Source organism: Alligator mississippiensis, chromosome 4, assembly GCF_030867095.1.
Source record: "Alligator mississippiensis isolate rAllMis1 chromosome 4, rAllMis1, whole genome shotgun sequence".
Lineage (NCBI taxonomy): Eukaryota > Metazoa > Chordata > Crocodylia > Alligatoridae > Alligator > Alligator mississippiensis.
In genome coordinates, this window is record NC_081827.1 from 132,721,749 (window position 1) to 132,838,797 (window position 117,049).

Genomic DNA, 117,049 nt, shown 5'->3' on the forward strand with positions numbered 1-117,049 from the left:
TGCAACAAAGCTGCAGGCAAGGGGAGGAACAGAGGCTTCCTGCCCTGATCCCCCCCAGCCAGGTCTGCACAGTGGGTGGGAAGGGAAGCCAAGGGGTGAGTCATTCCCTCCCCACCCACTGCAGCCCAGTTTCATGGGGCTGCGAATGCCATGGACCCACCCCCCAGCACAGCACATCTCTCAGCCTCATTCCTGTCTGGTGGGGTCAGCCAAGGTGGTGGGGTGGGGTGGGGAGGAGCAGAAATCAGACACTATAGCCCTGACTGGGATTATGCTCCTACTTGCACTGCTGCTCTGGCACCAGCCTCAGCCCGGTTGCAGGGAGCTCATGTGTATGTGAGACAGACAGTGTGAGAGAGACAGTGTGCACACATGTGTGTGTGCACACAGCCCTCAACAGCTCACCAAAATTCATTAAGTGGCCTCCCAAGTAATTGCCCACCCTGCACTAGACCATGGTGATTCCATTCTGGGGTGGAGGGAGTGGGTGTTGGGGACACTGGAGTCTGGAGAACAGCAGGGATCACCCTCTTCCACTTCACTCCCAATCTCTTGGAGTGGATTCAGAACCAGGGCAAAGCCATCAGCCTCTTCCCCAGCCAGGCAGTGTCTACTTTAAGTAAGAGGCAGAGAACAATAAGGGCTCTTCCTCTTCCCTCCTGGGGCAGCTTCAGTCTGGGGAATGCATGGGAGCCTCTTCCCACTGCTCAACTCCTCCTGGTTCCCAGAAGGAGTTAAGCAGAGAGAAAGTGTATATGCATTCTTTCCTTGGTGAAAAGTTCTCCTAGTGGAGAGATCTTGATGAAAAAAGGAAGATCTTCCTCCTGCAGGAAGCATTTTTTGTGTGGGAGAAACTTGATGAAATCCTGCACACTTGTCATTTCTATCAGGAGTGGCAACTTTCCCAGTAGAAATGTAACACTTGTACATGACCATACTTACACACAGGCCATTTATCCTCTCTTGACATGCCTCGGGGAAAGAGCAGAATAGATGTCTCCTTTTAAGACATATCCATCTTTACAATTATATTCTAAAACAAAATGGAAGTCAGAAAACAGAACTTACAACTTACACTATGTGATCTGGAGAATAAATCATATGAAAAAAGCATGAATTTTTTTTTATAAATTTTCTCACAAGTTTTTTTATAAGTTTTCTTGCCAGGTACCTGAGTTGGATGAATGCAGATCCAGTTACAGTCAACTACTTCTCTCGTATCCTATGTTCTCTGTTACAGAAAGGTGAGAGGAAATGAAAAACAGTAGACACTTACATACATGTAAAAGTTTCATTAGAGAACCTTTAGTAGTTGCAGCAGGAAGTAGTAATCACACAACTCCACCAGCTGCTCTGACCTTGCACAGTCTGACTTTCATCTTTCTATTCAATGTAAGGGTGCCTACTTTCACTCTCCTGGATACCTGGAACCTTGTAGAGTTCTCATATGGGTATTTGACCCCTTTTGTAAGTTACTGCATTTTGATTTTTTTCACATAATTTAACTATCACCAAAGATATCTATGAGACACTGGGGATCCACTTCTATAGTCCCATAAACTTCATTGAGACAGCCCAAAAGATAAAGACTGATTGCATACATAAAATTAGAAGGACTAGACTTGGACATCCTGATCCTGAAACTGATTATGAGACCTCATAAAGGCTTTGCAACTCGCTGATGAAGTGTCTGCACATTCTGACATATGACCTGAAAACTCAAGCTGTGCAAACTGGCTTTCACCTGGCTATAGTACATTGTCTTACATGCAGAAAAAGCTGGATATCATATCTTAGCACAGTGAGAACTATAATGTGTGTGCACAGTGTCATACTCTGAGGGGGGGGGAGGGGAGTGACAGACTCAGATAATCAGTTTGACATCTGATGGCCCTTTGTGGTCAGACCTGCCTGGCCACACTCGCTGGCCTCTCCTTACCTCCTATCTCTTGCCTCCCACAATTGGATTTTAGGGTCTTTACTGGGGAGACTGCCTCCAGAAGCAAGGGTACCCTCTTCCTGGGGCTGGGTGAGTCTCTTCAGTGTACAGCCATTGGGGCTTCTCTGCTCCAAACTCTATGGGGTGGGTTTTCCCTTTAAGGCAGCCCCAGCTCTGCCTTAAGGGCAATAATCATGAACTGTAGCTGCCCCCATAGTCACAGCCATACCTCACAGATATCAGTCAGTGTTTAGAGAAGGAGCCCTTGGCCTTGACTCTGTACTAATCCCCTCAAGCCTCAAACTTCTATTGGTTTCCACCTCCCTGGCATCATACCCTTTTCTCTAGCTGGGCCCCCTATTACAAGATCCACTGTTCCAGACCTCAGCTTCTGGGCCCTGGCCCAATCTCACACTCAAGTGCTCCTGACCCCTGGCTCCTACCTTGGATAGCAGCAATTAGGGTTCCTGATCCTGGCCTAGCTGTTTGTATGCTGCTCTGCCCCAGGGGTTCCTAACCCTTGTTGGCTACAAAGGACCAACTTACAGGATCATAATAAATTCTAATTTATTGTACAGGATGTGAAGTTACCAATAAAAATAATAAATGCAAACTTTGAATTATGAGGGGTACTAGGCACCTTAACACTCACTCACTCACTCACTCACTCACTCACTCACTCACTCACTCACTCACTCACTCACTCACTCACTCACTCAGACCCATGTAGTATAGTATATAGTAGCTGCTATAGTGATTGTGAGTGCACTGGTGTTAGTATATCTACCTATCTGAGGCCCTGTGGATCTGCTGTTGATGGTCAGCTTCCTCCAAGGTGGTGCCTTCTCCAGAAGAGGGTTGCCTGCTTTTCCTTCTGTCTCAGTAGGTGGGGTACTAGAAGAGAGAGCAGCACTGAGGGTCACGCTTCGCTGTCTTTTATCCCTTCTTTGGCAGACTACTGTGATTCCCCCAGCATCATCTTGGCTGCCCAATCTGGAGGTTGCTGTTCCATGTGGGTCTTGAGTAGCGTATGACAGCTGCTAGTCACAGTCACTGGGGGTTTTGCCCAATAGTGCATTTTTGGGAGTCCACCCTTGACTTGATTGATTCAACTGAAGGGAAACAGAACGGAGTCGAATCGCCATTATGTGTAACCGAGCAGATCATGTACCCAGCTTAAGCTATGAGTCAAAGGGCATGACCCCAAACTGCTAGGCTAAGCACAAACTGGAACAATCTTATTCTAGTTTAGTAAAAACAGGATACTAGAAGGATACCAGAAGGATCAAGAATGATTGTAACAGGTCTCAATAATTCACAATACTTTAAACCTGCAGTTCTCTGTCCCCTGATACAGTACCCGCCTCAAATGCACGGCGGCCAAAGGACTATTGTTCATGTCCCTTGGACTGCTAGTGACATCACCACCTTTTGCAATACCTTTCCAAAACTGAGAGAAAGTCCCTCAGACCTTAGAGAAAAGTTGCAACAACTTTTTAATATATATAATCCCACCATGTCAGATGTCTATTGGCTCCTAAACAGTCTCTTAAACCCAGAGAAAAAGCGGCTTCTTATTGCTGAAACCCGAAATATACGGGACAGCACTCCATGGCCATGAAATGATTACAACTATGAGGACAATCAGGGATTGCAAGATTTGCAAAATGCAAGGGCCACTCTGTTAAACGCCATTACCAGAGTAGCTCAGAATCACGTAGATTGGACAAAGGTAGAAAATTGCAAACAAAATCCTGACGAGCATCCAGCCGATTTTCAAAATCAACTTTGTGCAGCAATTCAAAGACGTACTGGCATTGATCCTGGTGCAGACAATATGTGAGGGTTAATAGTTACCACTTACGTAAAAAATGTACAGCCGAAGCTACAAGATAAACTACAGCAATTAGTCCTGGGCTGGAAGGGTAAACCCATGGCTGGGATTGTTCAGGCTTGTATCGATTTATGGGAACAACAGCAGGCAGAAAAGGAAAAAAGAAAAGAACTTAAAACTAGCCTTATGGCTTTGCAAATTCAAGTCTTAGAACAAAAACAGCATACTGGTCCTCGCCCATACGTCCAACCTTGCAAAAACATTTATCCTGGGGCCCTAGCGTCTGATCAAAACCCTCATTCACAAGTTAACTCAAGACCAAATGTACCTCCTTTTCAGTCACGTTTCCAACGTGGACTGCCCCCTGACAATGTTTGTAATTACTGTAAACAAAAGGGACACTGGAAAACTAATTGCCCAAACTGGCCCCAGCGCAGTGGCCCACCTGTTTCCTGCCCCTCAAGCCCTACCCAATGATGGTTCAGCACAGCCTCTGTGTCTCCAGAATGTGCTGCGCTGCATTCTCTCATCAAAACCTCTAAAGATGCCAGTGTAACTGCAACTGTTAATGACAAATCTCATAGTTTCCTCATAGATACAGGGGCCTCTATGTCTACTATAAAATATGAGGAAGCTGGAAGACTAATACCCACGAATGAAACAGTCAATGCAATTGGAGTAAGGGGACAAATCATTCCACATAAATATACTAGTCCAGCTACAGTCAAAATTGGGGCATTGTCTGCTGAACATGCTTTTTGTTAAGTCCTACTGCTCCAGTAAATCTATTAGGAAGAGATTTGTTGTGTAAATTGGGCGCCACAATCTACTGTTCCCCTGAGGGTGTGTATTTAGATCTGCCCTCTGATCAGACCCAAAATTTAATGCTCTTGTTCTCTACAGACCCTGAGAATAACCAAATAGATGGTGACTCTTCCAACTCTCCATCTCTTTTGGATGTTCCAGAGTCCTTGTGGGCTTCCCACCTCAATGAAACGGGGTAGCTCTTGAACACTGAGCCAGTTCAATTGACTTATAATACATGCAAACCTTTTCCTGCTGTAGATCAGTATCCCCTTTCCTGAGAAGCTGAGGAAGGTATTGCCCCAGTCATAGATGCACTGTTGCAACAGGGTGTTTTAATTCCAATTCACTCTCCCTGTAACACCCCTATCCTACCTGTAAAGAAAGCCGGGAAATTAGACAAGCACAGAAAACCTGTTTATCGCTTTGTACAAGATTTAAGAAAAATTAATCAATTTGTTATTCCTTCTCATCCTGTTGTGCCAAACCCTTCTACTATCCTCAGCACGATTCCTGCCTCTGCTGCTTTCTTTTCTGTTGTTGATTTATGTTCTGCTTTTTTCTCTATCCCAGTACACCCTACCTCCCAACTTCTGTTTGCGTTCACTTACAAAGGAAGGCAATATACATGGACACGATTGCCTCAAGTGTTTACTGAAAGCCCGTCCATATTTTCTCAAGCACTAAAGAAGGATTTAGATACTATCACATTGCCTTGTAACTCAGTACTCATTCAGTATATTGATGATCTTATGACTGCTTCAGAAACTGAAATCGCCTATGTTACAGATACAATTCACCTTCTAAAATGTTTAGCCCAACAAGGTCATAAAGCTTCCAAAGCTAAGTTGCAGTTTTGCCAGCCAAAAGTTATATATTTGGGGCACAAAAGGGGCATAGACATTTAACTACAGATCGCATTTCTGCCCTTCTTTCTCTCCCCAAACCCACTACCAAGAAACAACTCAGAGGGTTTCTAGGCTCTGCTTCATATTGTCGACAATGGATACCCAACTTTTCCTTAGTGGTAAAACCCTAAAATGATCTTACTAGAGACAATTCCACTGTTAACCTGTGGACCAAACACCATGAACAGGCGTTTGTTGATTTAAAGGCAGCCCTAGCCGCTGTGCCAGCATTGGGATGCCCCGACTACTATAAACCCTTTACTTTGTACTGCATGAAAGAAAAGGTGTTGCTTCTGGAGTCCTGACTCAAACTTTTGGTTCTTTTCACATACCAATTGCTTATTTTTCTTCCTTGCTTGATCCTGTTGCACAAGAATTTCCACCCTGCCTGTGTGCTGTAGTTGCCTCTGCGTTGCTTTTAGACAAATTGGCGGCTATAGTGTTAGGATCTCCCCTTACCCTTGCTGTTCCCCATGCTGTATCTGTCGTGTTAAACTATGGAAAAACTCAACATTTGTCCTCTCAAAGGTTATCTTCTTATGAGTGCACTATTTTAGCTGCAGATATTGTTACTATTGTTCATTGTAGTGTTTTAAATCCTGCTTCTCTTTTACCTTTACCGCACGATGGAGATACTCACTTGTTAGATCATGACTGCATTACTCAGACAGATCAGGTATTTACCCCACGTTCAGATCTCAGAGAAACACCTCTAGTTAACCCTGATTGTATTTTTTTCATAGATGGCTCATGCAAAAGAAAATGGGGAACTTCGTGCAAGATTCGCCGTATGTTCACCACATGCAGTCATTGAAGCTCACAGTCTCCCTGGTATCCGTAGTGCGCAACCCATTGAACTAATAGCTTTAACCTGTGCTTGTATTCTAGCTAAAAATAAGTCTGCTAATATTTACACTGATTCTCACTATGCCTTTAAAGTGTGCCATTCAACAGGTCAGATTTGGAAGCATCGTGGATTCCTTACCTCTGCAGGGTCCTCAATTTCTCATGCTCTGTTAATGAACACCTTGTTATATGCTATTTTACTCCCTAAACAGATTTCTGTTATACACTGCAAAGCTCATACAGGAGGCTCTGATCCGATAAGCCAAGGAAATGCTTGTGCGGATCAGCACGCACAGTGTGCCACCCTCGAAGGCACCCCACTTGTTATCTCCTATGTGCAACTCTTAATCTTTCACTATCTAATATCTCTCTCCTCCAAGATGCAGCTCCAGAATCCGAAAAGCGTGCGTGGCTTGCAGCAGGCTGTACTTTACATTCTGATACCCTATGAAAGTCTCCAGATGGGCACATTATTGCCCCAAAAACCCTTATCCCTCAGCTTGCCCGTGCATCCCATAAAATGGGACATGCGTGCAAAAGGGGGGTAGCTGAGAACATTTTGAGGTACTGGTATCCACCCACTATTCATGCAGAGACGAAAAAGGTATCCGAAACCTGTGCTATATGCCTACAACATGGAATTAGTAAACCAACACATGTCTAGGCCAGTGCTACTCCATGGACCATTTCAGAACTTGCAGATAGATTTAATTGACCTCCCACCTAGCAAAGGGTTTAAGCATGTTCTGGTTGTAATATGCTATTTGAGTGGATGGATAGAAGCCTACCGTACCAGAAGGGCAGACACAGTCTCTGTAGCAAAAAAATTAATGACTGAATTAATTCCAAGATTCGGCATACCCCTCACGGTAGACTCAGATCAAGGGCCACATTTTATCTCGCAAATTCAGAAAGTATTAAGTAAGGCATTGGGGTTTACATGGAAATTCCATACAACTTATCACCCAGCAAGCTCAGGAAAGGTTGAACGTCTTAACTGAGATATTAAATCCAAATGACCCAAACTTTGTAAGCAAACTGGACTTTCTTGGCCTGACATTCTTCCAATTACACTGATGCACCTCAGGAACACGCCAAATAGAAAACATGGGTTGACGCCATACGAAATTTTGTTGGTAGACTGATGAATGTAGGCCTACACCCTATCAACAAGCAAAAAGCAGCAAGCCTGTTGGAAGGCAATGAGAATGTGTTAAATTATTGCAGAGGACTCAAGAAAACTGCTAAAGCTTTGTGACCACAGGTCAGTGCAGCCTTACCCGTGCCTACTGATGTTCCTTGTCATTCTCTAAGTCCTGGAGACTGGATCCTTGTAAAAGAATTTCACCGGAAAAACTGTCTGCAGCCTAGATGGAATGGACCTTATCAAGTCTTACTAACCACCAATACGGCTGTAAAGGTCAATGGAAAGTCTGCCTGGATCCATGCATCCCATTGCAGAAGAACCTTAACGCCAAAAGAAGTAGAACAAATTGACCCAGAACCGACCCAGCTGGATTTAAATCCCACTCCAATGGGAACTGGATTTGATGAGGAAGAAGGTCTCCCCGATGTTACCGCTGAAGCAGCTCACCGGGTTGAGCCCCCTCATACCTACAACCTACGTCCGAAAAAAATAAACCAAATACAATGATTTCAGTAAAAGAAATCTTCTGTACGGTGAAGCAAGTGACAATGTAATCCAGAAAAATTGCCTGCAGAGGCAAGCCAAACAATACCTGCCAACAGAATTCAACATAATGAAGCTGTTGATATTAATGTTAGTGGTACTAGCTGTGGCAAATGCAAATGCATATTTACAGTTCCTGAAAAGGGTTACTTTGGCCTTAAATGTTTCTGATTGTTGGGTCTGTGGACTTATCCCCAGAACTAATGACAAAGGATTTCTAATGATACCGTGACCTTTAACCCTTCTAAATTTAACTGTGCAGTGGGCAGACCCAAACAATGCCACCTGGAATTATGCAAAGTACCTTAAGGGGACACCTCAACAGGGAGAAATGTGTTGGGTACGCAACTACTCCCAACAGCAAAATTATTCAGTGGGGCATAGTAACTGTAACAATTATGATATGGGTAATGGAGTTTGGATGAATAATCACACCAAAGACAGAACATGGTGCAAAAGTTTCAAAAGCTGCTATAACCCATATGATCAATCAACCACTGATGGCTCAATAACCTGTAAATGAATACAACTACCAAATATTACTGTGTGGGATTGCTCTCTAATAGGAGGACATTGTCATAAAAACGGTACACCCATACCAACAATTGTTTGGGGTAGACTTAGACCCGTGGGGGGCTGAGGTCATCACATGTCTAAATTTCTTTACAACGACCAGTATAATGAAAATAAAAAAAACCTCATCCAGCTGGATGGCCTTGAAGGGAACCTATTGAGTATGTGGTACAAACGCTTACCACCAGCTGCCACCTGGCTGGTTTGGGTCTTGCTATTTAGCTTGGTTAACTCCAGAAGTAAGAATAACCAAGTCCTTACCCCAAGGTCACCTCAGAAGTCAGAGGGAAAGTCCTAACCGGTCAAGTCAAGAACAAGCTGCTCGAGCTACATTAAAGACATATAAGAATCCCGTAACAGTAGGAAAGCTGATCGGATGTTCAGTAATGGGGATAATTCCGCTTATAACCAGCCCTGCCATTTCCTGTGTGGGAAGATATACCCTGTGACTACAAGTGGTGGTTGAAGTATTAGCCCTAGAAACCGAAACTGCCATAACCAGTTTAGGAAATGCCATAAAGACTGTAGCACAAAACCAGGACAATCTACAACAGATGGTTATACAAAATCAATTGGCTCTTGATTACATATTAACATCTGAAGTGGGTGCCTGTGCTGTAATAGGGCAGGAATGTTGTACCTATGTAAATAGTACTTCTAAGTTAGTAGAAGGGCAAGTGAATGATGCCTTAGCTCACGCTGCCAAGGCTGCTGAAGTAACCTTTGTTCCTAAAAATTCTTCGGCAGATTGGTTTGCTTGGTTAGATCCTAGAGGATTGTTTAAAGGGCTGCTGGGGAAGATAATGTCTGTATTATGCATGATTTTAATTTTAGGCTTAAGTTTATATGTAATAGCACAACTCATTTTATGTTGTGTAAAATTGTGTGTAAAGAAGGCTGAACAAACTATCTCAACAATATCAAAAGAAACAGTAAAACAAATGATGGTAAAATTTAAGGAAAATGAGATAGAACAGGAGAAACTATGGACAGACCTGCACCAGATAGAAATAGAGTGATCCTTCTTTTGAAGGATCAAAGGGGGGAATGAAGGGGAACAGAACGGAGTCAATAGCCATTATGTGTAAGCGAGTAGATCACATACCCAGCTGAAGCTATGAGGAAATCAAAGGGCATGACCCCAAACTGTTAGGCTAAGCACAAACTGGAACAATTCTAGTTTAGTAAAAACAGGATACTAGTATAGAAAGAGTGTGGCTATTAATGGATTGATGTATCTGTTACTATGCATATGATGTCATACTTCCTATTTAATCAAGTTGCGCACGAAGTAGAACAACAGACAGTTTCCTCTCGGGGCAGTTGTCTGTTCAGAATGCATTCTTTAATAAATCAAGTCTTTAAACTTATGTTGTCATTCGTCTGAGCCTCTGCCTAACGAACCCGGGGACTAGTTTTTCCCAACACAACGGCTGTGTCCTTGCAGGTTTCAGGTGGCTTGATTAGCTTAAAATGGCTTGTAGAGTAGAGTTTTGTGATCGTAAGTTCCTCTGGTTAGGCTATAGTCAATTAACAGCCAGATGCTCTTGCTTTGTCATTCTATTACCTATTGATTCATACTCACATTCACTCAAGGGACCAGTACAATATAGCAGATTTTATCACTTCACAATTACAATTTCAATGCAGTTTTTAAAAATGGTCCAAGGTGTAACTTCATTCTACAGGGAGTACATTCCTTAACAGGTTTAAAAGCATAAAATATAAAATACAAAATGTCATGGCAAAGATGAGACAGATGAAATATAACATTTCACTGTGAGAAATATAAAAATGCAATGCAAGGTAGTAAGGATCAAAGGCTACTAGGGACAGTAAGTGAGTTAGGTTAGCACCAGGATATATTCACAATCTTTGAAGTGGATAGTTTAATTCTTTTGTTTTCTTTAGTGACACCTAGCTCAATTGATATGTAGGTGTAGTTTGTAGGTTCTCCTACAGAAAGCCACTTCAGCTTTCTGGCTTGCTCTGAGCCTTGCCACATTTATGTAATGAGTGTGCTAGGTCTCTGCCAATACTCAGAAGGAAAAAGAAATATATAAATTGGGGAATGCAGGCCTTAAGGAGCTTCTTGTTACACCCTCACTAGGGAACTCTCTACTGGGTGTCTCTCTGCACCCCTGTGGTGTCCAAGCCACCCCCATAACCACAATCCAGTCCTTTGGTCCTAAACAAACATAAACACCAGCATAACACAAATATAAGCCATCTGCTTCCACAAAAGCTCACTTGCTCTCTCTCCATCATACAGGGCAAGACAGCTAGCTCTGGCTCAGATCCTTGTTTTGTATGCCTGAAAGCCCCATCCTCTTCCTGTCATGTGCCTCCCCAGACACACACAGGAGTTTCCCCTTTTACTTAAGGGTCAGCCTGTGCTCCTGCTGCTGAAGCTTCACACAGCCAGTTTAATCTGCTGCACTTTCTTAGGAGCCCCTTGGTTCCCTGTTACAGGTATTTTATCCTTGATTAATACTGGTTAGGCTTCATCTACTGCACTGTGTGCATTTTTTAAAAGATGTGGAGAAGTTAGAGACAAAGGCAGGTGACAAAAATAATAAAGGGCCTCAAATGCAAACTGTGCAAGGAGAGGTTGAGAGAAATAGGTATGTTCAGTTTCCAGAAAAGGCAATTAAGAGGAAACATGATAGAAATCTTCAAATATCTGAAAGAATATAAAGAAGAGTATATAAAGAAGAGGAAGAACAAATTTTATCCCTTGCTGCAGAGACTGTGAAGCATAGAAATGGCTTAAAATTGCGGTAAAATAGTTTTAGATTGAATTTCAGGGGAAAAAATCTTCACTGATAGAACAGTAAAGCACTGGAATAAACTGCCAGGAGAAGTTGTCCTGTCTCCTTCACTGGAAGTTTTAAAGAAGAGGCTGGCTAAGCATTGGTCATGGATGACCTAGAAGTAGCAATTTCTGGACTGTGCTGTAAATAGCAATAGTTGGAAACACAGGAGATCTCCACACATTGTGTGGAGATCATGAGAAGAGCCCCGCAGCCTGAACCAGATAAAAATTGAAGAATGAAGCAGAGCTTTACAACTGGCTTGTTTGTAAAACAGGATTGAAGAACTGAGGCAAGTTTATGGAGGGAATAGGATGACAGAAAAGGGAATTCTCTTTAGTTAGAGTGGGTATGTGTGAAGTTGTGTTGGCAGTTCCCAGGTTGCAGTGTAGATTGCTAGTTGCCAGATGGGCTGGGAAGGATTTTTCCCCCTTGGATATCAAAGATTTTTTTTTTTTTTTTGGCCTTCCTCAGAAACATTGGGCATTGGATGTAGTCAGGATTGTAGATTTTGATTGAAATGCACCATTGCTTCTGCTGGCCCATACATACAGAGTTTCCTGGCTAGAGGATATTGCTTCTCTGCTGAGGATCAGACCTATTGTCACATCTGGGATCAGGAAGAAATTTCACCTCCTAATCAGATTAGCATGAACTATGGGGTTTTTTGCCCTCCTCTGTAGCAGATACAACAATGACATTGCAGTGATATTGACTGAGATATTGACCCTTGCAGTGATATTGACCATGCCTTTGCCACAGGCAAAGCAGGCAGACAAGTTAATGCATTTTTGGGTATTGTGTCTGGTGGTTACATGGGAAGGTTGTTTGTGCAGTTTTGTTTGGAATAGCCATAAGAGACCATTGTATAGAATGATTTAGATAGGGGTGATCCTTCTGTAGTGATAAAAAATATAATTTAGGTGTACTCCCGAGCAGGCGACTGAGGGAGCTGGTATATGGGAGATTGTCCTTCAGTTAGGGAACACTTAGCCAGATGGTTAGAAAAAGACCAAGGGTCTGCAGAAGTCATTTATTTTTCCATTATCAAGTTAATTGTTTAGTTCTTATCATTTACATGTGCCTCTACTTACTGAACTTACATCACAACACTTGCCTTGAGCAGGGTGTTGGATTAGATGACCTTCTGAGGTTCCTTCCAGACCTACTTTTCTATGATTCCAGACTCACTGAGACATGATAGTTATGACCATCCTTAACTCCTCTCACTCTTCCTCTGCAGAAGAATAGCCTCATGGGAGGAAATGGGCTTTGTATAACAAGGACATGAAGCAGATGCATTTTTTGATTTCTGGTTAGGGTCCTTTGCTTTTCAAATGGCTGCCTGAGGTGCTTGACAAGCTCTTGGCTCAACGTCTAAGTCCTAAAAATGCCAACCAGAGAAAACTGGCTCAGGATAGTGTTATAATGACGCATGTTCCTGCTACTGATGCCAAAATCATGATTCTTTGAGTATTCCTTCTAAATATTCACCAATATGAAATTATGGTCTTCTAGTGAACTAGCAGTCCCCATTGGCCTGGCAAAATATGGATTAGCTGGCAGCCTTGAGCCAGTAAGGCAACTATGTTGCAAACTCACTGTAGAAAGAATGGGTAGAAGGGAGAGTAGAAATTTAGGAGATTATATATCTAGAACCCGACCCCAGCTTCCAAGCTCAGACTGCACTCATCCCAGGAAAGGAATATAAGTAGGAGCTTTCAATGTGGATGTCATAGTAGTACAAGCAAAAACACCAACTAAAACATACCAATAACTGGTGTTATAAATATAACAGGTGATGTTCTATGTACCTAACAGAACAGAATTTGGCCCACCATTTATAAGTATGAACCATAGTCCTCTGTGGATTAGTTCTGCCATAATGAAAAGCAGTTAGCACCATTTGACTTAATTACATAAGTGTTCAGAAATATCTATTATTAATTTAGGCTACTTATTATTAATTATGTTTTACAATAAAAGTACAACATATAATGGCTTCATTTGTAAAGCAATGATTCATGAGAACAAAATGCAGTTCTGGTATTAATTTTGCTTCTAGTGGTTTGAGACTGTCATAAGGGATTTGGAATTTTAACAAGGAAGCATTCTTGAAACCATATAGGTAAACACATGCACATCATTCAAGTCCTTCTGTTATAATTGCATAATACGTATAGTAAATATGAACAGCACTGATTGCCAGTCAGATTGCTTTCTCTTATCAAAAGTAAAATTGTATTGTTTCACTTTTAGAATTGCTTAAATTTGATACATTTGAAGAAAAGAAGCAGTGAAAGATCTACTGGATAAACTGCTAGAGCACAGTTTCCACTTATTTCAGCAGAGGGATTGACTGGATATTAACAATAATAACCATGTTTATTACAGCAGTGTCAGCCAAGCTGTTTCCAGCAGAGTATAGAATATATTATACAAGGTGCTCATGATACCTCATCAGGAATACTGTCCAGAGTTCCAGCCATTCTTGCTCAGGAAATATGAATTTAGACTAAAATAGGTGCAGAGAAGACCTACTCAGGTCATGCAAATGGACAGCTTAGTAGGAGCAGAGAATAAGAATCTGCTTGTGCTCAATAAAAATGCTGGGGGTAGGGGGAAGCCACAGAGGGAGAAATAAATATTTAAGCTAAAGCACAATACTGGCACAAGAACAAATGGGTGTAATAAACTGGCCATAAATAAATTGAGGCTGGAATTTTAAAGGTATCTGACCAGTAGGGTAGCTTTACTCTGGAACAGCCTCCCACTATGGGTAGTAGGGAAAACAACTCATGTATCTTTTAAGATGGAGCTGGATCAATTAAATAATGTAATCATATAATACAGTGATGCCAGGGACTGGACTAGAGGATCCAGGAGGATCCTTCCAACTTGAAGTCCTAAGAACAGGTATACAGAAAAGTCTTTTCTATCATATTTGTTTTTGGAAGGAAGAGGTAAAATAATAACAACAGGGGGCAACAGATAGCCTGACAGTTATTATTAACCTTGATACAGTGCTTAGGAAAATTGTAACTGTTATACATTTAGACAAGGATCAAAGCTCCTTTTTCCTAAGAATATAAACTCTTTGGAGCAGTACCTGCTTGTTAATTGTTTGTACACTGTCTAGCCCTGATCCCTGATTTGACATTTCTGTGCATGACAGCAATACAAATAAATATTGATAATGTAAGTAGATTTTGTGTGTATCTTTTTTATGTTTAGCAGTTGCCCTGGACAGCATTGAGACCCAAAGCTGCATCTGTAGGAGGACCTTCTTCACATGGATCTTTTACTTTAGACACACATTGTCCTTCAACCTTCTTTCTTGTTAGGAGTGCTTTTGAGTTGGAGACTAAGTGAGGGAGGAATTGGGTACAGCCCCATGTTGGGTGGGGTTAGGGCAGAGCTACTGTGAATATACATTATTTCCTATACATTTCCCATTCTCAAAACTACTCCATGAATACAGGCAGAAGCTGCACTAGATTCCCTCTTCTAAAGACCTCCCTTTAGTAGTTTTACTAATAAGTGAGACAATGGGTTTGTATAGGATGGTTTGGATAGGGGCGATCCTGCTTCTGGCAGAGGGTTGAACTAGATGGTCCCTTCCAACCCTTCTTTTCTATGACTCTATGATTTTTTTAAATGGAGGGCACAAATCAGTTTTCTCTCTAGCCACTGAAGCCATGCTTTCTGAGGATGAAGCCTGGGCCATGGAGTTGGTACATGGGCAGGGGGGCCTCTGTCTGAGCAGCCCGGGGCAAATCCATAGAGTTTGGGATATACTTTGCAGTATGTGGAAGGAAGAGTTTTATTTACTTTTAGCTCCCGTCTGCGGATTTTACTGAAGGAGCAGTATCACAGGGGCCAACCAAGAGTTGGTCCTGTTACTGAAAATGAGGCTGGGCAGCAAAGATAGAAAGCTGCAGAGCTCCTGGTGGTAGATGGCTGATAGCTAATTATGTAATTAGGTAGTTAGGTAAGGGCCTGCTGAGGTGGCCAGTGAAAAACACCTATAGCCTGCTGATATGATCCCATAACAGGTGACTAGGAGTCAGCGGAGTATTGGGCCATATAAGCCTGATTTATGGGATAGAGCCTCAGACTGCTTCCTGATAAGCTCTGGAGATAAAGAAGCTTTGAAGGGGGCAGAGCTCACACTGAAACCAAGTTAATGTGTGTTTTATGTTGGTTGTGTTTCTCTTTTACCTGCATAGGTATGACTGTAGGCAAGATTGGAGGCCATGAAGGATGCCCTGGGAAAAGGTGCTGCTGAGACTTTGCTTTGGGGAGAAGTATACCCCAGTGAATAAAGTAGGGGTAATGGAGTGCAGAGGACCATGACTTTTGAAACAAGCTGCCAGAAGCATGATGGACTGAGCAGAGGGTGTGAGAGCCCATTGGACTGAGCAGAATGGTACAGGGCATCCAGTGCCACATTCTGGGTCTCTCGCAGCCACCTCTCAGAGTTCACAATAATGTATGGCAGGAAAGGACATGGGAGTACTCAGAGAGAGTGGAGTGAAGGGACAGAGTCAATGCAGCTGCCAACATGTACCACAGATACCCTCTTAGGCAGGCTCCATTATACCAGTCAAATCAGACTTATTACTGAAGGATGTAAGCCATTGACATAAGCCAATAGTTCATAGTCAATTATTCAATTATTCTATGCACCTAAACCTTTATCTGCTCAAGAAATGCCCATGATTTGCTCCCATTTACCTAATATCCATAATTATCAATGTATAATATTTGGTCTACAGAGATTATATACAAATTATGAATTCAGAATAGTTTAAAATCTCAGCTTTACCAGTTGTTTTGACTAGACATCATCTATGTAACATCATTCCTATGCCCTGATAGGTTAGATATTGTTCTTAGCATCTACTTTCTGGTGTGCATAATTATGAGTTCAAAATGTCCTTCCTAGAATATTCTCTACTCTTGTTTTACTGTTTGCTACTTCTGTGAGCTAGTTTGCTGAAACTTCCACAGAAAACAAAGAAGGTTTCAAATACAGCCAAGTAAAAATGAATCTCCCTTCATACTCCTTGATTAAAAATAAACAGAAAATGTAGAGGTTTTGTTCACCTGGCATCTTTTCTGAGATTTTCCCAACACATTCATTTCTGATTGTAGCCAGAAAGCACAGTCTCCCCCATGTTTTTTCAGCTTTTCTAGATCTGGCTAGAAATCAGCAGTGGGAAAAATCTCCATGTCAGAATTTAAGAAGAAAAAAACAAACAAACTGTTCTCTTTCAACAATCAGCCAAAGTGAAAAAGGTAAGAAAAGGGCACCTTTCCCCCCTACTGCCACACACATACATTCCAAGATAATTATTACACTTCACTCTGCCTGATAATCCAAAAAATTAGAACGGTCACTAAATATTGCCCGCATTTTGTCCAAATGAAATTTCCATCCAAGGAGATAATGAAAACTGTATGAAATTGCCTGCAACTGATTTTCTGCATCAGCAACCTGATCCTAAGGCATCTCCCGAGAGAAGCTGTCATGGTACAGAGAACATCTGAAAGGGATTGTGAGAACCGTCTGCTGCTGTTCGTATAAAGCTTTAGTTTTATAACAAAAAGTGACTGGTTGCCAGCCAGCTCCTGGCACACGAGCACTGTTCTGGTAGATGACACTTACACAATCAGCAGTAACTGATCTACAAGCTTCTTGGATTCAAACTCTGCACTAGAAGCCTCAGAATTCGCTTTTACTATCTAGAAGTCTGAAGAAGCTCACAGTTTAGCTACTACTCCTAGCTAAGCTCTTGTTTCTTGTAATTAAAGCCCTTGGTTGCTGGTCCAGAAAGGCAAGTTGTGATGGAGCTAAATCCATGGGTGTCACTTTCAAAGCTTCCCATGACTTCAGTGGGGTGGAATCAGGAACCCTTTAGAACCTGATTGAATTCATCTAGATACTAACACTTGAGTCTAATGTTGAACATGCAGATCATATTGCAAACTTTAATGGGATTAAGTACATAGTGGGTGCTTTAATGCACAGTAGCCTATTTTAATGCATATTAAAACATCAACAAAAAATGCTATTTGCTAATGTACATTAAAATAGGCTAAGGCACCTTTTTCTAGTACCTCACAAAAGAAGGCTCCTACAGATGTGTATGCTTCAACGTGCTGGAAATCCAGCCCATAAATTTACGTGCTCTGGCAGCCTTCTGCCTCATGTGTATCAGCATCCCCATGCATGCCTGCACTGGAATAATGGTGGTGAGTTGCTTTGAAATAAAACATTTGATGAGGTTTAGTTCAAAGCACCCCACTGCCATTTTTTCAGCATAGAGATGCACGGGGATGCCGATACATGTGATGCACGGGCATTTTAATTAGTGTGGTTTGCTAATTAAAGCAATTAGTGCTGTGCCCCAGAACATGTGTAAAAATGCCTAGAGGTATTAAATTTAATGTGCATTACCAAAAACGCATTAGTGAATGTGTAGATGCACCCACTTACAGCTAGGTCTGTAGATACATATTTAACTCTCCAGATGGGGAAAAACCTATGTCATTGCTCATAGTATAACACCCTAGTGGTCTGATCCCTGTCTCCTTTTTTGGATTGTTCATTTGGCTAAGCCAGCAATCCAGCCAGAGTCTTTCACTGATCCTGGGAACAATGTGGAGAGTGAATCCTTGTTTGTTTTCTTCTCAGGTATACCTGTCTGTACTGAAATGTCCCAAGCTGACCTTGGAAAGAAAATCTATCATCCTTTTGATTCTAAGGATGGAAGGATCTCCTTAGGTTCATCCTACAGTAAGCAGTTGGGTTCGTTTGGAAAGTAGCCTTGGTTATCCTGTCAATTAGCCCTGCAGAAGCTACAATATGCAGCCTACAGACATTCTTGAGAAAGGGAGCTGGGAGGTCACAAAACAAGTCACAAAGCCTACAGTAAGAAATCTGGATCACGTTATAACAAACAGATATAATTATCATGGCACGGCTGGAAATTTTAAGTCCTCTTACTTGCTGCTGTGTGATAACTGTAAGAGAAGCACTGGGCCTAAAACCCTGGAAAAAAATCTCCTTAGTGTCTTTTGGCAGGGTGTGGTGGGGAAAAGAGAGGAGGAGGGGAGGGCTTGTTAAAAGGTGAATAAATACAGCACAACAGGGAGATGGAGACAAGAAACCATATTGATAATCAGGACACTGAGAATCCAGTGTCCTTTCTGGCAGGGAAACCTTGGCTTTGGTAGACATTTTTCACTTCATAACAGACACACCAATATCTAAGAGGCTTTACACTTATTACATTCTCTGCTTTTGTGAGCACACTTACAATGGAATCCTGAAACTATTAAATAGGAACACACATTATTAATAAATATCTTTCTTTAAGACACATGCACTCTACTCTTCCCCCAGCTTCAAAAACATAGATTAATTCAATAAGCACAGTCATGTAAATGAGGAGTGCATTGCTAAACTGCCTTTTATATATCCATTTTGTGAAAACTGTCTCTTCATTCAGAGATAAAGCTAGATAGAAAAATTCTTCCTCTTTTTTAAATGTATAACTATTATAAAACTTTATACATCTTTCAATCCTTTTATGGAAAACACATTTGTAAAATGCTTTATCACACAATCTTAGATTATCTGGCATTTCAGAGATGAATTCTAAATCTCAGCTGCATGGTGATTCACTCCAACACCATGCTGGCTTTCAACTAAGAGGAATTTTTGAGACAGATGGTGACAGATGCTGAACATTTGAGATGGGAAAATAGCCTTTGGTATTTAATGTGATAACAAGTAAGCCTGTGCAAATAGGGAAGTATTTGATTCAGATTCAGATTTGGCCAATTCGGAGGACAGTGATTCGATTCATAGATTCAAATCACTGCCCTGAATTGATTTGGCTGAATCAGCTTTGGAAGATTCAGCACTGATTCAGATTGGCTGGGGAGAGGCAGGCAAAGGTGGTCAGCTGCAGGTTCTCCCACAGCTCCTCAACTGTGCATGCCTCTTCCCAAGTTGGGGGAGCCAGGGTAGAAGCCCCCATGGCTGCCCTGACAGGCCCCATCCCCTGCCCTCAGACAGTGCACGGTGCCCTGCCAAGCCACACTGCTCCCGCACCATGCGGCAGCTGTCACATAGGTGCCAGGTAGGGGGGGGTGATCTCTGCTGCCCCCCACTGCACAGGGGGGCTCTGCCACAAGAACCCAGGGGCCCCAATCACCACTTCTGCAGTCAGTGAGTGAGGGGCTTTATTTATTTCTTTTAAGTGGCGGAGGCTGAGGCTGGGTAGAGGACGGGGCTGGGCAGGGCAGCCATGGCGGATTCTCTCATGGCTCCTCTAGCTGTGCCTGTTTCTGCCCCAGCAGGGGGAGCTTTGGGGGCTATGCCCTGCTGCCGCTTGCCCAGCTGGTGCACGGTTTGGGGGGGGGGGCACAATGCAGGTGCAGCTTGCTCCGCATGGCAGCAGGGCATAGCTCCCACTCCCAGCACTGCCACGCCCACATCAGCACTGGGAGCTAGAGGGTCTGGCCTACTGCCACCTGCCAGCCAATCCGGGACACACAGGACATGAGTGTGGCAGTGCTGGGAGCAGGGGCTATGCCCTGGTGCCACTTGCCCCCTTCCACCTGAAGTAAGCTGTGCCCGCATCCCCCCACCCCCACCCCAGCTGGGCAAGCAGCAGTAGGGCAGAGCCCCAGCTCTCACCACTGCTGCACTCACATCCCCTGCCACCCCCCTCCCCAAGTAACATGCCCCTGCATCCCGACTAGGCAGCTTGTCCAAGCCCCAGCCCCAATCCCTCCCTTCCCCACACCCCTTCCCTCCCCACTCCCTCAACTCCAACAGACTTACCAGCTGGAGGCAGCTGTCATCTGCCTGTTTAGTCTACGGCCAAATCTCTGAATTGGCTGAATCTTTTCTGAAGCTTTTCTGAATCTATTCAGATGCCCCAAATTGATTCAGAGCTTTTACTTGGTTTCCCAATTTGATTCGGATTCAGAGATTTGGTCCCTGAATCGGGCCAAATCTCCTCTGAACCAAATCAGCTACCAAAGCTTCTCACAGCCCTAATAACAAGAAATTATCCTGCCCTGTGGCTTGAAATTACTTGAAATCCACTAGTTCCTTACACTGAAAACACTGTTGCAAAACCATACGACCATGGATGGGCAAAACAACAAAATAAGAGATTCCCAAATCCTAAACCTTAAACTGAAACATTAAAGCTTAGCATACACTAGAGCTTTTGGAAATTACCCTCTGGCCAGGTACAGAAGTTAAAATGCACAAATGATAAATGCACATGTAACCTGGGCAGTACTCCAAAAGGTACCCCTCTCCAATTGAAGGGATCAAAGCAGGTGCACAAACACTGTGGGAGAAGTAGGGACTCTCCTCCCCCTATAGACCAGAGCCAGACCACCACTGGGGACTTAACCAGATACCTTTTAATGAGGGAACAATACTGGGAACATAACAGGCATAATCAGGTGGTATAGTGGACACTACAATGCCCCAAGGGGGCAGGATTCAACAAAGGTTAGACTCTTACAATCGTTGACAAAAGACAGGGTTAACAAAATACAAAACACAAACAGCAGAGCAAACAATACTGGTTGGGGAAATATAAAAGGGCACAAAATACAAAATGTCAAAGGACAAAGAAATATAGGTCCTAGGTACCTGGAAGGGGAGAAAACACAATGGCCCCTTTCCACTGCAAGAGGAAATTTTCCTTGTTAGCTCACTCACCCCAAGTCACCAAAGCTAAAACTTGAACTTGAATCTCCCATGTGGTAGGCAAGAACACTGCCACACAGGCACCAGTACTGCTCCAAGCTGCTAGGGGTCTTGACCCTCCTGGAGCCCCGGCCTCATGTCGAGCTGCCTGGTCTCTGATTGGAGGAGCTGGAAGCCGAGCTGAGAACCCCTCAGGTCACTGCCCAGATCCTTGCTGAAGCAGAAAGCCTCTCCTGCTGGTCACACACCGTGCTGCTGAGGGTCCAACTGCTGCCTGCAGGTCCTGCTCCTTCAGGCTCTTCTAGGGCAACTGCTTCCACCCCGCTGGCTCAGCTCTTGCCAGCTCTTTGAAGCTCCTTCCTCATGGTCCCTCACTGGTCTCTCCCTGAGTCAGCTGTGCTGCCCCTTTTATCCCCCTCCAGGTGACCCAAGAGGCCAATCAGGGGACGTGAGGGGTGAGTCTCTGGGGAGTGATTGGTGAGGAAAGGGAATCCCAAGTCCTCCAATCATTTTTGCCCTTTCAAAACCCCTGGGCTAGGTCAATGCCAGCTAGCCCATCACATCCTTCCCCGCGGAACCCTTCACCATCCCCGGTGAAGCGCAGGCCTCAGCCTGGGGGACTACTGGACCCAAGGGGCAGAGATGGGGGCTTCCCTTGGCACCCCCGGGGCATTGTAGGTGAAGCGGTGGACTGGCCGAAGCTCCTGCCTTGGCCGTGGGGTGTGGTCTGGGGCAGGACTCTGTGAGGGCCCCAGTGACTCAGATTCCCTCTGACTTGAGAAGTCTGCCCCACTGGCAGGTAAAAGTGTGGGGAAGTTTTCTCCTTTGGTCTCGCCAGGCAGGGCCCCACGAGCAGCAGTCCCCATCTCCCCTTCACCCTGAGGAGTGGCAGGTCCTAAGCTCAGGTGAAAGTCAGTAGGGTACCACCAGTCAGAGTCAGAGTCCTCCGGGGGAGCTGCAGGTACAACTGCTGGCTGGGTGGTGTGAGGCCTCCTTCTACAGGGAGACCTAGGCCTCTCTTCTCGCAGCTCACTCTCGGGTGGAGGGGGCCCCACCAATCCACCAATAGGCAGCAGGAGGTTCCGGTGGACCACGCAACTTTGACCTGGTCCAGACTCAGCGGAGATTTTGTATACTGGGAGGTCTCCCAGTTGTCACACCACTGTATAGGGTTCAGCCTGCCACCGATCAGCGATTTTGTGTCTCCCAGTTAGCCCCAGGTTTTGCAGCAGCACCTGGTCCCCTTCTTGTAACCCTTGCTCATGAACTTGAGCATCATAAAGCTGCTTATGGCATTGCTGGTTTCTTCCAGCAGTTTCGGCTGCCAGTCGGTATGCACGACACAGATGGTCCCAAAGCTGTTGTGCATATTGACCATGAGTCAGATGTTGTTGGTAGACTCATTCTACCCCAAAGCACAAATCTATGGGTAACCAGGGCTCCCTCCCAAACATGAGTAAATACGGACTGACCCCCGTTGCATCATTCCTAGTGGAGTTGTAGGCATGCACCAGGTATGCGATGTGCTGGCTCCATGCAGCCTTCTGTTCCTGCTGGAGGGTACCCAGTATGTTCAAGAGAGTGCGACTGAAGCACTCAGGTTGGGGATCACCTTGGGGGTGGTACAGTGTAGTCCTCGATTTGTGTATGCCAGCCACTGTCAGTACTTCATGTAACAACCGGCTCTCAAAATTTCGCTCCTGATCAGAGTGGATTCTTGCGGGCAGCCCAAACACAGAGAAGTACTTTTCCCACAGCACTTTGGCAACTGTTCTTGCTGTTTGATCTTGCATAGGGAAGGCCTGTGCATATCGGGCGAAGTGGTCTGTCACAACCATCACATTCCCATTTCAGTGCCCCTCCCCTTCTATGGCTAGGAAATCCATGCATACCAGCTCCATGGGTTTTGAGCTCTGGATGGTGTGTAGATAGGCAGTTTGAGCAGGCAGGGTCTTCATCCACACACACTGATCACAATTTGAGCATTTAGTCCTTAAGTCTTCAGCCATTTGGGCCCAAAAGAACTGCTCATGGGCTAGCGCTAGGGTGCATTCCACTCCCATGTGCCCAAAGTCACCATGCAAGGCCCATAATGCAAGGGCCTTATACTTCTGAGGGAGGACCAGCTGCCAATATTTGTTTCCTTCTGGGGCCTGCACCTCCCGATGTGGCACTCCATCAAACAAGCAAAGCCTTTCCCACTCCCTCAACAGGAGGTGGGCTGCTGGGGTAGCATTATTAAGGGTCGTAGGGAGGGTATTCCCTGATCTTCGGGCACGCAGCACCTCTCGCACATCTGGGTCCTGTCCTTGTTCTGTCCGGCATTCCGTGGCCATGACCTGGGGCAATGAAGAGGGAGTCAGCGTGGTGTACTGAATACAGGCCTGTGGGATCCCCTCAGGGGGCAACCCAAACACCTCAGCCATGCAAACGGTACTTTCTGTTGTTCCCACAGAGTCTTGTAGCTGCAGGTTGCAAATGGTCTTCACTGTCTCGGGGCTCCAAACACTCCCAGGGTTGCTGGGGAGTTGACGAGACAGGGCATCAGCATCCACGTTCTTTCATCCTGCTCACTAGTGCAGGCTAAAGGTGTAGTTGGCTAATGCCGCGATCCAACGTTGGCCGGTCGCATCCAACTTAGAGCTGGTGAGCACATAGGTAAGGGGATTATTGTCTGTCCACATCTGTAAGGTAGTCCCATACAGATAGTCCCGGAATTTCTCAGTGATGGCCCACTTGAGGGCCAGGAATTCAAGCTTATGTACCGGGTAGCGCGTCTCACTGGGTGACAATCCCCTGTGGGCAAAAGCCACTGGTTGCCGATGTCCATCATGTTCCTGGTACAGTACAGCCCCCAGTCCTGGCAGGCTAGCATCCGTGTGCAAAATAAAAGGGCAGTTGGGGTCAGCATATGCCAGCACAGGTGCCTGAGTCAAGTGCCAGATCACCTCCTGGGAGGCATCTTCACACTGTGAGTCCCACTGGGGACCAAAAGGCTCTGTGGGGCTTCATGTCACAGGAAGCCCATTTAAGCCATTGTTTCACCCCTTCTTGCGGGACAACCTCCCCCCCTGGTGTCCGCGAGTTAGGGCATTTAAAGGTCCAGTTATTGTAGCATAGTCTTTAACAAATCGCCGATAGAAACCTGCAAATTCCAGGAAACTTTTCAATTCCCTAAAGTTCTTGGGTCGAGGCCAGGTGGCCACAGCATTTACTTTCTCCCCTTCCTGACCCCTTCCTGTGATACAATGTGTCCTATATACTTCACAGAAGCCTGGCAGAACTTACATTTATCAATGACCAACTTAAGTCCAGTGGTCTCCAGCCGATCGAGTACCCAGAGCAGCCATTCTTCGTGTTCCTCCAGGGTCTTTCCAAAAGCAATAATATCATCTAAATAAATCAGTACTTGGGTCATATGCATACCCCCAACCACCTTCTTCATTAGTCGCTGGAAGGTGGCGGGAGCTCCAGATATCCCTTGGGCATTCACTCAAACTGATAGAATCCCAAGGGGCAAATAAAAGCAGTCTTCTCTTTGTCCTCTTCCCGCAGAGATATCTGGTAGTAACCGCTATGGAGGTCTAGTACCAAAAACCATTTGCTGCCTACTAAACAGTCCAAAGCCTCCTGCAACCGTGGGACAGTGTATTGATCAGTGATAGTCTGGGCGTTCAAAGTCTGGTAATCAATACACATATGGAGTTGGCCATTCTTCTTCTGCACAATCACAATGGGAGAAGCATAAGGGCTCTTAGATTCCGTGATGATGCGGTGGTCCATGAGCTCCTACAGATGACGTCTTATTTCCCCCATCTCAGCGAGGGGAATGTGCCGAGACCTTTCATGAAAGGGTCGTAGGTTGCTCAGATGAATATGATGCTCCAGCCCCTTAGCCTCCCCCACATCCCAGTCATGCAGGGAGAAAACATGGGCTCGAGCCCCGAGTTTGTCCTGGAGCTGAGCTTTACAGGCTTTGGGCACCGGGGAGTTCCCAAAACAAAACCTTGAAGGGTCAATTGGAGGGGGTTTCCCCTACTGCTCACGGCTCACCACTTCAGCTTCCTTTATCAAGGCCACCTTCTTTCCCAGGTGGACCACAATATCTTTCAAGGTTGGGTTAACCACTATCACTGTAACCAGGTCTTGGTTGAGCCCTTTTGACTCAATCATGCCATCAGGGACCCTCAGTGCACTGGGTCTCTCTCTCCCAGTGGAAGTCTCCACCACCAGCACATCTCTCTATGCTCCCATCGGTCATATGCCTCTGAGCACAAAGCATGCATCGTTAACCATTGTTGGTAACCTGGGCCAGCTTGTCATTTACAGTAGCGAGCAAAAACCTGGAAAAGGCTGGAATTGGTCCCCACAATGAGAGTGGCCCCTTTCATCCATCCTGGATCAGGGCATACTAGGGCGATGGTTGACACTTCTTCCTCCACCCCAGCTATTTCAGCAGGGAATTTTAGCTTCATGTTCACACACAGAAAGTACTCTACAGCCATAATGGAACCAATAGTTATGGAACAGAGAGCTCTGTAAACATAGTGGATCCCACTCTAAGATAACCCTAGATGGATGTGGTATCAAACTTCAGCACTGTAGGTTAGAACGGCATAATGAACATCTGTACCAGATTCCATTGCAAATCACAGTAGGTTGCATTCTGAGAGCAACCCATGGGGCTTTGCAGCATCCTGTTCACCCCTCCTATCAGGGTGGCACTCTGGCCTTGGCCAAAGCTCATGTGGTCTGCCTGAGTGTTGGGCCAGCCACACCCCCAGCCACTGTCTGGTATTATCTCTCAGTGTGCGAATTGCATCTACCCCATCTGAGCATTTCTAAAGATTACAGCTTTTTATTATATGCTGTGCTGTTTTCTAGGCAGCACATTTGTAAAGGGAGCTGTCCAAGATGTTCATCTTGTACAGTGTTTTTTTGAAGTGTCTGTAGGTAGATCTCAGTCTGTTCAGCTTGACCCATGCTTCTCTGGGAGGTGGCAAGCAGGCAGTTCATGGCATGGTTAGTGCTGGGTTGTAACCAGCTGTGCAGCTTCCAGCCTGGGATGGGAGGAAATGGTTCAGACAGGAGACTCACCATGATTTCTCTAATGTCTGAAGACTCCACATTTGTGCATGGGAGACCTAGTTGTGAAGCCCAAAATGCTGGATCTAGGACACCTGAAGAGTGCCAGAGACATGTGCATAGATGGTGATGGTGAAATGAAGACTAAATGGGACCCTCGATGTGGGGATTTGGAATGGGCAGTTTAGTGACTACTGGCACCTGTGGTGCCACAGCACTTAAGCAAGCCATCCACAGGCACAGAGACACAGGAACATACTACAGAGGTCCAAGAACAAGGTCTACAGGTGGCCAACCATGTCAATATGAATCTCAGAGAGTTGCCAAGATAAGGAGTTTATGCATGCACACAGTCAAAGCTATGACACACCTGAATGGCATCAATGCCGCCTCCTGTGGTGAGACCATTCCCCTCCTGGGCAGGAGTGGTGGGGAAGCCTGCTGCCCAGATTGCATTTCTCTACACACCAGTGTGTGTCCCTGGGTGGGGGTTAAGAAAGGAAAGGGGAAGGGGAACAGTGCTTATTTAGTCTGGGTGGCAGTGCCCATGATGCATGGCCAGAGAAGTCCATGACTGGAGCCCCATGGCCTGCTGCCAGGAGTGGGCACTCAATGTCCTCTGACCCTACACATCTGGAGAGGGCTCCTGGTCCACATGATTAAGGAGCTACTTAGCTAGTGCTTCGCAGTTCTGGACAGCCTGCTGCTATGTGCGGCTGGGGTGATCAGCAGCAGTGGGATGGGGTGGGGGAGGGGGTGAATACAGGCATCCAGGATGCACAAACACATTCACACACACACACACACACACTGGTGACATGTAAGGGGTTCATGTGCATCTCCTGAGAACGTTGGTGCCCCCCCCCCTGCAAGTGCTGGCCGATCGCTGCAGCTACTCCTAGAAGCAACCGCAGCCACTCCCAAAAGCGGCTGCAGGGATCAGCCACAGTGATCAGCCATGGGGGAATTACCTCCAGGCAGTGAGATCTGCCACAGGAGACCCACCCCCCCAGGCATCGAGATCAGCCGTGGGGGGACCCAGTCACCCATGCACACACATGTAGAATACAGGTATCTGAAATGCACACACAAAACCCAGGCATCTAGGACACACACACACACACACATGCACACACATGCACACACACACACACACACACACACACACTTAGTGGGTACAAAGTGTATTGGGCAGTCATGCATGGGACAGCTGACTGATGGCTTACAGCCATGATGAGCCACTGCCGCATCAGGTCCAGGTGGGCAGTTCTGATGTTTCTACCAGCCAATCAGGGGTGGTGGTGATGCAGCCATTTGGCTCTGCTCAGAGGTCTTTGCCAGGTCAGGAAGCCTACAGGGCATTCTGGGAGGCATGCAAGAGTCCCCCCCCCCCCCCCCCCCCCCCCTCCAATCTGCTTGGCTCAGCCCATGCAGGCAGGCTCTGAGCCTTCCCCCACCCACAAGGGCTATCATGTGCTATGTTTCTCTCAACCTAGCTTTGGGCACTTAAAGTAAAGCTAAAAAATTAGAGTACTTCTGCCTCAGGCTTACTGAATGCCTGTACTTAACATTTGTCAATCACTGATGGTAGTAATGGAGGGAAAGCTAATGTGGATAATTATTTTTAACCACCATCTTATTTAATCCTGATCATTTCAAGTCTAGATAATATGGTGGGAGAAAGATGACTGAATATTATGTCACATTTTATAAACTTCGTTCATGATGTTACTGTCACTAGTAGAGTTGATCTTGTTGCAAGGTGTTATGTAATAGCAGAGCTTCTAAAAAAGTCCAAATATTGGAAAAGTCTGAAAGCTGTATAGTTTCATTAAGTACATCTAGAAAAAGGATTTCTTGCCTGATCCCACTTCCCACAGTGGTGAGATCCAGCTTCATATTCAGCTTCAATTGTCTCTAAACTCTGGGGAGGGGATGGAGGGGCTGTGTACAGCCATTCCCCCTACTGAAATGAATCCAAAGAATACCATTGTAAGAGTGAGGAAGAGGAAGAAAAGAAGCAGAAACTGTCATGGAGAAGGAGTTTTTCCCATAAAAACCTCTTAACTGTAATGGTAGACATTAGGGCTATGCGAAATTTCACCGCCAGTTTTGTTTCGATGCTGTTTCAACTTGTTTTGAGGTTGAAACAGCAAAATCAAAACAGATATTGTTGAAACAGCCTCAAAACAAAATGAGGCAAGTTGAAACATTTCGCTGTTTTGACGTTTCTCCCATAGGCTATAATGGGGAAGGTTGAAAGAGCATATGATATTGTTATTTCTGGCCTGATTTGAATGAAACTTGTAGGAATGGTAGCTGCATCCAAGGGCATGAAGCCTGCCAAGGTTCAAGGAGATAAGTGTAGGGGGTTCAGAGAAACTGCACCCCAAAATCTTGAAAGCAAAACTCATGTCACATGTATGTGTTAAGCTACATCAGGGTCAAAACTGCAGGAATGCTAGCCCCTACTGAGGCCACAAAGCCTGCCAAGTTGCAAGGAGATAGGTGCAGGAATTTGGGGGATACTGTACCTTAAGCTGAGGACAAGCAAAACTCATGACATGGGTGACACTGTGTGTGTGTTAAGGTGCAGCAGGGTGAAAGCTGCAGGCCTGCTAGCCCCTGCTGAGGCCACAAAACCTGTCAGATTTCAAGGAGATAGGTGCAGGAACTTCTGGGTTCTGGGGCCCTGAACCTCTAGCTGCTGACAGGCAAAACTTGTGTCATGGGTGCTTGTGGGACTGTGTCTGTCTTGGGGTACAGGGTGGGGGTGGGGGGGACTGCAGGCCTGCTAGGCCCTGCTGCAGGCATGAAGCCTGCCAGCTGTTAAGGAGATAGGTGCAGAGGGGTCCTTGGGCCCTGCACCCCTAGCTGCTGACAGGCAAAACTCATGACATGAATACTTGTGCAACTGCTGCCTCCCATCAGGCAGCAGGACTGATAATCCTCCCTCACTTGCTACCACTGACCTGGGGATAATAATTGACCACAGTATGAATATGAACCAGCAGTACGATGCTATAGCCAGTAGGGCCAACAATACCCTGGTATGCATCAATTGATGCATCTCCAGCAAAACAAGCCCCCTGCACCAAGCAGGAAAGACAACTGGGGATCAGGTGACCCCAGCAAGGTGACTGTCTAGTCTCCTCTTGAAGATTTTCAGCGTAGGTGATCACACAACCTTTGGAGGGAGCTTATTCCACACTCTGGACACCCTAGTTGTGAAGTAGATTTTCCCAATGTTGAGCCTGAAACAAGCCGGAAACGATCTTCCAGGAGTTTGTGACCATTACTCCTAGTTTTCCCCAAGGGTGCCCTGGTGAACAGTTGTTCACCAAGCCCTAGATGTGTGCTTTTGATGTAGCAGTAAGCTGCTACCAAGTCCCCTCTCAGCCTTCTCTTTTTCAGGCTGAAGAGTCCCAGGTCCCTCAGCCATTCCTCATATGGTTTGCCATGCAAGTCTCTGATCATATGGGTAGCTCTTCTCTGGACTCTCTCAAGCTTAAGCACATCCTTGTTAAAGTGAAGAGCCCAGAACTGGATGCAGTACTCCAGCTGCGGTTTCACCAATGCCAAGCAGAGCCAACTAGAGCAGAAGAATCAGTCCTTTGCAATGGTTTTGCTGGTTTTCCTTCTCCATCATATCCTATGGGTGAAACGTCAAAACAGGGTTGAAACAGTAAAACTGTTTCGACAGAACAGAACAGCTGTTTCGAATCAAAACAAAATTTGAAATGAAATGCTGTTCCATTGAAACGTCGAAATGCAAGTCAAAACAGAATGCTGACATTTTGCACAGCCCTAGTAGACACACACACAAAGAGACACTGGCCTCCCAGTTTAAAACATCCCAGACAGGGAAATAACCATGCCTGGGGACTGAGGACTGATTTTTCTTAAAGACAGAAGACTTGGAATGTGCATGTGTGTGTGAGAAGGCAAGTGTTCCCAGTAGCTTCAGGAATTAAGATTACATTTTGAATTAATACCCTTGTTTGGGTTATTTATTCAAACTGAATTTCCAGTACTTGGAAGCTTGCTAGACACAAAAGTTACAGCATACTTTCCATCTTAAGCTAGGGGATCTTTAGTAAGGCAAAATAAGAGAAATGTTTCTCTTTCTTGTTCCATGCAAATTAGAGTTTGTCTCAACTCTCCCTCTTCATCAGGGAAAATAATGGACACACCTGCTGTGACAACTTGGAAAAGATTCTAATTCCAATTGCAGAGTAAAGGCAGGTAATATAGAGGTTAGAAAAAGATTTGGGACCTTGAAAGAATTTTAGGTTCCCACAACCAAAGCCATGATCCAAACCCCCCCCCCCCCCCAAAACAAACAAACAAAACCAACAAACCCTGCTCACAGTCCACCTATCCCTGGAAGCACTTAAATCCCCTTAGGTGCCACCCTCCCCCTCCCCCCCCCCCTTATTTTTTTTAACTTGAAAACTTTATAGGAACTTGCAGATTTTATTGCATCTATGCCCAGAACTGCCCTGGCTCAACAACATCCACATAAACCTCATTGGAATCCACAAATTAGGTAAAATAATGCATAAGCCCCCAAAGGGCTTGATCAAGTAGGTGTCCTCAGAGCATCTCCCACACACTACCTCAGTACTGGGGCCCTCACAAAACAAAGCCATAGCTGGTTTTTTTAAGGTAGTTGGAGTGGCAAGAGGAGCCATCACTTCGCATTTTCCACATAAGCCTAGTAATTAAAGAATTTGCTCAGGAATTAAGAGACCTGACTTCCAGACTGATCTGAGTGCAAGGGGATTAAAACCTGTATCTCCTACTTTCTAGAAGTGTGTCTTAGTCACTAAGCTATAGGCTAAACTCAAGTGGAATACCCACCTGTTGATCCTGTGCCAAGTTATAGAAAGGACTGAAAATTTAATTGGGATGGAAGAGAGAACAAGCCAGAACTATACTAAACAGGGCACTTTTCTTGAAGGTAGAAGTTTATGGGTTTGAACTCATTTTGACTAAGAAGAGCTTTGAATCTAGGTTTTCCTGTTACTGAGTAATCTCTTACCAATAGACTATATTGTAAAAAGTGAATGCCCACAGTACCATCACCACAGGCTGAGTTTTAAAAGGCACACCTTGAGCCATGTCCTCTCCTTTTGAAAGAAGCATTATTGAAGTGTAGGAGAAAATTCCAGGGACTGGATCTTGCGTTCCGGAGATGGGCAGGAGTGCAGGCTTCCCCTTATGCTCAGTATTTCCCAGTAGCTAGCTTTAAATGGCTTCCCATTCAGCATGTGGAATTTTGGAAAAGACATCTTACTTCCCCCTGAGGTGTCTCACTTTCTTCATGCACTGAATAGCAAGCCTAGGAACTTCACTCTAGGTGTTGGATTTTACTCTACAAGACAGGCAATGAACATTTATGTGTTGCAATGTCTAACATGTAAGCACTAACCTAAGTCTTTTTATTATATCTGGCTCTTACTCATTTTTTCTTCTAATGTATTGTTTACTGAAGCTTTTTATTTTCACCTAAAAGAGAGAAAAGAAAGAAAATCTTTGTGCTTTTGTAAACAATGTCCCCTGCTGTTCCAAGGCAGGTGTTTAGATGAAAAAGAGCACAATTTAGCTTTAAAAATACTCAGAGCTCTCTATTTCAACACTTTTACCTCAGCAGGAAAGCAGCATCACTATAATTATTGTTCAAAATACTGAAATATTTCTAGATAGCTTCAGAAAACACTTTGGTCATAAAGTGTTTGGGGGGGGGGTTGGGGTTGGTTTTTGGTTTTTTTACAGAAAGAAAACTAATACAATATAACAAAAAGCAGAGTTATATAAACCATGCTCTTCAGAGAACATTAAATTCTATCACAAACCATTTACCCTTCCAAACACTTAGTACTGTTCTCACTACCTTTCCCTGTATGCCACTATAGGATCTGGACCAATTTTTTACCTGATGTAACTCAGCAATGCTACTTTACTCCATGGCCTCAAGACTACATTGAAATCTGTCAGGCTAGCTCAGGCTATGCCTATCATTTAAGGATGTGGTGTTTTATGAGATTTATTATTCATTTTCAGCATCAAATGTGCTAAGTGTTTTGGAGATTTCCAAAGTTTAGATTAACATTTCAGTGCTCCTTCAGGGGGCCTACCTTTGACCCCTTTAACCACCACAGATATACAAAGATTTCTGGAAACACTGTAATATTAAATTGCTTTTTATTTTTTATACTCTCACCTAAAGTAATCAAAAGCAATTAGACAATTTAGGAGACTGTGGTTTACTGAGTAAGGGCCAGTAGTTGAGACTTAGGCAAAATTCAAGTAGAATCCTAAACCATCCCCCTCTCCTTTTGGCACTCATGTTTTTACAAATAACCTTTCCAAGGCATATGTCATTCTTTGGCAGAAATAGGAAAATTAGGGAAAGTATGGGAGGCTTACTGAATGGCAAATCTTCTTCATCATTATTAATTTTCCCTACCCATTCAGTAAAAGATGAAGTGTTTAGTGCCTATTTAACTACAATCTTAATGAAAAAAGAAAAATGTTAATTGTCAGATGGCTAGCACAGTTATTGAGGAAAAGAGAGTAAATATTTTAGCAGGAAAAGAACAAAACAGAAATTACTTAGATAAGCTAGTTGTTTACAAATTGGCATGGACTGATGAAAAGAATCTTAGAGTACTCAAGGAATTGTACATCTGCTATCTATAAGAACTCATAGAGCTCCCCAGGAGCTTGGGGAACAAACAAGAGGAACTGGTTCTCCTGCTAAACAAGAATGACTATAATCTCATAGGGATAATGGAGACCTGGTGGGACTCCACCTATGACTGGGCCACAGGTATAAATGGTTATACCCTGTACAGGAGAGATCATGCAGATAAAAGGGAAGAGGGCATAGTTCTCTATGTCAAGAAGAGCTATATGTCCCTGCAAGCCAACATTGGCACCCAGGGTGGATGACTGGAGACCCTCTGGGTTAAAATCCATGGTAAACATGGCACAGGGGACACAATGGTAGGAGTCTACTACAGACTTCCTAATCAGGAACAAGAGTTTGACCAGGAATTCACCAAGGAACTGGCTGAGGCTGAATGCTTGCCATGGGAGACTTCAACTACCCCGACATCTCATGGGAAGAGCACTCAGACAAATCCAAATGGTCGCAAAGCTTCCTCACACATGTGGATAAGCTCTATCTGACTCAAGAAGTCTATCTACTGACAAGAGGTAAAGCACTGCTTGACCTGGTACTGGCAAAGGGGAATGATCTAGTCAGTGACCTAATGATGGAAGGGAAGCTGGGAGACAGTGACCATGAGCTAATCACTTTCACTATCCACCTCAAAGCTGGCAAGTTAGTCAGCAATGCAGAGGTTCTCAACTTCAGGAAAGCTGACTTTGACAAGCTCAGGAGGTTTGTTGGCAAGGACCTAAGGGACCATGACTTGAAGGGGAGGGGAGTTCAGGATAAGCAGATTGCTCCTCAAGGGAGCAATCCTGAAAACACAAGCAATGTCCATCCCATCTTGGAGGAAAGGTAGCAAAAGGGCACTGCAACTCTTTTAGCTCTGCAGGGAACTTGTGGACCTCCTGCATCTAAAAAGAAAGACCTATAAAGGATAGAAGACTTGAATCACCTCAAAGGAGGAGTATTCTGCACTGGTCCAGACCTGTAGGGAGAGAACCAGGAAAGCCAAGGTTGTGACCAAACTCCAAGTGGCTACATGTATCAAAGACAATAAAAATTCCTTTTTTAGATGTGTGGGGAGCTGGAAGAAAAGCAAGGGTAACATTGGACCCCTGCTAAACCAAATGGGACAACTGACAACTGACACCCAGGAAAAAGCCAATCTGCTTAATGGGTATTTTGCATCAGTTTTTCATGAGCCCCAAGGGACCGCCCTGCTCAACACAGTATGGGACAGCCAGGGTGAGGGAGAATTCTTACCCTACATCACTGTAGACCATGTAAAGGAACACCTTGAGAGGCTAGACACCTTCAAGTCAGCTGGCCTGGACAGTTTACACCCCAGAGTACTTAAGGAGCTGGCAGGCATCATAGCTCAGCCACTAGTATGGATCTTCAAGAACTCCTGGCACTCAGGTGAAGTACCCAAAGATTGGAAGAAGGCCAATGTGGTGCCCATCTTCAAGAAAGGGAGGAAAGTAGATCCAGGGAACTACAGGTCTATCAGCCTGACCACTATCCCAGGAAAGGTCTTGGAAAAAATTATCAAAGAGACCATTCTTGACAAAGTGGCTGATGGCAACATCCTGAGGGCCAAACATGAGCCAGCATGGGTTTGTTGCGGGTAGGTCTTGCCTGACCAATCTCATCTCCTCCTATGACCAGGTGACATATCACCTGGAAAAGGGAGAAGAGATTGATGTCATATATCCTGACTTTAAAAAAGCCTTTGATCTGGTGTCCCATGATCTCCCCATGAAAAATTGGCCAACTGTGGCCTCAACTACATCACAGTCCAATGGCTGAGGAATTGGCTCTGAGGTCAGACCCAGAGAGTGGTAATTGACAGAAGTAAATCATAGTGGTGCACCATGCCCAGTGAGGTGCCCCAAGGCTCCATCCTTGGGCCTATACTCTTTAACATTTTTAATGATTAATGATTTAGACATTGGTGTCAGAAGTGGACTGGCTAAGTTCGCCGATGACACCAAACTTTGGGGGAAAAGGGTCCACACCTAAGGATAGGCTGGTGATCCAAGCTGACTTAAACAGGCTTAGAAAATGGGAAGATGAAAACCTGATGACATTCAACACTGAAAACTGCAAGCTACTCCACCTTGGGAAAAAAACCCTCAGCATGCTTATAGGCTCAGCAGTGCTATGCTTGCTAGCACCATGGCTGAAAGGGACTTGGAGGTCATGTTTGACCACAGGATGAATATAAGCCACCAATGTGATGTTGTAGCTGGTAAAGTGAGCAAAACTCTGGCTTGCATCCATAGATGCTTCTCAAGCAAATCCCAGGATGTCATCCCCCTACTGTACTCAGCCTTGGTGAGACTGCAGCTGGAGTACTGAATCCAATTCTGGGCTCAACAATTGAAAAAGGATGTGGAGAAGCTTGAGAGAGTGCAGAGGAGAGCCATGCATATGATCAGAGGGCAGGAGAACAGACCCTATGATGACAGGCTGAGAGCCATGGGACTCTTCAGCCTGGAAAAGTGCAGGCTCAGGTTGGACCCGGTGGCTGCTTATAAGTAAGTGTACATCAGGATCTAGGAAAACGCCTGTTCACCAGAGCACCCCAAGGGATGACAAGGTCAAACAGTCACAAACTCCTCCAAGACCATTTCAGGCTGGACATAAGGAAAAATGTCTTTACTGTCTGAGCTCCCAAGGCCTGGAATATACTGCCTCCAGAGGTGGTGCAAGAACCTACTGTGGACTTTTTAAAGAAACATTTGGATGTCTATCTTGCTGGGATCCTTTGACCCTAGCTGACTTCCTGCCCCTGGGGTAGGGGGCTGAACTCAATAATCTTCAGAGGTCCATTCCAGTCCTAATGTCTATGAAATCTATGAAGGCCAGAAAAGGGAACACAAAAGAGCCCATCCTTTGAAAAGGCGGGGAAAGGGCTCAAGGAATTATAGACTGGTCATTCTTACATCAACACTTAAGAAAAGACACTTAAGAATGTTTTCCTTCACAGTTTACACAAGGGAGGATTGATGATAAAAATGTGATAGGTAGTGGCCAACATGGCACTGTCAAGAGCAAATTATGCCTCACCAACTTGATTTCCTTTGAAAGAGTAATGGGACTTTGGGATGTGGGCAGGCAGTGGAAATGTTATATGTCAAATTTTAGAGAGGCTTTTGATACTTTCTTCCACCTACATTCTTATAAGAAACTAAGGAAAAATGATCTAGACAAAAAAAACTATTATTAGGAGGGTACATAGTTGGTTAGATAATCATGCTTAAAGAGTAATCATCAATAGATCAATGTCAAATCGGGGGAACCGTATCAAGTGAGCTTCCCCAGAGATCTGTCCTGGGCCTAGAAGTCTTCAATAAATTCATTACTTTACCAATTTATTACAGGAAAAAGAGCCATAGATTCATAGATGCTAGGGTTGGAAGGGACCTCAACAGATCACTGAGTCAGATGACTGCCACCCGCTATATGGACATCAACCAGTGCATTGCGTTGTCTCTCATCAAGAAATAGATTTTTGTCCTCTTCCATACCATTGACTACATCACTGGAATCAGTCAGATCTACCCTGTGGCAAAAAAAAAGGAGAAACTAGGTGACACCATTGTATGGAGCTGGTGAGGAATTGCCCCCAGTGAGGAGTTAGGATCTGGCTCTAATTACAAGAGGCACACGTGGCCAAGCCTGAACAGATTGAGAGTGGGTCTCAGCAGAATGCAACTTTCTTATGGAATCATGTGGCTTCTATGCAACTGACTCTTGTGTGTCAGGAGAAGCAAACCATGGATTATGTCCTGAGATGTTCTGTAGGACCACAAGATTTGTCAACACCAAAACCAGAAGCAGTGGCCTGTGCAGAACATTGGGAGCAGACCATATAGAAAGGGTGGCCTGGAGACATAATGAAGAATGTCAAAAATTGTTACCCCAAATGTAAATTAGAATCTGATTCTAAACTTTATTAGGCACTAGCACAAGTCAGGAAAAACTCCACTGAAATCTATATAATCAAAGTTAATATCAATGTAAGGAGCTTGTCTTTCTACTTGATTAAGTGATCATACATACTGATAGTAGTGACTACTAAAACTTTACAGGTTAGTCTTTCATTTTAATATCACCATTATAGTCATGAAATGCACTAATATTGTAATGTTAATTAAAAGAAATTGATCGCTAAAGTTTTGTGGGGGAAAGACTGCATGGTGCCTATCGTTCTGCATTACATAGAGCAACTTTTCGCTGATTTGTTCGTTTGTATATAGCACCCATCTTCAATTAAAATTAGCATTACAAAAATTAAACATTTCTAAAAATTAGAGCTCTAATTTATGGAAGTAGTTAAGATTAGCATGTGCTTAAGTCATGTTGGCTAAATACACGTTTACAGTGAAATGCATTCTTTAAGTCTCTTTTCTGAAAAGCAATATTTTGCTCAACTGAGGTCTAAAAATGAATTTCTATTTGAGGAACGCAATTTAAAATCAGCAAGGGGCAAATCTGGACTTAAATATGGGAAGGTTTTTCCTATAATATGCTGATATTTTCCACTAAAACTTTTCCTTCACAGTTTACACAAGGGTGATAAAAATGTGATCGGTAGTGGCCAACATGAGACTGGCAAGAGCAAATTATTCCCCAATTTTTGGGGGGGAAAAGGGTTTTATGTTTAGAATAGAATTTCTAGTCAAAATAATAGATGTGCACCTTATTCAAATAGCAAGGTCACTTATGACGGATCTGGGTTAAGGACATTCTCTGCCGGGGAGGGGCTTGAACCCAGGACTCCTACACACAGTGAGAATCCCCAAAGCAGTGGTTTCTTTAATAAAGTGGAGTGAGTCCCTCTCTGCCTCTCTCACAATTTCAAATGGTCACAATTTAAAATGGACTTGTGTTTGCCCCTGTACAGAATGGAAATTTTTTCAAAACTTCAAGAATTTTCACAGGAAGGGAAACTTTTTTCCTGCCTTGCTGTATTAAAAACAAAAAACCTTGCTCAATGATGTGTTGTCTGCTCTCCATGGGTTTTCAAGTCAGACCTGGGTAATTTAAATTTCTTAGGTTTGAATTTCTGGTGTCATTAATATATAAACAATATTGTTATTAATATATAAATCATGCTACCCCTTTAGGAATTAAAAACTGTATATGTGACACAAACATGGTCCAATAATCACAAAAATACTTAAAATGTTAATTCTATTAATGATTTCCATTTCCAAATGAATAATTCCAGACAAATGTATTTTAAGGTTTTTACCTGGAAAACTGTGACACCATTTTCAGAATAAGTGATACTGAGAAAATAAATAACGGAGTGCTTTCTTGTTTTGGTTTTAATTGTCTCATGTTCTTATATTAAACAGGGTTTATCTAAGATTACAGTTGAGTTGGGTATAAACCTATTCATTAGATACAAAAGAAGCTGTTTGTTTGAATGTGCAGAAGTTTCTTACCAGGGAGTCAACAACATCTTCATTTGTCACTATAATTTTCTTCCTCTGTATAGCAGCCAACAATAGGTTTTGCTAAGGAAATGATGGGCAGCAGCTTTACTCCCTAACAACATCTTTGGCAGGTAGCTGTGGGTGGTAGTGTTTCTCTGCTGATATTTTTTTCCACTTGCTTCTAGATCCCTTCCATAAATAATGAAACTAAGCTTCTTCTGTGTCACCATTTGATACAGTAAATACAATGACAATGACACCTTATTTCCCCTAGTGGAAAACCAATCCAGTTTCAAACTTGTACAATGAGAGAGGACAGGACACCTCAATCTATTAAATAAAGAGCTTTTCATCTCTAGGTCGCCTTCTGAAATAATGTCAACACCGAATAAAAGTATCCCAACCTGCTGATAGTTAGTTACAGGGATTTTTTGCTTAAAAGACAAGTTTCATCAATCAAACAACATTTCTAAAAAATGAGGTTTTGGCAATATATTTTTTAAATTATTGTTTAACAAGGAACATTTCTTGTGTTTTAGTTTCTTCAGTTTAATCTCCTTGCCTGTATTGTCTTATTTCTTTTTTTAGCTCCCTACCCTTTCTTGATTGCCATTAAAAGCTTTTAGATTTTTTGAAGAAAGTTTGTTTATTCTTGAAAAAATAGGACAAAGTCAAAGGTTTAAATGTTCCTTTTTTGTGAAACACCTATGATTTTTCAAGTAGTACCAGAACCCTAAAATGGCCTGCTTGTAAACAGAGCTGATTTAAAGGACAAATATTAAAGCCAACTTCAAGCAGCAAGAGGTCTTAATGATCTAGCATGTTGTTACACATGCAAAGGCTATTGTTTCTTCCAGATATTCTGTTGATGTACATTAAGGCAACTGGTTGAAATGGCAGTAATGAAGGGAACAGAAACAAATGAAGCAAGCTCTACAATATGACACATTTCACTCCTATTGTTTCCTCCAAAAACAGGTAAAAAATGGTAAGGAGAGATATAAATCACTTTTCCTTAACCAGCCCTAAGAGAAAAGGTCACCTTTTCTTTCCTCCAGCCTTTTAGGAAGAAACAAGAAGATAAGGAAATTGTGGTATGGAGATGCTGCTGGGAGTTGGGAGCATATGTCACAAAGGAAAAGAAAAACAGACCTGGTAGTGGAAAAAGAAGGAAAAAAATGCAAGGAGAACTTTGTATGATTAAGCCACAAGCAAGATGAGTGGGAACATTCAGGACTAGAGCAATGTGAATACCATATTTCCTCAATTCTGAGATGAGGTTTACCCCCATTCCCTCATCTTAGAATTAAGTACAAGGGTGGGAGGCCACAACTGCAGGAGCTGCCTGTCCCACCACCACCTCTGCACCCTGCCATCTCCCCCCTGCAGGCTTCCCCCCCATCTTCTGCAACACATGGCCTCTGCTCCCCTGTCTGCCCCTCTTCACTTCATGCTTATCCCTGCTCTGTAGCAGCAGTCTCCATCCATGATGCTACCCTGAGCACGACCACAGTCTGGTCCCATAGCAGCAGCACGCACTCCCCCCTTGGCTGCTACAGGGGTTGGGCTGGGGCAGTACTGTAGCAAGGGGAGGGGGTGAATGTGGTGACTGCCCCAGTTGCCAAAGTGAAGGAACACCACAGGTGCTGCTCAGCTGGGGAGGGGCGCCAGGACAGAGCCATACGCAGCTTGTTTGGGGAGTGGGGTACATGGGAATGGGGGGAAGGGCAGCTCCCACTGCTGCATGCACTCCTGGGCAAGCAATGGGGGGGGGGGGGGGGCATGTGCAAGGACTGGGGTGGGTTGCCACTATGGGTTTTGCCCCAGGTGCCAAACTTTGTTGCTACAGTACTGAGCTAAGGCCATGCTTAGTGCCCCAGGCTAGAAAGGAGACGGGGCCTGTAAGCATGGAGCAAAGGTAAAGGGGAAGAGAGGAGGAGGTAAGGAGGAGAGAGCAAGGAGAAGATGCTGGGGAAGGAGGGAAGAACAGAGGCTTGGCGGGGAGGTTGATACCTGAGGCCACAAAGTGGGGAAGGCAGGGGGCAGAGGTGGAATTGAGGTGGGCACAGTCAGAGGGCAGTATGAATGACCTCCACACACCACCTGCTCCCCTGCAGCAGTGAGGTAGGTGAATTAAAGATGACCCTCTGATATATGATTCTATACATGGAAAATTATAACAAATTTATAAATTTTTCATGTATAAAATCTAATTATTGGAGGGGTGATCTTAACTTCAGAGTCATCTTAGATTCAATTACATATGTTAGTGATATTTTTCAGTTTAGTGGCTGAAAAAAACTGGGTGTACCCCAAATAATTTCATTCATATATATATATATATATATATATATATATATATATATATATATATATATATATTCTTTTGGGGGGGGGTTGGATGAGAGGGAAATTAAGGTTACTTCAAGTTGAATAACGTATCCCATTCTCCATTCAGCTTATAATCTGTTCCTTTGTTTTCAGGTACTTATCTTTAAAATCTAATAAATAATTTTGGCAATTTTTCAAAGCAAACTATTGAAAGAAAAAACTGAAAATGTTGGAAAAATTCAGAAGTTTTGTGTCTTTTTTCACTGAAAATTATTTGCTTAATTTGATATAAACTTGGCAATTTTTTTCAATATAAAAAATCATCTATCTCTATTCAAGTTACTAATAATTTATATTCCAGCTATGGCAAAATTATTCCCTCTTACATATTTGTAGTGTTTCTCCCATTCTTTGATGGTACCAGGTAACAGAACCTCAGGTACATGCCTGATGAAATTATTAGAGGCTTCCAATCAGGAAGTTTTCCTATGTGGTTAAGATGTTTTTACCACCCACCATTACTCCTAGTTATACAGTCCTGGCTCTCCTAAATTATTTCCTACCTGTATACCTTTAAATCCTCAGATAGGTTATCATGCTCCCTTGTCCATCTCTCTCTCTCAAACTATATGCAGATATTTTTTTAATTTTTTTCTTATTAAATAGGAAATCTTAACAATGCCCTAAACCTCTCTACTCTACCCTACCTTCCCTGACACGTTATGATTTCATACCACGAATCAACCTGTTCAATATAAAGCCTTGTTACACACTACCCTTAGCATGTGCTAAGTTTAATTGTCTTAAAATCAGCATATGCTTTGAGCAGTCACATGTTAAAGTGACTGCTCAAAGTAAATGCAATACCCTCTATAACATGCACTGTTCTGACCCGTCCAAGTTGGCTCTGTGCCTGCCCAGCTTACCTGCTCCCAGCCCTTGTCCGCTCTGTCCCTCTCTGTCCCCTCTTCCCCACATTCTCCCCATACTCTCCCTCTCTGTTCCCCCCCCCACTCATTCCCTTCCCCACATCCCCTGATTTACCTACACTACCAGCGTTGTCCCAGGGGAGTGGGCAAGGAAAGGGAACACACCTACCTGGCTGCTGACACCACCACTGCCAGGTCACTACTGCTTTCAGGGGTTGAGCCCAGCTCACAGAGCAGTGGCAGTGCTGGTGGCAGGCAGGTTCCTCTTTCCTGCTTTCTCCATAAGGACAGTGGCAGGAGAAGCAGGTTAGTCAGGAGCTGAGGGGGCAGGAGGGACAGTACAATGAGAAGGGATATGGGTCCTGGCCTGATCTGGGTGGGCTGTGGAGGTGGACAGCATGGCAAGTTCAATCCAGCCAAGTGGAGAGCAACGGACAGCACCGCAGGCCTGATGCAGGGTAAATGTGGACCTCTTGCTGCTAAAAAGAAAGGCCTACAAAGGATGGAAGACAGGATCCACCTCCAAGAAGGACTATTCCACACTGGTCCTGACCTGGAGAGAGCAAACCAGGAAAGCCAAGAACTCCAACTAGCTACAAGTATCAAGGACAATAAAAAGTCCTTTTTTAGATATGTGGGGAGCCGGAGAAAAAGCAAGGGCAACACTGGACCCCTGCTAAACCAGATGGGACAACTGACAACTGACACCCAGGAAAAAGCCAGCCTATTAAATGGGTACTTTGTGTCAGTCTTTCATCAGTCCCATGGGACGCCCCTGCCCATTACGGGACAAGGCGGCCTGGATGAGGAGATTCCTTGCCCTCCATCAATGCTGACCTCATGAAGGAACACCTTGAGAGGCTGGATACCTTCAAGTCAGCTGGCTCTGACAATGTACGCAAGAAGCTGGCTAGCATCATAGCCCAGCCCCTGGCATGGATCTTCAAGAACTCCTGGCACTCTGGTGAAGTGTCTGAAAATTGGAAGAAAGCCAATGTGATGCCTATCTTCAAGAAAGGGAGATAAGTGGATCCGGCAAACTACAGGCCCATCAGCCTGACCTCTATCCTGAGGAAGGTCTTAGAAAAGATTATTAAAGATGCCATTCTTAATGGACTGGCTAACAGCAACATCCTGAAGGATAGCCAGCATGGGTTTGTTGCAGGTAGGTCTTGCTTGATCAATCTTATTTCCTTTTATGACCAGGTGACCTATCACCTGGACATAGATTCATAGATTCATAGATGTTAGGGTCGGAAGGGACCTCAGTAGATCATCGAGTCCGACCCCCGACAAGGGATGGGAGATTGATTTCATATATCTTGACTTCAGAAAAGCCTTCGATCTGGTATGCTATGATCACCCCTTGGCAAAACTGACCAACTGTGGTCTTGGGTTCACCACGATCTGCTGGCTGGGGTATTAGCTCTGTGGTTGGACCCAGAGGGTGGTGGTTGATGGAAGTCAATTGTCATGGTGCCCTGTGATGAGTGGGGTCCCCCAAGGCTCTGTCCTTGGACCTATATTGTTCAACATCTTCATTAATGATGTGGACATTGGAGTCAAGTTGGCCAAGTTTGCCGATGACACCAAACTCTGGGGTAAAGCATCCACATTTGAGGACAGGAGGGTGATCCAGGATGACCTTGACAGGGGCAGGAAATGGGTGGATAAGAACATGATGGTGTTTAACACTGAAAAATGCAAGGTTCTCCACCTTGGGAAGAAGAACCTGAAGCATCCTTATAGGCTCAGTGGTGCTGCGCTGGCTAGCACTATGGATGAAAGGGACTTGGGGGCCATGATTGACCACAAGATGAATATGATCCTTCAATGTGATTCTGTGGCTAGTAAAGTGAGCAAAACACTGGCTTGTATGAATGGATGCTTCTCAAGCAAATCCCAGAACGTCATTCTCCCATTGTACTCAGCCTTGGGGAGGCCGCAGCTGGAGAGCTGCATTCAGTTTTGGGCTCCAAAATTCAAAAAGGACGTGGAGAAGCTTGAGAGAGTCCAGAGAAGAGCCACATGCACGGTCAGAGGTCAGGAAAACAGACCTTATGATGAGAGGCTGAGAGCTATGGGACTCTTTAGCCTGGAAAAGCGCAGGCTCAGGGGAAATCTGATGGCCACCCACAAGTTTATCAGGGGTGTTCACCAGGATCTGGGGGAATGATCATTCACCAGAGCGCCCCAAGAGATGACAAGGTTGAACAGTTATAAACTCCTGCAAGACTGTTTCAGGCTGGACATAAGAAAAAATTTCTTCATTGTCCAAGCCCCCACGTTCCGGAATAGCCTACCATTGGAGGTGGTTCAAGCACTCACATTGAATGTCTTCAAGAGAAATTTGAATGCTTATCTTGCTGGGATCCTATGACCCCAGCTGACTTCCTGCCCTTTGGGCAGGGGGCTGAACTCGATGATCTTCTAAGGTCCCTTCCAGCCCTAATGTCTATAAAATCTATGAAATCTATGAAATACTGCTAAGCCAGGGAACCTGGGAGGCAAGGAGACCCAAGGGACAGCGGGGACAGGGGCAGAGGGGCTTTGCTGAGGGGAATCACTGAAATACCTATAACTTTGTCATTTTGGGGCTGATTTAGATAAAAATTGCAAGGTGGTAGCTCATTCTGAGGGCATGGAGCCTGCCAAGTTTAAAGGAGATAGTTGCAGGGGTTTCTGGGAAACTGCACCTCAAACTGCTGACAGGCAAAACTCATGACATTTGTGACTGTGTGTGTGTTAAGGTACACGGGGTGAAAACTGCAGGAATGGTGGCCCCTGCTGTGACCATGAAGCTTGCCAGATTTCAAGGAGATAGGAGCAGGGAGTTCTGGGAATCTGCACCTCAGGCTGCTGACAGGCAAAACTTGTGACATGGGTGGGTAAAACTGTGTGTGTGTTAAGATATGCCCTCACTGGCACTGGGGCATCTACACAACATGGTAGTGTGCCCCAATGAGGTCTCCTCCTCCCCTACAGCCTTAGTTCATTCCCCCACAGTATTTTATACTGGTTGTAATTTATACTTTAAATTACAACCAGTATAAAATAACTTAGTGAGCACTCGCACAGTAGCACCAGCAGCATCTCAGGCAACCAAACTGTGATAGAGCCCTTCTTTCCTCTCCAGCAGGACCTCTTTCCCCAGCATGTGTGTTAAGGTATGTCTTCACTATGTGACTCTGTGTGTGTATGTGTGTGTAGGTGGACCCTCACTGGAGCTGGGGCCTCTACATGACACAGTAGCATGCCCCAGTGAGGTCTCCTCCTCCCCTACAGCCTCAGCCTGGTCCGCCACTTTAAATAACAACAGGTAAGCGCTGCAGTGCACTGCAGCACAGTAGCACCAGCAGTGCAGGTAAAAGTGCAGAGGTACCTGGGGAGTCAGATGTCCGGCAGGTTATAGTGTATCAGAATTTCACTGTCTATATTGAGGCCATGAGTTTCTGTACCTACTACCTTGGAGGCTGATGAAATGAAGCTCATAGGTCCGGCTCTGAAAAGTGATTTGAAAATTCAAACAAGCACCTAACCTCATCACCAGAAAAGAAGCCAACTTCCTACAGCTCAAAACACAAAACTTGTCAACAATCTCCAGTACCCCCACAAACTGCACACCAGAATCTATCAAAGAGAACTACAGGCAGTGCCCCAACTACCTGTGGGGGCACGTTCCTCACAAAAAACCCACTACGTCACCAGTCTCTCAGGCCTGATCCTGAAAGGGAATTTACAAACCACTTTTCACCCCTTTACCCTTCCCCTCCCCAACACACACATACAATGCACAAGAGTAAGAGTGTATTTTGAGCTATTATGCAATCACCTCTAGATACACAATGCAAAAAGACATAAATCAGGGCAAACATGTTTTGTTAAATAAAATTATAATAAATTATAGTAGATGTTTGATTTATTTTTTAGTATATGATTTTTTTCCCTCAGTTTCAAGATGGCAATCCTCCCTAAAGGAGTACTTGTGGGGCAAAAAGAGGAACTTCTGGTGGCAAAGGTCAGGGATGGGACTTCCAGTCTCAAGATGGAGGCAAAGGGACAGGGCACCTGTCAAGGGGCAAGAATACCCTTGCAGCCCTCAACAGCTCACCAAAACTCATTAAGCGACCCTCCAGCTGAAATGATTGTCTACCCCTGCATTGTAGACTCCTTTCTCTTTTGTCACCTAGCATTAGCCATTTAAATCCTTACCACTGTCCTCTCACTTGCACCATCATTACACAGTAGCAATTCCAATGGGTGCCTTCAGCCATTTGCTACTCACTTTAAGCCATTTGAACATAGACTGGGAGCTGTATGTAAAGGCCTTTGTTTTTCCTGGGAACTGTGTAGAGAAACCAGAATAAGTAACTTGGGGCAGGGGGGAGATGTCCATTTTGGGGTCAGGAGCTTGGTCAGGATGCAGGGAGATGGGAAGAATAGCCTGGTCAGGATGCAGGGAGATGGGAAGAAGAGTGCAACCCCAGAGCTGGGGTGAACAGTTGGGCTCTCCCAGCCCTGGAGGTATCTTCCAAACACATTTCAGTATTTGATAGGTCAAACTAACCCATTCCCCATCTAACTTAGTTCACCTCCTCAGGTGAACCAACCTGGGCCTGCTATTTTTTGCTCAGTTTAACTTCCCTGAATGCCTGTACAATTAGGCATTTAGATTCACCTAGTGAGGTTGTTCTAAATGTAAGGCTTATATATACACAGCAGTTTCAGTGGAAAGTTGTTTGTAATTTACATGATTGTCAAGAAGGTAAGTGGCAGGTTCAGAGTCTGAATTTAGGGGAAGACTTGATTAAACTGCCATTAGCCAGATGCCAGATACTCACTGCTATTTTGCTTCTGGCTGGAACAAGGTGGATAATATCAGAAGTGCCCCATATGAGAGGTTTCCCTGATATCTTTGCAAGCAGCACCAGTGTTGCTCTTGAAGTAAATGATTTAGAACAAGGGTGGGCAAAATACAGCCCGCGGGAACCAGGGGCAGTAGGACCCAGGAGAAGCCTGGCGGGCTCCAACAACAGTGGGCCCGCCTGGCCCTCCCCCCCCAGCTGGAGGTCTCTGCCAGGGCTTCTGGTCTGGGAGCATGTGGCTGCCCTGCGCTGGAACCACAGGTAAGATGGGGGGGGAGAAGGACAGGGGTGACCCCGGGCAGGGAAGGAGCATGGGGGCAGGGGGAAGTGGCCCCTTCCCCGCCCTGCAGCTGCTCACAGCCCACGTGGGGCTGCCTGTGCCTGCTCCGGACAGCCCTGTGCGGGCTGCGAGTGGCTGCAGCAGGGAGCGCCAGCCATGGGTTGGGGGAGGGGCCGCAGGGCCGGGTTACAAGCTGGTGCTGAGTGCAGGGAAGAGCAGCCTTTTGCTCGCACCATGGCAAGTGCCCTGTGCTGCAGTTGCTCGCAGCCTGCCTGGGAATGCCTGTGCCTGCCCCAGAGAGCCCTGCATGGGCTGCAAGCACCTGCAGCAGGGCGCGCCAGCCATGCGGTGAGTGAGAGGCTGCTTTTTCTGCGCTCAGCACCAGCTTCTTCCCTGCCAGCAAGCAGGGGTTAGGGCTGTGCGCTGCCCCCTGCCTGTACCATGGGGCTGGAGGGCACTGGGTGTGAGTGGGTGGAGAGCCAGTGGGAGCATAGGGCCTGCACCAATGCCCTACAGTCAGTGCCAGTGGGGCCCAGAGCAGGGTGGCAGGAGCCCAGGGTCCCAGCCAGGAGGGGCTCTATGGAAGTGGGCCAGCTCCCACTCTCCCTGCTGGTGCAGCCCAGCCCAGCTCCACAGACCCCTGCCAGCCTGTGCCCCGCTTTGGGCCCCACTGGTGCTGGCCCTGGGACATTGGTCCCAAGATGGTGACCAGGGGGCAAGGCACCTTTCCAGGGGTGGAGCACCTGTCAAGGGGTGGGGCTACCCATGTGGCCCTCAACAGCCTGCCAAAACTGGGTAAGCGGCTGTCCACCCAAAATAATTGCCTGCCCCTGATTTAGATGCTACAGCTGAGACATCCACTTCTCTGACTCCCCAGTTTTAACCTTTCCTGAGCTTTTTCATGAGTCAGAAAATAGAACCCTCATGCTGCTACTAAACCAAAACTTTGCTGTCAACCTCACTGGTTGCAAGATCAGGTCCTACAATTCCAACTTATTTTGCTTTTTGGCAGAAAATTGTTCTGTGTCTTTGAAAATTCCCTGTTAGTGTTCAGGTTTTTGTTAGCCCCCACTACACACAGTAAAGAACAACCAGGAAAAATGTTGTTTGAAATGTGGAACAAATTGATTATTTTATTTTTCATTGCAACATAATCTGCAGGGTTGGTTAAGGATTTATAACATCTTTGCCATCCTGGTAAAAGAAAACCATGACACAAAAACAGCCCTAATAACTTGGCACTGTGCCTGTTTTTGTTGCCCTGCACTAATAGTAAGATCACAAACAAAATCTCCAGAGCAAAACCAAGATTAAAAATATTTTGCTTTAAAATTTACTATGTGACTTCATATTTTCTTATAACCTGTATTGAGAGGGTTGCAAGAGAAATCCATTCTTCATTCCTTATTTATGAAAGTTGCTTAAGAAGTAAAGGAAAACAGACAATGAGAATCTCTTCCCCAAAGCTGGTTGCCAAAGATACTAATACAAGAGGAGTGACTGTTTTTCTATAATGGTTATTTTTCATTTCTTTGCATGATCTTCAGATAAAATTGAGTAAATACAATAGAAAAATACACATTCAGTGAAATACTTAAGTATGGAAAGATTTCAACCCATTTCGGTTCTGACAAAAATAGTTATCTGATTAAACAGTAATTTTAATGAAAAATTTGGTCATTTCTTTTTGTTTTTTAAGTGTGCTTTGTTGAAAACACCAAAGTTTTTCAGTTTATAATGAAAATTCAGATATAATTAGACAAGAAAGATCATTTTAATCCCAATTAAATAATTTCTCAAACATTTTTATTACTAATATAAATAAAGCAATGACTTAAAAAAGAATGCGAAGAGGATGTAAGAGTTTGGCTGTACTGAGCCATTTGGTCATGGTCCAAATTAAGTTTAGTATATAACTTTAGTATTGTAACCAAAGCTGTCTCATTAGCATAAAGTACATTTAGGGAAATGCAATTAATCTGCAGTGAGAACTGTCCTACAAGCAACTCAGCAACACACATATTGGTGCGCGCGCATGCACACACACACACACACACACAGAGTGTATACATTCAATTTATTTTGTGCTCAGTAATTTCATTTAGCACAGAGAAGTTATCAAGAATATAATTTATATGGCATATAAAACTGGCTTACATGGACCCTGGGATCTTTTAAAAAGTCATCTATTTAAAATAGGGCGTGTGGGTGGATGAAATCAGGAACTGAGTAAGTGGAGCAAGAGTAGCAATCAGTTTTGGGGAAAAAAATACTTGGGCATATCAACTTGGGAATCCTTCTGAGTGAAGGATAGAACATAGAAGAGATGAACCATGATATATATGAACCATGATGTATTGGAGAAAAATAGATGGAAGTCAAGAGAGGAACGAAGGGTTGGGTTTTTTTGTTGTTGCTGTTTGTTTTTTTGTATTTTTTTTAAAGAAAATAGCAAGAGACAAGCAGCAAGTTGCATTTTTTTAGAATTGTGTTAAAATAGAACTGTGATTGACAATGTTAAAGTGCCCATCTGTTTTATTCTGGTAACCCAACTCAATTTTGCCTTGCCTAGTAGGCTTAGCACCAAAGCATTTCAAATGAGTTAGTCATGCACTGGTTATGACAACTACTTTTTGATGAGATCACTAGGCCCACTGCTATAGTTGGGGATATCTGAAATATTTTATCTTTTTTCACACAATCGTATCTTCTTCATTTTTTTTATCCAGGGTAACTATATTGGTATACTGTCCATGGTGAATGAATGATAATCATGCTGTACAAGAGTTAAGAATTCTTTTTTTCTCCTCCATTGGACCCTTCTTAATCCTATCAGAGAATTAAAGGCATTCGACACTATTTTATGTGCTCTCTTGAACAGACTTCAGCAAGAGCAAAACGTTTTGCCTTGCTGTGTATTCAGTAGGGCTGTGCGAAATGGCAGCATTCTGTTTCGACTAGCATTTCGATGTTTTGATGGAACAGCATTTCGTTTCAAATTTTGTTTTGATTCAAAACAGCTGTTCCGTTCCGTTCCATTCCATTCCATTCCGTAGAAACAGGGTTGAGATGGTGAAACTGCAGGTCTGGCTGCTAGGCCCTGCTGTGGCCACAAAGCCTGCCAGCTGTTAAGGAGATAGTTGCAGGGGGGATCTGGGGCCCTGCACCCCTAGCTGCTGACAGGCAAAACTCGTGACATGGGTACATTTGCAACTGACTGTGTCTGTCCTGGAGCAGAAAAAGTTCCCGCCTCTGTATTGATTCCTTCCTCTACTTAGCCTGTGGTTTCATAGGTGTTAATCCTTGCTCATTAACTCATGATCCTAGCTAGCTACCGTGTATTGAGCTTGTCCCTAAGTGAATCATGATTGATTGTGTAACACAGTAGCTAATGAGTTAATGAACAAGGATTAACACCCATTTCATGAGTTTTGCCTGTCAGCAGCTGGGGGTGCAGGGCCCCAGAACCGCCCTGCACCTATCTCCTTAACAGCTGGCAAGCTTTGTGGCTCACCCTGCTGCACCTTAACACAAACAGTGTCACCCATGTCATAAGTTTTGCTTGTCGTCAGCTTGAGGTACAGTTTTACCCAAACCCCTGAACCTATCTCCATGAAACTTGGCAAGCTTTGTAGCCTCCACAGGGGCTAGCATGCCTTCAGATTTGACCCCACTGTGGCTTAACACATACACGTGACATGAGTTTTGCTTTCAAAACTTTGTGGTACAGTTTCCCTGAACCCCCTACACCTATCTCCTTGAAACTTGTCAGGCATCATGCCCTCAGAAGGGGCTACCATTCCTATAAGTGTAATCCAAATCAGGCCAGAAATTACAAAGTTGTAGTCTGTTTTGTCCTTCCCCATTATAGCCTATGGGTGAAACATCAAAACAGCATCTAAATGGTGAAACATTTTGACTTGCCTTGTTTTGACTCAAGGCTGTCTTGACTATATCTGTTCTGTTTCAATTTTGCTGTTTTGACCTCAAAACAGGTCAAAACAGAGTCAAAACAAAACTGGTAGTGAAATTTCACAGAGGCCTAGTATTCAGGCACCCAAAAAACTCCATTTCCATAATAACTTGTGGTTCCTTATTCAGCTGAATGTAATTGTAGATGATAAGTTTGACAGAAGGGATCTTCCAGGTCAGCTCACCCAAAGCCCTGTCATGCATGTAAATGGAAAAAACTGTATTGAGAATTAACACTTAAAATTCTTCTGAGAAATTTCCTTCCCATCACTAATAAATAAAGATAGAAATAACAATTCTCTAGTAAGTGTCAATACCCTGGAAATATGATGATCAGCCAAAATCGCTAAGCAGGAAAATACTGATTTCATCATCTTTTCTATCCTACACATTTTTATTTGTAGTTTGGGCTAGTGAGTAATTTCATGGCATCTTTGGCATATTGATAGGAACATAAGAATAGTAACACCACAGCAGATTGCTCTAGCCCAGTATCCTGTCTCTAACTGAGACTGAAGCCCATCATACAAGCACAAGGGAATAAGGGCCTCTAAAACTATGTATGCTGCAAGCAGCAGCATGAAGACTAGGGGTGCGCAAATCGGGCCCTATTCAATCTGGATTTGGATTCAGCCTGAATCAGGGACAGTGATTTGATTCATTGATTCAGATCACTGTCTCTGATTCCATTTGGCCGAATCCAAAGATTCACTTCTGATTTGAAGAATCAGCAATTTGGACATAGACACAGCTTTAAAAGTTTTTTCTACATACCTTGAGGTAGCAGCACGGCTTGTGATCACTGCAATGCTGGGGCTCATGGAACATCCCACAGGAGTGCGGGGGGTCCCTCCACATGCTCAGCAGTGAACCCAGAAGTGGACTGGAAGTACTTCTGACCCACTTCTGGGTCTGCCGAGGAGCATGCTGGGGGCCCCTGTCCCCCCCAACTGGGCAATTGGCTGCAGGGGGACCTCAGATGACTCCCCAGACCCAGGAGGCACCAGTCACTGAGCCGGGAGGTACAGCGGGGCCCCCAGCGTGCTCCCTGGTAGACCCAGAAGTTGACCAGAAGTGCTTCTGATCCACTTACAGGTCTGCTGCCAAGCGCACTGGGGAGCCCCCTGCACTCCTGTGGGACACTCCATGCACCCCACCATTGCAGTATTCATGAGCTGCCTGCTACCTAGAGGTATGTGGAAAAAACATTTAAAGCGCTCTCTATGTCCAAATCTCCGAATCTTTCTGAATCTTTTCAAATCAATTTGAAGACTTCCGATTCCATTTGGAGAGATTAAAGGGTCCTCTGATTTGATTCAGATTTGGAGATTCAGCCCCCAAATTGGGCTGAATCTCTGCTGAATTGAATCAGGGACACTGAAGTAAGTTCACTACTCTTGTTCTGCTGCAAGGTATTTACTCCAAGTTTTACTTCATTGCTTGATTTTGCTCTCCTGATTTCCTATACAATTGGTAGGCATCTGTCTGTCTCATGAGATAATAGAATTATGCTGAGTGAGACATCAGCTCACTGAACATAATCCTCCCTTGAAAGATAAAGTGAAGCTGGAGTGACCTCTTCAGGGCTTAACAGCCTGGGCGGTGTATATGGGGGCACTGACATAATACCACTTTGCTTCTCTTATCAAAGAAGAGGGAATATTGATGTTGGCATCTAGAAAATGTGACTTATTCATAGGAGTTCAGGCCTGTTAACTCAAAACAGGTCAATTCTCAGTTATTCCATTGAATATACTGACATTTTAACATTAGGTTTAGGACAACTTCAGGAAGAGGCTCTTAAGGAAAATATTTTGAGGGAATAGAGAACAAAGTTAACATTGTCATATGCTGCGGTGGCAGCATGAAACAGATACTGGTTCTCAATTTTTACCAGAGCCGCCTTACTTCCTAACCCTTCTTCCATATACCCTCCAGTTGGAGGACCAGGCTTGTGTGTGATTTTGCAGGACTAGTATTAGAGATACTATTTGGAATGTACATATTTTTAATTGACTGACTAAAAATATTTCATTGAAAGTTTTCCAATAGTCTTTAACGTTGGCATTATCTAAATAGGGCCCTAAGTGTTAAGTTAAATATCTTAAATAAATAACATAAATAATAAACGACTAGAAACAATTCAGAAACAGCTGAAAATAGAGTAGAGCACACATTGCAAGGAACTGAACTTCATAGATCGATTTTATATAGAGATTTTAAATCAATAAATGAAGCAGATAATATTCTGTCATAGCTGGATTGTTGCTTCCAAAACATTTTCTAGCACTTTAGATTGCTGTAATAAGTGAGTTTCCATTGAGCAAGATACATGCATAATGTTAACTCTGTAAGTATTCCCATTGAAGTCAACAGGGCTACAGCATGCTTAAAGTTAGACATATTTAATTAACTTGCTGAATTTTGACTATAATGTCACCAAGGGTTTTTGTCACAGAGTTCCTCACATCCGTTAATGAGGCACTCCATGTACAGTACTATAATCATCTTCAAAGTGTTCTTTTTTATGGCTTCAGAGGGATACCATTAAGATGTGCATGCTGGGTAAGCTTTCCTGCCACTACATTCACTTTTAAAGCAGAGAGCAATATAATAGCCCAATGAGTGCTCTCAACATTTTCTTGTAAATAAAAAAATGTGTGTCTTTTTCAAACATAATAGCAAATAATTTACCAACATTGCAGTTACACCGTCATGGACCATTTTAACCTTCTGAATAGCAACAAAGTTCAAAGAAAGTCAAAGAGCAACTGAATAGCTGGATAGTCTTTTCCTCAAAAATAATGTAAGAGTATTTCAAGTATTAAATATATATATATAATATTTATAAAAAACTACATGGAACCCAATGGAACTATACACAGAAGAAGGGGAAAAGGGGGGGTTAAATCTTGCTAAAATACCTAGGACAAAAGGAGGGCAAAAATTACCATTCACAAGTTTAACTGGTTTCTTACAGGCCTGACCAATAAGAAAGCTGGTCAAGACAGGTACATAGTATAATGCAAGGGATTCAGAACAGAGCTGGGGAAACAACTTAGAGAATACAGCCAATGATCCCATCACAGGAGATGAGATAGCATCACAGACAATTGATGGAAGGAGAAAGAGCTGGGTAGATATATAGTTCCATAGTTTCATAGTTGGTAGGGTCAGAAGAGACCTGAGCAGATCATCAAGTCTTACCCCCTGCCATGGCAGGAAAGAGTGCTGAGGTCAAGTGACCCTGGCAAGGTGTTCATCTAGCCTCCTCTTAAAGACCCCCAAGGTAGGAGCCAGCACCACTTCTTTTGGAAGTTGGTTCTAGATCATAGCCGCCCTGACAATGAAGTAGCGACTCCTGATGTCTAGCCTGAATCTACCCTCTGCCAGTTTGTGACAGTTATTTCTAGTCACTCCTGGTGGCACTTGGGAAAGCAAGGACTCCCCCAATGCCTGCTGCTTCCCCCTGACTAGTTTGTAAATGGCCACTAGATTCCCACTCAGCCTTCTCTTGTGGAGGCTGAACAGGATCAGGTCCCTTAGCCTCTCCTCGTAGGGCCTGCTGTGCTGACCCCTGATCATGCGGGTGGCCCTCCTCTGGACCCTCTCTCCATGTTGTCCACATCCCTCCTGAAGTGCACCACCCAGAACTGGATTACCTCCCTTTGGTCATGGAGGATCGTCTCCTTAAGGAACGACCACTTTTCTTGGACACCCGACTCCTCTCCCCTCTAGGACCTCAGTGCCTTCCCAACTATTCTCCTTACCTCATTGAAATCCACCCTTCTGAAGTCCAGGGCTGCTGCCTTGCTTCAGGCCTTTGCTACCTTGTGCTGGATGGTGAATACCAGCAGGTGATGATCACTGTCGCCCAGGTGGTTGAGCACCTGCAAACCCCTCACCAGGTCATCGCCCATGGCCAGGACCAGATCCAACAAGGCATCTCCCCTGGTGGGGCTGTGCACCTCCTGAGTTAGATGGAGGTCCTGTATCTCAGCTAAGAACCTACATGAGCGGTCAGACCTGGTTGACTGCTCTTCCCAGCAGATGTCTGGGATTAAATACTAATTAAGAAACCATCTGAAAGGAAAATACATATATAAAGTCAAGTCCAATCAGCATTGCTGAATGTTACAGTTAGCCCTTGATAGATGTGACCATAGTAATATGAATAAGTTCCATTGTCCCCCAAAATCTTGTATTTTTTATGTTTAATGATATCTGAAAATTAGTATCTAAATAGTCTGCAACCCAACAACCTGTGCTGGAAAGCTATTCCTTTTTTCTGTGGGATTTCATTTAAGTTGGCCCAAAATTTAAACATCTGCATATAGCAAATGGGGGATGCTGCCTGGCAGTCACTTAGAGATTATATATAAAACAACATATAGCTGCATGTCATAGAGTAGTCCAGGCTGGTTTATCATTTGTATTTGCAAATTGGATTCATCAGACTAAAAATATGGTCAAGACCTGAACATGAGGTCTTGACCATAGGGAGGAGGCTCTTCTCAGCCAGACTGGCTGACCTGCTCCACCGGGCTTTAAACTAAGCCCGCTGGGGGACGGGGGGACTACTGCCACTGCTGGCCCGCTGAACAATCCTTGCAAAGCCAGCGGATCACGGCACTCAAGGGAGCCCACCCCAGCCCCAGCCCTGGTAAAATCTGTGGGCAAGGAAGGAGCCCCCCAGGGGGCACTTGCCTGCCTGTACACAAATGCCAGGAGCTTGGGGAATAAGCAGGAGGAGCTCATCCTCCTGCTCAGTGCAAACAATTACGATGTCATAGGGATCACGGAGACCTGGTGGGACTCCACCCATGACTGGACCACGGGGATAGATGGCTATACCCTGTACAGGAGGGATCGTGTAGAGAAAAGGGGCGGGGGTGTAGCTCTCTATGTTAAGGAAAGCTACGCGTCCCTGGAAGCTGATATTGGCGACCAGGGTGGACAGCTGGAGACCCTCTGGGTTAAAATCCGTGGGGAACATGGCACAGGGGACACAATGGTGGGAGTCTATTACAGACCTCCCACCCAAAGTCCTGAGCTAGACCAGGAGTTTGCCCAGGAACTGGCTGAGGCAGCTTGCTCCAGGACCATGGTTGTCATGGGTGACTTCAATTACCCGGACATCTCGTGGGAGGATCGCTCAGCAAAATCTGAGCGGTCGCAGAGCTTCCTCTCGTGCGTGGATGACCTCTACCTGACTCAAGAAGTCTGTGGGCCAACAAGAGGCAAAGCGCTGCTCGACCTGGTGCTGGCTACTGGGGAGGACCTAGTCGGCGACCTAGTGATCAATGGGAAGCTGGGTGACAGCGACCACGAGCTGATCACCTTCACCATCTGCCGAAAAGCTGGCAAGTCAGTCAGCAACACGCAAGTCCTTGACTTCAGGAAAGCCAACTTTGACAAGCTCAGGAGGCTTGTCAGTGAGGCCCTAAGGGACTGTGACCACAGGGAGAGGGGAGTTCAAGAAGAGTGGTTGCTCCTCAAGGGAGCAATCCTCAATGCACAAACGAAGTCTATTCCATCTCGAAGGAAAGGCAGCAAGAGGGCACAGCAGCCCCCCTGGCTCTCCAGGGACCTAGCAGACCTCCTGAGGCTAAAAAGAAAGGCCTACAAAGGATGGAGGATGGGAGTCACCTCCAAGGAGGATTATTCTGCACTGGTCCGGTCCTGTAGGGAGCAGACCAGGAAAGCCAAGGCTGCAACTGAACTCCAGCTAGCTTTGAGCATCAAGGACAATAAAAAGTCCTTTTTCAGATATGTGGGGAGCCGGAGGAAAAGCAGGGGCAACGTTGGACCCCTGCTGAACCAGGTGGGGCAACTGACAACTGACGCCCAGGAAAAAGCCAACCTATTAAATAGGTACTTTGCATCGGTCTTTCATCAGCCCCATGGGACGCCCGTGCCCGCTACAGGGCCGGGAAGTCCGGGTGAGGGTGATCCCCTGCCCTCCATTAATGCTGACTTTGTGAAGGGACATCTTGAGAAGCTGGATACCTTCAAGTCAGCCGGCCCTGACAATCTTCATCCCAGGGTACTCAAGGAGCTGGCGAGCATCATAGCCCAGCCTCTAGCGCGGATCTTTGAAAACTCTTGGCGCTCTGGTGTAGTGCCCGAAGACTGGAAGAAGGCCAATGTGGTGCTTATCTTCAAGAAAGGGAGGAAAGTGGATCCGGCTAACTATAGGCCCATCAACCTGACTTCTATCCCGGGGAAGATCTTAGAAAAGTTTATTAAGGAGGCCATCCTTGATGGACTGGCTGATGCCAACATCTTAAGGGATAGCCAGCACGGGTTTGTTGCGGGTAGGTCTTGCTTGACCAATCTCATTTCCTTCTACGACCAGGTGACCTATCACCTGGACAAGGGAGATGAGATTGATGTCATATATCTTGACTTCAAAAAAGCCTTCGATCTGGTGTCCCATGATCGTCTCTTGGAGAAACTGGCCAATTGTCGCCTTGGGTCCCCCACGATCCACTGGCTGGAAAATTGGCTCCGGGGTCGGACCCAGAGGGTAGTTATTGATGGAAGTCACTCATCGTGGTGTCCTGTGACCAGTGGGGTCCCCCAAGGCTCTGTCCTTGGACCCATACTGTTCAACATCTTCATTAATGATGTGGACACTGGAGTCAGAAGCGGACTGGCCAAGTTTGCCGATGACACCAAACTTTGGGGCAAAGCATCCACACCAGAAGACAGGCGGATGATCCAGGCTGACCTGGACAGGCTCAGCAAGTGGGCGGATGAGAATCTGATGGTGTTCAACGCCGATAAATGCAAGGTTCTCCACCTTGGGGGAAAAAAACCCGCAGCATCCTTATAGGCTCGGCAGTGCTATGTTGGTTAGCACTATGGAAGAAAGAGACTTGGGGGTCATCATTGACCACAAGATGAACATGAGCCTGCAATGCGATGCTGCGGCTACTAAAGCGACCAAAACGCTGGCTTGCATCCATAGATGCTTCTCAAGCAAATCCCGGGACGTCATTCTCCCCCTGTACTCGGCCTTAGTGAGGCCACAGCTGGAGTACTGCGTCCAGTTTTGGGCTCCACAATTCAAAAAGGATGTGGAGAAGCTTGAGAGAGTCCAGAGAAGAGCCACGCGCATGATCAGAGGTCAGGGAAGCAGACCCTACGAAGACAGGCTGAGAGCCCTGGGGCTCTTTAGCCTGGAAAAGCGCAGGCTCAGGGGTGATCTGATGGCCACCTACAAGTTTATCAGGGGTGACCACCAGTATCTGGGGGAACGTTTGTTCACCAGAGCGCCCCAAGGGATGACGAGGACGAATGGTCACAAACTACTACAAGATCGTTTCAGGCTGGACATAAGGAAGAATTTCTTTACTGTCCGAGCCCCCAAGGTCTGGAACAGCCTGCCGCCGGAGGTTGTTCAAGCGCCTTCATTGAACGCCTTCAAGATGAAACTGGATGCTTCTCTTGCTGGGATCCTATGACCCCAGCTGACGTCCTGCCCTTTGGGCGGGGGGCTGGACTCGATGATCTTCCGAGGTCCCTTCCAGCCCTAATGTCTATGAAATCTATGGTGGATATTTAAGATCCAACATATCCCATTGCACTTGAAATAATGAAATGTAAGACATGATTAGTGCTTATTAGAAAGAGTTGTTTTTCTTAGGCTTATAAATTAAGTAATTAACAATGAAACAAAGTTATTAAAAGGGAAAACCACCACCATGCCTGAAGAATTTCTGCTTTATTAAAACTCATAGCTTGCATTTTCACAGACATTGCAAAGTAAGGAGAACGTAATCGTACAATTAGTACCTAGCTTAATATACACTGCTATTAGGCCTGTGCGAAGCAGTATGTGCTTCAGATTTAGACAATTTGGAGGACAGTGATTCAATTCGGTGGTTTGAATCACTGTGCCAAATCAATTCAGCCGAATCTGATTTGGAGATTTGGCTGCCGCTGAATCAAACAAATCTCTGAATCACATGGGCCCCATCCTTTGCCTATTTTCCCAGCCCTACCCGGGCCCAGCTCCTGGCTCTTTGAAAAAAAAAAAGACCCCACTCACCAGCTACTGCCAGGTGGGGAGGCAAACCCTGCTGCCCCCTGCCACTTAGGGGGGCACTGCCACAAGCCCCCCAACCCCCTCCTGCTCTCCCAGCCCCTCCCTGGCTGCCCTACCCACCCCAGCTCCCAGTCCTTTAAAAAAAAAGCCCCATCTCACCACCTCCTGTTGGGGGGGGCAATCCCTGCTCCCCCTGCTGCCCCATGCTGGATGAGGGGCTCTACCAGGAGCACCTAGAAATCCTGAGGCCTCTACAGCAGCCGGTTTATTTTAATATTTTTTTAAAGCACCAGGAGCTTGGGTGGGTGGAACAGTCATGGGGGGGACTGGGAGAGCGGGCAGGGGTTGGGGGCTCATGGCAGAGCCCCCCCATGCAGCATGGGAAAGTGGGAGGCAGCAGGAAACACCTCCCTTCCACCTGGCAGCAGCCAGTGAATGGGGGCTTTTTTTTAAACAGCCGGGATCTAGGGCCAGGTGGGGCAGCCATGGAAGGGCGGGGCTGGGAGAGTGGGCAGGGTTGGGGGGTGCTTGGGGGAGTGGGGGAGCAGGCAGGGAATGGGACCAGCTGGGGTCTCCCCATTGTCCTTCCCCCCTCCTTCATTCCCATCTCCCCTGCCCCCTACTTACCGTGTGGCAGCAAGTAGAGACTGCCTGAATTGCCAACGCTCTCCGAATCTTTTCCAAATTGATTTAGAGAACTTTGAATGAATTCAGACTTTTTAACTGGTCCCCTGATTCAATTTGGATTTGGAGTTTCGGCCATCAAATCAGGCCAAATCTCCTCCAAATTGAATTAGCACCCAAAGCTTCACACAGCCCTAACTGCTATGTCAATAGTGCCATGTTAAACGGTATTGTCTTGGAACCCAGGTGTTGCTGGCAGCAACAAGAAGAATGCTTCAGTAGGTGGGGATCACTCTTAAAACTAACAGACAATTTGCTGGATCATCTTTCCTCAAAATTTCCAGAAACACTGTATGCCACCCCAGAGTCGCATATTAATAAGTAATATCTCCACAACTTGAAAGCAATTAGTCTAAGCATGAAATAAGGAAGATATCATTAGAGACGTGGGTAGTACTACAAATTTAGAGGGTGTGGGGGGAGTGTCAACTGTTAGGGTGGCACTATCTAGATCCTGGGGAGCACTGGATTTGCAGCTGAATAAAGGCTTTTTCCTGTGTCTCAGCCAGAACAGCTGGTCACTAGGCTGGATGATGTATTAAAATAACTTTGTGAATGCTTAAGCAAGCAGTTTTCTAACAAGGTTGTAGTGTTAGAGCCCACTGTGTAAGAACAAGATGCATCCCACCAGCTTTCATCAGGAGATAAAGCAGAAGCAAGACCTTAGAACAGAAGGAGTCAGCAAGAAACCAGAAAGAACCAGCAAGTGACTGAGAGAAGCATAGGCCAAAGTCTTATGCATGCGTTCTTAGCAGGGAGGCATGTGAATGAATGAAATGCATAGACAATTCCATGCTAATAAAGCAAACAGTAAACAGAGGCAGAGCTTAAGATGGGAGGAGAAATGGGTGGAACAGAAGGAGGGACAGAGGTGGAACAAATATTAATATGTATGAAACAAGGTGTATAAAATTTAAATGCACCAGTTACTGCGCACTGATTTAGTACTTGGTTACAAGCACTAAACTTAATGTGCAGTAACTATGGTGTATTAATGAATGTGTAGATGCACCCAGCATTTAATAACTGAAGACCAAGCATCTACTCCTTTTTAACAGAGAGAAGTTTTATACTCTAGTGTAGTACTCTGCTGTCCCCTCCCCACACCCCCCATTCCCTCTCTGCCACGTGGTGCTGAATTACACAACCACTGCCACAAAGGCTCATATGCACCAACTGATTAACTGCTGTGTTCTTCTAAAAGCAACATGCACTGACTCTTGGTGGTCTTCAGTAAAAGCAGTGATTTGTGTCACTGCCCATCTGCCCACTCCTGCATTATGGGATTTTGCATGCACATACCCTTTTTGGCATATGAGGTGTCATAACTGTTCAAAAAGAGATCTGGGGACCAGCTGTTGTCTTCTCCACTTCCAGGAGCTCCTGACCCTGGCTTCACCCTGGTGTCTGTATGCTGCCCCACCCTAGTCACCCTGGTGTCCCCTAGTCACCCCACACCCTGCAGCCCACACTCTATTGTGCACCCCCAGTCCACTCTTTAACCTTACTTCCATTAGGCCTGCCCCTGCATCCTAGTATGGACTCACACCAACTACCTCCTCCATCATGGCCCAGCAGCTCTGTCCCAGCCACACCATGACCAGCCCCCTCCTTTGTATCCTGTCTGGGGCTGTGTGGTCATGCGTACCATCCATGGGAGGACTGATCAACCCTGACATTCGGGTAATGACTGGGACTCATTGCACTAGTACCACGAGGCTCAAAAGAGAGGGGAGAGGGAACTATATAATCTCCTATGGGCCATAAGACCCTGAAAGAGCTATCTACATGGTATACTATTTCTTCCACTCAGTAGTGTTGCTGCCCTGCTTTCTCTCCATGGACACTTGAATAAGTAGTTTCATTTTACTGCAACAAGACAATGGTTGTTTAAAGAAGTGGCACAAACTTTCTGGGGGTTTTTTAATGGGTGACCTGCTAGGGTTTTTTTGTTTGTTTGTTTGAAGGAATTTATGGGCAGAACATTTAAATTTATTTTTCATAGACCATAATTTTACAGATAGTTGATAACTCTGATGTGGACCGCTCCTATGTAATGTACATTTATATTTTTGGCTACCCACACTCAGAACATGTGACTGCAGCCAAATAATAAAATTTACTTCTGAACCAGCCCTCCTGTACATCAGAATTATTAAAATACAAATGACAGTACCTGCAGAGGAACAAGATACCTACTACCAGACCTAGACAATAACTATTTATAACAACAAATAGTTGTATGTATTTAAATAGCTGGATGTATTTAAATCAGCTGGTCCTGACGATCTCTACCCCAGAGTGCTGAGGGAATTGGCAGAGGTCATTGCGGGACCCCTGGCATGGCTTTATGAGCACTCGTGCTGCTCTGATGTGGTGCCAGATGACTAAAAAAGGGCCAGTGTGGTCCCCACTTTCAAACAAGGGAGGAAGGAGGACCCAGGGAACTATAGGCCAGTTAGTCTTACCTCTATCCTGGATAAGCTTTTTGAGAGAATTATCCTGGTGCATGTCCACAAGGGGCCAGCAGGGGAGACTATGCTTAGGGGCAACCAACACGCGTTCATTAGAGACAGGTCCTGTCAGACCAACCTGGTGGGCTTCTATGACCAGGTCACAAAATCCTTAGATGCAGGGGTAGCAATGGACGTAGTTTTTCTGGACTTCAGGAAGGCCTTCGACACTGTCTCTTACCCCATTCTCATTAAAAAACTAGGGGACAGTGGTGTCGACACCTACACGGTCAAATGGGTCGCTAACTGGCTGGAGGGCTGCACCCAGAAAGTGGTGGTGGATGGGTCATTTTTGACCTGGAGGGATGTGGGCATTGGGGTCCCCCAGGGTTCAGTCCTTGGACCCGCACTGTTCAACATCTTCATCAGTGACTTGGACAAGGGAGAAAAAAGCACCCTGTTCAAATGTGCTGATGACACTAAGATGTGGGAGGATGTGGGCATGCTAGAAGGGAGGAATAGGCTGCAATGGGACCTAGACAGGTTACAGGGGTGGGCGGATGAGAACAGGATGGGTTTCAACACTGACAAGTGCAAGGTGCTGCACCTGGGGAGGAAGAACCAGCAGCATACCTACAGGCTGGGGATCTCCCTTCTCGTCAGCGCAGAGGCAGAAAAGGATCTTGGAATCATTATTGATTCCAAAATGAACATGGGCCAACAGTGTGGGGACGTGGTCAGGAAGGCCAACCACACCTTGTCATGCATCCACAGATGCATCTCAAGCAGGTGTAAGGAGGTGATCCTCCCCCTTTATGCGACACTGGTCAGGCGGCAGCTGAAGTACTGCATCCAGTTCTGGGCGCTGCACTTCAGGAGGGATTTGGACAACATGGAGAGGGTCCAGAGGAGGGCCACTCGCATGATCAAGGGGCAGCAGGGCAGGCCCTATGAGGAGAGGCTAAGGGACCTGATCCTGTTCAGCCTCCACAAGAGAAGGCTGAGGGGGGATCTAGTGGCCATTTACGAACTAGTCAGAGGGAAGCAGCAGGCATTGGGAGAGTCCATGTTCCCCCAATGCCAAGAGTGCCAGCACTACCAGGAGTGACAAGAAATAATGGTCACAAGCTGGCAGAGGGTAGATTCAGATTAGACATCCAGAGGAACTACTTCACTGTCAGGGCGGCTAGGATCTGGAATCAACTTCCAAGTGAAGTGGTGTTGGCTCCTACCCTGGGGGTCTTTAAGAGGAGGTTAGATGAACACCTTGCTGGGGTCATTTGACCCCAGGGGGTTGGATTTGATGATCTGCTCAGGTCCCTTCCGACCCTACCAACTATGAAACTATGAAACAAAACAAACATAATTAGAGGAGCTAGAGACTCCTCACAGTAGTGCTCCAGTAGTGCATCAGTGGTGGTGGTGTTTGAATTCTTTTTTCCTGTGTATGCTAAAGAGCAATCCTTTCCCCAAATGCTGATGCATGACATGTACTTGCACAAACATATATGTGTACTTTCCTCTACGGATATAATTTTCTTGCCCCCTAGTGGTTGGTCTGGAAAGCCAAAAGCAAGTGGATAGAGATTTCTTTAAGCTGTTTTGCTAATGTGCTTTTTTTGAGAGATTAGGGATAAAGCATATAATTTTAATTTAGCCTTGGTTTTTCTAGCTGTAAAATGGGGGTTGTCCTTATTTACTTAAAAGGAATGTTATGAGGCTTCATTCTTTATTAACATGTGGTATGTGAAAAGTACTGTTACTGTTTGTTATAAATATAAAAAAAATAATCTCAGACCATAAAAGCTTAACATTTATCACTGCATATATTACAGGGCTCTACAATATTCCAAACCCAATCAAAACCTGTTAGTTGCTCATAAAAAGATTGCTCTGCTAAGAGGTCTAGCCAGGAGAAAGAGGCTTTGATGTCTTCAGATAAAAGGATTAATTAAAATAGTATAAAACTTACACGATAACTGTGTTGAGATCCAGAGCATGACACACAGATATTTTCCTGGATTTACAAGTAGTCAAACCTTGTACTGTATACCTAATAATCATCAGGTGGAAAGTTCCAAATAGAATCACAGAAAAATAGGGCTGGAAGGGACTTCAGGAAGTCCAATCCCCCTGATCAGGGGGATCCTTAATGATTCTAGGAAAACAATGTTAGCTGCAAATGTTTGTTGTAACTGAATGTTAATGATCAGTGGGTGCATCTGCACATGCAATTAGCGCATAGCAATAAACTCAGAAGCAGTCCTCACTGGAGTTTATTACTCCCAGGCATAGCATTTACACATGGACCAAGAACTGCAGCACATTGGGCCAGGGCAGATTGACTAGGGCACAAGGGTGCTACAGTGTGAGGCTAGCTGGAAGGTTGCCGCTGCACTATAGAACCCTCATGTCCCAGCCAGCCCTGGTCACCAGCTACACATGCATTTTGGCACACTAAATAACTATACCATAGGATAGTACTTGTTCTAGACAATTCTATCCTACAGCAGAGTTAATTAATTTACTGTGCCCTAATAGGGGTGCATGTGTAGACAATGATGCATTACTACTACAAGAATTAGTCAACTCCACAGTAAAGTGCATGTGTGGATGCACTCAATTAGCACACGATTTGTGAAGTGTTGTGTCAGCCTGAAACATTACTGCAGTTGGACAGTTATAAACCCTGGCTCTTCGTTTGTGTATTTAACAGTGTACTATTGAAAGCACAAGTTAACATGAATCCAGTTCCCAGATTCAACCCAGCCTATTGTCAGTTATGTTCTGGCAAAATGTGTGGAAAAAAATACCAAGAAGTGTCAGTGTGGGGGAAAATGCCTATTCAGGAGGACACCTCTTGCTGCTGCACAGCAGAGCTGCCTACATGAGAAATAAGGCAGCAGGTGAAAGCCAAATCCCTTGACTTTTAGTAATTTACATTAAAGAAGCAGGAACACAGGCACAGAGTAAGATGCATGTTACCATGGCTTATTCTTTGCTGCTCTGGGAAATGCTCCTTAGTTACTTTAGTTTCTATGTAGTTTAAATTTTGTGGGGTTCCTTGGTCATTCCTATTGGCCTTGTCATTATACCACTGGGTATACATTACTATTGATTTTACTGGAAGTTCACCAATTTATATCACCTCTAAATGTCCCCAAGCCTCATAATAACCAGAATTTTTATCTCAAGGGTCCAAAATTCAACAGGTTGTACTACAAAAAGGAAGAGCCAGGTCATTCCTTAAGGAGATGATCCTCCGAGCCCAAAGGGTGACAGTCCCAACGCAAATCAAAGTGGGCAAGAGTGCTCAAAAGCCCCCATGGCTTGTCAAAGGCATTCAGGAATGCCTGAAAGATAAAAAGGAGGCATACAGGTGGAAGAAGGGGGCTATCGCCAAGGAGGATTATACCTCGGTTGCTCGAGACTGTAGTGGAGCTGTTAGGAAGGCTAAGGCAGAGACGGAACTAGGACTAGCAACCAGGATCAAAGATAACAAGAAGTCCTTTTTTAAATACATAGGGAGTAAAAAGAAGGCACCGGTAACATGGGGTCCCTGCAGGACATGTTTGGCAATCTGGTGGTTGTACCAGACAAAAAAGCTGACCTCTTTAACAAATTCTTTGCCTCCATTTTTCTGAGCAGGGACCGGGACATCTCCCCCACTGGGATTCCGGATGGGCTCAGGAGAGGCACCGCCAGGCCTACGGTCAGAGATGACTTAGGGAAGTTCTGGCGGGGCTGGACGTTTAAATCAGCAGGTCCGGATGCTCTCCACCCCAGGGTGCTGAGGAAATTGGCAGGGGTCATTATGGAGCCCCTGGCATGGCTTTATGAGCACTCATGGTGCTTTGGCCAGGTGCCAGAGGACTGAAAAAAGACCAATGTAGTCCCCATTTTTAAAAAAAGGGAAGGAGGAGGACTCAGGTAACTATAGGCCCGTTAGTCTTACTTAGATCCTGGGGACGCGCTTTGAGAAAATTATCCAGGAGCACATCTGTGAGGGACCAGCAGGGGAGATTATGCTTAGGGGCAACCAACATGGGTTCATTAGGGGCAGGTCCTGTCAGACCAACCTGGTTGCCTTTTATGATCAGGTCACAAAATCCTTGGATGCAGGTGTCGCAGTGGATGTAGTCTTTCTGGTTGTTAGGAAGGCCTTTGACACTGTCTCTCACCCCATTCTCATTAAAAATCTAGGTGGCTGTGGCATTGATGCCTACACAGTCAGATGGGTCACAAACTGGCTAGAGGGCCGCACCCAGAGAGTGGTGATGTATGGGTCTTTTTCATCCTGGAGGGATGTGGGCAGTGGGGTTCCCCAGGGCTCAGTCCTCGGGCCCGCACTGTTCAACATCTTTATCAGTGACTTGGATGAGGGGGTGAAAAGCACCTTGTTAAATTCGTGAACAATACTAAGATGTGGAGAGAGGTGGGCACGCTAGAAGGGAGGGACATGCTACAAGTAGATCTGGATAGGTTACAAGGGTGGGCCGATTAGAATAGGATGGGATTCAATACTGACAAGTGCAGGGTACTGCACCTAGGGAGAAAGAACAGCAATATACCAATAGGCTGCGGAACTCCCTTCTCATCAGCACAGAGGCAGAAAGGGATCTTGGAGTCATTATTGATTCCAAGATGAACATGGGCTGCCAATGTGAGAACACGGTCAGTAAGGCCAACTGCACCTTGTCATGCATCCACAGATGCATCATGAGCAGGTCCAAGGAGGTGATCCTCCCTCTCTATTTAACCTTGGTCAGGCCGCAGTTGGAGTACTGTGTCCAGTTCTGGGCGCCGGACTTCAGGAGGGATGTGGCCAGCATTGAGAGGGTCCAGAGGAGGGACACTCGCATGGTCAGGGGGCAGCAAGGAAGGCCCTACAAGGAGAGGCTATGGGACCTGAACCTGTTCAGCCTCCACAAGAGGAGGAGAGGGGATCTGGTGGCCATCTACAAACTTACCAGGGGGGACCAGTGGGGAATGGGAGAGGCCCTGTTCCCCCAGCCACTACCCAGAGTATCTAGGAATAACAGCCACAAGTTGATTGAAAGTAGGTTCAGGCTAGACATCAGGAGGCGCTACTTCACAGTCAAGGTAGCTAGGATCTGGAACCAATTTCCAAAGGAAGTGGTGCTGGCTCCTACCCTGGGGGTCTTCAAAAGGAGGCTAGATAATCACCTAGCTGGGGCCATATGATCCCAGCATTCATTCCTGCCTATGGCAGGGGGTCGGACTTGATTATCTGCTCAGATCCCTTCTGACCCTACCAACTATGAAAGTTTGAAACTATGAAGCTCCACACTGGCTGCATTCTAACCAGGAAGCAATGTAGCTGCATGGAGTTGGTGCTGCCGGTGGGCACTGCATGCATATGGCCTCAATGTGCTTCAGCCCATGTGGTACTGTATAGGATCTTTGAAGGCACTTTTGCCAGACACAATAACTGTGTCTCCTAGATAAGCCCACATCAACACAGTAATTGATTTCAATGATGGAGTTACTACCTTCAGTCCTTAGGAACTTTCCTCTTTTGTGAAAATAATTCTTTGTCCTTTTTCACTAATAAACATGGATTTTAAAGAACTACAGTGAGAATATATGCATGACTCCAAGACTTATGAGTTGTTGGAAGTCTCAATCCAATTCCCTATTCAAATAGGGATCCATGCTACTAATGTACTGATTAAGTTATTGTTGCTTAAACATAATTCCTCTGTCTCATTGAGACATAAAACACCCTTCAGGTTAAGTAGCAATCCCCTGCAGAGAGCAGCTAATGAATGGTAATAGCCTGCTGATATAGCATTTTCAGACCTCTTGAGAAGCTGAAAGACATGGATTTATACACTTGAAAAGGGGTATACAGAAATCTTCAAAAATATTTTACTAGAGCTCTGGCATGAAACATATTATATACTGTGTCGTGCATAAGTCTTTCATAATAAGTAGACCTTTTCTCCATCCACAATGTGTAACATACTATAGAATGTGCAGGCTGCAGATTGGGAAGAACTGTTTTCAAGAACTGTATTAAACTACTCGTAGTCCACCTGAGACCCACCACACTCCAGAAAGCATCCTTATTTGAGAAGGAACCTAAGCATGTGACCAAGTTAAAGTTCACCATGTGCTTAAGCATGTTATTAAAACACCCTTTTAAGTGTTTTCTGAATTAGGATAACTATAATATATAACAGACTACCATATGGATATCAGTACAATTTCTCTAGCTCAGGTTTTCAATACATGTAACCATCTTCATAATTAAAGGCATCAAACTAACTACACTTTGGCTGATGGAGATGTATTTCTTGGTGTGCTGGTGCCCATAATACATTCATAGGGGACACAGTTGATTTCTTAGAATAGGTCAGTACATTCAGAGCCAACTTTTGATTTATCAGAATGACCTCTGAAGTATTAAGAGGAGAGAATTAAGCTGTCTCACCAGTCAAATATAGGAAAGGCAAGTACCATCACATATGGAGGGAAGGTCTAGAGTAGGAAAAAGCACTTCTCAACTTCTTTATTTTAGCATAAGTAGGTTTAGGATTAGTATAATCACTGTTTATACACCCATCCAACTAAATACGGTCATATTTTCATCTGCCCATTTTTATTCAATACACTCATAATTTTCTATTTTGCAGACTCTTATGGTGAACCTGGCTGTCATTGTAATAGTAACTTATATTTTAATATAGAGGTGCTACATTCAATGTTATAGAATGGTCTTTTCTACTTTGTTTCTCTGTGGTAGCTCAGTTCAAGGCCCCACCCTAAAGCATGTCAACATGCACAGACATGTCTCACACTGTGGCTGTTCTTGAGGAAAACCTAACAGATAATAAAAACTGGCAAAGAGGATGACATTCCTGGATAAGGATTTTTTGGAAGTGTTATTTTTTATTGGACCAACAATATAATCGAGAGAAATGTTAGATAAGCTTTCACGCACAAAGTGCCTTTTCTCAGATCTGGGGGAAAAAAAAGATACAGCTTGAGCTAAATAACAAAGAACTATACATACCAACCCACACTGGAACAATCAAAAAATTACAGTGTATACTGAAAAAGGATCAGACTTTGAGAGAAATAGTCCCAACTCCTTTGGCTTCTGGTTTTCAAATAGTCCCCTAACCTTGCAGAACTGACCACCAGAAACAAACTCACCATTGATCAACAAATAACAAATGGGACATAATTCTGCTTTAATAAATGCAAAACCTGTCAACACATCTCTACTGCCACCACAATCCACAGCCCTCACAATGAAAACATCAGAATCCACAGATCCTACACATCTGTTGCAAAATGTAGGATACCTCATCCAGTGTATCAAACATTCTCATGGAAACTATGTGAATGAAATTAAACAAGGACTGATTACACACCAGAATAAACTCCCACAGAAAAAGATAAAGGACAGAGATATACAAATATCATAAGGAGAACACTTTTCACAGAACAACCACTGCTTTTCTGACCTCACAATCCTCATACTCAAGTGAACCAAAAATACCTTTGGAAGATGATCCTGGGAACAGAAATTCATAACCTTCTGGACACTAAAAACCATGGGCTGAACGCAGGCAATGGCTTTATGGATCATTACAGTTGATGTGATACCTCTGCTAATCTCTCTGCACTCCACAGGTAATAATAACCCTTTTCTCTCTAGAACAGTCTATTGCATTTCTCTTGTTTTGAAGCTATTCCCAATAATGCCTCTTTGCTCCGACTTTACAGGCTTTCTCCATTCCTTTAAGTACACTGTTTGCATTTACATGTAGATATACATGGGCCAGTGTTCTATCTATTATAGAGATCAAAATAAATAATGTCCTTTTATAGCACCTAATGACATAGGTTGTTGCCTACAAAAGCATGTACCTCTCTGAACCAGCTAGGCCTTAAATTGACCTACCATCTGCCTTTGCTCAAGTTGTGTCTGCTGAGGAGAGGCACTTTGTACATGACACATTGGGCACATGTACATGAGATGCATTAATGCTCATTAGCCTAATTTAATGCATATTACAGGTGTGCATCTATACATGCACACCCTTAATGCCCATTAAAAATGGCAAAATAACTCTAATTGTGCCTAAATTTGCAAATGCAGGTATCAAATTTAGCTGTGGTTAAAGCGCATTAATGCATGTGCAGATGCAACCCGGCACTAACTTTAGTACTGGGTCTACCCAGCCACTAGGAGCACATGGCAGGGCTGCAGGGACTTGGCACTAACTTTAGTGCCAAGTCCCTGCAAGTGTAGACACATATCAAAAATCACTTAATGCACATTAACTTAATGTGCATAAATTTTAATCATGCTTAAATGCACATGTACACATGCCCCATGTGTAACATTTCTTCCAACAACACAATTGGTCCAAAGAAAAATACTAGGAAAAATACCAGAAACTACCTCTCATATTTTCTGGGTCATAATTGCTATAACTACATTCCAACCCAACTACTTTGCTGTTTTAATATTCTCTGTTAACCTGTAATCACAGAAGGCAAAACTGATAAATATAATTCCCATCAGGAATCTTCATGAGTATAAACAGAGTCTGAAAGATGCTGATTCATTGATGGAGGTGTAACAGGACAGCTGGGCACACTTGAGGACAGAGGAGCAGTGACTTGCAGCTGCCAGTGCTACCAATGTGCCTGTGTAGCTAAAGTGACAGCCATTATTTTTCTTATCCCCTCCTCCATCCTAAATCAGTGCTCAGGGCTGCTTCCCACACACTTCACCTTAGTAATGCTACTTTTCACTGAAACAGAAAGTCTTTGCAGGACAGAATGGGTGTCAATACATTTTCAGTTTTGCAAAACAGCTTGGGGGGGAGGGGTGGAAATCTGAAGCTTTCAAAAATCCTAATTTGAAATTTTTAACATGAAAATTAATAATGATCAATACATTAATTAATTTATAGTAACAGTTCACTTTAACAAGTAAAATGCTAAATAAAGCACTTCAAAAATTGTCAAAACAAAACATTTCTATTGTCACAACCCCAATTTTTTGAGAAACAGTTGCATGACATGGTGTGACCAAGTGGGGTATGTATCCTGTAAGGCGGTATGAAGCTTCAGTAGCTGCTCTCATTTGGAGGAGATTTGGCAGCCGAATCTCCAAATCTGAATTGAATTGGGAGACCCATTAGAACATCTGAATCAAATCAGAAGCCTCCAAATTGATTCAGAAAAGATTTGGTGCTGATTCAGAGATTCAGCCTGGTTAGTCTATGGCTGAATCTTGAAATCCAATTCAGCTGAATAGAATCAGGACAGTGACTTGAATCACCAAATCAAACCACTGTCCTTCTGAATTGGCCTAATCCAAACCCAAATTGAATACCTGCTGCTTCGCACAGACCTAGTATCCTGGGCACTAGGGCTGTGTGAACCTTCGGTCCCTGATTAGATTCAGCGGAGATTTGACTCAATTCGGTGGCCGAATCTCTGAATCTTAATTGAATCAAAGGACTCTTTAATATCTCTTTATCAAATTGGAACCCTGTGAATCAATTTGAAAAGATTGAGAAAGATTTGGCAATTCAGACATAGACACAGCTTTAAATGTTTTTTCTACATACCTCTAGGTAGCAGGCAGCCCATGAATACTGCAATGGTGGGGCACATGAAGTGTCCCACAGGAGTGCAGGGGGCTCCCCAGTACACTTGGCAGCAAACCCTTAAGTGGACCAGAAGCACTTCCAGTCTACTTCTGGGTCTGCCGGGGAGCATGCAGGGCCCCCCCGCCCCCCGCCTCCCCTGGCTCAGCAGCTGATGCCTTCTGGGTCTGGGGTTGCACCCAGGGTCCCACCATGGCTAATCACTGAGCTGGGAGGGTGCAGGGGACCCCCCCACACTCATTTCCTGGCAGCCCCAGAAGTGGACCAGAAGTACTTCAGTGATCTGAATCAACAAATAAAATCCCTGTCCTCGATTCAGACTGAATCCAAATCCAAATCAAACAGGGCCCATTTTGGACACCCCTACTGGGCACCTCTTAAAAGGAGGTGTGCTTCACTGTCAGGTGCCCTGCACTGTTTCCACATCTCAGTTACACATTGCAGCAATATGGGATGTGTGCAGTATGAACTGCAAGGTGGTTTGGGAATCATGGTGTTATAGAGTGACAGTGGAGTTTCCTGCTGCTGGGGGGAGAATTTACCACATTTTTTACGGCCAATATCAACAACTTTTTTGCCTTCCCAATATGGGTTTCAGCAGCAAGAAAAAGGCATGAAATTTTTACCTTTGCAGCAGCAAAATTCATGCTACCTTGAGAGGTGCAGTTCCCAGAACAACTTGCTCTCCATGACACATTGCTTTCACTGCTGCTTGCTGCTGCTCCTACTTTTACCTAATGTGGGAAAGTTAAGAGAGGGCTGCCCCAGGTGCATTATTTACATGTTACACCTCTGCTGAGGGATTTTACCATTTATACTTGAATTCAAGACAAAGTTTTTTCTCCCAATTAGCACAGGGAAAAAAACCCTCTCATCTTATAATGTCATACAAGGAAGTCACACAAAATATGTTGTCTATCATTACAATGCTGCCAAAAGCAGCATGTACTCAGCCATGGAAACCAACTATGAAGTTCATTAAATGCAGGTAAAAACACTGAGCATGACTATAAAATACATGGCCCACATGGGCAAACATGCTGATGGGAACCTATCACAAAAATTGCCTTTCACCAGAGGTGTTGCTAGAAGAGGAAGAGAGCATGTATTCTCAGGAAAGTGGAAGCTGCTGTCTTCTGGCAGCAAGAAGTCATCATCCCCATGTGCAGTGGTTTGCCTGTAGAACAGTTATGGAGTGCTAGCAACGGCAGAAGGGGAGTGCATTCCACAGATAGAAGAAGAAAGACCAAGAATCCCCAAGGTGGGGAGGATTGGGACCACTGCTACAAAAAGGAAGCAATGGGTGGTGGTGGTTGGTGACTCCCTTCTGTGTGGGACAGAGGGATCTATCTGCCAGCCTGACCTGTTGTCCTGGGAGGTCTGCTGCTTGCCTAGAGCCTGGATCCAAGATGTCATGAAAAGATTATCAAAACTCATCCAGCCCTCTGACTACTACCTCATGCTTTTCATCCATGTGGGCACCAATGTTACTGCCAGGGGTGACCCTGAGCAGATCAACAGTAACTACAGGGCTCTGGGTGCAAGGGTGAATGGGACAGGGACACAGATCATGTTCTCCTCAATCCTTCTGCCCAAGGGGAAGGGCCCTGGCAGGAGTGAACACATCCTGCAGATCAATGAATGGCTGTGCAGATGGTGTCACCAGCAGGGATTCAGCTTCTTTAACCATGGGATGGTGTTCCAAGAAGGAGGATTGCTAGAAAGAGACAGGATCCACTTAACAAAGAGAGGGAAGAGCATCTTTGCAGGCAGGCTCACTAACCTACTGTGGAGGGCTTCAAACTAGGTTCCCTGGGGGATGGAAAACAAAGCCCTTAGGTAAGCGGGGAAGTTGGTGACCTGGAGGAAGCAGAAGCAGGAGTGGCAACTGTGGGTGGGGCAATCATTCATCCTGAAAAAGTAGAGCAATCAGCTAGTCACCTCAGGTTTCTGTATATGAATGCACAGAGTCTTGGAAATAAGCAGGAAGAATTAGAAATCCTCTCACAGTCAAGAATGTGATTGGAATAACAGAGACTCGGTGGGATAGCTTGCATGACTAGCACTGTCATGGATGGATACAAACTGTTCAAGAAAGACAGGCAGGAGAGAAGAGGAGAAGTTGTGCTGTATGTAAAAGAGCCATATGATTGCTCAGCGCTCCACTGTGAAATTGGAGATAGGACTGTCAAAAGTCTATGGGTTAGTGTCAGACGAGACAGCACCAAGGGTGATGTTGTGGTGGGTGTCTTCTATAGGCCACCAGACCAGGAGGATGAGGTAGATGAGGCTTTCTTCAGACAACTAGCGTAAGTTTCTAGATCACAGGCCCTGGTTTTCATGGGTAATTTAAATCACCCTGCCATCTGCTGGGAGGACAATACAGCAGTGCACAGGCAATCCAGGAAGTTTTTGGAAAGCATTGGAGACAACTTCCTTGTGTAAGTGTTGGAGAGACCAACTAGGGGCCATGGTCTTCTTGAGCTACAGCTGACAAACAGGGAGGAATTGGAAGGTGATGTAGAAGTGGATGGCAAGTGGGACAGCAGTGACCATGAGATGATCGAATTTAGGATCCTGACAAAAGAAAGAAAGAGCAGCATAGTATGGACCCTGCACTTTAGAAAAGCAGACTTTGACTCCCTCATGGAACTGATGGGCAGAATCCCCTGGGAGGCCAGTCTGAGGGAGTAAGGAGTCTAGAAGAGATGGCTTTATTTTAAAGAAACCTTACTGAGGACACAGGAACAAACCACCCCGATGTGCAGAAAGAATAGCAAATGTGGCAAACAACCAGCTTGGCTTTGCAGAGAATTCTTCGGTGATATTAAACATAAAAATGAAGTTTACAGCAAGTGGAAGCTTGGATAGATGACCAGGAAGTAATATAGGAATATTACTGGGGCATGCACGGGTTAAGTTAGGAAGGTAAAAGTGCAATTGGGACATGAAGAATAACAAGAAAAGTTTCTATACGTACGTTAGCAACAAGAGGAAGGTCTGGGAAAGTGTAGGTTCACTTACTGAATGGACGAGGCAACCTAGTGACAGATGTCAAGGAAAAGGCTGAAGTGCTCAATGACTTTTTTACCTCTGTCTTCACAGACAAGGTCAGTTACTAGACTACTGCACTGGGCACAGAATTGCACAGTTTGGGGAGGAGGTGAGCAGCTCTCAGTGGTGAAAGAACAGCTTTGGGACTATTAAGAAAACCTGGATGTGTACTAGTCCATAGAGTCAGATGCAGTGCATCCTAAGGTGCTGAAGGAGTTGGCTGATGTGATTGCAGAGCCACTGGTCATTATCCTTGAAAACTCATGGTGATCAGGGGAGATCCCAGATAATTGGAAAAGGGCAAATATAGCCATCTTAAAGAAAGGGAAGAAGGATGATCTAGGGAACTACAGACCCGTCAGCCTCACCTCAGTCCCCAGAAAAAATTTGGAGCAGTTCCTCAAATAATTCATTTCTAAGCACTTGGAGGAGAAGAAGGAGATTCGGAACAGTCAGCATGGATTCACCAAGGGTAAGTCATGCCTGACCAACCAGATTGTCTTCTATGATGAGATAACTAGTTGGACTGTGTGAAATTTTGCCCAGTGTTTCATTTCAAAGCTGTTTTGAGCTCAAAACAGTGAAATTGAAATGAAAGAATAGCTTTTGAAACAGCTTCAAAATGAAACAAGGGCACTCAAAATGTTTTGAAAGTTTCAAAACGTTTCAAGTTTCGAAGCCACGCTTACTGGCTTCAGTGCTAGTCCCAGCCAGCAGCAGCAGCCTCCTGTCATCTGGCAGGAAGATTGGGGCCCGCCCGCATGCCTGGGAGGCCTGCAGGACCGTGCCAGACTCCTCTGGAGATGCGGGCCTCTGATCTGCCTTCCAGATGACAGGAGGCTGCTGCTGCTGTTTGGGACCGTGCTGGGTGCAGCCTGAACCCAGTGCTGGGAATATCAGTGCTGCTGCTGGCCCCAGCCAGCAGCACCAGCCTCCTGTCATCTGGCAGGCAGATCAGGGGCCTGCACCCCTGGGAGGAGTCCAGCACAGCCCCCACAGTCCTCCTGGGGCTGTGAGTGAGCCCCCAATGTGCCTGCCAGATGACAGAAGGCTGGTGCTGCTGGCTGGGTCCAGTGGCAGCACCGATCTTCCTGGCACAAGCTCCGCCCAGCCGGCAGCACCGGCCTCCTGTCATCTGGGTGGCAGATCAGGGCCCCCTCCCATCCCAGGTGGAGTCGGCAGAGCTCCACAGCCCTCCTGGGAGTGCTGGGGACCCTGATTGGCCTGCCAGATCACAAGAGGCTGCTCCTGCTGCCTGGGATGGTGCTGGGCACAGCCCACACCCAGTGCCAGGAAGATCAGTGCTGCCATTGGTCCCAACCAGCAGCACCAGCCTCCTGTCATCCAGCAGGCAGAAGAGGCTGGCCCACACCCCTGGGAGGACTGGGGGGCTGTGCTGGACTGCTCCTGGGGGTGCAGGCCCCCAATCTGTCTCCTGGATCACAGAAGGCTGGTGTTGCTGCCTGGGGCCAATGACAGGTGGGCCCGGGGCAAATCAGCTCATGTGGGGACCTGCCCCCACCAAGGTTCTCTCTAAGCTATGTACATGCGTGGCCATGCACAATAAAAAGACTTTCCACACAGTAACTTTTTAATGCCATGCACCCACCCGGAGTGGAGCTGGGCTGTGACAACTTGTAAACTTTGGGCGTGGAGTGTGGCAGAGGCACCAGGGCCAATGTAGGACACTTGTCAATGGTAAGCTCCTCACTCTTCCACTCTGGTGAGCTTTGCCCCAAGCCTGGCACCATGTGCTTCCTTGCTCCCTGAGGTGAGGCAGGGGCGGGGACGGGCTTGGGGCAGAGCCAGGCACCGCACAGGTATATTGTTACATAGAGGAGATGACATAGGTGGCATCTTAAAGAGCACCTAGGACCAGTCTGGATTTTAGGTAAAACTCCATTTACTCTGGTTTCATACAAACTTAACTAAAAATCAGAATTAGGCCCAGCCTCCTCTACATATAATCTTTGCCCTCATATTCAGAAAGCTGTCAGCCCACTTATGTCTGAGTAGAATCACAGCAATTGTTATGAACAATATGCATTCAGTAGGATTTTTACCAAGGCACACGTGATCTACATTCTCACTTTCCTTTATCCTGCACAATGATTCTCAGTCAGGATGTCACAGCACCCTGGGGTGCCTTGAGATCCTTTTGAGGGTGCCACATGATGTTAGCACTGTTTGGTTTACCACCTTAATTCACAAGATAAACCTAGAGATTTCCACTAGAAATCCATAGCCATGGATTTTCTCAGGTCTTTGCAACAAAAAACTCCTCTATGGTTTTTTGCTGGAATACAATGTGTCTTCTCTGTATAAACTAGCTATTGAGCTTCAGTTAGTTACCTGTTTTAGTGCTGTTTTGGTTGCACAACACTGTGCTTGGTCTCCCTGCAGCTTATGGGCACGTACAGAGAAATACACCAACTTGGCTAAATTGCATCCAGTTTGGGCACTAGCTTGGTTAAAGTGGGCATGATTTTACCATGCACCATACAGTGTTGCTTTTTCTATGTGTGTGTTATACTGAGGGGTGGACCAAAGTGGCACACGCTGAAAGGGGGAGGTGGGACCAATTCAGGAACGGACCAAAGCAGCACACTGACAGACTGAAGTGACGCACTCATGGACCAAAGTGGCACACTCACGGACTGAAGCAGCACGCTCATGAATTGCTACAGCTTGGAGGGAAAATTGATCCCCACACAAGCTGATTTGCATCGGACCCTGCACCCTCTTCATGCCAGCTCTGGTACAGGGCCGGGGTATATCAGCTCGTGCGGGGACCTACTGCGTCAATCTCTGGGCAGAGGAGGATCCCTGCACAAGATGATTTGCCCTGGGCCCCGCACCCTCCTTAGGCCTCACTTTCCTTTATCCATGGGAGCAGTCCAACGCAGCCCCTGCTGCTCTCCCAGGATGCAGGCAGCCCTGATCTGCCTGGTGGATAACAGGACACTGGTGCTGCTGGCTGGGGCCAGTGGCACCACTGATCTTCCTGGCATGGGCTGTGCCCAGCTGGCAGCACCAGTCTCTTGTCATCTGGCAGGCATATTGGGGCCACCTACACCCCAGGAGGGCTGTGGGGGCTGTGCCGGACTGCTCCTTGGGGTGTGGGCCAGATGACAGGAGGATGGTGCTGCTGGCTGGCACCAGTGGCAGCACTGATCTTCCTGGCACTGGGTGGGCAAAATGTTGAAACAGCATCAAAACAGCAAAACAGTTTTGATGAAACGAATGGAACAGTGCTTTTGCAATTAAACAAAACTCAAAACAAAATACTGTTCCATCAAAATGTCGAAACAGAAGTTGAAGCAGAATGATGCTGTTTCACACAGTGCTAATAACTAGCTCTATGGATGCAAGGAAAGCAGTGGACATAATATATCCTGACTTTGGCAAGACTTTTGATACCATCTCCCACAGCATTCTTGCAAGCAAGCAGAGGAAGTATGGCTTGGATGAATGGACTGTAAGGTATATAGAAAGCTGGCTGGATTGTTGGGCTCAACAGGTGGTAATCAATGGCTCAATGTCTAACTGGCATCCAGTATCAAGTGGTGTTCCTCAGGGGCAGTCCTGGGGCCAGTTTTGTTGAATATCTTCATTAAGGATCTAGAAGGTGGAATGGAGTACACCCTGAGCAAATCCGTGGATAACACCAAGCTGGGGGTTGTAGTAGATACCTTGGATAGTAGGGCTAGGATTCAGAGTGACCTAAATAAATTGGATGATTGGGCCAAAAGAAACCTCATGAGGTTCAACAAGGACAAGTGCAAAGTCATGCACTTAAGATGGAAGAATCCCATGCACCACTACAGCCTGGGGACTGACTGGCCAAGCAGCATCTCTGCAGAAAAGGACCTGTGGGTTACAGTGGACAATAAGCTGGATATGAGTCAGCAGTGTGTCCTTATTGCCAAGATGGCTAACAGCATACTGGGCCGCATTAGTAGGAGCTTTGCCAGCAGAGCAAGGGAAGTAATTATTCTGCTCTATTCTGCACTGGTAAGGCCGCATCTCGAGTACTATGTCCAGTTTTGGGCCCGAGCAACAAAAATGGTTTGGGGTCTGGGACACAACTTATGAGGAGAGGCTGAGTGAACTTGCTTAATTTATTCTGCAGAAAAGAAGACGGAGGGGAGATTTGATACCAGCCTTCAACTACCTGAAGGGTGGTTCCAAAGTGGAGGGAGCTAGCAGTGGTGACAGATGACAGAACAAGGAAGAATAATCTAAAATTGCAGCAAAGGAAGTTTAGGTTGAATATTAGGAAAAGCTTTCTCATTAAGAGGGCGGTGTAGCACCGGAACAGGCTACCGAGAGAAGTGGTGGAATCTCTCTTCTTGGAGGTTTTTAAGGCTCAGCTTGACAAAGCCTTGGCTGGAATGATATCGTTGGGGATAGTCCTGCTTTGAACAGGAGATTGGACTAGATGACCTCTTGAGGTGCCTTCCAACCCTAATTTTCTATGATTTTAAAAGGTTAGTGTAGCCCATCTGAATAATAGTTTCATAGTTTCATAATTTGTTCGGTCGGAAGGGACCTTGACAGATCATCAAGTCCGACCCCCTGCTATGGCAGGAAAGAGCACTGGGGTCAAACGACCCCAGCAAGGTGTTCACCTAGCCTCCTCTTAAAGACCCCCTGGGTAGGAGCCAGCACCACTTCTCTTGGAAGTGGGTTACAGATCCTAGCCGCCCTAACTGTGAAGTAGCACCTCCTGATGTCTAGTCTGAATCTACCCTCTGCCAGCTTGTGACCGTTATTTCTAGTCACTCCTTGTAGTGCTTGGGGGAACAGGGACTCCCTGCTGGTCCCTCCTGACTAGTTAGTAACAGGCCACTAGATCCCCCCTCAGCCTTCTCTTGTGGAGGCTGAACAGGTTCAGGTCCCTTAGCCTCTCCTCGTAGGGCCTGCCCTGCTGTCCCTGGAACATGCGGGTGGCCCTCCTCTGGACCCTCTCAATGCTGTCCACATCCCTCCTGAAGTGCAGCGCCCAGAACTGGACGCAATACTCCAACTGCGGCCTGACCAGTGCCGCATAAAGGGGGAGGATCACCTCCTTGGACCTGCTTGAGATGCATCTGTGGATGCATGACAAGGTGTGGTTGGCCTTCATGACCGCGACCCCACACTGTTGGCCCATGTTCATTTTGGCATCAATAATGATTCCAAGATCCTTTTCTGTCTCTGCACTGACAAGAAGGGAGTTCCCCAGCCTGTAGGTATGCTGCTGGTTCTTCCTCCCCAGGTGCAGTACCCTGCACTTGTCAGTGTTGAAACCCATCCTGTTCTCATCTGCCCACCCCTGTAACCTGTCTAGGTCCAATTGCAGCCTATTCCTCCCTTCTAGTGTGCCCACATCCCCCCACATCTTAGTGTCATCAGCAAATTTGAATAGGGTGCTTTTTACCCCCTCATCCAAGTCACTGATGAAGATGTTGAACAGCGCGGGTCCGAGGACCAAGCCCCGGGGGACCCCACTGCCCACATCCCTCCAGGTCAAAAATGACCCATCCACCACCACTTTCTGGGTGCAGCCCTCCAGCCAGTTAGCGACCCATTTGACTGTAGATGACAACCCCACAGTCCCCAAGTTTTTTAATGAGAATGGGGTGAAAGACAGTGTCGAAGGCCTTCCTGAAGTCCAGAAAGACTACATCCACTGCTACACCTGCGTCTAAGGATTTTGTGACCTGGTCATAGAAGGCCACCAGGTTGGTCTGATAGGACCTGCCTCTAATGAACCCGTGTTGATTGCCCCGAAGCATAATCTCCCTGCTGGCCCCTCATGGATATGTGCCAGGATAATTCTCTCAAGAAGCTTACCCAGGATCGAGGTAAGACTAACTGGCCTATAGTTTCCTGGGTCCTCCTCCCTCCCTTTTTTGAAAATGGGAACCACATTGGCCCTTTTCCAGTCCTCTGGCACCACACCAGAGCACCACGAGTGCTCGTAAAGCTGTGCCAGGGGTCCCGCAATGACCACTGCTAATTCCCTCAGCACTCTGGGGTGGAGATCGTCAGGACCAGCTGATTTAAACACATCCAGTCCCTCCAGAAGTTCCCTGACTCGATCCTCACTGACCCTGGGCCTGGGTGCACCTCCCCCAGGTCCTGAGGTGGTCCCAGCGGATGGGCTGATCTGGTCCCTGTTGAGGAAAATGGAGGCAAAGAAATTGTTAAATAGGTTAGCCTTGTCTGGTGGGACAACCAGATTTCCTAGTGTGTCTTGCAGAGGCCCCACCTTACCCGGTACTTTCTTTTTGCTCCCTATGTATTAAAAAAGGATGACTTGTTGTCCTTGATTCGGGTAGCTAGTCCCAGTTCCATCTCCGCCTTTGCCTTCCTGAGCACCTCCCTGCAGCCCTCAGCTACCAAGGTATAGTTTTCCCTGGTGATTGCCCCTCCCTTCCATTGGGTGTGCGCCTCCCATTTGGCCAGGAGATATTCCTGTATGCTTTTGGTGAGCCATGGGGGCTTTTACACCCTCTTGCCCCCTTTGACCCTTGTTGGGATTACCTCTCTTTGGGCATGGAGGATCGTCTCCTTAAGGATCGACCACTCCTCTTGGACACCCAACTCCCCTCCCCTCCCCTCCGAGACCTCAGTACTTCCCCAACTATTCTTCTTACCTCATTGAAATACGCCCTCCTAAAGTCCAGGGCTGCTGCCTTGCTGCTGGCTTTTGCCACCTTGCGCTGGATGGTGAATTCCAGCAGGCGATGATCGCTGTCGCCTAGGTGGTCGAGCACCCACAGCCCCCACACGAGGTCGTCGCCTGTGGCCAGCACCAGATCCAACAAGGCATCTCCCCTGGTGGGGCTGTGCACCTCCTGAGTTAGATGGAGGTCCTGTATCTCAGCTAGGAACTTACATGAGTGGTCAGACCTGGTTGACTGCTCTTCCCAGCAGATGTCTGGAAAGTTCAGGTCCCCCATGATGACCACGTCTTTTGACCTAACTTCCTCCGTGAGCTGACTTAAGAATTCCTGGTCTAGCTCTTCCCCTTGGTTGGGTGGTCTGTAGTAGACCCCCACCGATAAGTCCCTTTCCCCTCAACTTTCTTGTATTCTAACCCAGAGCATTTCAGTGTGCCCCTCATCTGACCATGTGCTACTTGCTGAGGATGTGTATTCCTCCTTGATGTAGAGCGCCACACCCCCACCTTTCCTTCCTGTCCTGTGCCTCCTATACAGCCTATACCCCTTGATATTCACTGCCCAGTCGTGTGTTGGGTCCCACCATGTTTCTGTGAGCCCCACTATGTCTGCCCTGGTGTCAGCTAGCGGGAGGGCAAGTTCCTCCTGTTTGTTCCCCATACTACAAGCATTTGTCTAGAGGCATTTGAGGCCTCCTGAAGATGTGTGCACTGGCCTCCTAATCTCAGTACTACCCGGGCCCCTGTTGCTTACCTGGGTATTTGTTCTGCTCATCATTGGTCTAGGCTGGGCTGTCCTTGTGGGTGTGTCTTTGTTTTTTGGTTCAAGGCTTCCTCCGCCCTCATCTTCCCCATCCCCCAATGAACCTAGTTTAAAGCCTGCCAGAGGAGATCCACAAACCTAGAAGAGAACACACGCTTACCTTTGGGGGAAACGTAAAGCCCATTCCACCCAAGCATGTCTCTCGTCATGATGTGCAGGTCATTGTCTAGGAAGCCAAAGCCTGCCTCGAGACACCATTCCCAAAGCCACCAGTTGGTCTCTCTGATGCAGCTCTCCTGTCGTCTTCCACATCCGCTCACTGGTAGGACAGAGGAGAATACAACCTGTGCTCCTATCTCCCTCAGCACGCCCTGCAGAGCATGGTAGTCTGTCATCAGGTGATCAGGGCTTCTCCTGGCCGCATCATTAGTACCCACGTGGATTAGGACCATGGGGTAGTAATCAGTGGGCTGGATCACGGCCTGGATCATGCCTGTTATGTCCCGAATCTTTGCTCAGGGAAGGCAGTATACCTCATGTGTTGAGGAGTCCTGGCAACAGATGGGGCCCTCCGTACCTCTCAGGATGGAGTCTCCTATGACGATCACTTGACGCTTCCTCCTTCGGGTCTGCTTGGCTCCTTCGGCCTGTTCAGAGCGAGAAGAGAGTGGAGTTGCCTCCTCGTTGCGGGTTTCCTCCTCTCCTTCCTTCTCCTGCAGAGTTGCCAGAGCCTCATACCTGTTATCCAGCTGGACTGGAGGAACTGGTACTGCTTTGCTGTGAGGAGCCCTGGTTCTGGTTGTGACCGTCTGCCACTCAGCAGTGGAGGGCACCTCCCGGTATGCTTCTTCCTTGTGTGCCTGGTCCTGCAGGGAAAGGAAATAACCATCAATTTCATCCTCCGCCTCCCTGATTCCTCTCAGTCTACTAACCTCCTCCTGGAGCTCCCTCACCTGCACCTCCAGGGCCCTAAGATGGGCACCTACAGGACAGGTGTGGGGGCCCCCATTCCCTGCCCCCCCAGCCCTGCTGGGCATCCCCCACAGGCCAGAGGGCAGGTGGATGCCAGCCCCCCCACGGGCTCTGTCTGGGTGGAGGCCATAAGACATATGGTAGTTCCCATTAAGCCTAGTCCTTCTCACCACCCCCTCTTTGTCAAGTCATAGTGAGCCACAGCATTGCATACAGTCTACCCAGAATCCCTCTCTCAACCTGGCCCATGTGATTACTTTCACCATTAGGCAAAGCTGGACTAGGTTGCCCTGTGCCTCATCTGCATACAAATTTTTGAAGGATCCCAGGACTTATGACAAGAACACCCAATTAGCACACGGACTCTTTCTTGGAGGTATCTAGAGTACACACACATACTGAGCAGTGCTGGGCTGTGGGGTCATCATGGCTTGAAATACTTTCGACTCTGGTGGGGCCCAGCGCAACGAGCTATGTGGTAAATCTTTGGTTTTGGACTAATGCCATGCATAGTTTGTACTACATGTAAGTAGCTGCCAAAGCACTGCTCAAAAGTATGTTCATAGATTACTTGTGCTAAAACATGAAGCAGTTTCAAAAAAGGTAACATGCATCAATTCTGGATGAACTAAACTTATGAGTACTACATGTAAACTGTGGCAGTCATGTTTAATTTGAAGGTTATTGTTTTCAAATTTCCTCCTCACTTCCATGTGCTCAAGGAGATCAAGGTCTGACAGTAAGGAGAGTGGGAAGGAGCTGTCAGGGGAAAAAGTTGTGAGGGAAACAGAGAGCAAAGGGCTACCTGACATCCTCCCTCTCCCCACCCACCCCCGATTTATTTTCCCTACTGTAATAGTGGGAGAGGGGCAAGGCAAGGCAAGGCAAACCTCCAATAATTAGATTCTATACCTGGAAAATGATAAGAAATATATACATTTTCTATATACAGAATCTAATTATTGGACGGTTGTCTCATAAGCAGGGTCATCTACTGGAGGAAATACAGTAGTCTGTGAACACTTTTTTCAAATTTCAACTTCTCTTCCCAATTCAAGGCAAAAAATGAAAGATTTGCAAAATCTTGAAAACTCTTGTTGGAAGGAAAAACACTTTCATGTCCACATCTATTCAAAACCTCATTTCCAGAAATTTTCTAGCCCAAATAGTATGGAAATCAGCAGCATATATAAGCCACAGTCTAGGTCCATTGCTTTGCAAGTTGTCTTAGTTTTCATCTCAGTGACTACTAAGGAATTATCTTAACATAAGGAAATTTTACAGCTGGGTGCCACCTCCTTCCAGATTTTTCATATATAGCATATGATATGAATGCCTCAGTCTGTAACTGGACCATACTTCACTTCCCAAATGATGCAATGGGCCATTGCAGACTTATAAATTCTAACTTAGATTTTGGGTCAGTGTAACAGGGAACCCTAGCCCTGTTACTAAGGGGCAGGGCTGCCCCTTTAAGACCCGAGTCTACAGGAACACCTAGCACCAGGAGGGTAGGGGTTAATAGCCCAACCACCGAGGCTGATCAGCTGAAAGGAAGGAGATAGGCTCTGGGCACATATAAACCCCAGGGCCGAGGGTGGCAGGGGGAGGTCTCTGGCAAGCAGCCAGGGGTGGAGAGCTCTTGCATGGCAAAAATACCCAGGAACGCTGTGGCTGCTGGCCAGACTGTTGCTGTGGCTAATGAGGCTCCAGGAGTCTACAAGGTATCCAGAGCTGGGTGGTACTCAATACTCAAGAAGCAGTTTGAAGATCCAGAGAGTGTGGCTTGTAGGACTTGTATTACATTATAGCCCAGGGGCTTATATTTATGTTATTGTTTTTTTTCCAGTGGACTTGGCTGAGGCTATTTGGGGAGGAGGAGGCCTCATTGGGGCACACTACTGTGCAAAGTCCCAGTGCCAGGGGGGCCATCAGACCCCAGCGCAGAGGGGGGCACAGTGACGGGGTGATCAGACCCCAGCACCAGGAGGCACAGCGACAGGGGTGATCAGACCCCAGTCCCAGGGGGCACAGTGCCAGAAGGCACAGAGACAGGGGGCAGACCCCAGTGTCAAGAGGCACAGCGACAGGGAGTGAGCTGGCCCAACATTCTAGGGTGCAGGTCAACGTTTATACACCATCTGTGAAGCAAAGGCCACCATGTAGGGGAGGTTTGGAGTGGAGGGTAGCGACCCCTAGTATTGGGGTAGTAAACGGGAAACCTCCCACCTGAGTAACATCAGAATTATTGCTCCATCAAGGCAAGGCAGGTGAGATAGGTGGGTGGGTAGCCCAGGGACAGAGGGTCAGGCCTACGTTAGACAGGCCCGGGGATGGACCCCTGTCACTGTCAGACTGCTCCCAATCACTCATGAAAACAACATTTTTGCCTCTTTTCCCTCAGATACAGCAGAGAGCACTACTTTTCCTGTTCCAAGGCTCTAGACCCATTAAGTGCCCAGGTGGTAGAAGTGAAGAATGTAAGGTGGTATGCTGAATTTGGATGATAATTTTGGAATTTTCCAGTGCTTCAGAGGTATGAAGTCATTCACAAACATCTACTAACAGATGGTCTTACTTTTTTCCACAATTTAGAGATATTGAAATATTACATCTGTGAAAACCATGATAAAAAAAACCCAGCAGCAGCTGGAATGAAAGTGGAATATGCCAAGTGAATGACATGTTACTCAAAAGTCAGAAAAAGCACCCTAATTCTGCATGTATGTACCGTGTACTGTGGCTGGACAGACATATAGTATTGAACAATTGCTTTTTCAATTGTGGATAGCATCAAAAACATTGTAAGAGAAGATGTATAAAATGCACATGTGCACTGATGAAAATGTCATGTGGAATGATTAAGAAAGTTGGGTAGTGTAGAAGATGATACCTACCAGTGACACTGGCTGTGCAAGGTAGCTACTCTGACTATACACACAGTAAACAAACCCCAGGAAAGCTCATCTGACATCAGTTGCATAGAGCTGCAAGCAGCTAGAATCTCTTAAAAATGGAACTAGATGTAGTATCAGCAGTTACACTTGTCCCCTGGAAGATATATGAAAAAGTAGTGAGAGCCATCCCACTTGTGCATCCTACAGTCTCTCTCTGGATGTCAAACAAAAGGACAAATAAAACTCGGGATTTCTGCAGTGTACCAGTTATGGCTGCTCTACTGGAAAAGTGAATCATCATCCATTTCTGTGAATGCATATATTATACTTGGCAAAACTGGTTTGACACAGTCATGGTCACAACTTGCAGTTCTCAGCAATGGGAATGATTTAATACTTCTGGAAGGGCATGTTGCACTTTTCAGTATTGATGTGAATAAATTACAATAGAGTTTAATTTATTTTTGTCTGAATGTTCTAAGAAGGGGACAGGGGCATTCTTAAGAAACTTTACCTACCATTGTAGGGAGACAGGATCAGTTATAACTATTGTGACAAGCAATGAGGATGTGGGGACTTGTAGTGATTTAAAAGTAATGGCTAGTCCTATAGACAAGTACCATATTTACCTGAATCTAAGACATGCCTACATTTAAGATGACCCCCAGTAATTAGATTCTAAACATGGAAAACTAATATAATTTCTTATAATTTTTCCAAGTATAGAATCTAATTATTGGACAGTTGTCTTAAATTCATCTCCCCACACTGCTAGAGCAGGGCAAGCATTGGCTGGGCGGGAGGTGGGGGAGTGTCAGGTGGCTGAGGTGGTCAGGCGGTCCCCCTGGCCCTCTGCTCCTCCAACTTCTTCCCCCTAGAGCCTGCCACCCTATCACCCGCACCCCCAACCCCAAACTCCCCACAGTCTCTTTCCTTTCCCCTTAATCCCCACAACCTCAGTTGCTTTCTCTCTTTAGGATGGAATAATCCCAATGCATTGGTACAGGCTGGGGGCTGACTGGCTGGGCAGCAGTTCTGCAGAAAAGGACCTGGGGGTTACAGTGGACAATAGGCTGAATATGAACCAACAATGTGCCCTTGTTGTGAAGAAAGCTAACAGCATACTGAGCGGAATTGGTAGGAGTTTTGCCAGCAGGTCAAGGGAAGTGATTCTTTCCCTCTATTCAGCATTGGTGAGGCCACATCTGGAGTACTGTGTTTAGTTTTGGGCCCCCCACTATAGAAAGGATGTGGACAAATTGGAAAGAGATCAGTGGAGGGCAAAAAAAATGGCAAGAGGTTTGGGAGGCATGACTTCTGAAGAGGGGCTGAGGGAAATGGGCTTATTTAGTTTGGAGAAGAAAAGACAGAGGGCATTTAATAGCAGCCTTCAACTACCAGATGGGTGGTTCCAAAGAGGATGGAGCTAGATTGTTCCTAGTGATGGCAGATGACAGAACAAGGAGCAATGTTCTCAAGTTGCAGCAAGAAAAGTTTAGGTTAGATATTAGGAAGAATTTTCTCACCAGGAGGGTAGTAAAACACTGGAACAGTTCACCCAGAGATGTGGTGCAATCTCCATCCTTGGGAGGTTTTCAAGACCCAGCTAGACAAAGCTTTGGTTAGGATGATCTAGTTGGGGATGGTCCTGCTCTGAGCAGGGTGTTGGACTAGATGACCTCCTGAGGTTGCTTCCAACCCTGATTTTCTATGATTCTTCTGGCTCCCCATAGTCTCTGCTTATTCCCCTCCCATCCTTACTGTCAAACGCTGCTCAGGCTGTATTTCCTTCCAGATCATGGAGCACAGTATGTGGAAGCATGGGCCCTGCTGGCCCACATAGCGATGTTGGCACTGCTAATTACCCAAGCAGGGGATGGAGTTTCCATGTACCCTGTGCCCAGAATGGAATCCAGCCTGAGCCAGGACTGAGCTATACCTGACAGTAAGAGGAGAAAGGGTGGGGGGGAGCAGAAGCTGCAGAAGGTAAGCAGATGTGAGGGGTAGGCAGCTGCCTGTGGGTCTGCCTCTGGCCCTGACTCAAGCTCTTTGGGGTGGTGGTGGGGCGGGGGGGCAGGACTTATCTTACATTTGTGTTAATATGATAATCAGGTACATTAACAGGTAGCCAGATGTTTAAGACAGGTGGTTTAACTCATGTTCATTTGCAAGTGAATGTGAGAATAAGTGTCATGCCCCCAAAAGGACTGTTCCAGTTTAATAGATGGCCCTTTTGAGAAGCATCATCTCCAATGATCAGAGACCCAAAAACTATGAAAATATACAGGCAAAAAGGTAAACTAGAGGCCAGAGACAGGACCATGAAGACAAAGTGACCTCATTTAATTACCTAATAGTAAAACACTGAGTGCCTTGTCTCCATTTATCATTTTGGAACCAAATAACTATCAATCCTTGTCGTCTTGCATTAAAAAGGCCCAACATATTCGTGTTCATGAAGTCAATGTATGAGATTAAGCCATCATTGCATGCAAGTAAACATGCTAAGTGAAAACTCTCAAAAACTGAACTGAACTGTGTAAGCTTTTGCAGATGCAAAAGGCCTACATAAAATGAAGATTACGGCAGCTTGTATAAAGTATGTCCTTTTTTCTATAGTCACTACACAGCTATTTCCTTATGATTTATAAACTGTTATTATTATTCCTTGCAAAATCTAACAACCTTCCTTTACCTTCTGTATCAGAATAATTTTCAACTGCAAGCTATTACTGGGTTAACAATAAAACACAAAATCACTATTAGAAAAAACTAAAAGATGCCCCTGATAGGTAACGTGGTATGTGAGTCTTTAATGTAGAAAGAAGGGAGGAAGTGTGATCTTCAGTTTGACATTCATTTACCAAACACCTGTGCCTATGAGTGCACTTTGTGCCTCAGAGCTATTGAGGGAAATACAGTGAAGGTTTGACTAACTGCAGTATAACTTACTGTTTTTCTTAATAATGTATGGGTTGCTGAATACCACAAAAGAAAAAAGTTATCTTTAGACAAGGCTGTTTATCAAGTTTAATTAATGTGTCAGAACACAGTACAGTGAACTAAGGACTGATGATGCTGATTTCTCCACCTTAGTGGGATTAACCACTTCCAACACAGGAAAATCTTGTCAGTGCTAACATTGAAAATAAACAGGAATGCTTATTTCTTTTCTAGCATGCATTACCCATGTTGCAGCTTATGCCCAGGAGTTAAAGCAACATGAAAATATTTAAGGAATCTCAATAGCACGTTTCTTTTATGTGGACTGAAGAATGGCTAAAGATGCTTTAGAGAAATATTGTGCTTAAAACACTTGCTATCGATTAGAAGTTATATGCTATGCCAGAAGTCTTAAAGCAATACTACTTCATCATTGTGTATACTCCAGCACACAAAGGTTCACATTAATTTTCAACTAACAACTCAGAGACAAACAGCCATGTTATGGCCCAAACCTAGGCAAAACTATGAACATTCCCCTCCTTTTATTTTTGTCCTTTGTGAAAAACTTGTCCCAAGCTTGTCTAAAGACTTGTTGAGAACACTGACCCAGCTTGAAACGAAACTTTTCACCTGCTTTCAAATACTGTAATCTGGATATGTCATCCAGTCAATGGGGCTCTTGGAGGGGCCAGGAATTCGAGTGCAGGGGCCCACCACTGAATTCTGGGGTGGAGACCCCTGTTGGTGACACATTTTGATGGTTGTGTTAATCCCAAGTCTCCTTGAGCTGACACAATGCTGCTTGCCCCATCACCACTGATGTTTGCCTTGCTGCCAGAGGTGGGTTCAGGTGCAGCCCAGAAGGAGCCCTGTGGTGCAGCTCGGACCTCACAAGGACATTTGCAATAGTTTTAAAAGGAAAGGAGGAGCTTCTCCTCTCTAGCCTGCACAGGCTTTTATGCCGTAACTGTTCTGTGTGCATAAGCCTGTAGCCATAACAGCGTAGCATAACCACTTGCACTTCAACCCTGCTTCATCTGGGGTTACAGTTAGGATAATTTACCTCACTTGTCTCCCTACAGCATCCCGAGCAAATAACAGTTACAGGTAATAGCTGCCACACACTCCTGAGAACTACCTTCCCTTCTCCTTTTGAAGATGCTACAAACATGGATTAGTCCATATCCCAAGTTACACTCTTTTCAGTGAAATTCAGTGAAACAGGGGTTTTTTTCATCAGAAAATGATATTTCACCAAAACTGAAACTGGTCACATGACTATATCTCAGTTTCAATCAAACTTTCTTGGTGAAGTGTTGTCAAATCCTGGACTGAAATGAGAGAGAGAGAGAGAGAGAGAGAAATACAGTGAAATCCTGGTTTTTTCCAAAATTAGATTTCTACCCTGCTGCAAAGGTGAGAGTTTTTAAATTAGCCAGGTCTATACATATAAACAGCTGCACAAGACAGTGGAGATGTCTCAACTTTATGGAGAACTGGTGCCCACTGAACCCACTGAGGCAAGAGCTGCAACAAACAGCTGAGCAACTTGCTCTTAATTCAGTAACTTGCTGTGAACTAAGCTGTTTGCAAACCATTCCTATATGAAAAATACAGGTCCTAGTACATTATGGGTGCATCTATATGTCACCCTATGGTGACATAGCAACGTGCTATCTTGCCATACAGCATGCTATGGTGACATAGGGATCATGCAGGTCTACACGTTATCACCGGCTACATTACCGTAGCAGCATGCTCCTCAGCTATAGCATGTCATTACAGTGATGTACCAGCAAACTCTAACTGTGCACTATGTGCATGGCGCAAAAGGAAGTACTAAAGCACAGCACCATAGCAACATTGCCATATGGTGATATGTAGATGTGCCCTATGACAACCAAACAAAACAAAAAAAACAAACCCCTCCAACTCTTCTGGAAGTATTCCGTACTCCCATGTGAAACGAGATATTTATCTATGATAAAGTTTTGATTGTGTTTGTCCTTCATATGACCCATTAATTATAATGGGATGTTAGCCCAAGTATCCATGGTTGAGTACATGACCCCAATCCTACAGTAGGATCCACTAACATATGCACTTCCAATAGAGAAAAGACCACTGAATTGAATGGGACTATATGAATGAAAGTGTCTGCCTACTTGGATTGGATTGTAGATTCTGGGCCAGCTAACAGCTGACTCCTGATTTTTTTGTGTGTTTTGACCATTTTTTGTATTTTTTCTTTTTAAAAGGAAAACAAAAGATTGTCATTACCATACATCCTTGATAAGCAACCAAAATACTCCTAGTTATTCCTAATGTTCTCTTTGGATTATTTAACAGTGGAAATATTCATGTACTGATATATGGAAAAGCAAAAAACTAAGCCAACAAACAAACACCGCCCCACCCCCCCAACCCTGATGTCTAATACTAAATTTAAATGTTGAAATAGAAACCTTCCTACTTCAAGTAACAACCTTTTTCAAGTCTGAATATTCTGAACCTGAACTGCTGATGAATATAAATGGTTTCACATGCTATAAAAATCAGCAAGAAATAGTAGTTGTCCCAGCCAAGAACTTGTAACTTTTTATATTGTCTCTCAGATCACATTGAGACCTGATTCAAAATCCACTGAAGCCAAAAGGTGCCTTAATTTCAATGTGCTATGGATCATTTGCTGAACAGGTCTTGATAAGTTGTTGGGACTGCTGGGGCTCAAACCCAACTCTTCCCGGCTTGCGGGTGGAGGCCTGGGTTGGGCTGCAGTGCCATCAAGCAGGTGTCTGGGTGCCAGACCTAGCCCAGCCAGGACCTTCCTGTGACCCAGGGGAACCAATGGAAACCACATGCCCTTGATGGGGGGGGGGCACCCCCTCCCCTCCAGCTTGCTATGGGACATTGTCCTGGAAACAATGGTTGTAGCCTTCCTGTTTGGGACCCATGTGCCTTGTTCCTGCCTGAGCCCTAACTTGGACACTAGTACTTCACTTCTGCTTATCCTGTTGGCTTGGCCTTGACCATAGACCCATCTTGACCTTGATGCCAGATCCCAGCATGTTACCTCTGACTCAGAGTGATACCTGATGCTATGACCCTCAGCTTTGGCTTCTGAACCCTGACCCCTCACACCTAGGTTGCACCCATGATACAAGTCACGTAACTTCTCTGTACAAATTGGTCCTTTCCACAAAATGAAGCACTACTAATTACTCATCATACTTACAGGATGAATAATCAGTGTTTACAAAGTCCTTTGAAACTGTGAAGTGCTCATTAATGGTAAAGTAGATTTTATGAAAAATCTAAATTGTCTTATTTAGATCACTTCCTATAGAAATGTATATTCCCCCTTTGCAGACAGCAAAAATCATAGTGAATTAATTATGAAATCCTGAATTGTACTACCCATATAATGGTAGTGAAAAACATTATCAGTATTGTGTTGATAAAAATCTTTTAATCAAATTTCACTACAAAATATAACTGCAAAAAATGCAGACTAGAACTTACCATTTTATATAAAGTCTTAACATGATTTTAAGACAATTTATAAAAGCATATAAACCCAGAGTGACAAATGACAGAATATTTCCCTTTGTTTCTATACAACAGCATTTTAAGTGACCTAATTTCCCAATCATTAGATCCCTATAAAACAAGCAAACAAATGTAAAAACAAAGAAAGAACCCTGTCAAATTAAATTCCTACTTTGCTGTTCAATATTTTCTCCTTTGTACAAAGAGCACTGTACCTGTAGCAACATTGCATTACTGGGAGGTATATTGCAGTTGTGGGAGGCATGTTCTGTATAAGGAATTTACCTTGTAAATTGGACTCAGGTGATCTATCACAGCAGACTTATGGACCTGAAATGATGTTGAAGTCAAACATCTCAAGTAATTTTTGACAGGTTAGTGTCATTCTTCTTATTGTATCTTGTGTGTGGACATGGGGACTAAGTAGTTGCCATGACAATTTTATATAAAAACTAATTAATATGGACATAAAATGCAAAAAAAGATTCATCACAGTTGAAATAGACTTTCTACCAATAACTATCTCAATATACTTTGTGGCATTTTTTTAATGCAAATTTATTCCCTCATTTCTTTCGTGATTGTCTTTTGTAGATTTTAACAGCAGTAACCTTAACATTCAGCTGTCTGAGCTGTCAGTTACAGATACTGACAGCTTCTGATTCACTGATTAGATCTTTGGTTTTACTAAGTCTAATTAGCATAAATCTGATAGATTCAAGTCACAGAGAAAACCAATTAATAATTAGTGCCTTTTGAAGAAGAACAAGACTTCCTAAAAAATCTGAAATAATGTAACTTAATCCTTTCTTTAAAAAGAAGTGATGCTTTTCTGAATATGTAGATTTTGCTTGCTCTGCTAAAAAGGTGAAAGCGAGTCCTTTCCCTGAGCCCCCTAATTCTCGCAATATTCATTAATATATACAACATTTTGTAAAGTGCCCAAAATCTTAGTAATAAACTGAACCAAACAAGGATATTAAACAGTCTAAACCAGGAGCTGCCAACGTTTTTGGGCAGAGTGCCAAAAACACCCCAACCTTGACTCATAAGATGTTGGCATGCCAGGAGCAGATGAAGGGGGAACTGTGAGGGGTCTGATCCTTGCTGTGTCAATGCAGCCTTGGCCCCTTCCCTGCCATCCATCTGGAGGTGCATGCGCACCCACTGCCAGCAACGAGCTAGTCTGGGGCTCTGTAGACCTTGATACAACAGCTTGAAGCCTCTCCACCACCTGCTGCAACAGCCTGGGCTCCATGGCAGGTGGCAGGGGCCTGCCCAGAGTGTGAGCCAGCTGTGGCAGATTGTAAGCCACTGCACCCAGGTCTGTAGATGCTCAGCCCAGATCATTGCTGGCAGTGGGTGAATGTGCACCTCAGGGCAGACAGCAGGCAAAGGGCCAGGCTGCATTGCCACAACAAGGATCAGGCCCTTCATGGACGCCCCACTGTCCACCTGGATTCGCGCATGCACCTACCATCAGCAACAAGCCAGCCCGGGGCTCTGCATATCTCTGTTGCTGGCAGTGAGTGCACGCATGCATTTTAACAGACGATGGGGGAGTTTGAGGGGTCCATAGTCCCTTTCCCGCTTCCGCCGCAAGGTACACATGCCAAGTAAAATGCCTTTGCCAATCCTTGCACTAAACCCTGATCTAAATTTTGTGGCTAAACCTTGATACATTTGTATAATTAGATATAAAGAAACAAAGTTTCTTTAAGCTTTCTTTTTATACTTGCACAATTTTCTGTGCACATTGATTTGCACATATATGGGATTTTTGTGCATACATAAAGCTATGCACAAAATCTGGCTATATATTTATATTCTTCAATGCAGGCTTATCTTCCCTAACTTTAGCAAAAGAAGAATCTCATGTATTTACATCTGAGCATATCCATTGGATTGAACTTATAAGAAGCACATTTTCAATCAGTAGTTGGTTTCCTACTATAGTGGTATTTTTAAAGATTTAAGCAGTAGAAGTGACAGGCTGCTAACCCTAACCACAGAGGGAAACGGTGTATAATCCTATCTTTCCTGCCTGTGCAATAGACCATCACTTGGAAAAAAAATATAAAAGAAAACATTCCCTTTATTTTGTTCAGCTAAATGTCGTACAGTGTTTTTGTTTATATGAAAATATTGCAGATAACCTCTTAATTTCGTTTCCCCACTGATATTTCTACCAAGAAAAAAAGATATTCAGCTTAGTATTTTAGCTTTTTTTTTTAAAAAACACATAAAATGCACTACAACTTCCCTCAGGAAGAAATAAACTTTGAGGAAAATCACGAGAAAGTTTGCACAAGGCACTTCTTTACCAACATTATAGCACTTCTCCCACTATTTCAGTGTGCTAGGTTCTGAAATCTTTGCTTAATTTTTCTCAGTTTAAGCTAAACTTTTCCTCAGTTCAATGAGAAAATTGCCCTGCACATGGCAAACATTGCCTGAGATTTTCAAGAGTTACTGACTAATGATTTTGTATGCTTAACTTGGGGGATAACAAGGCAAGGTATTTTTTTTTCCTCAGAAAGAAATGAGTCACTACTCACTGAAAACCATACTCCTTCAAAGCATTTCAAGTTAGGATCTCAGAAACTGAGTTGACAAAAATCTCAGCCACAAATTTCAAAAGCTAGTTGAGACAGGGGAGTAACAAGCAGTGTTGGTATCCTGGACACAGAAGTTGACATGTACAGCAGAGCAAGGTTACTCAGCACTGCAGGATCCTGCTCGTGTCCCCTCTTAAATCAGCACCAAAAATTGGTGCCCTGCTTGCCCTGCCCTAGTGATGCTACTGATATAAAATCCCATTTCTGAGTTCACTGAAGTAAATGAGTTGAATTCCCTTGACTACATTATGAGCAGGTCTCTAGCCTACTTCTTTTAAATCACTATTACCACCAACTGTTTAACATCATCTGTTAGAACTTTAATCAAATACATTTTTCATGCCTTTCAAGTTTACAATGTAAAGAAAAAATGCTGATGTTTTTGCAGTACTATAAACTATTCCTTTATTGCTTTAGGTTTTGAACCTTATCTGAAACAGAAATCATTAGGGACTTGTGTACTTGCAAGACATACTATTGGGTAGTTACTGAACAGGACCTTAGGGTGAGAGTTAAAAGACATGGATTCTAATCCTGACTCTTGCCACTAACTTAGTATGTGTCTTAGTAGTCAGAATAGTCTTAGACCTGTGGGCTGATTTTATTTTTTATGAACCAAAATTGTAGCTCTAAATTAAAAGCTCCATTCTCAGAGTGGTCCCATTTTTAATTGTGTATTGCAGAAAGAGGTAGGGTTACTATATTTCCAGCATCAAGAAAGAGAACAGCTGTTGTGCAGGGGGAGGAGGGTATATGACTTGGGAGGGGCAGGGGGCAGTGATATGGCAGTGCCCTGCCCCTGCCCATTCTATTGCCTCTCACTCCCAAGCCACACACCCCCTGGCCTGCCCCCCAGTACCCCTCACTCAGAAGTCACAGCCCACCCAGCTCTGCCATTGACCCTCACTCCTGACCCACAGCACTCTGCTCCACCTAGCCCTATCCCTGTGGGGACAGGCACTGGCTCCAGTGACACCGGGCCAGCCATGCAGCTCCCTGCTGCTCCCTCCCTGCCTCCTTCCCCCTCTCCCGCTGGAGTGGTGTGCATCTGGGGCATGCACCTCCCCTTCACTGCTGCAGTCCCAGTCCCAGCCCCAACCCTCCCACCACTCAGACACACGCAGACACACAACCAGCCCCTTTCAGGGGCAAGCCAGGAACAGAGCAAAATCCAAGGCATTTGATCGTATTTTAAAAGACTACCCAGACTGAGATCAGAGGATCTAAAAAGAGGACATGTCAAGGAAAACCTGGATATATGGTAACTGTAGGTATACTCTCAGATACACTTCTTAACCTGATTTATTTGGGGGTGAAAGAATGCAATTTACCCCACTCTCAGATGAGCCTGTCACCTCAAATAATAATCACTTTTTAAATCCTCTGAAACCAAGTGAGTTTCAAGCACCATCTTTTTTCCTGTCTGAACCAGAGAGTCTCTAAGGTATCACCCTGACCTGTTTCCCTGTTTGGAAGGATGCGAGGGTCGGACTTTGCAAAAGATTTCTTAAAAGATTTTTTTTTTTTAATTTAATGGATGGAACAAGTCATTATAGATAAAAAATATATATTTAAAACAGCTGATATTCAGCTTTAGTGTTGCACAAATTTTGCTGAAAGCTGCATTAGACAGACTTTGCTTTTAAGCTACATAAGCAGCCCATACTTAATCAAATTTCACGCTTTCTGAAAGAATATGACTTTGACTTAATGTCAGCAAGACAAACTGAGACCATCGGTCCTAGTCGAGATCCCCACTCTTTCAGGAAGCTTGGTTTCCTGAAAGCTTGCACTTCCTTTTTGTGTTTAGCTCTATATACCATATTATTATACAGGGCTTACGTGTGAATTTCTCCTTCTGCCTCTGATGGCTTTCTCCCAGTCAACTAACCAGGCCATCAAGGAGAATACTCCATGAAGGTGACTCCACTTCTTGGTTAGTTAAGCCCGTTAAGGCTTAGGGGTTTAGGATTTTATCCATCTGTGGGGCAGTGAGTAGATGCCGTTCCTTCTGATAATGGACCATTTTAAAAGGCGAGTATGTAAGTATAGGTTTTCACAGATCTTTAGATGATGAAAGATTCAGATGCCAAGTGAAAATTTCCGAGGTGCCCAAACAGTTAGGCATCTAATCTAAATCCAGATTAGATGCCTAACTCCAATTGAAATAAATTTAGGCACTTTCATAAATCTCTTTAGATACCTGTCTATCCTAAATACCTGTGAAAATCTAGTACTTTGCCCTTCATGTGATTTTACAGTACAAGATCTTCATTTTGTGGATTTAAACACTCCAAAAAATCTGGGGAGGGGAGGAAATAAAGACCCCTCTACACATTGCATGTATCAAGCAATTAATTGCACAGTTACATTGAGACCAGCTATATGTGCAAAATACTTATCATGCAATAAAAAGCTCCAACCAGTTATAAAGTTAGACTTTAGAGAACCTTTGTGTTTTGGAATATACACAATGATGAAGTTATAAAGTTAGACCTCAAAAAAGTATACTAACTTTATAGCTGGTTACTATTGAGCTTTAATTTGCATGTGTAGCAGGGTCTCCCCTGTGGCTGGGAGCCCTGTCAGTTCCTGCAGGAGCGCACTGTGCCCAGCCTGAAGCCCTGGGCATCAGGCATAGAGTTCTTGGTCCCAGCTGGGTATGACCCCTGCAGTTTGGAGTCCCCTCAGCCAGGACTGGGCTCCTCCTACCACTGGCAATAAAGTGTGATTGTATCTAATGCATAATCCAACGATCATGCCTCTGGCGGTGTATGCATGACATGGTAGGAGGCTCAATTGTGTGGGTCACAAACTAAATACAATTGCACCTTTACATGCAAGTGTAAAGAGGGCCTAAGAGTTGCAGAAAGAGGAGAAAATTAGTTGCTAGTCATTTTTAGGGCTGGCCCATAACTCATTGTTGTGGCAATTTGTTGCTACCATAATTATACAAAGTTTCAGAACTTCTCAATGCTTCATTTTGATCAAGAGTAGCCGTTAGAGAAAATCTGATAAAAGTCCCAAAACATTTATCTGCAATACCCTCCTTCATTTCCAAAGATATATATTTAGAAGTAATGCCCACTTCATATGTGATGTGAATGTTAATCACAATTTTACTATATAACAGTAAATTAAGCATCAAGACTCATTATAACAAAAAAAGGAACAAAGCAGCATTAAGTTGTTTGTTGTAACCCTTTTTTGTGGACTCTTCCTGCTGTTCTCAATGGAAGATGAACATCAGCCCCAATATCACAGTCAGTTAAAAACTGCAATATCCAGGCCCTGGGAAATTTCAGAATTTCATCACTTGTTTTTAATAGAAATCTGGAAAAGAATTTAATATATATTTGGCTTTCACAAAACGCAAAGTTCTTTATTTACAATTTTTTAGCATTTGGACTGGCTTATATTAAGATTGATTGTTATACTGTCCGAAATTTAAATTTTTCCTTTTGACTTGGCTCTACATTGAAAAGTGTTTGTGTAAGCTGCTACACTGCAACAGAGGAGCAGTACACGCCTCTGTTTTTATCTGTTAGTTGGACTTTGCAGGTAGACAACATCCCATGACCATGGAACTCCATTGATATAGAACACAGATTGGAGTGCATTATCATAGTCTGATCAAGGGAGTCCAGCTTAGAGCTTGGTTGCTACATTATCTGATGATTCCATGTGCACTGAATATGCTCCTACCTCTATACATCCTGCCATCCTGCCCCTGCACCATCTAAGAGGAACAGATGAAGGATGAGGATAGGGTAATAGTTGGTTGGGGAGGGGCTGTGGAACGCGAAGAGCTCCTTCTGAACTGTACTATCCTTACAGAAAGATTGAGCATAAATGAGCAAGCTCTAGATCAGGACTACAAGAACTAAGTAGGACACAACCAAAGTTATACATTAAATGTGGTTGCCAGCAGAGCACTTTCTTCATTTGCCAAAGTAGGAAGGTGTATGGTAAACACAGGGCTGGATCTGAGGGGCACTGATGCATTTGCATACTTTCTCACACTTTGATGCCTGCCCCACCCAAAATTTAAAACCAACTCCCTGGCAGTGGCAGCAGCATTTCTAGCCACAGACTGCTGAGGGAGTCAAACGACTTCATGGCTCATTATAATGTGCCAGATCCCTTCTAAACTTCATTCCATAGGCGTTAAAGACCCTCTCCCCTTTTTAATAGTTTTGATGTTTCACCCTTTCCTCTGCAGTTCTGCTGTCTGTTAGCAGCTCCTGGTAGTGAAGCTCCAATTTAACAGCCCTACAGATTGTTTTTAATTCATTCCAATGAAGTTATATTTGTTTTTTGCTTCAATCTTAAACTGAATAATATAGCCCTATGCCCCTAGCATTTTAGTAAAACGTATTGTTTGGTTGTTTTGTTTTTTTAACTGGGTAAAAATGTGTGTTTCTTTATATAGGTGATGATGCATCTCATCATGTGCACTCCCTTCCCTTTTCAAAATTCTAGATCTGTCCATGGGTGAACATGACAGGAAACAGGAGGAAGAAAAAAGGAAATCTTATGGCTAACACAGTTCATTGCAGCCCTGGAGAAGCAGATTCTATCAGCGCCTCTTCTGTAGAGTACCTCAGGGATTCTAGGCAAATTAAATAAGCTACTGGGATGTTTTCATTATCTGTATCCAACTTGAGAATCTAGGGATCCAATTTACAGAAGAGCTGAGAACTCATATCTGCAACTGAGTACATGAGAAATGTACTCCAGTTACATAAAATGCTTTATGCTAAATAATCAGAAGAAAAGGGTTCCTCGAATTCGGCATCCAAACTTAGCTGACGCCATTGCTAATTTTAGCCTTAAAATTGTGTGTGTCATTTCTCTGTGTATAAAATGGGTATCATTAGACTATTTCAAAGCATTATAAAGTCAGTCTTGTTTGTATAGTGCTAAACTACATACGGTGACAGTAGTGCAGAAAAGCCCACCAGGAAATTATTTTATATTTAATGTAAAGTTCTAATGGAGTACAATATATAATGCATAGAACCATATATTAAATGAGGTTGAAATAATATTGAAAAGCTGCTTGTTCAATGGGCAACTCCCATCCCACATGCTAAATGATTCAGGGACCTTGTGGGGCAGGGGAAAAGCAAATGTGACTGTACATTTAAACATGATATCACAACATGTTTGTGCAAAGACATAAAAGATCAACTAGGGAAAACTAATTTTACTATTTTATAATTTTGAGTTCACTTCTATCCCCAATCTTTGCCTTCTTTTAATGTAAGCACTTTTCGCTGCCATATATGGATAGAAATAGTAATATCCATCCAATTCTGCACTAACTGAAATTCATAGCAAAGCTTGCATTATCCTCAGTGGTCACAGAACAATGCATAAAGGACCAACATTTCTTATTGGTTATACCAGCATCAAGTTAGTTCCTGTTTACATCAAAATAATTAAAATCAAAATTTAACTTGTTTTAGTGTATTGTAGAATGTTCCTGGAAAACTCCCACATAGCTGCAGAAACATAATCTTTAATTAGTAGTGATATAACCTTGTATGACAAATGAAAATACAACTGTTCTCTTATTTCTGCAACCATAGCTTCTTGCTAAAATTATATTCTTAGGTAGCATATCTTACTTGTTTGATGTTTGTATGCAGGGAATTGTTTTAGTAATACCTATTTTGTGATCATTTGGCTCTATGGATAAAAAGCCTCTAAAAAGCTGGCATTGATGAGTTTGCCCTAGTATATGTGGAAAAGGTGACATTAGGTTGCAAGCTTCAGACTAGAATAGATTTCTTTGATGTTTTTCTACGACAGGAAATTACTATACATCTTTCTGAGAGCTAGTCAGGTTTAGGTTAAGGATGTCACATATTTGCAGGAATTGTATTCTTAGCAAGTTGCCATGTAAATGAGGTGTCTAGCAGAACTCACTATCTTTGCAATATTAATAGCCTCCCCAAGTGATGCATCTCCAGAGAAACTGTTTTACGGAACTGGGTTGGAATCCACAAAACAAGAGAATTATAACTTGTAGATAAATAAATGTATAAATAGCAATCTTCACTGAACTCAGTGTTTTTAGGGTACCCCTTCCCCCCTCCCTTTCTTTTTGGGGAAACATTTTTCCATACAATCAGAATTCTAGTTATGGGCAAATATACAAGACAAACCCTCAGGCCCTGACTCTCTTCTGACATATACCTTTAACACTGACACCACACATTCAATGCTGCCTCTCCCGTCAATGCTGGGTGATGTTTAAAGTGAGCAGACACTCCTCTTCAATACAAAAGATAACTGTTAATTCTTTGCTGTTTCCATTTTATTTGAGAAATATTTTTTAAGCTTTCTTGATCGTAATGTAAGACTAGTGGCTCAAACTTCTAGGTGGGTCATGTGGAACTATGTTCTAACAACTGAAAAAAGCAAGAGATGAACTGGGGATGTGGATGAAAGGGCTTTTGGATCCACATTTCCAGGGGTCCTAAAAAAGCCAGACATCATGGAGATAAATAGATAAATATTTATATGTGTATGCAGAGAATTTCAAACTAGCTTGCTTTTAATGACCCAAAAAAGGCTTTTTTTAAGACACCAGCAAGAATATTTTGACTTTTTCTTCTCTTTCTGTGCAAGTATTCTTGAGTTCTATGAAGTCTTATCTATTCAGGTTATTGCCATGTACTATTTCAGAACAAATCCTAGAAAGAAGAAACAAACCAAGATAGAAATAGCTATGTTTTTTACTGCTTTCTTGGTCTCTCAAGGTCTGCAAATTGTTTTGGCTTTAGTTTTCAAGGAACCCTGAATCAGGGGCCCAATTAAAAAGCAATTAAGTGCTTTCATTACTTCACAGTATCAGACCCAGAAAAGCTACCTCTTGGAAGCAGAGCTGTTCATGGGGCATAGGATTAGGGAAGCATAAAAGTCCCTGCTGAAACCATACCCTTAAGTCATTTGCAAATGAAGCAACAAACCCCCTCCATATACACATTTTTCCATCTAGGATTTACACTGGTAAACAACACAAAACTCTGACCCATTAAGCTAATGTTAGAGCCCATTATTTAATGTAATTTTTAGCACATCTGTAGTTAGGATATGTAATTATTATTCACCCAATAGGAAAACTAGGAAATGGATAGATGCAATGATACTTGTTATCTCAGAACAACATACCTTAACACCTGGCAGGGAAAACTGATTTAGCTGCTTGGAATATCACATATTTAGTTGTATTTCAAAGAAGAAACACAAAAGGAAATAGGCTTCCATTGTTAAAATGAATTTCAAAGCCTAGGACAATTCTGCTGTTGTTCTGGATAGAGGAGAAATATTTGCTCAGCTGCCAAAAGAATCATGTCAGTGAATATTCTTTGAAAAAAAAAAGTGTTTTATCTGCAGATACTTGCATATAATTCTCAATGAGGTTAATGGGAGTTCTGTGGGCATATCTGAAAGCAGAATTTGGTCCAAAATACTGGTAATAAATGTTAGGGTGACAGTACTTGGCTCTTGGGGAACACTGGATTTGCAGCTGAATAAAAGGCTATAACCTGTGGCCTAGCAAAGCTGCTAACCGCAAGGCAGAATGGTATGTTAAAAGTAACCTTGCTAGATGCTTAGGCAAGCATTTTCCTAACAATATAGTAGTGTTGTAAGATATATAGCTCATTGTGTAAGAAGAAGAGGATGCATCCTACCAGTTATCATTAGGAGATAAAGCAGAAGTAAGACCTTGGAGATGGTGAAGAAATCAGCAAGAAGCCACAAGTGACTGAAAGAAGCTGCGGTCAGGGTCTTAGGCATGCACTCATAGCAAAAAAAACATGTAAATAAGTGAAATGCATAGGCAATTCCATGCTAATGAAGCAAACAGTTAAAAGAGGTGGAGCTTAAGATGGGAAGGACTAAAGGTAGAACAAAGGAGGGACAAAGGTTGGGTAAATGTTAATGAGCATAAACCAAGGTGTATAAATATAGAAAGAACTAATGTTCATGGCAGCTCCCCGGTTTGTTGGAGCTGGCCCAAAGCTGGCTACATTTTGAATAAAGCTGTTGACGAGTAATGTGTGCAGGTGATGCATGATGGCATTGATCTGTTGTCACCCTAGTCACTGGGTGTCACATGGAGTCGAGGTCTAACAATAAAGATAAATCTTGATCAAATAAAATGATATTAGGAACCAAAATGATTAAATTGGCGGGGAGGGGATGGGGTCCAGAAATGAAAATGGAAATCACACGTACTTCTGACTTGAATCCAAGATATCATTATACAAAAGCTGGAATTTTTTCTAGAGCCAGAAAGTGAATTGGTTAAGTGACAAAAGAGAATTCTCTCTCTCTCGCTCTCTCTAACTTCAGTGAAGACATGCAATGGTTTGAATAAGATAAAAAAATTGTTCATAAATATATTTTTGACTGATAGCAGCAAGCTCCATTCACTTGTTATTATGTAGTCACATTACTACTTTTTCACCTGTATTTAGATTGTCATTGTCTATTTCTGAAACTGTTTGTGAATCCTGAATGCTTCAGGAATGCTTTAAAAAAAGTATAGCACGTTTGTAAATTCATAGCAAAAGTGAACTATTTATTCCTGTCCTGCTGAACAAGCTTCGGCATGCTTTCAAGGAACAGAAAGACTATCAAAAGACCAAAAATTTCCCAAGAAGAAAAAATAAATTGACAGCAATAAAAAAGATAGCCCTAAGTGTTAGTCTACATGGGAAAGCTGAGAGTTCTGTAGCTGTTATTGGGAGCAGATGTAGGATAATATTAAGCACTTTTGAGCAGTCCATGCAAAATGAACAGTTTGCAAACAAACTATTGCTTCATATAGGTTGACTTTTTTCATAAATTGTTTGGCAAATAGTTATAATCAACTAACATATTTCTTGAAATCAGGAAGCTTCATACCTGACCCTTCAAGGGCCCCTTTCAAATAAGCCTTTCCACATTAAGAACCGTGACCTCTCCTCTTCTAATCAATTCTCACAAATTAAACATACATAAATAGGAAGTAAATAGATAAATCCTACCCAAAGCAAAGCTGTTACTCTAAAAGTTAGAGGGGTTAGGGAAAGAGTTAGAGGGGTCAAGGACACAATTAAATGTATTAGGGACATGGCTGTTTTTTATCAACTTCTCATGGAAAGTGATGAGATACTCTGGTAATGGGCTGATGTTAGACTTGCAGATTCTGCCACAGTGGTCAAAAGTGTAGATGGCATTAGAGGCTGCTGTACTGACAGGATTTTTCCTTCAGTCATGTTTCTGTTGTAACTGGAGTGACCATTTCTCATCATGATTTTGGACTCCATGAATGAGAAGGGAGTGCCACTTTGCCCTTTCTCCTACTAAGGCCTCCCAAAGGTTTGGGTCAATTCCAAAAGCCTTCGTGTATTGTTTGCAGACATCTTTGAAGAGCAGTTTCAGGTGTCCTACTCTTCTCTCCCCACCTGCAATTTGCCCATACAGGATGTCCTTCAGGATATACCCATCTTCTAACCTGCAAATATGGCCAGCTAGTGTGGGCACTGCTGTTTGAGCAGTGCAGTGATGGCTGGGAGGTTGGCTTTGGCAATGATTTCTGTGTTGGCGATTCTGTCTTGCCACTCAATGTCAAGGATGTGTCATAAGCATTGTATGTGGAAGCTGTTCAGCTTCTTTTCTTGACATATATTCATTTGTTGACTATATCTCACTGCTGTACATAAGAAGACTGTTGATGCAGGCTTTGCACACAAGCAGCTTAGTTTTGATTGCAAGTTTTGTAGTGTTCCAGACTTGTTTTGAGATCTTACTGAAAGTGGTAGCAGCCTTTCCACATTTAGCGCTTCATCCAGTGATAGGTTGTCATTCCCTGTGAATCCAAGGTAGAAGAACTTGTTCATTGCATCAAGAGGTGTGTTGTCAAGGTTGATAGATGATGACTGGCGAACTCCCTGTCCTTGCACCACAGTTTTCTTGATGCTGATGGTCAGGGCAAGCATCCTGCAAGCATTGGAGAGGGAATTCACAAGTATTTGTAGTTGGCCTTTGTCATGGGCAATGAATGCAGCATCAGCAGCAAAAAGGCGCTCCCTAATAAGTATGTGCCTCACTTTTGTCTGCCTGTTAGGCATGATAGATTGTAGACTTTTCCATCTGATCTTGTGTGAAGGTATATGCCTTCCTCCAAGCCAACAGATGTGTAGTGCAGCAGCATAGAGAAGATCCCAAAGAATGCAGGCAGATAAGGTTCTTTGGGTGAATCTGATATCTTTTATTATCAACTTAATATTGATATCTTATATCAACTTAAATAGTTGGGGAAAAAAAAATTTAAGCCAGCTTTCAGGTTTAAAAACCATTTGTCAGGCTGAGGAAGTTTCTGCAGTTGATGTGTGCTCTTCTTGGATGGAATGAAAAGTAAAGAAGCCAGAGGCTGGGCTGGTATGCATACAAAATAGGCAGTCAGTGAAGATGTAAATTGAGGAGTCAGTGGGTGAGAGACAGGCTGGGTGGGGGGGAGAGAAGGGCGATGAATAGTGGAGAGGTACCTGGGGATTCAGATGTTAGGCAGGTTATAATGTGTCATAAATCCAATGTCTATGTTTAGGCCATGATTTTTAGTATCCAGGAGGCTGATGAAGTGGAGTTCATAGGCTGGTCTCTGAGAAGTGTTTTATAAATTTCCTTTGAGGATCAGGACTGAGAGATTGGAGAGAGTGGTTTTATGTAAGAAATGTGCCCTCACAGTTAATTTCCGGTGTGCATTCATTCTGATGTGCAGTTGTTGTTTGGTCTCTCCTGTGTATTTTCCATCACGGAATTTGGTGCATTGGATGAGATATATTACATTTCTGGAGGTGCAGCTGTGAGATTTGGGAATGCTGATGTCTCTGTTGTGGGGTGTAGTAATTGTGGGGGTGGTGGAGCTGTGTTGGCAGGTTTTGCATTTCTTGTCATGACATGGTTTGGATCCATTTGGTGTGTTCTGTGCCTGAGGAGTTTTGCTTCTGGTGATGAGGTTAGCAAGGTTTAATGCTTGTTTGAAGGCTAGGATGAGTGGCTCTGGGAAGATCTCTTTAAGAATAGGGTCTCTTTCTACTATGGGTTGCAATTGTTTGAGGATTTTCTGTATGGGTTCAAGGGAGGGGTGATATGTCATAACCAGTGGTGTGCAATTTGTGGGGGGGGTTCTTCTGTACTGCAGCAATCCTTCACGTGGTATCCAGGTAGCTCTTTCAAACATGTAAGCTGTCTCTCTGGAGGAATGACCTTGCTGGGTGAAAGCCTTTTTAAGATTGGTGAGGTAGCAATCCAAGATGTTCTCCTCAGTGCAAATTCAGTGGTATCTGAGGGCTTGGCTGTATATCACAGCTTTTTTGATGTGTTTAGGGTGATTTCTGGTTCTGTGCAGATAAGTATGTTGGTCTGTGGGTTTCCTGTATAACATGGTCTATATTTTATTATTCTGGGTACTGATCATTGTGCCTAGATGTTGGTGCTGGAGTATTCAAGAGATAGTCGGATGGAGGGATGGAGATTGTTGAATTTCTGATGGAATTCAATCAGAGATTGCAGGTTTTCAGTCCAAATGATGAAGATAATTCTTCATCTCAAACCTCTGAGAGGTTTGAGATGAAGAATTGACATCCATCAAACTGAACTGTGGCCTATATGTTTTCATGGGAGGAACGTATCATGCTGAGTAATGTTATCCAATCTTTACCAGGGCCTTGAACAAACCTGCTCTGCTGACAGTGTCAAAGGCTTTCATCAGGTCGACAAATACTACGTGCAGTGGCTTATTTTGTTCTCTGCATTTTTCTTGCAGTTGACATAATGAGAATATCACGTCTGCTGATGATCTCCCCACACTGAATCCACACTGTGATTCTGGGTAGATACAGTCAGCAAGTTGTTGCAAGCATTTCAGGATGACTCTGGCAAAAGCCTTGCCGATGACACTGAAGAGAGAGATGCCCCTATAGTCGTTACAGTCACACTGATCAGCCTTGTTCTTATAGAGAGTGATGATACCATCACACATGTCTTAGGGTACTTGACCTTCCTTCCAGCAACACACTGGGAGTTGATGATGATGTGGTAGTAGGCTAGCCTTCCCGTACTTGGAAACTTCAGGTGGGATGCCATCCTCCCCTGATGCTTTTTCACTTGCTAGAGAGTTTATGGCCTTAGTAAGTTCTTCAGGTGCAGATTCTTTGTCTAGCTGTTCCAGTACACTTAGAGTTGGAAGTTGATCTAGTGCCTGAGTTAGGCACTGAATCAACTTGTATAATTGAGTATGATAATACTATTTCCTAAACTAGGAATTATGATGTTGATGCATTATGTTGGAATGGGTTTGTGATTTACATGCACACTTTGTTTTCACATTACTCCTTTTCTTCAGATGAGATGTCCTTGACATCCCATTTACCTGTCTGCATAACATTTCTTATAGTTGTTTTTTGGTTCTTTCATTTAAGCTCTTGGGTATAGTTATAAAATAAATGCTAATATCTTAAAATAGTTTCAGAAAATCACTGTCCTCAATGTCTGATATGCATAGAGAGAAGCAATATCAACATTAACTTTTGTCTTACAAAATTACACCACCCCCAGGAGAGTGTTGAAAACAACACTGGATGTGTTACATTTGCTTATAGCTCTGTAAAGCAGGTGATTATATATGCACAATCCCTGGGAGCTATTTGGAGTTTGGCTGAACAAAATTGTTGAACACAGATGATTTTGATGATAATATTGAGCAGAAAGAGCAAAATAATATCTGCAAGAATATCCATTAGTTATATAATTGTGCTCTGTTAACATCGCTGAATTTCTCATCTTCATCAGTCTTGCCCAACAGTTCACAGACAAAGGATAGTTTTATATCCTAATTCTATAACAGGCACACAATTAGGAAATATTTCTGCAGACAAAGAGAGTCACTTCAAATAGGCTTACATTGGATCAGACAGAGGCTTTTTCAATAACTGTGCACACCTACAGACTGCAAACAAAGTCTAAGATTTGTGTTATATTTTTCTCTGTGGCAGAAATCAGCAGCAGGGACACAGCTGCAGAATCTCCTAGAAACCAATTTTGGGAAGAAGGCCTCCCTTCTCTAATGAGTCATGTCTGGGGGAGGAGATGAATTCCTAAGACTGACAGCAGTGATGATAAGAGAATAACTTCTACGTATTTTTAGAAGAGTTTTTCACTATGGTCATGAAGCAAATTTCAGCTGAATACAGAATTGAAGTGGGAGAAGGGATTATATACAATATTGAATGAGGGATATGCCATCTCCATAATGAATGTTAAGCAGTGTGAAAAGGGCTGATCCCTAACCCTCATGTAGGAAGAGCTTTGGTAAAGGTGAGGAGATCCAAGAACTGCTTGGGGAGATTGAAAGGTGCCTTTGGGTGTAACATTTTATTAGTAACACACAGATGTCAGCAGCTGATGTCAGTGAAATCTACAATTATTTTTTCATATGATCTAGATGAGACATATTTCTTGCTTTTACCAGTACCTAGCTGAAATAACAAACTGTTTTAGAATAAGGTGGCAAGTATTTATTAAAGTTTGGTTGCTTATATGCTGATGAAGATAAATAAAGGACCTGACAGTGCTTTCCAAACCAGGGAACCCTTTTAGACTTATCCATAGATTTAAGACCAGCAAGGACCATTAAAGTCATCTAGGCTGAACTCCTCCTTTGCACAGGACATAACATTTGAACAAGCATATTTTTATATTTTCTCAAATACCACACACTCCCATGTAAGACACACACCTTAGATTGGAAGGCAGAATGTTGGGTGAGGAAGAAAGGTTTTTTTCCCCCAGAGTCATGGCTTATTGTGTAACAAAGTAGCCCTCTTACAAACACAGAGTCCAAAAAATGTGACATCTCAAGAGACAATCTGGGTGAGGCAGCAAGAACTTCCTGGTGTGGCAGAGCAGAAAGAAGGCTAGGTGCTAGACCCTTGCAAGGACAGTAGCAAGATTGTTACTTCGTTACTATAGACATTTATATAAGTTCCTGTAAATTATCAAGAGTTTCTTTTCCATACTAGAAGTCTCATTAAGATACTACAGACTGGATGCAGCAGCTCAGTACTCTGAGGCAGCTCAATTGCTTCCTCAGGCACAAGCCACAGTGTTCAGCCAATAGTTATGGTCTGTTGGGACCAGAGATGAACAGAAACTATATTGGCAGCATTAGAGGACAGTGTCTGCATACTTCTATTCCAGCAAAGAAAAACCAGCTTACCCATTTAAGACACATACCGCAGTTCTGGGGTAGTGATTTTGGGGGAAAGGGTGCATGAGCTATTTGAGTAAATATAAATATAGTATTCCAATTATAAGTATCAGTTAAGAAGCTCTACTTAGGAGCCTGCAGAAGACCAGCAGATAAGTGAAGAAGCTTGTGAAGATGCAGCACTAGCTTTCCATTACTTCTACAATATCAGTTTATTTCATAATTCTCTGTAAACAACACTGAATTTTTAGTCATGAAAGCTGCATTACCCCTCTTTAGTTAAGCATTGGGGCAATACAGAAGTAACTGGATGAAATTCTATGGCCTGTCTTACATAAGAGTTCAGACCAGATGATCTTGTGACCTAGATGACTTGCTAGACTTAAAATCTTCAAAAGCATACTAGTCCCCAAAAATGCATTCTTGAAGCATAGAAGCATGTCTTTTTCTGGAAAAGTCCTTGATTGTGAAATTGATTATCTCAAGAATCCAGGAAAAAGTGGGTTACAGTTTACAGAATAGTGCAAGGTCCAAGGACAAGTCTTTGCCTCATCTGAATCACAGTCTTACCTTGTTTAAGTATAAATTTATAAAAAAGGAAATTAATTTTTTTTTGTATGTAATAAAGGAGGGTGGAAGGTCTAGAATTCTATTTTGTCTTCTTGAGTGATGTCAAGGTCAAGAACTTGCTGGGAGATAGCTATCTGATTACTGAGAATACTCAGTTCTCTGCCAAAATATGAATAGGTTACATGGAATTCATCAGATGAACAAACAAGCAAACCCAGACTGAGTTTAAAAAGGTACAATAATCAGCACTAAATGTTAGTTTTTATAGAAGTGCCACATATTACTTCCGGTAAATAATAAACAAAAGTGCCAGACAGAGGTAAGAAAAGTTCCAGCAAGGGGTAAGATAAAGGATAGTTCTGAGAGGGAAGTATTCCAGGTTGATGCTTAAAGGCTTTTTATTATATTAAATTGACAATGACTGAAAAGATTTACTGCAGATTGGATACGAAATAGTCACAAGAAGAACACAGTGGAGAAGGTTACTAGAAGACACAACCAAACAAAGAAAAGCTGGAAAAGCAATGAAAAAACAATATTATAGGAAAGATATTAACAGGCCACACTGTCAGGAAAGTACAAGTAAAAGCATTCCTGAAAGCAGCAAAGTAACCACAAACAATGTAATAGACAATAGTATAAATATTGAAAGACAAGATAGTGACAATCCAAAGTATAATATAGCTATAAATCTTATTGTTAGTACGGGGGGGGGGGGGGGGGGGGGGGGGGAGGAGAAACAGGATAAAAGTGACTGCCAACAAATTAAAGCCAGCTTTAGATGAAGCAGTGGGACAGAAACAGTGTTACTTCAGATCATGTTGAAGCTGCATACATATACATAGATATTTATATTACAACAGGTAACAGAGAAAATACAAAGATAGGGTTAAATATGACTGTAAAGCAGCCATAATTACCCAGGTGCAGGTTGCTAGGGGCAACCAGAGTGGGCTAGTGACCCACACCTGCCAGCGGTCAGCTGACCAGAAGGGGCAGGGCCTGGCTCACATTTAATCCCCAGGCCTGAGGCCAGGCAGGGAGTTCCCTGCCAGCAGCCAAGGGGGGAAGGAGCTCTCCCAGGGAGGCCTGACCTGACCTGACCTGACCTGACCTGACCTGACCTGACCTGACCTGACCTGACCTGACCTGACCTGACCTGACTGCAGGAGCAGCTTCTGACACTGCTGAGGGACAGGGTATTCCCTGGTAGGCTTGAATGAGGGTTTAGCCAAGCAGCTTGAATTTATGTTACAGCCCAGGGGCTTGTGTTTTGTTACTGTTTACGAATCGGAGGTTTGGGTGAGGCTATTAAGGGATGGAGGAGGCCTCATTTTTGGGGACCCACTCTGGAGTGTGAGCCCCGGTGCCAGTGAGGGTGCAGCTTTTGGGGACACAGACCCCAGTGCCAGTGAGGGTGCGGCTTTTGGGGGCATAAACCCCAGCACTAGTGAAGGCGCACCTTTTTTGGAGGGGGGCACAGCCCCGGCGCCAGTGAGGTGCAGAGTAAGACAGGGCTACAGAGAGCCCGAGTGCCAGTAAGGGCACAGTTTGGGGCGACACAAACCCCGGTATTCTAGGGATGATGGTAAAGGGCCGGAGAGGTCTGGTGTACCTGGGGGTGTGGGTATATTTCTGTTTTTGTTTGGACTGGTGGTGTCACGCCCTGGTTTTGAACTTGCAGCTCCCTTGCTGTGGAGCCGATGCCCATGCCTCCGGGCCTGGGAGTGCCGTGCTCCAGAAGGGGGGCCACGAGCCTCCAAGCACTGGAAGGAAAAACTAGAGACTCAGAGTCAAACCCTGGTTGGTGGGTTTGGACATGGAGGCCTAGCTAGAGAAAAAAGGGGTCCAGCCATCCTAGGAGAGACCCCAACATACCCAGTATAATAGGCAGTCTCCCACTCACATAATAATTTTCCATGAAGACGTGGCAGGTGAGATTAGGGCGGGACACAAGGATTCCAAGAGGGCTCAAAGGGCACCCCACGCAGAGGGCGTGAAAGACCAGGAAGATGGCACTGGGGAGGGCGACCTGTTACAATGATGATCTTTTTTTTTATCAACTCTACAAAGGCATCTGATTCAGTTTGAAGAGAGCCATTATGGAAAGTAGCAAGATTATATGGCATTCCAGATAAGATGAGCACAATTATGAATGCTATATATAAAGATTCTTGCAGTGCTGTAAGAACAGGTAGAAACTTAAGCAACTGGTTCAAGTCACAGGTCAGTATAAATCAAGGGTGCACAGAAGCACTGTTTGGTTTTCATCACTTTCTTAAACTGGGAATAAAGAGCGTTAGAAGAGCTGGAGGTCATGATGGTAGACAATCTAAACTTTAGCATATTAGTTTAAGTAGGTGACACTGGCAGACACGTTTGAATTAATGATGATTCCCTTCACTAGACTGGGAAATTAGCATAGCTATTTTGGACCTGTAATCAATGCCAAAATGATGAAGAGGCTGTACATAGGAAAACGGAACATAGATATATCATTGAAATACATGTTGAAATCATAGACTAAGTACATCCTTATGTATACATAGGAAGTTTGATCAGTGCTGATTGTTCCATCAGATATGAAGTTGAAAAGAGATGTGCTTTGCTACCAATGCTGCATAGAAATTGATGGAGTGATGAGAACATTACACTTGGTTTCAAAGCATGAATTCATCAAAATTTACTAACCATTTCATTTTATGGACTGGAAAACCCTGCTTTAAATGAAGCAGACCTCAGAGGACTGGAAACAGTAGAAATAAAAGTTCTTTGAAAGATGGCAAGGTGTAAAGTGGAATTTTTAAAGCAAATGAAGCAGTTGGATGAAGAGTAGGATGTAAAAGCAAGGCTCAGGATTGGCTACAATTGAAAAGATTATGTTGGTGCAGACACTGCAGAAAGCAGATGACTGTATGCCAAAGAAAACCATGCAACCAAGGTCAGTTTGACCTAGAGATTACCTACAGACTAGATCACTGGATGAGGACATGGGATTAATTGAGGAAAAAGCCCTGGATGGGAATGAATGGTAACACTTTGCTGGTTCCTGAGTGCAAAATATGCTCTGGTATGGAAGGGGAGAAAAAAAAGAAGAAAATGATGTTTATAAATGGAAAAATGGAATTATTTTTTCAAATAATTGTGTACATAAGCACAACCAGGTATAGAGACCCCATTTAATGGCTGCTCATAAAAAAGTAACACTTGCATGCTCAGGGAGCTCTCCCAAGAAGAAAGAGTGACTGGATTCAATGAGGCAGCAGGCATGGCAGGGTGGTTTTGGTGAGTTACATAATCCTCCAAGGAATAAGGGAGTCTTCAAACTGTAGCCTTAGGATGCACACTCTGTTAAAGGTAACAGGGAATTAACAGGTGAAAGAAAAGCTTGCTTTGTCATTTCTAAGAACACAAGTGAAGAAAGCTGAAGAAGAACCTAAATGGCAGAAAACCCTGTACAAGACCTGCATCATCCCCATTAGGGCTGTGCAAAGCTTTGGTTGCTGATTCAATTTGGCTGAGATTCAGTATGATTTGGTGGCTGAATCTCCAAATCCAAATTGAATTGGGAGATCCTTTAATTTCTCCGAATCAATTCAGAGAGATTCAATAATTTGGACATAGACACAGCTTTAAATATTTTTTTCTACACCCCTCAAGGTACCAGGCAGCTCATGAATGCTGAGATGCTGGAGTGGATGGAGCATCCCACAGGAGCATGGGGGTGGGAGGGGTCCCCAGCATGCTCAGCAGTGGACCCGGAAGTGGACCAGAAGCTCTTCCAGTCCATTTCCAGGTCCACCCTGGAGCGCACGGGTTGACCCCCACCACTACCCTCCAGCTCAGCAACTGATGCTTCCTGGGTACCCCCATGGACAATCACCAAGCCGGGGGGGGGGAGGGGGCATGTGGGCAGGCCTCCTGAGCTCCTGTGGAACACTCCATCCACCCTACTATCTTACCTTGAAGTATGTAAAAAAAAAAAAAAAAAAAAAATCCCCACCCAAACATTTAAAGCTGTGTCTATGGCCAAATCACTGATTCTTCCAATGAGCATCGAATCTTCAGATTTGGATTCAGCTGAATCAGTAAGGACAGTGATCTGAATCAATGAACCAAATCACCATCCCCCAATTCGGGCTATGATCCAAATCTGAATTGAATACAGCCTGTTTTGCACACCCCTAATCCCCATCCTTTCATCCATCTTTTCCAATGGATGAAAAGCAGAAAATAGTTGGCCCTGAAACTCTGATTCCTATCATCTCTGCAGATATCGTGGATATTGCTTTGTGGGTCTATAGCCAATTCTTGTAGAAGGGGCTAGAGCTAGGATCAGAGACAAATACTTTTAGTTATTTCTCTTTAAATGCCTAAATTATATAGCGAGTTGCAGATTTTGACACTTAGGCACAGTTTCTATCACACCTACCTGCTAGAAGAGAGATGTGGAAGAGGAAGACCTCTCTCCTACATTTAGCCCAATTTCCTAGTGGTTAGGGCCCTTGTACAGGGAGCAGGGTTCTAGGTCCCATTACCTGAAGGGATTTAAATTAGCACCCCTTGTTTCTCAGGCATTAACTAGGCCCCCTCCAATCCTCCTCCTAAAGCTAGCCCACTGAACCTTGCATTTACTATACACTGGGAAAAATGGATAAAAGGCACTGGGAAAGTTTATGTCCCATGGAATGAAGGGTCCAGGCTAGGATCTAGAGTCTTTTCCCTGCCAGCGTAGCAGTCCTGAAACATGCTCTCCAGCTTCTGCTCTGCCTTCTGGCCCCATGTACCTCCTTCTCTAAGCTGTTCAGTGGGCCAACTTCAACAGGAGGAATGGAAATGGATCTGAGCAAGGCCTAACTCATAGCTTAGTGGTTACAGCACTTTGTTGTTTAACCCTCTCCCCATCCTCCAAAGCAAGGGAGGGATAAAACCTGCATCTCTTACTCCCTAGGCAAATGTCTTAACCATTAGGATATTGAGCTAAAAGGTAGGAAATTTTCTTTAAATAGTCTATTCCAGTGCTTAACGACCGTCATAGTTAGAAAGTTCTTCCTAATATCTAATCTAATTTTACTTTGTTGGAATTAAGTTCATGACTACTTTTCCTATCCCCTCTATTATGGATGCACATAATACTTGATCACTACCCCCTGTATGACAACTCTTGATGTTTATTAAGTCACCACTTACCAGGGTTGACACCCTGGACAAACCCTGCAGGAGACTGGGGAGTGGGGGGGAGCGGGGAGATAAGGCAGGGGATCAAGGAAACAGAACACATTTGATTCTTGCGGGGGGGGGGGGAGTGGGACAGTGTTACCCATGCCAGGAACTCTGAAACTGCTGCTGCCAGGTGCTCTGCACACCCTGGCAGTTACCCCTCGGCAGCAGCAGGTGACTCTTCTGTTGTTCCTAGCATGGGTAAAACCTGGGGCTACTCTTGTTGATGAGGCACACTCTCCATGGAGGTAGGGGTGATTTTGGTGCCCCTCCTAATTTGTCATTTGGGGCAGGTGAACTTCTCTCCCACCCCTGGTTACTCTACACCTCAATTTTTCCTCTCTAGGTCAGGGATCAGCAACCTAGGCTCTGCAGGCTGGCTATGGTCCACAAAGCCATTTGATATGGCCCACAGACATGGAGTTTCAATAGCATTCAGCAGTGTGGGGAACAGGGCATGGTGGTGTTTGCTGTCCCTGTGCCACTACGGTGAGAAGCAGCAGCAGCTGTGGGAGTTCTCCCCATGCCACTGTAGAAAAACACAGGAGCAGCAGAAGTGGTGGCTGGATCCTAGCCTCTGCCCATCTACCTGGATCTCAATCTGAAAAGGTTGCCAATTGATGCTCTAGGCTTTTAGGCAGATGCTCTAGGCTTTTTCACAGTACTGGAGCCTAAGCAGCCCATTTTATTTTTGTTCATTTGGAGGCTGGAATAGTGTGGGCACTAAGGTGCACAGTTAATAGCCCAGAGGTTGCATGTTCAAGGCCATAGCAGAAGCGCTCACAGTGCAGCCCTGACAGATTCCAAGACAGCTGTGAAAGCTGCTAAATAGCTTGCCACAAGGACATGAAAAAGAAGGAAGGGTTTGTGTATTTCTTTGTTCTTCTCTAAGTGTAGATGTATACCTTTCTAGTTTTTGTGTCAACTTGGAAATGTAAAATTAAAAATCTAGTCCACAAGACTGACAGGTATTTTCTAAGATATGGCAGTTTCCAATTAAAATGAGTTGTGAAGTATCTCAGCAGTAGCTAAAGCTTTTTTTAATGCATGACAGGTCACAGACTAATCAGAAGCTAAGTCCAGCTATAATTAAAAGGGCTGTTACTCTTAAACTTTAAGATACTATCTGTTCTTTTTTGGAATTCTATGACACTCTTGAAACAAAATTAAGATATATGCAGTACTTTGGTCGTGTATTCTTTATCTTTATCCAGTGCTGCAATGACATGGTCAAATGAAATTCAGAGTCTAATCAGATATTCCAGAAATACTTTACAGCAAGAGATAATAGTGGTTAAAAAGTTGAGGCTCGTGACAGATTGACATCACATGTTCCATAGTTAAACTGAAACTAGGTTACTAGTTTCATAGTGTTATAAGGCTGAATTTTCAGTAATTGCTTGCATTGAAATTTCATGTGAAACATCATTGAAGAGCAGGATTTTTACTGGGAGGCTTGAGAGGAAAAACGGAACTACTGTTTTTGCAGCTACTGAAAAGTATTTTTTTTTTCTTTTAGAGTCTTTTTCAATACATTTCTAATATATCAATGCTCTTCAATCCTTCAAATGATTTATTCAAACTCTTAAGTTTTTGTGTTGGCCTCAACCAGGCAAGATAACTTGTAAATGTTTTAAGAAAAGAACTCCAGTGGGGAAATACAGGGATACAAAAATACATGTATAAATAGATTAATAATATAAATCCCACTGAAAGCCCTCATCCAACAAATTAACTCTCTCTGTCATTTCCTGCTGGGCCAGACCAAGATGTTGACCCCAGGGGCAGCTCCAATGACACCTTCCAACTCTTTTGTTTTTTGATCCAGGCATGAGTCTCATTTGAGTCTGGACACTTCACCTTGCAACAAAATGTGGGCGAGTTTGTCATGCTGGGCCACTGAGGTGGCTCTGTGCAATG

At 44.3% G+C, this 117,049-nt stretch overlaps 1 long non-coding RNA gene across 1 annotated transcript; it reads left to right on the forward strand.

Annotated features, from left to right (window-relative positions):
* The first annotated feature begins 46,630 nt into the window (after nt 1–46,630).
* Nucleotides 46,631–101,063, forward strand: LOC132250212 (uncharacterized). Its single transcript, XR_009461855.1, has 3 exons — nt 46,631–46,758; nt 85,462–85,593; nt 99,550–101,063. It is a non-coding gene; the product is annotated as an uncharacterized LOC132250212 (long non-coding RNA).
* Nucleotides 101,064–117,049: the final 15,986 nt, after the last annotated feature.